Raw genomic sequence first — 110,609 nt, forward strand, 5'->3', positions numbered from 1 at the left:
TGTAGGAACATCGGGGTTCCATCCCTCTGTCGGGTGTGGTGGAGAGTGAATGATATGCTCAAAAAGTGACTGTGTGGATGTGGATGAGCTGTGGATGTGATGGTACATGGACATAACTGACCACAAAACAGTTACCAAGACCAACCAGTTTTGGAATGGAATATCACTTTGAGAAAATAAAAAAAATGATGCCAGTTTTCCTACTGACATCACTTCTTCTGCCTGTCCTGACTGCAGGCTACACACTGGCTCTTTACTGAGAACCCTCTGCAAGTGTCTGAGAGCTGAGGCAGAAAGGCCACTTGCCCACTGCCTCCCCAACCAGCCCTGGGTGCATTTCCCACCTGTGCCCTGCAGGCGTGTACCTTTTGACCACTGCTTTCACCCCAGGTGACTCGTCTAGTCATCAGTGCTCACAGGGATGTGGCTGCTGCATGTGGCCTTTCCAGAACCACCCTTCTCCCAACACAGAGGGGAATACGTGGGATTCCCACCTTGCTCCTAACTGCTGTTCTCCTCTGCCCCACCAACCCCAGCTGAAGGCTGTACCGAATTGCCAGACAAACCAGTTGAGACTCCTGAGGGCACTCTGGCTGGGAACACCTAGCTTGCCTTAGCTGAGCCCCATGGGGGTGATGGAGGTGGTGTTGCTGAAATGTGTGGGGCACCCTAAAGTCTGAGCAGACCTGAGATATCAGGAGCTTTGCCTGGAAGGCAAAGACACATTATACACTGAACTAAAGTGAACACTGCCTCCCAAGCCGCTAACAACAAAAACCAGCCCAGAAATGGGAAACAGCAGAGGGAAGGAAGCTTCTTTCCCCAGGAAGGGCACTGGCGATTGTTAAAAGAAATTCTGATACAGAGTTAGCATTATCAGGGGATTTTTGGGGACTGGCTTACACAAAAGCATAAATCAGAAACAGTTCCATCCTAAGCAGTGCAAGTCTGTGACTGAAAATACCATTGGGACCTAAAGCTGAATATACAGGTCTGTGTAGAATTAGATTATGCTTGGATTCCCATACTTTCCAACACCATGATCCCCATCTTTACCTTAGCAAAGTGAGGCCAAGCAATCTGACAACAAAACCATGCCCCACAAAACAAGAGAGTGCCTTCACATTTCCCAGCATCCAGTACAATGATTGAGTCTGATTTGGTAATCCATCCAATTCAAGGTTGTTTGAATGGACACACCATGGCAAAGGGGGTCACAGCATGGGAGAATGATTAACTTAACCTACCTGCCTTGTTTGTTTGATGCCGCCTTGCTCCAGTGCGAGTCAATAAAACTTTGTGCACCGACACCCACAACTTCCAGCACCCGCCAGCTGGGCCAAAATGGGGATTAGCAAAGCCGCCTTTCTCTTTCTGTTCTTGCTCAGCTCAGGTAAGAGTCCTTTGCTTTCTGCTTGCCTAGGTGAGGTGGGGGCCAAACGCTTGCAAGCTCCCTTTGGTGAACGTAGGTCCCCAAATCCCTGTGTTGCCACTTAGCTGGACGATGATGGATTTGGGGCTTGTTGGCCAGCGAGAGTTGCTGTTGAACAAAGTGAGAGCTGTGGTTGCTCCAGTGTTGTGTTGGTTGGAGATGCCAGAAGAGCAAGAGCCTTGGTGTCTGCTTGGGGAACAAGTGGCTCCTTGCAAACATGCCCCATGGTCAGAAATGGGGGCATCCTTGGAAAGCAGCCGCAAAGCCTGCCTGATACAAAACTCATAGCAGTCAGTGAGATGGCTATCTCTGGTTTCAGCAGGCTTTGGATCAAATGCTAAAGCTGTTTTTACTGCCAAGCACTGCTAAGCACGGTGACCCTGATTTTCATCCTTTATGACAGCATTTTTAAAGTTTTAAAATTAAATATTTAAAACAAAATTAAAAATGGAAAAGCTCCTCTATATTCTCGCAATTTCACATTTTCTGTTGTCAACCACTTACAAGAAAATGTTCGCCTTTGTTTTCCTGGGGGCAGTAAGTAGAAATTTAGTCTTCAGTAACCTGGACCAACTTTTCCAGGAATATGTCTAGTTTTACAATTCCAAAAGAAGATAAGTGTTTCACTAAAGGTAATATATGAATTTCAAGCTCATCTACAAATTCTGTAAATAAATATTCCACATGTAATATACATTTCAATTACATTTCAATCAGATATCACATTCTCTAGTACTTTAACACTGCACATCATTATATGGCCCTTAAATTACTTTTAAAAAGTACTGTTAAAAACATATTAGACAGATAATAAAGTTATTTTTATTTGCTTATTGTTATCAGCTCTAACTCACTTTCTCCAAAAGGATAGTCCACAAAACTGTCTTAAAACTATTTTTTATGTCTTCTGGATTAGTACTGGTCAAGTCTGGAAAGATGCATACATAAAAGAAGAAATTGTTTTGCTTACATATATTTGAATATTCTGTTCATATATCTTGTATCATGTCTGGGTTTATAAAGACTTGGACTTTACCCAGAATACTACATTCCCTGCTGCATTTTTAAAACTATTGTATTATTTTTTAAGTTTACACTTTGCAATGTTTTTTCAGGCAACTAACATCACATTTTCTTTTCTGTTATCCAAGCTTCTGCCAATCTGTGCTGCCTTTTAGCTTATGCATGTCATCCAAAATCTCATGTGTTCATTCTTAAACCAACGGAAATAAATCTTTTTTATGGTCACGGAAAAGGAATGGTATCCAAAGTAGAGCTCTTTGGACAAACATATAGTTTTGAGATGAGTCAGTACAGTTTGAAAAGTAATATTTTCCTATTCTGATCCCCTGCAATTCTGGAACAGTGGCCTCAGTTAGCTTAGGAAAAAGGTCAGGAGAGGAAATACTTGTTTGCTGAGTCCATCAGGGGAAATTGATAGGCTGTTGGTGCTCCACGTAGTCCTACTGTAACAGTAAGATTAGATATGGGAGGCCTCAGTGTCAGGGATTTCTTAAGACATGTGGATTTTATAGCATTGAGCCAACTCTGCAAACAGTCACAGAAGATTGCTCTCAGGCAATTAATCATCATACTTTCATTAGTGGCCGAAATACATTTTATTTTATATGAACGCATGTCATGCAGAGGTAGGTGATGGATGACCTATATGTCATGGGAGTTAATTACACTGGAGTGATGTTGCAGTGAATTGAGCCTAATATGAGTGTTTGCATAAAAGAAAGATTCACAATGTTACCTATGAAATGCTGTACAAGATTATGAGTTGCCTGTGTCTGTCAATAATAATCTAGCTTGAAAGGTGAAATAATTAAACCATATCACTTTTGTAACTTTGTAACCTGGTGCTGGATATGGAAATAAACTTTTGTAGAAATTAGGAATGGAAACATAGAATCTTTATAGACATAAAAGGAAAAAATCAATTAGATGCCAAACTCCATTGTGAGCAACAACATTTTGGAGCTAAGTGTTAAATGTATTAGTAGGTACATCATATACATCTTATGCACATGTAGCTTTCAGATATAATACTACTAATTGATTTACTAATTTAAAATCTTGGGTTAATTTGTTGCAACAGAGATGCAGTCTGACAGATTCATTAGTAAATCTGCTCAACCCATTACAACAAAAATAACGGTGGCCATTGTAAAAGACTATCTAGTCATCTTACAATTGATGTTTCTTGCTCCAGGGCAAGACATCTTAGGACAAACTACTATTTAGTGACCAGTAAAACTGTAGCAATTGCACCATCCACATGGGAGGTCATAATCTCACATCCTCCCAATTCATGCTTCTCCAAAATTTTAATATGGATATCACTTCCCTTCATCTTTCTCTAACTGATGTTTGTTTGACACCATTTAGTCCCTCTTGCTCTTATTTCATGTTTCTTGTTCTCAGCTTCAAACCCGTACATAACGCTACTCAGAGCTGCTTCTCTACATCTCTCTTCTGCTGGTTTTTTGTATGATGTGTTCCGGTCATACAGCTGTGATTGTGTCAGGAGGCAGGAATTTCCTCAGAGTTTATCATGTTTTACCCAGAATTACACAAAATAAATGGTGCCTTCACCTGTTAATGCTACATGAAAAATGGGACTTGAAGTCACAGATCTTCTGAACTGCAGCATTCTCATTTTTAATGTCTGATTCCTTTCCTTCCCTTGTAGTGAAAGGAGATATACTGGATGACTATTTAAGAACAGATGGCGTTTGGATACTTACTCGAAATAAACAGTTTTACAAGACAAATAATGAAAAAGAATGTGCAGAGAAATGTGAAGCAGAAAGAAATTTTAGTTGCAGGTAATTTCTGTTGAATCTTAAAACTATGTCATTGTGGGTGTCTGCATAGCAGTGATATTTTCCTACTGTTGCTCAGAACCAACATTGCCATGCTGCTGCAGCTCTGCCTACAGCAGTGTCACCCATGCCTGTGCCTTTAGCTTGTGGCTTATCTATCTCCACCCATAAATTACCACAAAGTCAAGTAAAGGTTGCATTTACAATGTATTACTCATTCTATAGTAAATGCTCAAGTTCCTGCTCTTATCCAATGTTACGTGAAGAGCTGCTTCTGTCTTTTTAGCTGGATGCTGCCTTGTTTCACAAAAGAAGGGTGAGATGTTTCTAATTCATTGTAGGGAAAGGCACTAACCTGAGTAGCTAGGATGCTGTTGATAACATTTTGCCAATGCAGTAACTAGCTTCCCACACAGTAACTTGTTCACGTAGTCATACATCCTGAAAAAGTCAACCACTTTGGAGCAGTAGAAAACATCAGTCTCTTACTCAGTGTCTTGGATACTGAGTGCAGTATCTGAAAGATATAAATGGATACAAGACAGTGTTAGTAAGTTAATAATTTATAGAAAAATAATTATGAGTTGAATAATTTGAATTGAATTAAACATATTGCTTCCTATGTCAATATTGCTTCCTTCTCAATTTCAACAGGGCCTTCCTATTCACCAGGAAAAAACTACAGTGTTTAACACTGGCTGAAAATGCCAAAATGTCAGTGACGTTCAACAGCATGGATGCAGTTCTTTATGAGAAGAAAAGTATGTATATAGTAAGATGGTACACATTTGCATGTTAAGCTTGTTTTAACTGCATCCTTGCATTCTCTGCTGCAGTGCTGGGGTACGCCATTGCAGGTGGTGACAGTTTCAGTGAGGTAGGCCTGCACCATTATGAACTGGGCTGAAAGTGCCAGAGAATTTCACATATAGCATCAAGGCTCCTTATATTTGAACTTATATTTCACTCCTTAAGTCATGTATTATTGGGACAAGGCAGAATAAACATACTCCAAAGCAAAAATCATGCATTTCTCTGCCCTTTAAGTATTTACAGTCCTCTGCTTCACGGAGCTAGCAGAGTCCTTCATCATACAAATTTCCAAGACTACAGGATTATCTGCTTCTATGTACCCACTCCTCTAATTTTCTGTGTAATAATTCAGTCAAGAATTACTTGACTGAAATATTGTATTGACTTAAATTTTATTTTTTTTTAATTATAATCAAATGTTCATATTTTGTAAGCTGTTTTGTTTATGCTTAATTCTTGTTGCATGCCGGGCTCAGATAAGTGGTTTGGTTTTAAGATTTTTTTTTAATTAATTAATTAATTAATGCTTTTCTAGGTTTTGAATAGATGCTATATATCTGGAAAAAATATTTTTAACTAGACTATCTTCATAAGTTTTGTGGGAACATAGATAATGCAGTCACAAACACTAACTTCAATGAGTCTTCTGGGAAAAAGAAAGCTCCTATTACTAACTGATATGTAAGATGAGTAGCGAACATTTCATGTAAGAACATTTCAGTTTGTTTGAAAAGACAGTGATTTGCAGTGTCTTGACAATTCTGAAGCATTTGAAAGATATACAGAAAACTGAAACTGCATGAATAATCATGGTGCAAGTCCCCTTTGCCATATCAAAGTTTTAAAGAGAAAGCAGTTCATGTCCAAATTCCCAGCTAGTATAAACTGATACATTTCTGATTAATTCATTAACTTCTGTTGGAGATCTGGGCCAAACATAATAAAAAGCTAGAATGTTAACATTTAAACAGCTGTATCCTGATTCTTCTGCTACTAGACTGGATAACAGGTTGCCAGGTTCACAGCACCGGGTGCAGCTTGGTTTGTAACAGCTATCTTCAGTAAGTACTAGCTTAACCTTTAGCTGACTATCAGCCAGTGACATTTTGATCTTATGGTGCAATATGTATTCCTTGGAGCCTTCTTTCTATGTTAATCACAAGTGGATTTTCTCACCACTTTTCCTGAACTTGCAGTTTATGTTTAGCTTGGACAGATTACTAAAGCCTTAAAAGCTAGAATTTGAAGCGTACTGCTTGATTCTTGAGCGTTATTATGGTCAGCTTCCTTCTTGTTTTAAAAGGCAAAACCACTGTTACAGTTGTTTTGATCAAAAGACTTTAGCTCTACAGTCATGTCCCCCCCTGCCCCAGTAACAGACCTCACAAGGCTAAAGCCTATGGAGACCTCTTCTCCACTTTTATTTGTCACATGTTCCTCATAGACCACTGATGTATGAGTCACCAGTACAGAAGAATATTGGAGCAGGTTCAGCCAAATCATTTCTAGCACAAGTGAAATATCTATAGAAATAATGGGTGTAGCCAATGCCTCAACATTTTAAATGTGATTTTTTTTTTTTTCACTTAAGTCAAAATTGATTGGAGTTTTCCTTTGAGGTTAGAACAGGATAAAGGAGGAGTATGTGCTCTGTAAATTCCTCTGTATATGTTGAAAGAGAATAGACACATGCACAAGTCATTAATTATTAAATTGAAATTAGCCCTTCTAAGTGAATAAATAATTCTCATTGACCCTAATTATATGCTGTCACAGAGGGCCAGACAATAACTCAGGCTTAAATTGGTACAAATCAAGACAATATCCTTAACTTCATCAGGGCCCCTTTACATTGATTGCCATTGTCCAAGCTCTTCCAAACTTCTGAAATATCTGAAGGGACATATCTGATCCTCATTTCAGCAGCTAAAGACTTGATTTTATACCCAGGAGCCTTGGCCTCTCAGGAAAAGGAGAAAGCACTGCTTGGCTTCTCTTTTTTGTCCGCCTCCTCCAAAGCCATTCCCTGGAAGACAGGCCTGGTGCCTCCAGCCACAGTGTCCATCCCAGTGACCTTCCCAAATACATGTAACCTAGAAATTTAGTCAGAGCCTTCAGCTCTGCTGCTTGTACCCCCATTGGAGCCACCTTTTGCTGCAGAAAAAAAGGCCTAGCTTGGCACTTTCTTATGCTTCAGAATGGATTTGTCTTGTTTACTTTTTATCCTTAACTGAAACTGTAGGGTTAGATATGGGTCTGGTCCCCACTCTCCTCATCCTCTTGGAAGCAGAGTTTCTCCTTCCTGGCCATGACCAGGACTGAAGGAAATGTCACCACATGAGTCCACTGCAGGAGAAGACACTGTGTCTGGTTCCTCACACCAAGGGATCAGCTCATCAGCCTGTAGGTGCCTGTCATTTCAGGGGGGCCCTCATGAATGGAGGCACTTGTCCAGGTGTCAGGCCCAGGACAGAGACATCGTTACCTGCTGTCCTTCCACAGGGTGAAACTAAGTGTCCCACCTAGACACAGCGGGCAGCCACCTCTCTTGCCTTCACTGCCATCACTGTGTGGGCTGCCAGAGCAGATGCATTCATCTGCAGTCCTTCTGCAGAGTTACCAGTCCGGTGATGTGACTGGGTGACCTTTTCTGATCATTTTAAAGTAAAGGCTGGCTCTTCTCAGCTCCTATTGCAGACTGAGCAGAAATCAAGTCTCCTTAATGTTTAGCATCTATCAATGTCACTGAAAGCTGCAATCAGGCACTGCCACAGCTTGGACAGTAGGTCATTGATACTAAATCTTTTCATGTGGAAACTGTTTTCTCTTTCCCTATTTTAACCTTGTGCTAACAGTGATGGTTCTTTGAAATGACCCAACCCATATACCCAAGCTTAAGGCAGCTAGATATGAGTGGGAAAAAAGGGCATCTGCCTTACAGACTCTTCATTTTCATCTAATGAGTTATCAGGCATCATTTGCTCATCATCCAGCATTCTTACGATCTGCAGCAATTTGGGGACTGCCTGTCTCATCTTCATCTCCTGCCACCTTCTGCATTCTACGAGACCCACCTTTCACACCTGGGACACACGCTGCCTCCCTTGGCTATACCATTCAGCTCCCATGCTGCCGCTGTGGACCACACTACCTCTGCCTTCTTAGGGATATCTCTTCATGACAGTCTGCTTCAGCAGGAATTGTTTTTAGCTCTAACAGCCAGAGAACTGGTTCCTTTGTTTTTTTCAGGGGACAGTTTTACAGTGCCTGTTTTTTCAAACAGAGGATGTAGAGTCATCTTCCTTCTATTTTTCACTAGCAGGAATACAAGACTATCTCATTTCTTCTGAAACTCACAGCTACCACTGTCAACATCTTTGTGAAGTCTCTGAATAATCCAAGTGGCAGCTTTTGGTATCTGTAATGGCCCCAATCCACCTCAAACCAGAGATATTTCTCATAAGGCTGTTAAAATGCATTGTAAAAGTGAGATTCACCTTCCTAGAAGCAACCTAATTATCACAGCCAGCATCACCCAACATGAACTTGAATTTGCAAATAAGGACATTTAGTGTCCTTAAGCCTCAGAAAAGTTTTCTGTCCCCACCATGACTCCTCAGCACCAGGAAATAGCTGCTGTAAAATTCCTTTCTGCTGAGACATGATGGAATCTGTTCTGCTTGGAAGAAGCAATCTCCAGGACATTTTGTGACTCTGCCACTCCCTTAGGCTCATGATGACTGTACAGTCTCACCTATGACTGACTCAGACCTTGGAGTTCATAACAGCTACTCTGGCATCACTCTTTGCCAGAGCTTATTTTCCCTGGGACTGGATGCAAAATATCTGTACAGAACAGCTACTTTAAAGCCAAAAGGTTCATCCTGCTGTGAGTATAAGAGTTTGTCTGGCTGTGCTAGGCCATACAATGTTATGCACTCACATTTTATCCCACCACAGACACTTTGGGATCTGTACGGAGACCATACTCTGGGTTGTCCATATTTACAAAGGCTCCATGAACATATGTCTGGCAGTTAGAGTTTTATTTTCTCTATGTTAATGGCAGAATCCTGTACGAGGAATCCTCTTCTGATTACAGCCTCCTTGTTAATAGTAGGAATAATCCACAAGGCACAAATACATAGCTTTTTTAGGCTACACTCACTATATTATATTGAGTCGGATTTCTTCCCATTCACACCTCCAAGAGTGCCTTTTCTTTTGATCGTAATTAGCTTCTCAGAATTTAAGAACCATGGCCTTTTTACTAGCTCAGTGGCCATCTGGGATGCTTGCCTTCTTGTATGAGTAATAATCAACGTTTTTGCACTTGGTCACTGAAAAAATTCTTAGGAACTTGGTTAGAAACTTCTCCTTCTTTACAGAGCAGTTTCCTCAGTCAAACCTTAATTTTGTCTTGACATATAGCTTGGCTCTGGATCCCATCACTCTTTTGAGGAACACAGACTTTCAGGGGTTATAGGCCAGCACAGCAAAGTCCTGTACAAGACAGAAAAGTAAGAGAGACTTTGGGGGTCAAACGGAAAGGAGCCGTGTTACTAAAAATTCTGTCTAAGAGGGATCCAATACCAAGGTCTAAATCCATGGTGGTCTCCATGTGCCATTTGAACGGGGAAGTTACTTGCTTGTCCTCATTCCTGACCCAGCTATATGGAGCCTCCACCCCGTCTCCCTAGGTGTCAGATGAGTCTGGCTTAGCATTTAGACATGCTAAAATTGTTTAGGAGCTACCTGGCAACATCAGAAAGTCCATGGGCAAGGCTGTTCACCAGAGATGGTCATGCTGGGACTTGCTACTAGAGTACCAGTGTTGAAGCAGCAGTGACAAGACTTCTGGGCACTCCAGGAGTACCCTGACAACCAGGCAGCAGCTGCAAGAGCCCCTGTTGGTAAGACATGCAACACAGACATTTGTAGTCCCAGCCACACACTCTGATGACAGTAACAATTGCAAGGTGTCCAAAAAAGGCTCAGCTTTTCCTATCAGATTGGTCTCCTGTTCTTACTCTAACATCTCCATTTTATATTTGAGGGCTCAGGGGGATTCTTGTTGTGCAAAGAAATGGCTGGAAGGGAAATGAGGATCACTCCCCAGAATCTCCCAATAACTGGAGATTTTTCAGTGTCTGTTGCAATAAAAGCATCATCAACATGCTTTGCATTCTCTCTGCTTTGGAATCCCACTAGAAAGTACCTGGGAGTCTGAGGCTAAGAGGAATCAAAAGTGTGGGGGCCACTTATGTGACAAACATATTTTGATAACTAAAAATTCTCTGGTTTGAAGGGGTAGTTACATGATATCCATACTGAGAATGTTCTTAGGAACAATAAATCTAAAAGAATCTCCAGCTGTTGGTGAAAGGCCTTCCTTTTTATCTCAGTAGTATAGCAATATAAGCATGCATTTTATACATGTCAAAACCAATTGTAACTTGTTATATCTATTTTCTTAACTTGATTGTATTAGCTTTATAAAAATGCTTCAGGAATTTTCTTCTGTAGTTCCGTAGTAGTTGCTAACTAATTTGTTTTAAAATACCTTATTGAATCACATCTCTCTGTTTGCATGCATAAGAGGTTCAAAACATGGGTAAAGCATGGTTCATCATAAATAGATGAACTTCAGAGTTATATCTGCAGATTCTCAGTTTCACGAGATGTCACGTTGTAACACCATTGAATTAACAAAGCCAATTCCATTTCAGTTTACCTTCTACAATGTAAAAGAGGGATTGGGAAGGACTACAGAGGAATGGAAGCCAAAACTCAGAGGGGTATTCCATGCCAGAAGTGGGCAGAAAAAACACCTCACAACCCAAAGTATGGCCTTATTTATATTTGTCTTCAAGTTGTTCTGAATCTTTTCCGAGCTTCCACAACTTCATGTGTATAAACAACTTTATAGTGCATGTTACCAAAGCCAGCTGTCAGGTGACTTTTAAAGACAACTTTATCTTCATCTGTCTTGTAACTTTTGACTCTATGGGCAGAGAACTGCAATGGTCTGGGTAAGGAAAGGGTGCATTGTCAGCTAGAGAAGTGGTGTCTAAATGCCGGGTCTCTTAAGAAGATGAAATGATCCCTCTATCAACCCATGATGAAAATTTTGCTGTTGGTGATAGTGAGGCCATAATTACTCTCTTCTGTATGAGGTGTGAAAAAAAAAAAGAAGAGGTATCTGTCCAGCTCTATGACCTCCTGCCTATCACCCAGAGACAGTCAAGAAGAAACATCCAGGAAAGCGTCTGAGTGCCGAAGGGACCTGTCCTGACAGAGTTTTCTCAGGGCTGGCTGCCATTGGGCTCACTGAAGCAAGTGTGGAAGCAGAGGGCCTATTTTCTCTGATTTACGTGGGAGTTTTATCTATTTAAGAAGTTAATTTTTGTTGTTATTCTAATGAAACTTGGGTGTGCTTGTTTCAATTTTTTGTTTAAAAGCCATTTAGTCTTCTCTGGGAGGATTGCTATAGGAAGAAGCCCAGGGTCGCTTGCTTCAAAATCTCTGCAAATTAGGATCCAGCTGTGTTTGGTGAATAGTCTCTAGAAATAGTCCACTTTTAAAGTAGCTGTGTTAAGAAAAATACATGACAGAGCCACAGGCCATAGTGAGCTGATTAGATCAACTAGATGAAAGTATTAAAGACAATAATTGTCCTTCGAGACTGTCATAGTCCTTACAGGCCGTAAGCTCGCTCATCATTGGCAACTGGGACCTAGGGAGAAGCTACTAATAATGGTAGTTACGGAATGTTTTTCAGATTTCATTTACAGGTTATAACGGGGAATCCGTTTGTCTCATTTTTGCTGTGAATGAATAGAGCCCACAGCTAGCTGAGCAAGTTGGACATTTCCCTTCTGCTCCACTAAATTACTGGAATTAAAATAGAATTTTAATACTATTACAGTTATACACCTGAAAAACACCCCAATGCAGGGTTGGATGAAAACTACTGCAGAAATCCTGATGGGGATGAAAGGGGACCCTGGTGTTACACAACAGATCCTGCTACCAGATTTGATTACTGTAACATCCCAGAGTGTGAGGGCCAGGTCACGCACGCTGGAGAAGGTACATTTATTTTTCGGAGACCGAGTGTTTGAGTAGGTAATGTTATTCCTGCTATTTGTTCTTGCTTTATTATTGCAGATTGGTGTCAAATGTGAACTTAGATCAAGCTGGAACTTAAGAAGTTCTCAACACAAAGGTTGTTTTCCTAATTGGCTCCAGTTATCAAAGTAATTTTGTAAATATGGAGGAACTGAAATTTTTTAATCATTTGCTGATATTGTCCTGCTCTTACCCCTAGCAATTTATTTAATTTTAACAAGTGTAAAGATTGACCCAAGTGCTGTGTTACATACAGAACTCCAATTGCTATCAGTACATAGAGATATGTGATGAAGTCCTCCCTCCAAATTACATGTATCCCTAAAGTTTTATTCATTTGGCCAGGCTGTAATGCATGGTCTTCTGGATTCCTTCCATCATTAGCTGGAGCAAAACCCTCTTTTCCTTTCAGTGTAGTCTTCCATGAATAGATCAGGATCAGAATTCACAAGCTGGTACAAACCTTGCTTTGTTTTCATTCTACCTAGGCCCTACAGTGGAGTGCATGCAGTGTAATGGTGAAGACTACCATGGAGAAGTTTCCAGAACAGAGTCTGGGCTTGAGTGCCAGCGCTGGGATGCCCAAGAGCCTCATATGCATGGATTTACCTTGAAACAGTGAGTCAGGCTCAGCACTGAATTAATTCCCGCAGTGCCTGGGAGGCCCTGCCTGCAGACGCCCTGATTGCTACAGCCAGACATAGCTGAGTCACAGGCTTCTCTTTCATTTTCAATGTGCAGCTTTCCAGAGAAGGATCTGAAGGTGAATTATTGCCGTAATCCTGATGGTGAACTTCGTCCCTGGTGTTTCACTACCAGCCCTGCTAAACGCTGGGAATATTGCAACATTCCTCGTTGCGGTGAGTTTGATTTCCTGAGATCACTCCATAGGGTGGCTCTTCCCATTAAAATGATGCAGGAAGGGGAAAGGCAAGAAATCACAGTTCTGAGTAATGTGAAGAAATCCTTGTGAACCAGGAAAAGTGCACATTAATAAGCAGAATCACTCACTACTTTTCTGCTACATAAAATCATCTAAGGTCAGTGAGGATGCAGGTGTCACAAGGTGCAATAATGCCAGAGATGTTATAGAAACCCTAATTTGTCTTCAGCCACCTTACTTTTCAATTTACCTAAGAGGCAGGGCATTCAGGTTAAATCAGGTGGTAGTTTTCAGCTGACCTGCTAACTCATGGAAAAAAAAATGCATGTTCGACTTTACAGAAAAGAGAGGTTTTTTTAATATATTTGAAAGCACTATCTAGTTTTGTTTTTTCTTCTATTTTCTTTTCCTTTTTCTTTTTTTTTTTTTTAATCCTGTTACAGCTACACACCTGCCAGTCTCTGGCCTGGGCTCCCAGTGTCTTTCAGGGAAAGGAGAAAACTATCGAGGCAGGATAGCCATCACTGAATCGGGAAATGCCTGCCAACACTGGAATGCACAGTTTCCTCACAAACATGGCTGGATTCCTGACAGATATCCCTGCAAGTATGCTGAGCCTCATCATTTTAACAAATATGAAAGAACATAGTTATTCCTTATAGATCCAGATGCAGAGGCAAGAGTAGCACAGGTTTTCTGCAGCTATATTGATAAGTTGTTTGGTCACCTTTTGTCAGCTCTCATTACTTCTGTTCAGGTCTTGCTCTTAATTTTTTTCAGCATTCCTTTTTTTACCAGCTGCTTTATTCTCATGTACTTGTCTCATCTGTCTCCTCCACATCCCACTGCAGAGTTATAACTATTTACGACTTTTATGTTAAAAATCCCCTGGCTGCGTTTTGGCACACTTTCAGTGCATTACTCTTCTGAAGAGCGATGCTCCAAGATCCAAGATGCTCCAATACATCCTCGTGCTCCAAGGTCAGAGAAGCTGGGTTTGTAGAGCGTTATCAATGGGCAAGGGTAGCTGAGACTGACCAGCCTTTTAGCTCTGTATTTTGATCCTGTGGGTTCTGAAATGGATCCTGCAAGTTTTCCTGGGCATGTGAAACCCTGTCCATTATCACAGGGCAGAGAGCAGTGTGCACCAGTGCTCATATGCACATGCTGCCAGGATCAGTCTGTGACATCCAGCCTCACCTGGTTCTTACCATAGCAGTCAGGTACACCGATGGCTTGTGTTTTGAAGTCAGCTTTTACTGCCATGTCTTGGCCTCAGAAACAAGAGCAGAAAATGTAAGCATTGGAAAAGTTCTTCATATATCATCAGCATTTAGACTATAAATTCAAAGGCTGTTGATTAGTCCCAAAATAATGGTCCTCCAAAAAGAATAAATGTAACTACTCAACTGAGTTCTGCATGCAGTAGTTGTTAATAGTCTTGCACACAACTCTTCTGGATTTCCATGAGTAGTTTAAAGCCGGTGTTTGTGTTTCAGGGCCTTAGAGGAAAACTACTGTAGAAACCCTGATGGAGAGAAGAGGCCTTGGTGCTACACCATCAACAGCAGTGTTCGGTGGGAATATTGTGCAATTCCCCGCTGTGATGGGACAGATCAAGTGATTGCTGGTATGAGTAGTGGAATGTACTTGAGAGAAGGACTTTAAAGCAGTAAGAGACTTAGTGTTTCTCATTGTAAATGTGTCAAATCTTTTTTCACTCACTTTGTCACTGTTGTTAATGCAGTTTTTCTGCTTGGCATATTACAAAACCTGCCAAATATTGGACTTTCAATGCCTAAGGAAGTGTAGTGAAGGAGGTAAATCACCGGCTGACCCAACAGAAGAATTGCAGGATGAGAGAGTTTTACTTTTTTATATTGCTTTTTTCCCCAAATGTAGGGCATTTTTAGCAAGTTAACTGAGAAATGAAAAATAAGTTTAGACGGATAAAAAAGTGCTAAATAAAAGGAAGTCCCATTTTTTTAAAGTAACCATGAAAGAGAGGACAGGATCTTCCAAAGTAATAACAATCTCATCCGAAACACCCATTCATTTAAGCACAAAAAATAACAAGAAAGTCTTAGTGCAATCAAAAGGATAATAGAGAGATTAAAGTTTAGCATAATGTCCATTTTAGAAATATATCAGGGGCAAAATTACTAGCATCTAATCTTTGAGGTTTTTTCATGGGAACTTTTCAATCTTTAATTAAAACATGCTCACATATACCAAAATGAAACTGAGAGATGAATCTTCCACTGAAGAGCATCTGATGTATGAGGATAATCTGTGAAAGTTTTCTAAATATCTTTGGAAATGCCCTTCTGCTTTTCATGCTGGCCGTGATGCTCTCACTGGATGCTGTCTGTATAAATGAGTCATTCATTTTTGTCATCCTGTGTGTCTGATGCTTACTTGTGCCTACTGAGTAAGAACATAAAATGGTGACGCAAATGACCAGTTTCTGTTGTTTTCTGCAGATGTGCCTGTGCAGGTTCCCCAGTCAGAGGAGTGTTACCGAGGTAAAGGACAGAGTTATCGTGGCACAACTTCCATCACTGCATCGGGAAAGAAATGCCAGGCCTGGAACTCCATGTTCCCACACAGGCATGAAAAAACCCCGGACAGATTCCCAAATGCGTATGTTTATCTCAACTTTTCTTGGGTTATCTGACAATGACCATTGCCAATTGTATTAGCTTTGCACAACTGTGCTTTAAAACAATGCCAGGGAATGTATCTATAAAAGAGATTTCTTCTAAGATGCGGAAACATTTTCTGTTAGTCTCATTTTTAAAAACTGTGTTTTCTTGTTATTTAAATTCTGAGTAAAATACAGCTGTGTCCCTTTACACTTAAATCTGAGCTTCTGTAACCAGCACTGGGAGACTTGTATCCATAGTCTGGGCATCTGCTGAAATATGCATTTTGTTTATGAATTTGAGACCTTTGTGGTGGCCTTTCTACTTATTTTATCTGGGGAGAACACAGCATTTATGCTGCAAAACACACAGTCAGATATATTACGATTAGAACTACCATTTAAATGTTCTTTGTAGTTGGAACTGAGCACCCAGTTATACGAGTGCACTTGTATCACAGCCATAAATGTGTTTGCTGGTAATAGGATATCTGGCAAGAAGTGAAAAATTAATAAATGTATTTATCTCTACATAGTACAGATCCACATCTTTTTGGCAAGATATTCCTGTGATTACTTTCAGTCTTATGCAACATGACTATTGTACTTATTTTTGCAGGGATTTGAGGGACAACTATTGTAGAAACCCAGATGGTGATAACAGACCATGGTGTTTCACCACTGACCCCAACACGACATGGGAGTACTGCAATCTCAAGAGGTGTGATGATCACACACAAAAGCCTGCACCAAATGACCCCCCTGCAACGACGGTACAAAACGTTGGCCTGACTACACTCACCACATCTGGTAACAGCTGGCTATAAATGTCGCCTCCTGTAGAGTTTGTGGGCAAAGGAAACAGTAATCTACCAAAATTATTCTTGAGTGGTGCTACAACATAACAGTCACATCCGTCCTCCAGCTTTCAGATCTGTACTGTTGAATTTTGCAGCAAGTGCTCCTTAGTCAGTTCATATCCTGTGGCCTGTATCATTTTACAGTGCATTCTGTAGGATATCTTTTTCATTTAGGGGAACAAGAGGAAAATAGACAAAATTTCCAGTGTTTCTGTAGCTGTGTACTATTGAAATATGATTACAGTGAATGTTGTTGTTATAGGAATTTTGCTGATGCTGTGCTTTATGTTTTCAGGAGGTTGACTTTAGCTTGTTGTATTGCTCATAGGCAACCATGTTTTGCAAAATGTAGGCACCAAGAGAAACAGGTTTTTGCTCTATCCTGCTTCATTGCTTCCTCAATTAATAGCCCATGTTGGTCAAAGTAGTGTGACTTTTCTGAATGTATAGTAGAGCTTTCCACAGGTTATTGACTTTGCAAAGGAAGGTAGCAGGGCTGGATAAAAGATACATTCCTAAATGGAGCTGTGTACTCTTACTCATGGGCAGCAGAAGAAAATACCTGAAGCAATGTCCTCAGAAGCAGCAATGGCTCTCTCAGTATAACAGGCTGCTAACTCTGAAATACGCTTCTCTCATGGAAGGTGTTTACTGATACCAACTTGCCAAAAATCTTGGAGCCTTTTCAGATATTTGCAATATATTACAGAAAATGTTTAGCCTGAAGTTCCTTGAATTTTTTTCCAATTCAGTCAGTCTGTAAACCCAGGAAGACATCCTTGACAGACTGAGAGATGACATCACAGGGTACCTTTTTGTCTTTCTTTCTGCTATAGACACTAGACAGTGTGCAAGTCCTAACGGTACTTAATATGCCTTGTTTCTGCTTACCACATACAGATTCAGCAGCTAACAATCATTTCCTTTTCCTCTTTTTTCACAGACTGCATTAATGGTAATGGTAAAGACTATCGCGGCACAGTAGCAAAAACTGGAAGGGGCAGGACTTGTCAAGAGTGGAGTTCTCAGAAACCTCATAGCCACAAATATTTCACTCCTGTGACTCATCCAAGAGCAGGCCTGGATAAAAATGTAAACAGCTGCTAATGCCATTGGTGTCATTGAACATTGTCTCCATTCTCTATGACCCCTCAGTAAACACTTCATGTTCAGTCTTTATAGACCAGGTTAAGCGTATCTGGAAGTCATCATGTTGATAGTCCAGACCTGTAATAGCGTTGAAGAGGGAAGGATGCATTTTACATTACCTAGGATATTAGTACTTCAAGCACAGAGGTACACCATGCTGACAGGCAAGCAGCGCAAAAGAAAACATACAGCGCTTCCCTGATTTCTGCAAACCCCAAAGCAATGCCTTTTGCTGTTTGTCACAAACTAAGCAGGCTTCTGGCAAATTCTTGGAGCTGACCTAACTTGCGCTTACCGACTTTAGGGGAAGAAGGATTAGGCCAACAATAAATGTTTTAGTGCAAAGTACTTAGTCATCCTACACCAAACTTTACTTTTCATGAGGTCTTAAAAAGCACTAGAGCTACGATGACTCTTGGTGGATGAATAAAATGATAGCAATTTTATCATATTTTTCTAATTCCACCTGATGGTTTTGAGACACAAGAAAGAAAGAATTTTGTGATCAGAGGAAATAGAAAACATTTAACATCCAGTGGAAAAGTATTTGGGGGAAATAATTCAAAGTTTTAGTTTAAAACTTTTTAAAAACCATGCACTTCTTCATTCTGTGGCTAACATATAGAGTCTTCATTCTCTGTTTTTGTAATTATTACAGTATTGCAGGAACCCTGATGGAGATGTAAATGGTGTTTGGTGCTTCACAACAGACCCAGAAAAAAAATGGGAGTACTGTGAAATCCCACGCTGCTGTAATTATCCTTAAAGACTTTTCTGTCCTCCCTTTCTACAACTTGTTATGATAGTTACAAAATGTTTTCAATCCAACCATAAAAAACTGCAGTAGGCAGTAGCTTTAGATTTGGATTTAGGTTTGTACGGAAGTTTGACACAAACAGGCACCTGTAACAGTCAGCCAAAGTTGAGATAACCTGGTGCCAAGAATCATCGGTAAGATTTCATAGATAACAATCTGTGTGCTCTTTATCTAAGCTAAGCACTCAGAGTGGCTAGCTGAATTTGAAATATCCAGTGAAGCTGTGAAGAGAGGTATTCCTTCCCTGGGCTCCTCAAACACAGGAGAGGATTTCCTTGATGTTCATGCTAGGCTTTCCAGGCACTTTGTGGCAAGACTAACACCTCGACAATCTGCTCGTACACCTTTCCTGTTAGTGGGGAGCACCAGAGAAGACATCCTTTGAAACCTTTTTCATCCTTTGCTGACTTAATTTTTATTCTGATCTGGATGTTAAAATGATCTGTCCCTAGATATTTTGCCTTTCTTCTGGGGTAGGGAGTGAATTTGGTCCTGGATATTTTATGCAGTTTCCTTAGTTCTTTTTTTCTATTTTGGAATAGTAATCAGTACACTGAGCAAACGTAGAGTTTGCTGAAAAATTCAACAGCAAAAGAGATTTTACCTTCTGTGGTGCCATGGCAGTGGGCATCAATAACAGCTGTAATTTACTGGGAGAACTGCTTGGCACAGCTGCCAGTCATCTCATTTGCTCTGCTCTTCCCTTCCTTGCCTGCATTTTGACAGATTTTGTTTTTTTTATTATGTCTGGCAGGGATATGGCAAATCTATTTCATCTTCATCTCATGTATTATTTTTACTACAGTAACACCTAGAGGCCAGGTCCCTGCTCTGTTGGAAAATGTAGCAATACAAAATAGTGAAGAGTGGTCACTCCCTCAGGAGTATGTGATATTCTTCATGCTGGCCATCTAATGTGTTCCTCTAAGCAGCAATGCATTATCATTGTACACATCAATTTTGTCAACCAGACCTAAGAGCTGTGCAGGCAAAAAGAGTAAGGAATGGTATACAAACAACACATACCACAGCTGTAAAAACCTGCTCCCTGAAACTGCTGGGGTGGAGCTTCACTTTGAGATCTGATCTCTTTTCAAAGCAGCCTTTGAATACTAGATTTTTAAACTAAGGTGTAGGGGAACCTTACAGTCTCTTGCCTTTGATTACCTTATCAATTGTCTCATACTGGAACTAACAAATTTAACATCCATAGCACCATATGCAGCTCTGGAAAGAGTTACTTGGGTCCTTACTGATCACCTAAGCTCAATATATTTAAAAAAGTTCAGAGAGATTTGGATTAACAAGAAAGCAGAGTGAGCAGTGTGAGGTCAAAATTGGAATATTTTATGACAAGGGGATACTGACTCAATTTTATTTATAATATAGGGATTGGTTTGAACTCAACCAAGGTGTAGACTATGTAATGTTTTAAGGAATTTAGAAATTGTTATTATTGTCTGGGCAATAAACTCTTCCACTTTCTTTAGCTCTCTTTTTCCTTCAACTTCCTTATAGATTTTCTTTTGGGGGTGGGGCTTATTGTAGTTTTACTTATGTTAGCTGTCTACATCCAAGTAATTGACATAGTTAACAATTTTTTCCAGGTAAATTAATATTTTGTCATGTCAAATGTGGTATATTAGCCCCAGGTTTAAAAGCTCAAAGTAATGATAATATAATGGAGTCTAAAAGTTCTGGTTGTTTCTTTACCCTTAGATTCTATTAACCAACGTAAAAAGTGAAAGCCTAAGGAAGATAAAAAAAAAGTCTTATGCCTTTTTCTTTTCATCTGATTGCACTGTGGATGGCATTACAGAACTGCTTTAAATTTCTCCATTGTAGCTTTTTTTATTCTGTAGCTTCTTCTGAGCATGACTGTGGAAAAGTCCCAATGAGGACTGAGCGAGCCTGTGAGCAATATAACATGTGCGTTGCATCTCCAGGGTCTTGGCCTTGGCACGTCAGCCTGAGGATGAGGTACTGGTATTCCAGACTGTATCACCATCTGTGGGCACCATGGTTTCACAGGGAACGGGCATTAGGAAGAGACTGACAGGAAAAAATGCATATGCTTCTGGAGACTGGCCTTGGTTTCTATATAAAATGCCTTATCATGTAAAATAAACTTTTTTTTTTCTAATCATAATATCCACAGATAGCTACTTATTGGGTCATTAATCCCAAACTCCCCACTTTCTCCTGAATCTCTAGAGGGCAAACTTGAATTGCAGACATTAAGTACACCTTTATTTACTGAAATGGGGAAGGAATAATTCCCACTGAGGATAGTGACAGTTAATTGCATTCTGCAGTGGGAGATCTAAGCCCAGGAATATAGCCACCAACCTGCAATGTGTATGAATGGATTTTAATCATCCTATTTCACCCAGTCTCCAATCTGGTTCAAATGTAAATTGATGCTGTGACCACCCTAGTTTTGTTAGAAGCCATAGGAAGTCCATCATCTCTCAGTATAAAAAAATGATTATGCATAGCATTTCCACAGTCACAGTGAGAGTGGCTGAACAGCAGATGAAAAGGTGCTTGCAGAAAGGTTAATGAAAATTTCTACAGAGTTATTGACAATCACCATAATAAATACTACCCCAAGAAAAGTTAAAAGTCAGTAAGATTTATTTAAAGAACTAGTCCAAAGCAACCCCACAAATCAGAAGGATGTCTCCTTTTATTTATTGCTAATGAGGAGAAACCCATTACATCACAAGTGACATTATTAGGAAATGTAATTATTTTTATTAAATTCCTGAAAGCAAGAATGCCCTGTTGCAAAAATTTCACTTGGATGTCAAATTTCTTTTCATGTCTTTCATGTTCTGGAGCAAATAAAGCTTGTCCTTTGAAAATCTGCATTTGATTTCTCTTGCCATTGGCAAAAGCAAACTATGACTGGTAAAAGTTTTGAATAAGGGCCATATTGCTAGTTTGTTAATATTTCCCATTGTGCACAGCATAGATGGTGGAGAATTGACTATGCAGTCTTAAATGAATGTGATTGTCTTCTCTATTCTAGTACCAATGTGCACCATTGCGCGGGCACTCTGATACATCCACAGTGGGTCCTTACTGCAGCTCGGTGCTTGCAAGAGTGAGTATCTGCTAGGATGAGTGACAGGCATTTCCTAGATCTGTATCAGAAAATCAACAGAGGAGCAAGAGGTACCCAATGAGGCCCTTTCTTGACTCCTTATTTCCTATCTTTCTTGCCAGCAAGCTGATTTTTGTCTTCTGCTCCTGTCTTAGTCAAACAGCAGCAGAGGACAGCAGAGGTTACTTCTGTCCTCTGCCTTCTCCACCACACCAAAGCATGTCAAAAAGGGTGCTTATGATGTGCTGGTGATGATTGCACTTGGAAAAACTGTGGCTAGCAGCTGACCCTTAGGGTTTTAGGAGTTGTGAACACTGCAAGAAGGTGCCACATTATTTACAGCCCATGGGATTTTTCCATTATCATAAAAATCAAACTGTCTAAAAATCCCTACATTTTCCTCTTCCCCAAGAATAAATGCAGGCATCTATGGTCAGAAGCAGCAGCCTGACCATCTTGTTAATTGGAATTCTCCAGAGAAATCAGTGAATTTTGTAAGTGACATTCCTGTTTACAAGTATGGATGTATAATCTCACTGTTGTCATTTCTTTCAGGTCAACAGAGCCTTCTTCCTATAGGGTTTTTCTTGGGATACAGAATCTCAATGCAGCAGAGCCATCCCTGCAAATCCAAAGTGTTCAGAAAGTATTAAAGGAACCAAGTGGAGCAGACATTGCTTTGCTGAAGTTGAACAGGTACCATTTCAGTCCAAAGTTTTCCACCCCTAACACCTTTACTCTGAAGTCATGAGTTAGCTTAGCCTGGAGTTAGCTCTCAGGGGTGGTTGTAGGATGGTATGAGAAAGTGTGAGAGTCCCTTTGAGTGTTAGTATAGGCATCTGTTCAAGGGTAAACCCTGAGCATCTCTCCTGCTGAATGCCCCCACTGGCAGAAGCCATGTGAGCTTCTTACACAGTTTGGGAAGGACAAGGACCAGTTAGGATGGAAGGGATTGCCACCCACTAAGTGGCAGCTCCACTGAAGCAGGGAGGGTGGAGGCAAACCAAAGCGGAGTTGTGTCTGGAGGATCTGCTTGGAGGTTTTTCCTTGGTCAGCCCTGAGGGTTGTGAGCTCCAACTGAAGTTTTGGCCAAGAGTCACCACAGCTTCTGCATGGAGCAAGTAGAAGGGTCCAGTTTCCCTGGCAGTGCTCCAGGCCAGGACACATCCATGTTTCATGAGCTGCAGACTTGGCCGACAACTCAGTAAAACCAGATCCTGCTTGTGGTATAGTGAAAAATCCTATGCATAACTGTAATTGCCTGAAGCCCTCTTCTGTGTCTTGCTTAGATGTCTGAGCAGCCTGCTCTGAAATGTGTGCAGTTATTTCAGTGTTATTTTTTCCCTTTTGAAATCCTCCTGAAACTTTTCTACTTACTCATTGGTTTCCCTCTTGTTCTTACACTCACCACACATGGATTAAAGATCATGAAATCTCATGTTTGACTTGAGAGGACATCTTTTTAAAAATTCTCCATACAGCTTTAATGAACTTAGAACAATTTCTCTTCCATTTCAACTCAGTTTCTCTGGTGCTTGATTAATCAAAATCCCACTGACTTCAGGTGAGTAGAAGGAACTCATGCTCCACCAGTTTTACTCTTGCTAGTGCTTCTAACTATGTTATTCAATTCCTCTTTCATGGGGTGCTCTATGCACATTTGCACTGTAGATGGATGCATGCTGTAGCGCTGTAGTCAGTTTTGCATCAGCAGCACTCACCATCTGAGCACATTCTGCATGTGAGATGCCATGAATAGCAGATATGAAGATCATATCCCTCAGTTTCTGGCTTAGATCAACTTTGCTTGTTTTCAGCTTCATTAAATTCCTTCTTTACATTTGTCCTCGGCTTTCTTTGTGGACATTACTATTTCCAGATCTTCACTGTCTGTTCGTAAAACAGATCACCCAAGAAAATATGATGTGAGAAGATTGGTTGCTACTCCTACACCTGAATTTTGTGGCAATATACAAGACTTGTCAGAGAACTGATGCAGGTCTGTGAAGATCTTGAGCAAAATCATACTAAAGGAGGGCTGATCTATTGAGGAGGACCCCTGGTTTCAGTAGAAGTCTAGTCCCAGATGAATTGTGTGCCATGCTCCTGAGCAGATGTGTGCTGTCTGGGACTTTATACTTCCATTTCAATGTCATGTCATCCATAGTCAGGTATATCTTCTGAGGTCTTGTTCCCTGCTCTCCTGTTCATTTACCTGCCCAGACATCAGGGGCCTCTGAGAAGGTGCCAGTGTCCACCTTGTCCATCCCATTTGAAGGCCAGTCCCTTGTGTGCCAACAGGTTTTTTAGGTGTTGTCTCATCTTAGGATGGATGTAGAATGTCCTTGGTGGAGAATAGGAGCATAGGTAGAAACAAAGTTAACTTCTTGATGTTGGCGAAGCAGAAGCTGCAATGTTCTGTTGCTGTAGCTTGAAAATGTTTGCCTGGCTACTGTCACACCAGGAGGCCAGACAGGAGCCAGAGTTGCTGTGAGGGCCATACTACAAGTGGAATTAGACCTGAGGTGCTTAATATAACCTTGAAGATAAAGGTCCTAGAGGATCAGCACTAGCAACCTAGAGAAACCTGGAAACCAAGAAACCCCCCCGCCAACCTGAGCTTTCTCACCTTTATCTCCTCTTGATTACCAATTTTCAGGAATTCTTTCGATAAAAATGGACTTTATTGAGAAGTGAATGAACTAATTTTGGAAGCTGCAGAACTGATTTTCATTATTATAGGGAAAAGAACTGATGCAGAATTAATTTCATGGAACTATGTGAGAGTGGAGGTTTGAGATCACCATCTTGGACTTCAGAGGGCTGGAGAATAGAGTTCAAAATGAGGATGATGGCATTGGTACAAGTGTAGCTTCAGCACAGGAGCTTGTTAACCTCTCCTGCCCTCCTGGACTGCTGTGTTCATGTTTCATTCAGATTTTTGTGTTGGAGAGATCTTTATTTGAAGATGGGTCAGAGTCAGTTCCCTTTGGTCTCCAGTTCTCTTGAATGTTCTTGGGGCTCATGGCCCTGGCATGGCCTGATTAGGAAGAGGGGGATTTGTTAATTCCCTCTAATTGGACATTGGCAACCTCGCTAGCTATCGCATCACATACTTTGCAAATCATTCTGGGCCTGAAAAGGGATTAGAAATGTTCATTTTACCCTGACTGAACATCTGGAGTTCATTCAGGTCATTTTCCTCTTTTTCACAATCAGAACTAACCTTCACAGGGTAGGTTCCTGAAAGTGGTAGATCTCATTAAACAGCTTGTTCAGACGTACTTTCACTGTACCAAAACTGTTTGCACTTGTCTGACTCCCAGGGCATTATACATTCCACAAGCCACATCATCTTTTCACATCTACATCTGAAAGTCAATAAGGGATCAGATAGTCCAAATCAAAGACCTCCCTATGCAATGTTTTCATCTTCTGCAGAACTGCTTCCCAGGGCCATGTCCACTCCACATTGAGCTTTATGCCAGTGCTGAAGCCTCCAGGCACAATGTCGCGATGAGGAAGAGTTTTATTTTGGTATTTACTGAGGTGCTAGAATTAGTAATGTGCGAAATACTGCATGATGTCACCCACAGTTATATCACTCATGTAACCAGAGGAGAAAGGAATTTTCTGCATCTCCAGCTGTGTCTGCTTATTTACTCATTCATCCACCCTTCCCTCCTGTGAAGCCCATGAAAATGTCCATGACCTCTCAGACAGGGAGGATCTGAGAGAAGTCAGGCTCACACCACCTGCAAGGGTCACTAGGGGCTAGGCTTGAGCTTGTGCATGTTCCTATACACACCGCAGGGGTAACCAGAGATCAGTGCTCTAGCGCTATGCTGCAAACACACTCGCGCTGTGACTGTGCCCACAAACACATCCCAGAGACTATCATTTCCTGTAAGTAACCTCTTTTTTCACTAAGTGACTAGGCACCATCTCACAACCATCTATACGGTTTTAAGGCACCATCAGCTTCTCCACCCTTCCCACACCATTTCCCTGCAGAGCCTCCTGAGTATGAAGACTGAACAAGCTGATGGTAATTTTTCTAAGGATTTTTTAATTATTCTTTGTTTGTTTTCCAGTCCTGTAACAATTACCAACCACGTAAAACCAGTTTGTTTGCCTGAAACCAGTCTGATGGTAGAAAGAAACACAGTATGTTTTCTAACTGCCTGGGGAAAAACAAGAGGTAAAGCATATTCGGTGCAGTTGAAAACTTAGGCAGGTTTTCAAATCCTGTCCCAAAATATGTGCACTCATGGACCTGAGCACATTTTACTTAAGATTTAACTAAGTCAGAGGTCACCAAGCAACATTATTATTTTATTTGTTTGTCTCAGAGCTTGATTTTCCCCCCCCTCATTTTTCCCCTTCTGAGATAAGATGGCATCCCTGGAACTGTGAAGCCTTTGAGTCAGAGCTTGCTCAGATCCAGCCACCTTTGGGGCATGGGCAAAATGAGTTCAAGCTGAAGGTTTTTAATGTCAGTAAAACCCTTACCTGAATTTCGTTCACAGTCTAGCATTAAAAACTGACCTATGTGGTCTCCTGCTGCCCACCTCTCACTCCAGCTGTGCTGAGGGTTGAGAATACCCAGTCCTCTTTGACCCACTTTTGCTGCAGCAGGAGGCAATTCCTCATCCCTGCGGCTTCCAGCAGTGATGCTGGCATCTGCCCTCATTCAATCCTGGCTCCCACGTACACACTTTTGGCCTTGCTGAGCTACACGTAAGGGATGCCCTTCCCACCCCATTTGCCAGACAGCACCTTATTAATACTCCACCTGTAAAACAAAGCCAATGGATTCTTCTATGTGTGCGCGTCCACAGAATTATTGAAAAAAAAAAAATGGAACAGAACATGTCCCTGTCTCTGAGTTTCACCATAAAAACCTTCCACATAGATTGCAGTACCCTTTTCCCCTTCTTGGGTCATTTAGCTGCAAAATTGATGCTATGAAAATGTTTAAGAATAATCACTCTACTATTAGTGTAACTGATCAGCAGTATCAAGAAACACTTCTCCCCAGCATAGACAGTATTTACTGGCTGTCCTCTCATCTTTTTTCCCTTTTTTACTTTGCATTTTTTTCTTTTTTGTTCAGCTTGCCACACGGTGGCAGCTGCTTCCCATTTTCTAGTGATCACAGCCACAAAAAAATAGTACAGGCAAGATTTCTCCTGGAAGTGCATTAGGATGGAAAAATCAACAGATTATTGGTGCATTTAGGCAGCGGGAAATAAGGTCCTGCTATGTCATGCAACTAGTTCATGAAAGCAGCAGGGGAGCTCCCCATGTAAATAATCTGTGTTTTGGGAAAATTCAACCTTGGATTCAGGAAAATTCCCCTTATCTAGAAAACACTATCTTTAGGCTTGAAAGATTTCAAATAATGTAAAGTAAATCCAGGCTAACATTTTTTCCCCCTGAAACAAGCCATTGCTACTGCACCATAATGAAAGCCTACAAACCAACAGAATGGCTCAGAATACTAAGCATTTGTATTTTTTTATTTTGTAACACCTCTGTTTGTTGAGGGTAAGTATGATCCAAGTACAAAAAAACTGAAAGATTTAATAAGGTCCTTCAAGGAGCTCAGAGACTATAGTAGAGCTGGGGATGGATCCCATTCCTTCCATTACTGAGGTTTCACTGGAGCACAATGCCCAGCCTACCATTTATAACTGTTACATTTTCTTGGTTGTTCTTAAAGGTACCGGTACAGACAACACATTAAAAGACGTTGAATTCCCCGTGCTTGAAAATAGAATATGTAATCGCCCTGAATTTCTGAATGGAAGTGTCAAAAACCATGAATTTTGTGGTGGATTTACTTTTGGAAGCATAGGTAACTGTGAGGTAAGAATAGCTTTGAGTGTAAGCAGATTAAATGACAATTTGTACTTTCAAGGCTCAGAAGTAGCTTCAGCAATTCAAGGCTTCTGCATGAAGCATAAGAACTGAAGTATACATAGCACTTTTTCTTCACTTACACAATCAACCAGAGTAGCAGGGATATTGTGCAGGGTAATTTTGCCTCTTTTTCAGAACTGCATGCTGATGTATCCTACTCATAGTAGCCTACCGTTGTGAATACCCCATCCCACCTGAAATAAAGCCTGTGGTATACTACCTGGACTTCCCTTTGTTCCTAGAGACAGAGGGGAAACTAGTGACTGTTTCTGGTGCAGCCTGGAGTTGTACCACATCTTTAATCCCTTGATTAAATAAAGCTTGAAGTGCCTCCAGTTTTCTAATTTTCACAAATGTATGAAAAGACTTTTAAAAGGTGATTTTCTTAATGGAGGGTATTGCGTTGGGAGCTTTTCAATAAAAAGCTGGTAGCTACTTGTTGACAGAGTCAGAAAGCAAATGCTGGTCTGTCTGAGCAGGTATTCAAGACTGCCAGTGCAAATGATGTCTTTGAGAGCGTGGACAGTGCATTCATTGACACGCACACAAATCACCGAACATAGGTATTCATCTCCTGCCATGGCTGGATTTTAAGAAACAGCATTATAACAATTATATTCATTTTGTCCAGGATCAAGCAGGTCAGAGGATGTGGAAAACTTCCTTTTTGTGTGTAATTGGCTTCACAGTCATCTGGGGATGTTCCCACATCCATGATTGGTGGTTGGGTCTCTCTTCTTCAGACCAGAAGAATGGCCTGGATGCTTGGAAACAACTTTTTTTTCCCCCCATTTTTTTACTGCAGCAGGTCTAATAAAACACTCTCCCTCTCTCTACAACCCTTGCCTCAGTCATATTTTGAGGCCTTCAGAGTTACCACAATATTATTCCTGCCAGTATTTTGCTGTTTGCATGTCTAGTGTCTCCATCACTAAAGGAGTCACCTTATTCTCTCCTCTCCTCCCTAGGCTGAAGTTGGAGGACCTCTGGTCTGCCAAGATAAGGACAGATTTGTCCAATATGGAGTCACCTCTTGGGGACTGGACTGTACCCAGCCATCAAAGCCTGTTTTTGTCCGAATTCCTAGTTTTGTTTCTTGGATCAAGAATGCAATGGTTGCCCACTGAATCTGGATGCAGGCTAGCTTTTCTGGAAAGCAGTCCCTGTGCCAGAAACAGCATTCCAAATATGGTTTTAAAATTGTAATAATTCATAAGAATCTTGAATAAATATCATTACTGGCTGAGCATAAGTAGTAATTGCAATGCAATAGCCAAGTTGAATGATTATTACTGGGTAAGTCAACCATGCTGTATGTGGCAGCAGCTGTAAGGTTCCTACTTCACCCCTCTCTTTTGAGAGAGACGTGCTCCAGCTCATGAAAGTGGCTTCCTCTTTGTTCAGACACCTGCTTTTCTTCTCCGTACATGCAAGCAGCTGGCCTGTCTCTGTGTATAAGGTCTTCTCTGTGCAAGAAACTTTATCCCAAATCAGGCCTGTCCCTGTACCTTTCACTGACATCTGCTGTCCTTTCTGTTGCTGCTCCAAGAATAAGAAAGTAGCAACCAAACCCAGCTGCTGCCTTGGGTAAGAAAAGGCCAAGCTAGACTGTGCCTGAGCTGCCAGGAGCTGGATGAAGGCCTGGTGGGGTTGCTTCTTCTTGGGGCTAATTCTCCCCACTCTCACCACCCAAGCAGAGCTTTGCACTGCGCTGTGCAATCATTTAACCTTCCTAGGTTAGATGTTTGCATGGAAAAAACAGCTATCCACTCCAGTGGGCAAAGCAGTGAGTTGGGTGGCATATGGCATGGTTAACATGTTTGTGAGGCGCTTGCATAGAAATCCTGCTCTCAGTTGTGACATCAACAGTTCAGCCCTGACACAGTTCAGGAATTAAAATAAACTGCTCTTTCAGTTTATTTCTGTAAGAGGCACGGATGTCTCAGAGGGCTGGACAAGTGAAGCTGGGTGCCAGGTTGCCGGTGCTTGCCTTATCAGGCTTGGCAGCTCATGCTCCTGTGCGCTCTGTGGCAGGGAGGTGGAGAAAGAAAGGAACCCCCAGATTAGTCAGGCCTCCCAGAGCCACGGAACCTGGCCTGGTTGCCTCCCAGAGCAATGCAAAAGTACTGCTGTTGAAGCTGTCAGGAAAGGCTGGGGTAGAGAAAGGCTCTTCAAGCAGTACTGTAGTGACCAAAGGAAATCGCTGAGTGGGACGTGTTCCAGCAGCATCAGAAATCAACAGAAACCCACTTGTCCCATTGACTCCGAATCAATTACCAAAGCTAGTTCCGGCATTTTCAGATGTTGTTCCAATTTTCTGTGTATCACTTAAAAACATACCACTTCCAAACAGTATATGTATAGACCTCCTGTACACCTCCTATGGACCTGTAATCTGAACAAGGATTTCTGTATTTTTTTAGTTTTCCAGTTGCATGCCTGATTTAAAGTATATTGTAAATCTATGTCTAGTATTTAGGTACTTTATTATTGCTATAAAGAACTCTACAGAGATCAGGCTTTATAAACTCATTTTTGGATTTTTAAAAAAGCTAGAGTTAAAAATAAATAAAATATTTGCAGACTCCCCAATTGCTCCTTGATTTTCCCTATGGTTTCTTTATGGTTTCCATTATGACCCACTCATCAATTTCCTTTGCTCATCATGATACTGTTTGAATAGCTGTTCTTTAACCCAGTCTTTCTTGACAGCATCTTTTCCTTCGATTCCTTCCAGATCCTGAATATTGTCCCCCTCTCTGAGCTCCTGCTCTCCTTCCATCCAGTCTGCCCTTGGTTGTGTACCCCCACAGCAGCCATAGGAACAGGCCACCTTTTTAAAGGACGTGGCCCTTAGCGTGAAGTTTCGCACACCATCACAGACCCCTGTGCTCTGACCCAGAGGAGCTGGAGATGATGGTGAATCTCTTCCACTTTTTCCTGTATGATCAGCTGAACATGTAACAGGCTGTTACAGGGGAGTATGTTTCAGACTACAACCACTTCTGCAGCCTGTTGTCACCATTCACCTCACTTAACCTGTGAGACAGGGGCGGAGAAAAACCTGAAGCATGAACCCAGAAACAGCTCCTTTTGCTCTGTCACCAATATAGTGCACTCTCTAGTTGCACAAGTTTTCTGCTCAAGTCTAGTACTCCGTGTGTCTCTCCCTAATTCTCCAACGGTAAGACAGCCCCAAAGGCTTTTCTTGAGTTGTATGCTCAATAAACTTGAATACTTTCAGAACCTGTTGAGCACAATGCTTCCTGGAGCACATGAAAGGCTTGCTGCCATCTGGCACTTGCTTTCTATTCCCCATGTACTGTTGTTTTTGTAAGTTCTGCCAGTAGTGCTCTTCCTTCAAACAACATTGTCACAAATTCTCTGTAATAACTAGCCAGACCCAGAAATTGTTCCTGTGTCTCTTGGTGCCTGTAAGCCATCCTCAGTGCCTGTAGGCATTGCCTAATGAAAATTTCAGATATTTGATACCGTCTTTTGCTAGCAGATGCTGAACTGTGCGTGCTGGGGGTCTGCCAACCCAGGCGATACCATTGCCTGCAGAGGTTTTGTACAGTCTACCTGTAATTCACAGATGGCAGTAGCGCAGATGTGTGCAGCTGCATACTCCTCATGGAACCCAACAGCCCTGCACATTTGTCACTGAAATGCTGCTGCTCTTTCAAGTAAACCAAAGGCTATTGTTCTTGATTTCAAGGTTTAAAAAAGGCCATTCTTCGCGAACGCTCTTGTCAGAGTACCTCTCAATACTATTTGGTTAGATTTGGGGTGACTGTCAGTGTAGCTCTCCCTGGAGACTCTAATAAATATGACAATTTTCATGTCACTATGCGTCACATTTGGAAATGGGGTTTCTTTCCCAGAAATCCATGTGATTCATTAGCAGTCCATCCTCTTGCTACAGGATGTTTTCAGGGGCTGAAGCCTCTCTTTGGCTTTCACTTTACAATATTCTCTGAATCTTCTTTGACCTAGTTTCACAGTTATTTGAGTCTTTTCTGGGTGTCATTTTGTGACTTGGTTTTTTTTTTTTAGCTTTTATGAGAATACAGTCTGGAAATCCTGCATTATTTTCACCAGCTGAGAAAACGACTGCCGTTTTAGCCGTTCTTTTGCAGCATGGGAATTCTTGATTTACTATCAGTCATCTGTCCTGGTTGTGGCACACAGTGATACACTGCTTCTGGCACATAGTGATACACTGCTTCTGGCAAGGCTTCTTGCATTTTCCAGTTTTTTGGTGTGTCTAAATAATAAATCTATTTTTATATTTACAGTGCAACTCATTACTACTAGGACCGTGTCAATACATTGCCATAGAAGTTAGGAACTTGGACCCTGGTTCTCATAATAACACCAGTACTTTGTCATCGAATGGTGCCCTGCGTCCTTGGCACACAAGTACCATCCTCTTTGCTTCATCCATGCTTCTTGGGTCTGCTTTGGTGCACTGTATGTTCTCTACTCTGTCACACTTGTAAATGCACCACTGGATATTTTTGGTTTCCTGTACCTTAAGCCTGTAGACAACTGCAGCACTTCAAACCTTTCTGAGTGCTAGAAGTGCATTTTCTTCAAGAAGCTATCTTATACAAGGTGTTACAAGACTCATGGGCAGTTTGTAACTAGGGAAGGTGTTGCAGACTTTGAAAACAAGTTTGGACAAAAAGCTATGAAGATAACTCCAGTTGCTCACATCTTCATCCATTTAAGCTTTCACTATGCTTTCATCCGCCTTCCACCTCGTTGTTTGTGATGAATCTTATATTTCTGCACTTTGGCAAAAACAGAACATGATATGCTACAGTCTTTTGGACACGACATATGTAAATGGCATATCTTTCAGAAATTTACTTTGAGTTAAAATACAATAGGAGCAAATGATAAAACAGATTTTCCATGATTTCTAATGCAAAATTTCCTGATCTTAGCTCAGGAGTGTACATGAAAGTCAGGGAGAAAAAAAACTAAACAACTTTTCCAATGCTGCCTCCAGCAAATGCAAGCAGTGGAATCTAATGGCACGGTCTTTTTGCATAGTGACATAAAAATGATTAAAGGTTTTTTAAACAACACCTGTTAAACTGGAACCATCATAAACATTTTGATAAACTTCTTGTAAACAAAGAAGATGTTATTGTATGTTACACTCACACACATAAACACACATACTCACACATGCGCACACAGACACAAACACACAATCTGCCAAAATAGTAAACTAAATCTGAAGGTGATATTCTCACCTCGCTGACATATTGTTGCAAATCTCATTGACTCAAGCGGCTTGAACTGATCCCATTTGGCACAGCCTTGAATGGAATATAACAACATCATTTGCTGCCTTGCCCTTTTAGCATTTTGTTTCAATAAGATTAAACTGGTTAGAACGTCCTTCCTTTAAGCAAGTTAATGAGTCAAGAACAAGCATGGAAATAAACCTACATGTAAGTGACAAGTAGAAACTGCACTGGCACTTTCAGTATATACATTGTGTGGAAAATGGAGGTTGCTTGTCCCTCTTTTCTGAAACAGTGATAGAAACAAGGAGCTATAAACATTCATCCTGCTTCAGTGACCTTTCTAGACAGCCGATTTCATCACTGGCTGGAACCATCAGTAAACAACACACTGCTGCAGGGATCATTGTATATAACTGTGTAAGAGTGTAGAAAAATATCAGAACAGCATGTTACAAATAACAGGCATTTGCTGGGGTCTTTGGAGGCAATTGTTGGGTAAAATGCAAAATCTCTCCACACTTTCTCTCCTCTGCCTTTCTAACCAGAAGTGGAATAGTGGCTATGCTGGTTTTCCTCATTTTCTCTTCCACATTCTGCTGCCAAATAGCCCTCACCCTCGTCCAAGTACTCCCCGGTAACTCCAAACATTTTGAACAGAGTGGTCAAAGGGTTAAGCTGCATCATTACATGTGAGAGTAAGGACTGATAAGAGTTCAGCAACCCTCCCTCTGCCTGGGCTCCAGAACAGCAGTCACAGCTGAGTCCTGTGATTTGGCGCAGGGGAAACAGGAGCCACTTGCCTGCTAAACCCAAAAAAGCGTAACCATGACCTGCCAGGCACCAGCCTTTGAGGAGCCTGAGTGCAAACAGAATTAAAAAGAAAAATAGACACACAGGTTGAATTTCAGGCCCTATTATATGCTGCTTCCCCGTTTCTGTTGTGTGGACCCACATGTAAAGAGCGACTAGCACTCGCAGGCAGGGTGGCGATTGCGGTACACTAGGAGAATAACAAAATCCAGAAAGGGCAAGGTTGTGTGCGGGACGTGCTCCCACTAATGGAAATGTGGAGTAGGCTACAGTAGATGACCACAGTGGTTTTGCTGAACCATTTCCCAAAGCAGTGCTACTGCTGGGCATTACATGTTGTGACACTTGGGCAGAACTCAAAGCTGCCCACCGGGTCGCTCTGCTGTATGCCATCCTTTAGCTTAGCTATGGTTTCTCCAAAGCTCTGTCTCGGGCATGGAGAATGCTTTTGCCCTCCTACCTAGCACGAAGTAGTCCCTCATGTACAAAGCGTTCTAGGACGCTGCATGCTAAATGCCGCTGCTGCTGAACTGGGCACTATTTCTAAATACTTACAGCTGAATTCACATTTCAGCTGCTTACTTTTAAGGCAGTGGAAACGACTGCATTTTCTCTTAATTGCCTCCAGTAAAGGCTGCTGTCAGATTCTGTATGGCATTAATGCTCTTCACAACTCTGTTAAAGGCAATTGCAGGGTCCCTGTTTTTCTGGATATTTTTTCAGCAACACAGAAACCCCAGTAGTTAATTCTTTAGATCTTTCCACTATAAATGACACTGAGTTTGTTCACTTCCTAACCTCTGTGCTTCTCATATGTCTGTCTGACTTTATTCTGCTGATTTCTGATATTTGGCAGCAGCCAGAACAAACAAACATCTCAAAGACTACAACTTTCACTACTGGAAAAACATCCTCTCTGTCTCTCCCTGCTGTCACCGTACTTTCCTTTCCTTGAATACGTTAGCTTCTATGGCCAGAAATTGCAGAGATGAGCTTATCCACCAGGTCTTCTGCCCTCTGTGTTCCTTTATGTCTAGGGCAAGGACAGAATTTATTTTTAACTTGGCTACCTTTTCCCTTGCTGAACCTCTCCCACCTTACCCGCAGCAGCTCCCGCCACTAGAAGCCATCCACATTATCCCTCTGGGGTCACTGCCCAAAGTGCCCTCTGGCTCTGTGAATCAGAGCTATGTAAGTCTCACTTCGTCACTTGCTTTGGCTGTCTTTGAAAATAAAGTAAAAATACCTTCCTTTTTTCCCAACTGCCCGTGCATCTATGCCACATCATTACCCTTTGGAGCTCTTACATGAGCTCCTTTAGTTCATGCTCACCCCAGTCTTGCAGCTGTGCCCTTCCTTAGAGCTGTTTTTTGAGATTTTCACCTCCAGACAACTGAATCTTACCTTTGGTCCTTTCTCCTCTTAGCAAATAGCTGATATCTAAGTGGCTGTTTTCTGACTTGGTCTGATTCTGAAATTTAGGGGAATTAGGTTTATGTGAATTTATTCAACAAGGTGTGACCTGTGTTCTGACATTATTTGCAATCTCTTTTGCAGGGGATTTTTATAAGCTTACAGGAAACCCAATTTCAAGGGTCAACTTCTATTTAATAAGCCTCCTACTGTTGTTTATATTTTAACCACTGTGCTAACCAATGTACCCTGACTCTGAAATGAGATCTGATAAACTTCAACCCACAGTAGGCCTCACAGTGGTCAAATAAATGAGAACAAACACCACAAGACCAGAACTGGGGAAAGATTTAGGCACTTGGATCTTATGAGGGAAAAAAGGAAAGGAGGAAAGGCACAAAAGGAAACAGTTTATAACAGCTCGTTTCAAATACAGCGCCTTGAGAGATCACATCCTTGTCACAAGACAGCAGTGAGGCGTGCCAGTCTGGCAGATGAAAGACACTTCTCCTTTTTTGACATTTTCACGTGGAAAACTTACAGAACGAGCATTTTTATATCAGGATCGATTGCCGGCAATATCCCCACATCTAGTTCTCCGGGATCAGATCCATTAAGACAAAGATATATTTCTCCGAATCCGCATTGTCATCCTTGAAAGAAATGGCAGTACAAGTGGGTTTTTTTCTTTCCTCAGAAATAAATCAGGAGCAGCTGCACTGAATTAGATGCATATCAACCAGGTTCAAGGCAATGAGATTGAGAGAAGAACCAGACCTAAGCCTAAAAGTGGAAACTGCTATAGACCTGAGGAAAGCTTGCAAAAAGAGTGCTTGCTTACATGATGCATGCAGATGTTCCCAAACTATCCTGGACGCAGTAACATGCTAACAGGCCTTTGGCTACCACAATTAGCTCCTTTGGTTTTGAAAACCTGTAGGGAAAGCTGATCTGATTAAAATCTCTAAAACATCATGTTTATCAAAGAGTTTTATAAACTCAATTAAAACTCGAGGCTTTTCAAATCCTCTCCCACGCAGGAGAAACGGCCACATGTAACCCACATATGCGGCTTTTTTCTTAAACTTTAACCACCACCTGTGCATCATAATGCAGTAACTGAGCGAATACCTTAGTGGAAGTGAGGGATACAGAAGGATGGGGAAGGTGCCAGAGGTGCTGGGGAGGGCACGTCTGTGCAGAAAACAAATTTTGCACTGGAGTAAGGAAAAAACCACTACCTGATAATATCTGATGGGAAGGAGGCACGGGGATTGGTGAGCAGATGCTGGCTGTGGCTGGGGACAAGACAGTGGCCAGGGTCTCAGGGGATGTGGAGCAGGAGAAAGGGAACCCTGGATCTGGAGTGAGAACTGAAGATGGGGTTAAGATTGTTAAAATCATGTGGGACCAAACCAGTCTTAAGCAGCTTTCAAAGGCCTGTTTGCTAGTGAAGCAAACAGCTCAGGTAAGAGTCCTTTGCCTTTGTATTCTGCTCCTTCATTTTATCCTTCTTTCCCCATGAGTAATTGTTCCTAAAACCCAACAAGCCTGATCCCACATATAATTGCACAGTATCCAACCTCTCCTCGCTGTCAGCCTTCAGCTGAGTCCAGCTCCCATCAGCTCCTCTCTGGGGCCCATCTGCTTTTTTTTTCCCTGGCCTAGCGTTAGTGGTCTCCCAAGCCTCTACAGATATCCCGTGCTTTGCTGTTGTTCATAAGTTGCATTGAAACAGCTTCAAGCATAGAAGACAACCAGATAACATGGTATTACAGCACCATACGGGAAAAAAATAGCACAGGACTACAAGCAGGTTTAGCCCTAGATTTTTCACATAACCTGTAAAATAGCAGCTAATCTGGTTCCCAATCTGATTCCCGTACTAGAATGCCTGTCTTACGTATTTACTTCTGCACCCCTAGCTTTATCCCAAGCCCTCAGTACAACGCAATTTCTACTTAAAGCAAGCAGGACAACAAGGATGTGGACAGCCTCACTGGTTTTTAGAAGGAACTCAAGATTCTATGAACTTTTTGCCATCAATTGCAGAAGTCTGAACTGTGTGACACAGCAGCGCCCATTCAAGCCTGTTTTCCTCATCCAATATTCAGCCCCCTCCTGCCTTTGGTGAGTCATTAGCACATTTAATTCAACAAGTTGTTCTGAAGCAACACCAGTGACCTAACATGCAAGAGAAGCCATGAAATGGTGCTGCAGTGCAACTTTTCCAAGGCAAAGGCCACTTGGGAAATGCAGAGTGAGCTGATGTTGAAATCGGGATAACACATGGATGAGCAAAGTCTGACACCCTCCCTGGATGAGTTTATGCATGCAGTGTGAGGTTAAATGTCTGGTAAGGAAGAACACTAAATAGCTATTGAACTAAAATGAACTCTAAGTCTTACTCCCAAATAGAAGAAAAAAAGAAAAGCCTAAGTCAAGGAAACATAGGAGAGAAGGAATTCTTTAACAAAAAAGTAAAATCAAACTGTTTTACAGAGTTAATATTATCTGGATCTGATAATAGTGCTTTACCCTGAGATTAAATGGAAATTGGTCCTTATAAATCAATATAGGTATGCATGGCTGAAATTACCATTGGGACTCTATTATTATATTATTCCTGTCTATTCTCTAGCAAAGAAATACCTAACCATTTAAGAACAAAACCATGCCCCACAAAACAAGAGAGTGCCTTCACATTTCCCAGCATCCAGTACAATGATTGAGTCTGATTTGGTAATCCATCCAATTCAAGGTTGTTTGAATGGACACACCATGGCAAAGGGGGTCACAGCATGGGAGAATGATTAACTTAACCTACCTGCCTTGTTTGTTTGATGCCGCCTTGCTCCAGTGCGAGTCAATAAAACTTTGTGCACCGACACCCACAACTTCCAGCACCCGCCAGCTGGGCCAAAATGGGGATTAGCAAAGCCGCCTTTCTCTTTCTGTTCTTGCTCAGCTCAGGTAAGAGTCCTTTGCTTTCTGCTTGCCTAGGTGAGGTGGGGGCCAAACGCTTGCAAGCTCCCTTTGGTGAACGTAGGTCCCCAGATGATGGATTTGGGGCTTGTTGGCCAGCGAGAGTTGCTGTTGAACAAAGTGAGAGCTGTGGTTGCTCCAGTGTTGTGTTGGTTGGAGATGCCAGAAGAGCAAGAGCCTTGGTGTCTGCTTGGGGAACAAGTGGCTCCTTGCAAACATGCCCCATGGTCAGAAATGGGGGCATCCTTGGAAAGCAGCCCCAAAGCCTGATACAAAGATATGGCTGTCTCTGGTTTCAGCAACCTTTTATCCTAGGGTTGTTTCTTTTCTCTGTTATTGCCAAGTACTGTGATCCTTATTTTGATTGCTTTGGAATTCATAAATGCATTGTGAAAAATAAAATCACAAAGAAAAGGAAAAATTTTTCTACACACTAGAGTTTCAGTCTTTTTCATAGCCACAATCTTAACCGGAAATTGTTCATTTCGTGTGATAGGGAGGCCAAAATCTGGTCAGCGTTTGTTTCTGCAGTATTTTTGGTGCTGCAAGACTATTTCTTTGGAGGATAGTATAAAATAATTTGTAACACACAGGAACTGAGTAAGGTTCTTTACATATATCTTTTGGGGTTTAGTAGATTGTAGCTCTTTTAGAGAAATTTTGAGTAAATACTTTCTGTCCTGAAAACTTTAAACTTCAATGAACTATGGGATTCAGATGGCACATTTTCTTTCAGGCCTTCTGTATAACTACACAGTCTGTTGTGATTGAAGTTAAAAATATAGTCATGAGTGTGTCAACACATATAAAAAACCCCAATAAAATACACAAGCATTTTACATATGTAGTTTTAAAATATAAAAAAATAACGATTAGAATGGGTAGATTTTATGGGTAGATTTTAGCTAGAAATATTAGAGACATGCCCAGCATAAAATATCCTAGATATTATTTAATGTTAAAAATGATCATCTTAATTTAAATTCTAGTTTCTAAGCTTTGTTTTTGCAGAAGAACAGCATCATTCAAATCAAATACACTGTTCAAATAAGTAAGAATTTTATACAGGGGAGGAAAATATAGGATTTGGGCTTCTGTCTGCAATACTCTGCTTTTGCTTGCAAATCCTTTATCAACTGGTGGTAAATATTTACATTTCTGCATAAAGCAGTAATACATCTTTCTTACACTGAAAATTTCCATAGACATAGGAAAAATGGTAGCAAGAAGATTTACTGCATTTTTATTCAGATGCATATGTTTTCATTTTTTTTTCTTGAAGTATTATACCCTGCCATGTCATTATAACAGAAAAGGGGAAAAATATTTTTATGACCCAAATCCATTATGACCCTGTCAATATTTTAGATATCAAATGCTGTAATTATAATGACAATATTATTGCATAGTGTCAAAACAGAACAGAATTAAGGTTGCATGGAAGCTGTACCATAATAGGAATTCTTTACTTGTATTTCTTGTCCTTGTGGAGAGCATTGCAGAATCCCTATAATATTGTTTTAACCTAGTTTAATGTTTTGTCTCAAAACTCATTTCTTCTTAATGTCTTTTTTTTTTTTTAATAACTAGTGGAATCAGTGATTCCTGTGCCTGTCACATGAAATTTTATTGTATAATTTTCACTTGATCTTTTTTTTGTTTTTTTTAGCAGCTATCATTTTCTTTCATGCATACTGTTAAACTCTCAACCCTGAGGGCCAAACTTTTCCTTAGTCTACATGCAGAAGAAAACCTCCAGTAACTTCTCTGGGTTTGAAGTGGTATGAGAGGAAGCATAATTTGGCTTTTGTGCCTATTTTATCAGTTCCGTCTTGTAGGTACAGAATGACCTTAAAGAAAATAATCAACTGCAGGCTGAGCTAGCACACAGGTGAAGGAATTTAACTGTACCGGGAGGCTTATGAGCCTGCTTCACACTACAAAAGAGTGTTACTCAGGAAAGGGAGGAGTAGTTGCCTTTCTCAGCCTGGAAGACATTTCATTGAACATCCCTGTGGAGCCCCTCAGTCACAGGCTGTGGGTCTGGGTGGGACGAGGCTGCTTTCTGTCCCTCCTGCTGGCACTGGGCTACGGTCGAGAAAGAGAAGGGTCAGAAAAAGATGACGAAAGAAGAAGTGCCTCTCTTCAGCATGGCTGTCGTGCATGAGGGGGAAGCCAGGGTCTGGTTCATACCCTGTATGCCTTTTATTCAGCAATTGTGTAAAGCAAGGCACAAAACCAGGGCACAGGACTGAGATGTGTTGCAAAGACCATGGGCCAGCTGTCTGTTTGGGGTTGAAACCATGCAGAACGGGTAACTCCCAGAGCCAAAGGTTTGTCTGTAGAGTCTTATGCTCATCTGATAAAGAAACTGTAAAAATCACAGGACTCATGCAACTCTGTGACCCTGCAGCTGGAAGTCATGAAAGTCACAGTTTTGTGAACTACAGCTAAGCATTCAGAGGTTGTATAGCTGTAACAGAAAAAGAAAATACTAAATGGGAAAGTCATTTACAAGAAAGATTGTACTTGAACATTTTTGGAGTTTACCACTAAGCAGAGCTTTACTTTTTAGTATCCTATATATTTCACATGCAACTGTAGCTCAGAGGTTGTTAGATGAATTTATTTACCAGTTTAATATCTTGTGTTAATTCACTGCAATGGAGGGCAGCATCTGCTACCCTGGTTACTAAGTTCAATACAGAGTTATTACAAAAATGGTAAAATGAACATGAGCACAGTGATAACCCCAGTGACTGAGGATAGCTCATTTCTTGCAAGAGCATTTGTAAAGAGGCAGCTATGGGGTGGCTGATAAAACTGAAGTCGTTCCACGTGATTAGGTATCAGCAATGGACAATCGTTGTTTCACATCTTCCTTGAGTCCCATTTCTCCACTTTCTCCAAAGTATGGGCAACCAATATTTTCTTTCTGAAACACCTCACTTTTTTCCGATCCTTGGGTTGTCTTCTCTGTTCCCATCACTTTATACCCTAGGTTTGTGCTACTTGTTATGACTTTCAGAATGATACAAAGCACTGTTCAAGCCACTTCTCTGTCCTGCCTTACAGGGGGTTTTCAGTGATGCTACCCTTTACGATACTAGGAAGGCAAGATTTACCCATACTTTGTCACCATTAACCCAATTATTCCAGCAATTAAATGATGATATTACTCAACTAGGTGACAAAGAGTTTAACATGAAAGTTTGAAATAAATCATATCAGCATTCACATTTTTACCTCTTTCTCTCTTTTTCCTTTTAGTGCAAGGAGACATACTAGACAGCTATGTGAGAACAGAGGGAGCTTGGCTGCTCAACCCAAAGAAGCAAATTTATAGGACAAATAGTAAAGAAGAATGTGCGGAGCAATGTGAAACTGAAAATAAATTTACTTGCAGGTAATTTCCACTGGTTCCCATATGTATCTTTCATTGCAGATGAAGGAGCAGTCTACCTTATTTATCAGCAGTCTGAAGTTTTGAGGGATTTCTTAGGAGTGTGTGTGTCTGAGGAAAAACAAAAGATATATAGAAACAGAATGCCTGGGACATACGGATGAAGACAGGGAAGACAGGATGAAGACAGCAGGACAGAGAAATTAAGAAAATTATGTTGAATTTTTATTGGAAAACATTATGTTATCTTGATGTACAGCTTGGCACACTGAAAACCAACTTGACATGGTTTTATCGAGACTCTTGCACTCCTTTTGCAATAAAGAGTCATAATTAATTCCTTGGAAATTTAGGACAGCAATAATGGCATTGCTTATGTTCATCACATTGCTATTATCTTGCAGATATATCCATTATTCTGAATTTTACTAGAATTTGGACTTAAGTTACTTCTATTTACTTTGAGAAACAGACGGCCATCTAAACCTTAACGATCCTAAACCCTACTTCCAGCCAAGCCCTCCCTCTGCACTTGCATTTAACCAGGCCCAAGGGGCTAGAAAGCATGAAACATGTCGACCAGTCTGTACCACTGGCCTTTGCTCAGGCTCCTGCCTCAGGGGAGCCTATTGCTTTGAGCCTACGGCTTCTGAGCCTCCTGTGCCAAAGCCTCGGTGCCCATTCAGCTTCAGCAGTACAGCAGGCAACTGGAGTAATGAGGAGAGATATCTGTTACTGCGGTGGGAGGCTGTCCTCACATACGAGGCAGGGAGGTTTTCTCTTCTCATCTTCATGAGTTCTTGATCTGCCACTTCCACAGCATACTTTTTTGAACTCGGCAGACTGACTGTCTGCAGGGCTGTTTCCAGCACTTGGTTCTCCATCAGGCTTTTATTCAAGGCAGGGGTACCCTGCTGCTGACTTTTTAAATGTGTTTTATAACTTTGTGTTTTAGATCAAAAGGGAAAATGAGACTCATTTTAAAGAGGTGTAACCCTGAAGGATGACAGGGGTTTGCTCACTGAATGTGTGAAGTACCACCCATTCCCTTTGATCCTACTCCCCTCTCTGAAAACCACACAGAGAGGGCAGAGCTGCAGCAGTACTTGTCTCAGGAGAGTAGGGAGGAAGGCAGAGAGGGCAGGTCTGTATATTCAGATTATATATTTACAGTTTGCAGAGGATTATTGTTCTCTTTTGAGGCATAGTCAGACACAGTATCATTCCTTAGCCTCTGCCTCAGGTCAGAGCCTACCATCACCTGATGCTGGAATAACATTAGGGTCATTTTGTCTTTGCCTCCCTAATCAATTATGTGAGATCTATTACAATCAGTAAAGAACAGATGCGATCTGGCAAGGAAGGACCTGGGGGAAGAAAGGTAACCGTTAGGCAGAGCTTTAAGACCAAGCCAGCACTGCAGTACAACCACATCAGTGTTTCAGACCAATGAGTTCAGATCAGTACTTCAGACTTGTTATCCCACCTTAGCACTGTGTTGGACCACACTCGTTCACTACATCCCTACTTGTAAATTTAACATTACTGAGAGCTGGGCTTGGATGGGGGGGAACAGTCTCCAGTATAGTTTTGACCCAGGGCAACCAGCACTCTCCAGACAATGCACAGACACCGTTCCCAGCACTGATTCCAGATGTGATCCCTCTCCTTTGGAGAGACGCTGTGCGAATTTACAAGTACAGGCACACCAGGATCATGCCAGTTGGTATTAGGGCTACAGATTGGGCTTTGTCAGTATTTACGTTCCTGGTACAGACCTACCCACTGAATGGCACGTTGCTATTGCTCTTTTTTTGGTTCAGAAAAGCTAGCTGTGGAAACTACTTAGCCTGTCAGTTTTCCCTAGATGCTATTGTAAAGGTTACACCATCAGCTCCAGTTTTGCAGACTTGTAGACTAGGTACTTACTGAAAAGACAAATGGCTGTGTTTTCCAAAGTGCTTACATTGCTTCATGTACAATGACTCAGAACAGTTATCACAAGGTAATTTAAGGTCCTGGCTTGTTGTGTTTTACCTGTTCCTTGGTAACTGCTGAATACTGTAGAATGTCTCGCTTCTTGACTGACCACTAATTTTTTTGAAATAAGGTCAAAGTCCCTTGTGCATATATCCTCTTCAGCATGTTCTCTGGAGGCTCTGGCACATTATAAACCTTTTTTATCACTTGTCATAATTTGTTCATGTAGCTCCCTTTCAACCTAAGTTTGGTATGAAGACTTAGGAGTCAAAGTTACCACTGAAAATGGGAGCTGCGATACTCAGTGATTTGTGAAACGTTACTCAATCTTAAATATTGCTGAAGTGCAGTGCTTGCTAAAATTATAACTGAATACTAGAAAAGGTGTTTAGGAAAATAATGCACACATTCAGCTATTGTTTCTTATGTTGCTCTCTCCTCTTAATTTCAACAGGGCCTTCTTATTCAGCAGTAAAGACCAACAGTGTTTAACATTGGCTGAGAACACCAAAACAGCAATGATATTCAGAAGAACAGATGCAGTTCTTTATGAAAAAAGAAGTATGTCTATGTCTTTTTTATATTATTTCACTGAGGTATGCTTTCCAGTGGGACTCACATAACCCTACTGTAAATGAGGGCTAAGCCTTCACTGGGTCAGACAAAGTGGGTAGGTCAGCCCTTACCTAACGCCTGGTTTTTGCCACATTGCTTGTATAGCAGTGGTACCAATTTTTTTCCCAGATTAGTGCTCCAGCATCTTTCCTGCTCCCTAAATCCTAGGGTCCACAAGGCAGAAAAGAGCACTGGTGCTCGGGGAACGCAGAAGGTGCTGGGAGTAATGGAGGTGCTTAAGGATCCCTTCTTTCCTCCCCTCTCCTTTTAAACCAGCCAATAACCTATGGCTGCATCTTCTCCGTCTCTGCTGAGGGTACTAGGAAGAGCTACTTGTGCTGGTAGTGGTTTATGAGATAGACCTTTCCCCGCTGGAAAACTGGTGGAAACTACCAAATAATTTCATTTGTATCACTAAAGAAAATTCACAGTTTACTTGGGTGGGACTCAAATCAACTTTCTTTTAGTTGTACATGTTGTCAGAAGTATTAGAGTGTTACCTATGCTTCAGATAAAGATGATCTATTTTTATAGTATTTGTATATCATTATATGATGTTTGTACTCTTCAATTAATGAATTTAGTGAAACTTTTATCCAAATCTATATATTTATGATATAATTAATTGGCATGGTGAATTTTTGTATTCTCCTTTTGTATGTGTTTTACTTCTGGTCAGTTTTGCCATAGATGAGGATTATGTGACTTAAGTGTATTTGATATCCTATTCTTTCTGAAAATAGGAAGTCTGTCTTTAAGAAATGGCAACTATCCAATTTTTTTATCATCTCTCTTAAAAATCTATCACCTTATGCCAGATGCAGACAAATGATTGGGTTTTAAGACTATTTTTGAATTACCTAATCAAGAACTGAGCTCTTGCTATATACAGGGAAGAAGGAATGTGTTTTATTTTTAATGTAACATAAGTTTCACTGTGTTGTTCTCTGACTTTAGTAATACACAAGGAAGAAAAGATCTCCTTTCTGATCATTCAGACATGTAAGATAATGTGGTAAACTTTGAATAGGATTACTGCTGTTCTGTGTTAAATGACTTCGTGAATATTGCCTTTCACCATTTGCCGATTTGTAATTTTTTGAAAAATATTAACACCTTTGAGAATATTCAGAAATTGGAAACTATAGTATCTACCAAGAAGGTGGTCTCATTCAACAAAGAAAGATGCACGAAGAGGAAAAATGAACCAGTTTCTCAGCTGCTGCAAATCATGCAGTGTTTTCAACAGGCCAGTTTCTAACCAAAAGTGAAGAATCACAATAACTAGACTGTAAATACCAATGACCTGCAAAGACTTGTAGGATAAGGTAATGCTATGTGTATAGCACCTGCAAGAAGATTTTATGTAGTAGTTCCATAGCTTTAGCTGGATTGCGGCTGAGCATCCTAATGAGATTTTGTTCAGATATTGTAGATATAAGAAAAATAATTTTTCTCAGAGAGAGTGAGTAAGCACCGGACCACATTGCCCAGAGAGGCTGTGGAGCCTTCACCCTTGCAGATATTGACTGGATAAAGCTCTGAGTGGCGTCACGCAGCTCCGAAACTGGCAGTGCTTTTTATGGGGGTTTGGACCAAAGACCACTGACGATCTTTTTCAGCCTGATATTTTATGAGGCCTACAGCCAGCTGCCCTTTTTTGTATATATAACTGATAGGCAATTTAATGTTTTGAACCTAAGATATTTTTATTATATCCAGAAGCTGGTGGGAATTCCCTGAATCGTGATTAAGTAATGCTAAAAGAAATCTTCTGCAGTTCCTACTGTTGAAGGAAAACTGAATGGATCAATTGGCGAGTAACAAATATTAAAGACTGAACAAATAACTTACATGTAAATAATCCATACTAATTTTGCTTCAGTACTGTGATCAGGAGCTAGAGTGTGATTCTGGTTTGTTTTTGAGACATCCCTTGGATTTGCTGAGGTTAGAATCTGGATAACAGTCCTGCAATATTCAGTGAGGATTTTTGAGGTCATAGGCATAGATTTTAGTTTTGAAAAACAGAACCCCATCAGTAAAGGTGTGAAAAACTGCAGTTTTACATAACTGAAATGTCCAAAAATTGCACATCTCCCTACAAAAACCAAAAGATGGACCTAGGTATTGTGAACATGAAAAATGCATCCTATTCTGTACGTGTCAGATGGTTTCTTTGTTGCTCATCTCTTCATTTGCAGAGGGTCTCAAATAATTACGTGTCCATTCTAATGATAACATTGATTTAATCTATTGTTACAGAACAGAAGGGAAAATGTAGCTTTTACCTAGGCAGATCACTTCACTGTCTCCAGCAGCTGCTGCTGTCCTGATACTTCAAGGAAATTCCTTTCACATGCCCAGATGCTTTTGCAATATTATTGCTGAAACCAACATTATTTTTTTCAATTGAAGCAATTACTTGATGAGACCTAATTGATCTTTATCATTGCGTTCAAAGAAAAGGATAACGATTTGTATAAAAGTCACAATTTTCAAAATTTTTTTTTCTATGGTATGTGCTATAAAAGAGAAAGTTAACCTTCTCTGGCGTATAGAAAAAGTAGTAAGAGTTAAAGCTAGCATTTGGGAATTGTTATCCACATATCTGTTTGTAAATAGTTAACCCAAAGGACATGGGTTGAGTTTGGGGATCAAAGTTAGTTATTTGTCATCAGACAGAAAAAAACCTAAAGGTTATATAAACGGTCAAAAGTTTATGTAAACAGAAAGAGTCAGCACCTGACCGACTCAATGTTCAGTTATTGAGGTTTTTAATGTTAATTTATTGCAAAATTGTTTGAGGGATCCAAATGGCTTCCAGCTAAGTTTCTAGAGTAAACTTGCCCATATATATATACATTGAAATAAAAAGATGTGCCTCAAGGTATGTCAATAAATCCAGATCTAAACTACTTATTGGCCCACAGAAGAGCTGGACCTTGTTTCAGATTCAAATATCCATTCTTTTCTCTTTTGACAAGACAGATCTGTGTAAAATGGCATTATTTCTCCAGATTTATGTTAATCTTCTGCTTGTATGTCAGCTTTGGTATAACTTTGATGCTGAGAAAAGCTGATGCAAAACTGGGTCTCCACAAATATCTAATCTGGACACTACTTAAAGACATTGAGGCAAGCCAGGTCAGAACCTAAAAGACAGATTGCTTCACTGCAGTTAGAAAGGAGGAACTGTCTGATGAGATGTGCCCTGTGCATAGAGAAATGTTAAATGAGTTTCCTGCTTAGTTTTCCAAGCCAGAGGACATATTGGCTGACAGAGACTGCCCCTAAACTGCGGATATAGAAGCTCTGAGGGAACGTGCCAAGATGTGAGTTCCTTCAGCCGTGCCTTGGCAGAGCCGCGCCTTGCAAGCCCGCTCTCCCCTGGCAGTCACCAGCTCTTTGCTGGGAAAGGTTATTGTTCAGTCCTCCCAGGAAAATCTTAACGGCTGCGATGGGCTTATGCTTGCTCCTTCCTCCTGGGAAAAAAATGACAACGTTGAGCTTTCAGTTCTCATTTAATTTAATTATTAATAATTTAAAACAATTCAATGTTTTCAAGGCTAGGATACAAAATCCAGGTTTACTCAGCATTAAAATTCCCCTTGACTTATGTAAAGACAGGATTTCATTGCTAATTCTTTCACTCCTTTTTCTTTTTTTTATAGAGGTACTATGAAGTCTCAAAATCTAAGAGTACAAAAGCATATGTAATATACACTTTCATCCAACTATCCATTTTATCTTGTAGAGCAGAGAGTCATTGTTTTAACACATCATGAATTAATTAAATCTGATTCATGACATGGTGAACTTTAATGAAACAATGTCATCCGCATTTGTATGAACTTAAAAAAATTGCTTATTTAAACTGGTAAAATGCGATGTGTATGCATCTGTGATTCTGTCCTGTTATCTTCTTCAATTCAGGTGGCTCTCTTTTAAGGTTTGATTTTAATTACTGTGTATAACTCTAATAACATCATAGGCAGCAATGAAAAGACAATGTGTTTCTATTTTGTTATAGTGCATATTTAAATGTTAAAAGCATATTTTATTGTTTAAATCTGCTGTAGTATGTTCTCAAAAGAACCAGGTTGTGTTACACTTATTTCTCTGGAATTCTGGTTTGGAAGTTTTTGGCTTTCACATATATTTTTCAACTTAAACATCAGTTAACTAGTAGGTTTTTACAACATGAGCTGTCTATTTTTGGTGGCATAAGAAAGTAAAAATATGACCAAATGTATTTAAATGTATTAGCATGAAAATGGATTTTGTATATACAATGGACATGTCATGATACGCATTAATTAAGCACGTATCATTTCAGTTTATCTTCTAGAATGCAAGGAGGGAAAAGGGGTGGATTACAGAGGAACAGAAGCCAAAACTCAGAAAGGTGTGCCATGCCAGAAGTGGACTGATAATGCCCCCCATAAACCAAAGTAAGACCTTTTTGTATATGTTTATATGTTTTTCTGAAATTTTGCTAAGCCATTTATATGTGCTAAGTAGTCTTATAAGCAATTTGTTTGGTGTTCAAAGTCTTCTTACAAAGTATTTTTCTACACTTATCTAGAATAAGATAATTCTCTAACCTGAGTTGTAACTCAGAGACCTGCAATTAGGTTGATGAACCATGATCAACAGGGACATTGTCAGTCTTGGCAGTTGCAATTAAATTTTGTCTTCTTTACATGAGCAAAACGCTTGACAGGAAAGCACCTGGTTCTGCTGAAATAAGATTTTTCATTAATCTCACCAGGGCAAGACCTTCTCTTTGTTAAAGTTATAACATGTGGCAGATGAGATAGAGGTACATCATTTTATCAGTGAATCCATAGACAATTAGCAGGGCAGTATTTCTTGTATTTAATGAAAAACACCCAACCAGGTTTATTTAGTAACCTCCTATTGAGATGGCATAGCATTCAGGTTACAGAGAACTCTCCCATTTCAGCAAATATCTTCTCATTGCATCTGCCAGGGAACATGTCCCAGAGGAGGCTTTTCTCTCCAGGCTAAAAAGTACCTTGGCTGAGAAAAAATTACTGGAAACTGAACAGCTGAAGTAAATGCAAGTATTAAAGACATGACTGGCCTTAGAGGCACCATATTTCTTCAAGTCTCTAGCTATGGCACCTCTAACTCTTCAGCAATGGCACACAGTAGCAATTAGGAGACTTCCAATGAACAACATCTACAAAATGGTCCCCAGATAAAGACTTCATTTTTTAGAGTCGTCAGCTAAACCATTGGGACAGTTTCCTTATTCTCTAATCCCATTTAAATTCTGTTCCAGTTACACACCTGAAAAATATCCCAATGCGGGACTGGAGGAAAACTACTGCAGAAATCCCGATAATGATGGAAAGGGACCCTGGTGTTACACAACAGATCCTACTACCAGATTTGATTACTGTAACATCCCAGAGTGTGAAGGTCAGGATACATATACTGGTTTCTTTCCCTTTTTGGAAGATGTGTTCAAGACTGTGAAGTTATTCAGATACTTTTATTTTTAATTGAGTATTTGTTCCAGACTTGAGCTTAGTTCAACCTGAAACTTTCCAAATACCTTTTTAACACCAACAAGGAAGATATCAAAAGATCCCCAAAACAACTATACAAAGTCTTTTTTTTTTTTCCTAGGTAAAAAAAATGATATATGAGCGTATTTACTATCATAATCCTAGAATTGAACTAAATGACAGTTGCTAGCGCAAAAGTCAATAAAACATGACAGCAGCAAGGCACAGATTTTCAATTATAGCTTAGTAGTTTTAATTTAAGTCTTTTAAAAACTATAGTTTATAATTTTTTTTTTTTTAAATGAAGTACTATAAATGTAATCAACTAGTTGAAGTCATCTTACCAACAAAAATAAGCCTTTACTTTGCCAAAAAAAAGACTGTGCTCTGATCAGGCTCTTGAGCTTCATGTGAGATGCGTATGAGTGTTTATGGACCAGTTCCTCAAGGACTTTCTGTTTCTCTTGTCCTCATTCTGCTTTGCTCCTACAGTGGAGTGTATGCACTGCAGTGGAGAAAACTACCACGGAGTAGTTGCGACAACGGTGTCTGGGCTTGAGTGCCAGCGCTGGGACTCCCAGCTACCTCACTCTCACGGATACCTCCCAGAAAAGTAAGTCAGACTCTGTGATGGGTTGTTTATCGTCAAGGGTGGCCTGAAGACCACCCTGCCGCAGACAGGGTAATTGTTACAGCCATTAGTGACATTTTTTAAAAATTATTTTTCCTGTTCAGTTTTCCAGAGAAGGATCTTAAGATGAATTATTGCCGTAATCCCGATGGTGAACCTCGCCCCTGGTGTTTCACTACCAGCCTGACTAAACGCTGGGAATATTGTGACATTCCTCGTTGCAGTGAGTCTGACTTCCAGACTTCTAGACACAAAGACATCTAGACACAAAGACATCTAGATAGCTTCCATTCAGGGTGGTGCAAGGAGCTAGAATAAATAGAAGAGGCCCCAAAGATAAAAGAAAAACTAAAAGACTGCTGACTTTTATCTCAAGGAAAAAAATAAATAACCTTGAAATGAACCTCTGATAGCTCTTTTGAGGCTAGATGTTTCTTTCATAGGCATTTCTAATGTTTTTGTCTGGAGCACATTTCCCTTCCTTGATGTGTTTTGACATGACCAGGCATTTCAGTGGTTCTGATGTTTCTTCTGATGTTCCTCTTTTGGTGTCAAACACTTTCACTCTTCCTGAAAATCTTCTGGCTTTTGTTTTACTCTTCCAGTTCAATTCTCTGCCTTTTCAATTACCTTTTCCCCTAAAGGCTTGTCCTTGCCATGATACTTTTCCTTGCAGCTTCTCACCAGACCTCATCCTTGCTGTCTCTAACTCTCACTGGTTATAGTACATCTCTTTCATATCTGCACCTATACCTATGACTGATGGGCCTGCCGCTTTCACCCAGTTTTCTTCACAGTATTGCCACTTGCTCACTTTCCAGCTTTGTTCTGAGGGGGCTGCTAGCGCTTGGTTGTGTTGTATCCTGGCTGCTGTAAAGGGGCAGATGCAAATGCCCTTCTCGCAGTCTAACTGTTTGCGAAGATGTTAAAACAGAAGAAAGAAAAGTTAAAATATTTTTAGATCTTTTCTCTACCTGTTGGACTTTGCAAACATTTTGGTCTTTAAACCTTACCTGCAAAGAAAGCTGAAAAGCCTGCTTAATTATAAAGCTCAACGTGGTTTTGGTTTGGTTTTTTTTTAATATGTCTAGAAGGCACTGCTAAATTTCAGTTCCTTTTTGTGCAATAGCAACACCCCCACCAGTTCCTGCACCAGGGCGTCAGTGTCTATCAGGAAGAGGAGAAGACTATCGAGGCACAATATCTGTTACTGAATCAGGAAATACGTGTCAGCGCTGGAGTTCTCAGTCTCCTCACAAACACGCTCGCACTCCTGAAAACTATCCCTGCAAGTAAGCGAAACCTCTCCATTATTCAGTGTCCATGAGAAATACCAAGGCACAGAATTACTTCATTTTTCTTCAACTATGTTGCAAAGTTCTTCGGTTACACCAGCATTCATCACCAGCTGGATTGCATCTTTTCAATTTTTTTGCACATTTCTTTTTATTCACTTCTTTGTTCTTGGATACTAGTGTCTCCTCTTCTGACGTTCAAGCTCTGCTTGATTGACTTTTTCCCTCTTCAGTTCATCCTTTTACTGTATTGTTGATCAGGTGAAGTGATGTAGAGTAAGAAAGTTACAATTATGGTATTTGCTTGGGACTAGATTCTTTCACCCTATGTTTCTGCTCTGCTGCTCTTGGCCTCAAAGTACTACATGAAATACAACCTCTTAGTTCATCCATCAGTCTAGCAGGTCTCTGGTTTAGCCCATCAAAAACACCAGTGCATTGCAATTATTCATCTAGTAAATGGCATCAGTAAATGACAGCGGAGTTACCCACCAGTAAATACAAGAGTAAACTAGGCAGCAAGGTACATTCCCCTGTTGTTCATAACCTTCACTAGATTTCCATGAGAGTCTTGTCTTAGCCACGTTTTCTGTTTCAGGAACCTAGAGGAAAACTACTGTAGAAATCCTGATGGTGAGAAGATGCCATGGTGTTACACCACCAACAGAACTGCCCGGTGGGAATATTGCACCATCCCCTCCTGTGATGGGACAGAGCCAGAGGCCCCTGGTAAGAGCAACAGGAGACATCTGGAAGCGAAGGGTCATTGTGGTTTATTTTGAAAAATCTTGGATGACCCTACCTAGTTGTATTATTACTGTCACTCTGTGTTGCTATATATCAGTGGAACTCCTGAGCCTGGTATGGAGCCCAGGCTGGTATGTTCAGTCTGGTGGATAAGTGCAGAAGGTTTTAAGTCACCTACTGACCCAGCCCCGGAAAAATTGCAGTAACGGAGGTCTTTTCCTTTTGTCAAGTGGTGGTTCCCTCCACCTCTAAATTTTTAAATGCTCCATGGAAAAGTTAGTTAAATTTACATCCCAGCTCCTGAAGAACAGAATCCAAAGCAAAACCTAAGATAACTTAAGAGCACTGAACCAAGACTCCATAAAAAGCAGTCAAAAGAAAATTCTCCTTACACAAGGCAGGCTTGTTCCACACACATCTGTGGCAAAGCCACAGACATCCCCCTACCCTGGAGAAGTTTTGATCTATATGTGAACAATTTGCATCGTTAGCTGAAATAAATCCCCATGCATGACAGTAAAATTGATGTACAAGTGCTTTTAATCTAATTTATCAAAATTTTTACAAACGTTTTTGGAAATCTTCATTTTGATCTACAGTCTGAGGAGGATGCTGTTACAGAGAGCATGCTGTGGCAGTGAGTGAAATACTCTGGTTTGCTCTTTTCTGTTGGCTTTCTATGCTTATGTATAAATATCAAAGTATTAAGATGCAAGGGACTAGTTTCTGTTATTCACTACAGCTGTTGATGTGCCTGAGCAGGCTCAAATTACTGAGGAGTGCTATCAAGGCAATGGTGTGACTTACCGTGGCACAGCTTCTTTCACTCTCACGGGAAAGAAATGTCAAGCCTGGAGTTCAATGTCACCACACCGACACAATAAAACGGCAGAGCAGTTCCCAAATGCGTATGTGTATTTCCCATTTCTGTGTTTCATTGGACAATGACCATTCATGAATTTGTTTTAATCTGTATCATCTTTACACAACAATGATTTTAAAGCTGGGAAGGAAGTGTACTTGATAAAAATAATCCCTTCCTTTTTTCCTTTTTTTAATGCGGAAATGTTTTCTATTAACTTCACCTTGAAACAAACTACAGTTGTCACTATTATGCTTTAGACTAATTAACTGTGTGTTTCTACATTGCTTCTAAAGGAATTAAGACTTATTGTAAATTTTCCCTTATGCTGAAATGAACTGTTTGTATACATGGTCTTATTCATGACTTTAGTCTGCAGTTCATTAGAGCTTTGTGGAAGGGATGGGTTGTTTTCTTATTCCTAATATTTACTATTTATTTATTCCAAAATGCAAAAAAATATTTTTTCTTAAAAGCTATTAATGTATTTAAAAAAGTAAAAAGGATTGTATCGTTGATACACATATGTGCATTTACTTATCTGGATTTGTAAACAGTATTCTACTATAAGCATTAATCAATGAATAAGTATTTGACATATTTAAATATTCTGCATGTTTCTTGATTTCTTTGTGCTGGAAAAAGGATATCTGTCACACACTGTACATGAAAAATGATATATGCTAACTCTGTAGCAGACCTGCTACATTCTAAAATGTTCTTTCAAGTTCTCCTCAGAGCAGTGACATGGATGGGAATACAATATGCTTACATTTGTAGGGACCTGAAGCAGAATTATTGCAGAAACCCAGATGCCGATAGCCGCCCATGGTGTTACACCACCGACCCCAGTGTGAGATGGGAATATTGTGACCTGAAGAGGTGTAGCGATCAGCTATCAGTGACTTTACCAAAACCTCCTCAGACAACACTGGAACCAAATCCTGGTGAGAATACTTTCTGCTTCCCCCAGAGATGCTCATAACCAGCAAGCTGGTTTTTATGGAAACGTCATCAAGGATTTAATGAGGATGAAATACAGGAAACTCCAGATAATTACAGAATTTAATATAGTACTGTATCCACTCTCTTAATTTTCTGAACTTTCTTGTAGAATAATTAGCAGGGTTTCTGTATTTGATTTTAGATTACTATCGCATCTTTTGTCTACTACATCTGGCAATATTGGAAACACAAGGAAACAGATGGCTAGTAGTCCCCGTACTACTGTGGGAGGGCTACTAGCAATGACAGCAAATATACAGGTGATGGCATTTTGCTGGCAAGTGTTCCAAAAAAAGTCTTTTCCTGTGCCATGCATTCACATTTCCAGGGCTCCATTTCGCACCAGAGGACAGCTAGCTTTTTTAATTCTGTTCAGAGGCAACTTTGTTATGCAGTAGATGGTTAGAGTGCTTCAGCTGTCATTTTTTTGCTATGACATGTTCTTCTGGTTAAAAGGCTAATAATTTTAGCTGAGCATGTATTACTGCTTTTTACCTACTGTAAAATGTGGCAGTGGACAAATATCAGTGTCCTGATAGGACAAGACTTTATGAGTGCATGGTCTTTGTGGTCCTGGTTTCTGGAGTCACGAGGCGTCAACTGAATCTACACTTCATTGGTTTATGACTTTCATGATCATAAAGAAAATGTTTAAAATGCAAGGAAATTAAAATGTGCTTGTTAGCCATCATTGACACTACGCTGTCCTTCTTCCCTTATATGCATATTTTGTAGGATGTGTAGGTCTTACTAGTATTTCCTCATATTTATTTCTGCTTCACCACCATGAAGTATGGATGTGGCCCAATAGCTCACAGCTAACAATCATTTCCTTTTCTGTTTTCTTCACAGATTGCATTAATGGTAATGGTAAAGATTATCGTGGCACAGTAGCAAAAACTGGAAGGGGCAGGACTTGTCAAGAATGGAATTCTCAGAGACCTCATAGCCATGACTATTTCACTCCCATGACTCATCCAGGAGCAGGCCTGGATAAAAATGTAAGCAGCTCTTCATTCAATACTTGCTGTCATTGATCTTCGCCCATCTTCTTCCTGGTCCCTCAGCAAGCATTTCATGCCAGGTCTTTGTAAATTAATTTATTTTCCTCAGTTCAATCCAAGAACCTGATCGTGCTAATTCTAGTTGACATGGGCAGTCTGTACTCCTGTGGGACACACAGATGCGCGGAAGCTCTGTTGAATGCTTCTGCAGCACAGCCAAGGGTCTTCAGATGGGCATTTGCTTCTCCTCACTGCTGAGGACTAACTGGAGTTGGTCTGTGGGCAGCATCTCTGCCTCCTCTGCCAGACAGAGCACCTGGGGTCATAGGTTTCAGTAGTAACAGTGACGGGTGAGATGGCAAGGGATCTAATGTTCAGTGCAAGTTCCTTGAGATATATAGCTGATGGATTGCAGCCCCCATCCTCTACTAATTTCTCCTCCAGCCCTCTAACTTCTGCCATGGCCCATCATACAAGGATATACATGCATCTGACCCATCCTGTAAGTCATTCTCCATCTCTAACCTTCATCTCCCTCGTCCCAACACATGTACTCATCACTAGTTTTCTAGACTTGTAACATCCCATGCAGAATACTTGCCTGGTTTGTGACAAGCTCGGTATGTAATATAAAGAGCTTGTTTGATGTTGCCAGCTTGAACGATTTTTTTCTCTAGGTACATGATTTTAGAGCTTGCTTTAGCCAGTCCTCTGATGGTATCACATACCCTGTATTGAATTCCAACTCAGACTGGGGAAACTCCCTCCTAAAAGCTGCCTGCCATAACTTTTTGATTCTTGCATTTGGCAGAGACTCTTGGGGAAGAGAAGCAAATATTTTCTCCTTTTTCCTGAGACATGGGATATATTTCAGAGTAGGGAAGGGAACTAGAAAAATATCTGGTAGCATGGAGTTGTGTGACGTGTCTGTTCTGAGCAGAGATCAGTCAGTATGGCCAGTAAGACCTAAAGAGTGATTCAGCTAACCGGGCAGCCCACATTAGGCTGAACACTGCACCCCTGCCCTTGGGGACTCATAGACATCACCAAGTTGTGCAAGAGCAGCTTACACAATACCCACATGCCCCAGAGTCATGCAACCAGAGTGGGTGTGAAAAGACCTCAGGGCTGACCCTACTGCTCCTACTAACTTCAGTGCAAGCAGGAGTAGACAGTTTAGTGTTTTAGAAAATCCCATCCTAGGTCAAGATCTCCTACTTTTTGAGAGCTCAGAGGTCCAAGCTTGCACTAGTGAAGCTTACTGGCTGAAGACAGTTAAAGAGGTTTCATTATTACCTTTTCCTAAACTCACAGAGCAAACAGAAAAATGAAACCCATTTTGGCAAAAGGAGTTGGAAATCACTTATAAGTAAGGAAATAAAAAAATCCCAAATTTAATTTGATTTTATTTTGAAACATGCATTGGTGGGCTTTTTTGTCCCCTGGTTAATAGCTAGTGTCTTTATTCTTTGTTACAGTATTGCAGGAATCCTGATGGAGATGTGAATGGACCTTGGTGCTACACAACAGACCCAAGAAAAGCCTGGGAGTACTGTGACATTCCCAAGTGCCGTAATTATTCCTTTAAAGACTAGTGTCTCCCTTTCCTGTAATCTTTTATGACAACTGGAGGACATTCAGTGATTAATCTGAAAGACTGGCCTAAGACAGTGCAATAATTTTAGATTGGAAATTAAGGCTGTGGGGAAGCGATGCTCACTATCTGTGTCTGAAGTCTCAAGAATGGTGCTTATTCCTTGGAAGCCCCAAACCCAGTACAAGATGTACCTGGACCCCACGGAAGCTCACGGGGGTTTTGCCATGTGTTTCAAAATAACGTTGTTCCTGCAGAAATTTCCTCTGCTCCTGCCTGGTCACCTGGCACAACTGTGTGTGTGGCCAGGCTGAACAAGGGATTCTCTTATCCCAGCAAAATTTTTGCTCTCAGAGATATCTGAAGTTCCAAAAGATCCATGAGATAAGAGTGGACAAAATTTTGTTCCACAGAGACAGTGATTGAATTTCACGTGCTGTACCACCAAGATTAGTTTGAAACAGCTGCCAGTGCAGCTTTTGCATTGCTGGCATCTGTGAAAGTACATTTAAAGATGTTGGGGGAATTTATTTTTTCTTTCTCTCTGTTTCGTTCTCCTTTCCTTTCTGTTTTTTTCTATCTGACTGGAGATCTATTCATGTGTAATTTGCTGACCACTGAGAAGTGCATGTGAAAAAGATTTGCCAGGCATTTTTAAGTGTTCCAGATGAAGGTAACCTAACAAATATAGGTGATGCATGATATATAATTGCCTGCAGAGAATCCAAAGCTGAAGTGACAAATGTAACAGGTTCACCTTCTAGTTTTCTGAGTGCATAATGAATGTATAGCAAACACGCTAAAGTTCCTTGTAGTGAGTTTTTTTCTTATTCTGTAGCTCCTGCTCAGTATGAGTGTGGAAAATCCAAGTTCAGACCAAAGTTGTGTGCTCAAAGGATTGTTGCTGGGTGTATTTCACACCCACACTCCTGGCCCTGGCAAATCAGTCTCCGGACAAGGTATGGCCATTCCCCATTACATTAGACTTTACATGCAAAGAAACTTTGCCTCTCATAGGATGTTATAGTATGTGGTTGCAGCATTCTAAACTTTATTTTAATTTAAAAATAGCTCAAGGCTATACATTATGTGTGCTAATCTTAAAGAAGGTCATTTAGACAACCAAGAATGCTCTGTTTTGAGATAAATACCTATGGAATCAATATAACCACCAATTTCAAAACCACTTTCACTAAAAGGCAGAATGACTTTAAATCCGTCACTATATCCTATGGTAGAATCAGTATCCTCTGAGTAGAAGCAACAGTTTGAAGTACGGCTCATACAGACCTTGACTGGTCCTTCCATGTAAGTGTTTGATCCTACTGGTGAAGTTATTAGCAAAACTAGGAATCAAGGCCAGTTGCAGAGCTTTTTGACTGTGATCAGAGCTAGATAAAAGCCAGAATCTCTAAAAGAGTATACATCACTGCACATAAGGTTTTCTAGCAACAGAATTACTGGTTAAGAACAAAGATCTAGGTGTTTTCATACAAGGCCTTATAAAAATGTCCACATAACACTACTGTCATTGTAAGAAATATTGTTCAAGGAAAGTAAAATATTGATTCTTAATGAAAATGTGGAATAATGTCTTTGGTTCATAAAGGTGTACATGTTAGAAAGATTACATGATGGACTGCAGTAGAATTAACTTCCCCACCTTAAACCAATGCCCTTTTCATGCCTTTCTGCTCTATTACAGTTTTGGCCTGCATTTCTGTGGGGGAACCCTGATAGACCCTCAGTGGGTTCTTACTGCTGCTCACTGCTTAGAAAAGTAAGTATCTGTTATAGCCTGCACCAGCATTTTCTTACACTACATAGAAAATCAGAGGAGAAACAAAATGGATCCAATAACTAATGAGAGCTGTCTCTTGACTCAGCTTGCAAACAGTTGAGAATTGAGCCAAGTCTATTTGTCATTCATTAAAGCAGAGTTTTAACTGAAGAAACAAAGAGCGACAGTGATAACTTTTGCCAGCTTGATTTCATGTGCCATAATAAGGGATTAAGAAATTAAGTTTATGCCAAAGATGGCTTTATCTTTCTGGCTTTGACAGAACAAGGTGCCCAATAACATCATAAGCAGTCTACATCCTGAGTGTGCGTTTGTCAGCTTATCATGTGCAATCATTTCAAATAGGTCCTCACGGCCATCTGCATATAAAGTATACCTTGGATTACACAGAGAAAGAGCATCAGAGGCATCAGTGCAAAAACGAGATGTTGAGAAATTGTTCAAGGAGCCACACAGGGTGGACATTGCTCTGCTAAAATTGAGCAGGTACTCTTTCACCTGAAGCGTTCCTTTGTTCTGATGGGACAAGTTGACTAAATAGTGATTGCTGGTGTCATGGAAATGTGTGTGTCTGTACACATTGTGTTCAATCAGTGATTTAAGACCCTCTCTTTCTTCCCTTTCTGCAGAAGTTCCAGTGGAAAGCAAGGTGATTCAGCTGTAGGGCTTCAGAGAGGGAAAGGACTGCCTTGGGAGGGGAGGAGGACTAGGGACAGTGACGCAGGCTGGCAGTACGCTGGGTGCCAGCACGCTGGGTGCCAGCTGCTGGGAGGTGAGGCAGTGGCAGCAGAATAGGAGGAGGTAATGCCTAGAGGAGCTTTAATCTCTTTTTCTACATGCTTCTACTTTGATAAGGTAATGAGGATTGAAAGCTGCAATATTAGCATGATGTCACCCCATACTGTTTGCATGCTGTGGTGGGGAGATTTCTTCTTCCAGCAGGTCTGTCCAGTGTGCAGGCAAATAGTATGCACATTTGATGCAATACCCAGTATGACCCTTCTTGCATCTGTTTCTATTCATCTGAAACTCTTGCCGAGGCACTGGAATATGTCCATACAGCTGCAGGCAGATGTGAACATATGGTGCTTGTGTTTTGATTTCTGTGGCTGCAATACAGGTCCAAAACACATGCAGGGTCAGCACAATTAATGTGGTTTCTTACTTGAGCCTAACCTTAGCTGCACCCAAAGGCAAGTCAGACTGACTTGGGTTCCTCTGTGTGCTAAGTGTCCAGTTCAAAAATGATTTATAAATAGTCAGACTGGATGCAGACAGAGCAAGCTAACACCTATGTGTTAAATGCCACTAATTCATACTGCTAAGTAGCTTTGTAATTAGGTTTTGTTGGCTATGCATTAGCCTAAGTTAAAGCATTCTCTTGGCTCTATGTTAGTAATTTTAGTATCAGCCTGTAACTGTTCTCTATTTCAGATCCTTTCCTTTTGTGTATCACATTCTGAGGGATTAGAGCCTAAAACAAAAGCAGTTTTGCACATCAGAAAAACCCTTTACCTGAAGCTCAGGATTTCAAAGAAAAAAGGATGACTGTCTAGAAAATCTTTTTTGAAACCTGGAACTGGTATCAGGGATGAATGTGCTAATGATTTTTCCTGTATGAGTCTCTTGTTTGTTTCTTTCAGCCCAGCAATCATCAATAATCATGTAATCCCAGTTTGTTTGCCAAAAGAAAATGCTGTGTTAGGAGGAAGAGAGGAATGCTATGTGACGGGCTGGGGGGATACAAGAGGTGAGACAACGTTAATACATCTGAAAGCTCTGTGTTCGGAGATTGGTGTATACTTGTATCCAAAGTGTATTCTCTTTGTGCCAAAAACACCCCATGCAAGCTTACATGCATACCTATTTCATTAAAATTCATCAGGTACTGCCATTCTTTCCACTGTCTCCCTCTGATTTAGATTCTCCTGTATCACTCAGAGCCATGTAAACTGAAACCCCCTAAACCAATACTAAAAGACGAGAATCAGACCTAAGGAGCTCCTAACTCTTATCTCTCAGTCCACTCTGCTTTTCCTCAAAGTGGGCTTTTACGCAGTCACAAGGAAAGTTTTTCTAGATTTAAGCTATTTCTAAATCACATGAAGGTGAGTTTGCTCATTCTCTTGAATGATTTTTTTTCTCCCAACCAGCCTGGTTCAGAAGATCTCACACAAATATAAACATAACTCTCATTTTCAAAACCTCCCACTGTCTTGGTTGAGAAGGACATCAGTACCTTCTCTGCCTCCTTGCTTCTGCCCACCATGCCATTTTCAACTCTTTACTTCCTACCTCCTTTCTTCCACAGAGAAGAAAACTCAGTTACAGAGAAATAAAATGTCTTGGGAACGACTCCCACAAATGTCAGTGGGTACTGGATCCATATGGATGTACTGTGGGAGTGGGAAGGTCAATCAGTGCAGCGTAGATTTGGATGGGTGGTAGAGGGTGATAAGTACCATGGTACTGATAATACTTACTGATTTTGGTGTCACTTCATATTATGCATGGGAAGTATATGCATAGTGCATAAACACTATGCTTATTTTACTGCTTATCCATACCTCAGTGTTTGTTTTGTGAAGATATTCTTTTACCTTTGTCATTTATTGTGTTTTGGTTTTGTTTTTATTTGCAAAGGAACTGGTGGTGATGGCTACTTAAAGGAAACTGGTTTCCCTGTAATCGAGAATAAAATATGCAACCGCCCTGAATTTTTGAATGGTAGAGTCAAAAAACATGAGCTCTGTGCTGGGAATATTCATGGTGGCACAGATAGCTGCCAGGTAAGGAAGTCTGTGAGCATCAGAGTTGGTTGTAAGAACATTCAAATCAAATAGTGCTTGCTTTCTGGGCTTGAGAGGCTCAGTATCAGCCTTGGGATGTTGCCACATGACGTGGCACACAAGCTGAAAAATGCACATGGATTCTGCTCTTCCCTTGCTCCATAGTCTGCTGCTAGGAAGTGGGGCAGGTAATTTTTCAGATAAGCCTGAACTACAAAGCACGTGGTAATACAGAGCTGCCTGAGCCAGGTGTATGTGTACGGAAGCCAGCTTAGAATGACTAACAGTCTGATTTTTTTTTCCCAGACCACTTTGCTTGCCTCAGCTAGACTAGCTCCAGTGTCCAAGCTAGCTCATTTAACAACCTGAGACATCTCAGTTAGCAGTCAAGGAACAATGCAGTGGAGTCTGCCATGCAGGCATACCAAGGGCCAAAGGAACTACTAATTTCCAAGTGTCACTGCCAGTGCCTGTGAAAATCACACTGGGTGAGGCAAAATGCACGCTGGACTTCCCTTTTGCTGAAAAAGGAAGAATATGGTTGGCAATAGCTCATCTCACAAGTGTGGTATGAAGGCTTTTCCAGAAGTCTAGGTTTTGAAATTGAGTTCTTCAGTTTCTTTAAGTACATGAAAGGGCTTGGAAAAACTTAACATACTGAATCAAGATGGAAACTTTCCTCCCAAAAAAGCTAGAGGAAAAGCACAGGTACCCTATGCACAAGCACTGTGATGGGCAAGCAGTCCATTGAGGAGTGTGCACTCCTGTCTTAAGACACATGGCTTGAATGCATACACTCACTTCGTCTTGGATCATCTAGTAACAACAGGAGGCCATAAAGACCTCAGAGAAGAGACTGAGGGAGGAAGTGCAGTTTAAGTTAAGGGCAATCAGATTCCTTCTCACCAAATCCCCTTACTTCAAAAATAAATGTAATACTTGGATGATGGGAAGAGATGACTTTACAACAGTGTTCACAACACATAGAGAACTCTTCTCTGGCTGGAGCTCCAGTGTTTTCTTATAACTTGTGTACTCCTCACGTGCAAGAGGTACTTCTGTTTCTGTGCCTCCTGTGAGGCCACTCTTCCACATGGGGCTGACCGTGAAGGAATCATCCTGTTCTTTCTCTGTTTAGGGTGACAGTGGAGGACCTCTAGTCTGTCTGGACCAAGATAAATTTGTCCAACATGGAGTCACGTCTTGGGGTCTTGGCTGTGCCCAACCCATGAAACCTGGTGTTTACGTTCGAGTTTCCAATTATATTCCTTGGATTAAGAGTATAATGGAAAACAACTGATCCTGGGTATGGATTGTCCTCTCCTGAAAAGCAGTATGCACGTTAGAAATACAAGATTCCAAGTGCAATATTAAAGCTACAATCATTCATAAGAAAGTAAAATAAATATGATCATCCATTTTAAATTGCTATAAATTAACAGTTATTGCCAAGAAACCCAACTGGCGATGTGTTACCCTCTTTCTATATGTTTTATGGTTTGCTGTGTTTGACAATGGACTTACCCACCTCTGAAATACGTGTCAAAAATCCCAACCTCAACTGTAACTGGTCACCCACATTTCAATCTTACATTAGGCCCTACAATGACTTTTTCTTCTAAAGTTGACCTTCCCAAGACGTTGTGCTTCCAACAAATGAAGAAAGGAGAATACTTCTCATTTTCTATGAGTTGTCTGAGCCTCCTACCAATTTAATGATACAAACCAAGGAAGAATCTCCCTGTATATGTCTTATATGCATGTGAAGGTTTATTAGATATGTCCAATAGCATTAAATACACAGGATGAAAACAAAAAAGAAGCAAACACATTTGTTTTGTATTTTCATATTTTTTATTGACATGGAAATCTGTGTGTCAGCAAAAGTACAAATATTGCATCAGAAATATAAAACAGTGAATAAAAAATAGCCTCACTCTAAAGTTAGTCCATATTGAATACAGAGAAATAACTGTCAATCATTACAGCAAGTAATGACAATGTGTTTAACGTATTATAAAATTTTGTTGTCCATAGTACCCATCCTGTTTCACTATATAATTTTATCTCACTATATAACTGTTATATGTGCATTTTTCTTCTCTAAAAGAAAATGATGTACACATGCCTGTGGTTATAGGAAGTGAAAGCTTAGATGGGTAGAGATGCTTTCCAGGGAAAGCTTGGCTCACACTTGCCAAAGTGAAACACTTGCTAACTATGAACCACCACTCTCATCCTGCACCCCTTGCATATCAGCCAGGGAGCACCCCGCAGGCACCTGGGGACCCCCTGCTCTGCATGGACTCCTTCCTGCATCCCCAGGGTGTGCTGAGTGTACGCCAAGTAACACAGCTACTTCCTGGGCTGGGATTTGTCTTGCCCACTTTCTGCAGTGCAGAGGTCCACTCCCAAGTATGCCAAGTTGCATGTCATTTAATTTAAATTGTCTTTTTATTTTTTTATATGCATGTATATACAAAAGGGATGGGTTGCATCCTAGGAGGGTTTTTTTTTTTTTTCTCCCATATGCTATTGTGCTGGTTTTGGCTGGAATAGAGTTCATTTTCTTCATAGTAGCTATTATGGGGCTATGTTTTGGATTTGTGCTGGAAACAGTGTGAGTAATACAGGGATGTTTTTGTTATTGCTGAGCAGCATTTACACAGAGTCAAGGCCTTCCCTGCTTCTCGCCCCACCCCACCAGTGAGTAGGCTGGGGGTGCACAAGAAGTTGGGAGGGGACACAGCTGGGACAGCTGACCCAGACTGACCAAAGGGATATCCCACACCATATGATGTCATGCTCAGCATATATAGCTGCGGGAAGAAGAAGGAAGGGGGGACATTTGGAGTGATGGTGTTTTGTCTTCCCAAGTAACAGTTACGCGCAATGGAGCCCTGCTTTCCTGGAGATGGCTGAACACCTGCCTGCCGATGGGAAGCAAGGAATGAATTCCTTGTTTGGCTTTGCTTGCGTGCGCAGCTTTTGCTTTTCCTATTAAATTGTCTTTATCTCAACCCATGAGTTTTCTCACTTTTACTCTTCTGATTCTCTCCTCCAGCCACCAGGGGCAGGGGGAAGGAGTGAGCAGCTGGGTGGTGCTCAGTTGCCAGCTGGGGTTAAACCACAACAGGCCTTTTTGGCGCCCAACATAGGACTCAAAGGGTTCAAAATAACGACAGCTTTGACTGGAATGTGCTAGATTGAATTTATAGCTGTTATTGCTGTTGAGCTATTCATCGGCAGGCTTCTGTTCTTGCCATGGGGCTTGCTTGCCTTACTGTATATTACAGCCTAGTGCTCGTTAGTGGCTGCTTTTTGCTTTTGATGCTTGCTGTACTGCTGAACTGCTTATCGTCTTACTCTGCTGTGCCTGGGAACATTTTGATAACAGCAGTGGCGATGCGCCTGGGCTGGCAGATGGCCAGGGCATCGCTGCTGTTTCTGTGCTGCTGTACTGCACAGGCTGGAGCTCCAGTGTGAACTCGAGTCAAAGGGACTGTGACCTGTGGATGAGTTCACGCAGGAGCAGGACACCCCGAAGTGTCTGTGGCCATGGATAAACCTGTGCCAGAGCAGGTGCATCTCAAAGAGTCTGTGGCCGTGGCTATGTTTGTGCCGCAGCAGGTATACCTCTGAAGGGATTTTGGCCCAAGGGTAAGTCCACACTGGAGAAGGTACACGTCAAAGCGTCTGTGGCTGTGGATAAGTCCATGCTGCAGCAGGTACACCTTGAAGCATCAGAGGCTGTGCATGAGCCCTTCATTCACATGCTGGAGCACCTCAAAGCGTGTGGCCATGGATAAGACTATGACAGAGCAGGTATGCCCCTGGAGGGACTGCAGCCATGGGTAAGGCCACGCTGGAGCAGGTATATCTGTGAAGGCATTGTGGCCCACGGAGAAGGCCACGCTGGAAGAGGTGCACCTCAAAGCAACTGTGGCTGTGGATAAGTCTATGTCACAGTGTTTATACCCAATGATCTCCGGGCATTTCCTTCCTGAGCAGGAACAGTTCTGATAAAGCATTCCCAACCCACCTCTCTGGTCAGGGGGGATTCACTGGGCACAAATACCCTCCTGCATATTTTCTGTATCTATTCATTTGGATCATTAAGTCAGCCAAGAAATAGGCACAGCTCTTCCCTGACAACAGAAATTCTGTGTTGCAGCTTGGTCTTTGCTTTGTAAAGCTCTTCAAATGTGAACTCTTGCAGCCATGGTTAATACCTGACTTGTAGGCAGACAAACCGACTCCTGCTGTCCTTGCCAAACCCACCAGAAATGCCTGGACAGAAATCCCACCTCATCGCCTCTTAAAGCATGTACATTGTGACCTTTTCCTTCTGCAAGAGTGTCAATGGCAATCAAAATTGCCACTTATCACTAACCACTTGCACAGACTAGATGAAGTAACAAGGCAAATTTGGCAGCAGCGGCACATTTGGATCAAGTAGCACATTCACTTATTTGTTGGTCTGGGAATCTCTTTGCAGGCAGTAAGAACACAGCTCCTGGGTTTCAGAAGTCATTTTAAACGTGTGGTTTTGGCGGTGGTAAGGTGATCCTTTGTCTGCTATGCACATCACATCTCTCACTGAGCCTCTGAAGTATAACCATGCAAGACAGCTAAAGCTGACAGTGTTTGGCCCCTCCTGAACAGGTGCCTCTCACTGAGGTGGGTCACGACAGCCTTTTTAGTGTCAATCCGTGCTCTCTAGGAGAACACTGCTTTGCCGCCTGAGATGTTTGTAGGACTTTCCCATAAGGCTCAATGTATTAAGTGATTTGGGGCACATATGAATGACCCGCACAACCCTGGCTGCTTTCCCCTGGGGTCCTCCCACACTGAAGTTCTCCTTCTGCTTCCACCACCTCATCTGTCCTCTCTTACCCACAGCAGCGTAACTCCATTGTCACCAAACTGCTGGTCATACAACAGCTTACTACCCACTTCACAACCTTCATGAGGCAACCCAAAGTCTCACAGAGATGGGAGGATTTTCCATCTTACAAACTCCCCCTGTTAGGGCTAAGAGTTAGCACAGGAGCCATTACCAAATACAAACTATACCTGAAGTTGTTAAGTACTATCATATTAGAAGTAAGAACACATACGCAAGCTTTTTCCTGCTTACGTATTAATTTCTAGAAAATAAATACATCCAAATTTCTGACATAGCTCCTAGCCATTTTACATACTGAAATATTTTACTTATATTCTCTTCTGAGCAACATATGGTGCTATACAAAACAAAGAACAGTCTGAAAGGCCAGAAACAAGTGTTTGTGTCTCTCACTTCCCAGCACATTTTAGTTGTCTGCAAACAGCAGCAGTTGGCAAATAATATTGACATTTCTTTGGCAAGCTGTACCTTTAAATGATCTCAACAGTCCTTCTTGGACTGCCGTAGTGTTTAAGAAACTGATTTAAAAAATGTAAAATTCACAAAGAAGAAACATTAAAAGGAAGGGGGAGGCTCAGCTCCTAGAGCATCGCATCTGATCGCCTCACCCTGGCTCTCCGAGGGCCGTGCCTGTGGTGTGGGCTGACTGGGTGCAAGGAAGGCAGGGCTGAGCTCTGCAGCCAGACGCTTGTGCTCTCACCCTACGCTGAGACACGGCACCCAGCCAGTGCAAGCCCACAGCTTCCAGTTCAGGGCTGGTCTCTGCCGGCCAGCCCCAGGAAGTTTACAGCTATCTGCAGAAGACTGCGTTGGTGTAGGATGAGTTTTCTCCCTGCAGTAGTAGCACCAGTTTTGGGTTGGCTTCCAGAGATGATTGCCAATTAGCTAGATATATTATGAGATGCCCATTTGGTTTCATGTCTTTCAATCACTACTGACTTTTGCTAAGCATCCCATTGACCTTTAATCATGCCTCAGAGGAAGTTAGAAACAGCCTTGAAAGGCAGCCCTTTATCACTAACTGTTCAAAGTATGAAAACATTAGACCAAGATTACCAGTAAAGGTCCTGTTTTCCTCCAGCAGGGTTGGTGGTATGGGCAGTTGCTGCAAAAAGGCAGGGAGAGCCGGGAACTGTTGAAATGCACAGTATACTCGTCACCATAGGAAATCCCGCTGTGCAGGCGCCTGCCTATGTGTGCTCTTAAGATGGTTAGACTAGAGCAGTAGCGATTCAGCTGCACTGACTGTAACGTTAGCATTACTCATGTGTGGTACAAACCTTCAAAACTCAGTCCTATATTTGCTTATGCCAAATATATTATTTTCTGAGCTTATAAGGCCCTTTACAAGAGCTCAGTGTTTTTCTTTTTCTTGTTTAATTCTCTGTTGGTAATAGGATACTTTTTGAACACCATATCTTCTCAAGTCCTTCACTGTAAGGAGCGTATTGCTTGCCTGTCAGTGGCCAGGACCCAGTGCTTGATGAAGAAGGTCATACAGCTGAAAGGGAAGGCAGGCTGTCCCTGCTATCTGCTTGCAGAGCCACAGATTCAAACACTTCTGCTACAAGTCAGCTTGAAACAGCCAGGACCAGTTAATACTTCCTTCCATAACCACAACTCTTGTGTCATCCCTGCTCATCTTCCCAAGACAGCTTAACATCCCTGTCAACAACCCAAGTAGTTTATCCCCACGGCATAAGGATGACAAATAATAATGGGCAGAAGACAGAAATTGCGGGTCACCTTGGCAGTGGTCAGGGCGAGGGAATTTGGTTTGTAGGGATGGACAGAGAGCATAATTTAGAAGGGAAAAAATCAGCATGATCTTGAAAGAAAGGGTTGGAAAAGTACCTGACAGGGGAGAGCAGGCAGAAGCCCTTACCTTCGAGATAGGGGGGTCCCCGACCAGGGGACAGGACAATGGGGTGGCACATGAACCCCAGCTGGGTCTGGGGGGAGGCACCGATGGGCAGCAGGATGATCTGACCTACAGAGCTAATACCCTCTGTAGGATGTGACACCTACATAAAGCCCTGGGAAGGAAAGGAGGAAGACTGCTGCCACATTTCAGAAAGCCCTTGAACAGGGAGGGAAGCAGGGCCTTTGTGGCGGAGGCTTGCTGGGGGAGCAGATCAGACCAGGGTGAGGGTCTCCTGATGCGCGCCTCTGATTCCCATCCCTCCCAACCAGCGAAAGGGCCACCCTGAGCCATCAGATCTTCTATTTGTCCAGATTGTCTGGGGGCAAAGGAGAACGAGTTAAAATAGTCATCCTCAAAGTCATCCAAATCTTAAACAATCAGTACCGTTTCAAACATTCCCCACATAAAGGCATATGCTAACAATAGAAATAAAAAAATTGCTCAAATATAAAAAGAAATAAATAAGAGCTCACTGAGCTGGATAGTACATCTTTTTAAAGCTGTTCTGTTCTCTACGAAGAACCACAGAGTGCTTCCTTCCTGCAAACAGCAAACTCAGAAAAAAATGAATTTATTCCATAGTTATAGAACAATACACTGCTTGTTTTAAACGTCCTTATGTTTAGAAGAAGAACATGGAGCTTAATCCATACTCTGCAGCAAATTTTGAAGTGGTGGCAGGTGGAGAACAAATTCCCAGTATGGGAACACAGTTCTTTGCTCAGTGCTGTCCTTCAAAGGTCAAATATAAGAGTTGGTGTCCTGGTGTTTCTGTTTCTTGCCACATTTAACAAAATTACTGAAGAAAGAGAAAGAGAGGTATAAGGGTGAAAGAAACAGGAAAAGATGTAGTCCAAGTTGTAGTCCAAGCTGCAGTACTGAAACATTTACCTTCTACATAGAAAAGTTCCTCTTTCTTTAGTTTGTACATTGAAGCAGGCAAAAGTTGTTGATGTAATATCCAATGCCACTGCTTAAAACATTAATGATGTACAGTGCTAGCTCTTCAAGAAATTTAACCAAGGTGTAAATGTTCCCTGCACACCTGCAATGCAGTGAAGAGTCTGGCTTGCCATGTGCCAGGAGTGGGAAAGCTGTGCCTACAACACTTCAGCTATAAATTCATCTCGTACGTGACTTTTCAATGACTTCACAGCCTGTCCTTGAATGTTTCCAAGGATGGGGCATCTACCACCTCTCTGGGCAACCTGTTCCAGTGTTTCACTACCCTCATTGTAAAAAATTTCCTCCTTATACCTAGCCTGAAAAATTTCCTCCTTATATCTAGTTTTCTTGAGCAAAGAGTTGCAGACTATACTTCACAGTCTCTCTCTTGCACACTATTACTTTCTGCTTCTAGAGGTGCACAAGACAACTTTTTGTCTCTGTGAGAAAAATACAGATTCTATCCCCATTCTTTTTTTAACAACCTGCCTTAGTGGTATTGAAAAGTTAATGTTTCTATTGAGGAAAATACCACCTGTTCATAATATGAACCTGACTAGGGAATTTACTTTGACACTTGGAAAACATCAATAATTTATGACAGCTGATAAGATTAAAGGAGAACACTCTCAGGAAGCCTCACCCAAGTGAAAGTAAGAAAATACATATCATACCTTGAAAGCTGCTCCACATCCTCCACTGTCTCTGGTAAGGAGATTCCCTTTGTCTCTGGTAAAAGCAATACTAGGAGGCCGCAGACAACTGCGAGAATACCTACAATGGACATTGAAGAAATACAAAAGCAATAAGAAAATTGTTACTTTTCTTATTTTCAGGTTTTATCCACTGAAGAAAGTTTATTCAGATTAAGGTTGAAGTGAGATTTTTAAAGTGCAACAGCTGTTTCTTATTACTCTACTCCTATCAAACACCTTTGTGTTACCTTAATTTAACTTATTACAAAAAAACTTGAGGGCTAGGGGTTCATTTGCAGCCTGAATTGCCCCAAAAGGGAGATCTTAGAAGTTAAAAACTTGAGATAAGTGCACATGGGCAAGTGCATACAAACTGCACTGGAACCAGGATGGTATTTCTCATGTAAGACAAATCTGCCTTTGTTCAAGGGACTCTATCACATAGATGCATCTGTGTTTCTTGAGACCACTGAGATTTTCCTGAAATACTCTTTTTGTGTATCCATGGCCAAAGTAGATTATGTGATTCAGAATAAAAATTCATCCTTGGGAAAGAGCATTCAGATACAGAGACAATCTGAAATAGTTCATCAGGAATGGTTATTTTCAAATAATTTCCTGCATAGATATAATTTAAATAATGTACTAAGTCAAAAATAGAAGGGCTGGAGCAAAAAGTAAAATATTGCCTGATTGTTGCACAGTCCTCTCTGATCCTCTCTGATTTTGTAGCTGTTTACTCAAGACAGATGGAATTCATATGTCCTTCAGCAGCAGCAGAATTTCAGAATTAGATAATGTGAACACTGTACTTCTATATATGTCTATTCTTGGCATAATGGTAATCTTTTAAAATGTCTTTTGTCATTCCATTTTTGTTTTCAGCTAAGTTGTCATCAGCACCAATTTCCCTTCTTATTCTATCCTATCCCTTTTTCTCTTTTTCCCAGTCACGTGTATCTCTGGGAAGTCTGGTTTAGACACAGGCTCCCGTTTCCTTGTTGGAAAGAACTACATTTTTTTTCCACAGAATTACTCCACAGGGCTCATTTTTTCCAAAATGCAACTGAGGAAAAGAGTTTGACAGGAGAATGAAGTTATGGTTAATACAATGTCCATAGTCATAACTGTATATACCAAAAAACCCAAACCAAGTATTTTTTAAAAGACATTAACCTCTACTCTTGGGAGATTAAGCTTAGTTCTCTGCAATTACAGAACTTAGCAGTAAGGTTTCTCAGTCTTGAAACACCTCATATAGTTTCTTTTATGCTCCTTCAGCCAAGTTACCCAAGCAGATCTGAGCTCTTCCATAGTGTGCCGTGAAATCACCCACATTTCACTTGTTTGCCATTCAGCCTCTTGCTCTAGGCATGAAGGTTGAGAGGAGCTGGTCTGAGGGGGAGATGAGGCCACACACTACACTTTCATCCCAAAAGAAAAGCTCTGTTAGGAGGAGGATATTTAAACCAAAAGTACACTTAAAATCAAATCTTACTGAAAATAATTAGAGGTAGCTCCAACCAAATGGCTGCCAATCGGAAAAGCAGGAATGGGGCTATGATCCCACCTAGGTCACACAAACTCGAACACAGGGAAACACCAAAGTTTCTGTAAAAGAAAAATAGTGCCACATATTTAAGAGGTGCTACCAAACAGATGAACCAGCAGTTTACGGAGCTAATGTAGACTTAGCTCCAAAATTATCTTGTCAGTATATTCCATCCACATTGAGCAGTGGCTATTCAGTTAGGAAACTCTGGAGAAAACTGAGTTTTACTAAACAGTGGTGAAATAGGGAATTGGGAAAAGCAGAGGAAAAAGTTGAAAGGTTCCTGGGAGCTTTCAACGTACCTCAGCGTCGTAGGGTACAATTCAGTGTTCACAAGATAGACGATTTCAAAAGCCATTGTGATGCCCAGTCTTCCCAGTGTGGCGACCGTCATTTTGAGCCATGGGATATCTGTTCATTCAGAAAGAAACCCGGGTAAAGTGTGCTTTGCTGCACCAGCAGAGTATTTCTGAGAGCCCCAGGCCCTGTCAGCAGAAGCTACATCACAGAAACACTGGATCACTGCAAATCAGACTGAAAGGTCACTGCTGTAGATATCAATCTCTACTGGCATTTATTGCTTTCCACCATCATGCAAGGCTGCTTTGGAGAATCAGAAATCACTTCCAGTCAATTGATTCAAGATGCTGGTTGAGCATAACAGCATGGGTGGGAGAATGAATGTCATAAGCTTCCATGACCACAGCCAAATTGTGCTCTGGAAAGGAGCATTTGTTTATATAGGGATGTTATGCTGTAACAAACACCGCTGAGTCACCTCCCAAAGCCTTCTGACCACAAAGAAGCTACCTCTAAAGGTGCATAGAATCATAGAGTCATTTAGGTCAGAAAAGACCTTTAAGATCATTGCGTCCAATCACAAACCTAACGCTGCCAAGTCCACCACTAAACCATGTCCCTAAATGCCACATCTACGTGTCTTTTAAATACCTCCAGGGATGCTACAGTAAAATAATTCTCCCTAGAGCAGGTCAACTACACTTTGTAACTTGTCTAGCTGTTGCACACTAGACAGACTCCTAAAAATACTACTCCTGGCCATCTTTCCCCTTCCCTTCCCTGATGCTTGTCTTTGTACCTGGCAGGACCAGTCCAGGGGCCTTATGCTGCTCCGGTGGCTCTGCCCAGCTCTCCTGGCTCTGCTCAAGCCCTGGAGCCCAGCCACTGCCCTGTATACATCAGCGGGGAGCCCTTATACATCAGCGGGCAGTGCGATGGTCACATCTGCACCGCAGGGCAGAGCCATCCTGTCTTACCGTGTGCAACCCCTCAGCAGTCTCACTGCCCGCTCTGGGGAGCGGGCAGCCTCTGAAGATGTGTCACAAGGAACGCAATAAGCACTCTTGCAATGCTCTTGGGAGAGGATGGTCGCCTGTATGGTCTAACCACGACTGAGCAGACGGGGAGGTGAGTGAAACAACAAGCCTGAACTTGGCACAAAGGGGAGCTCTGCCACTGGAGAGGGCTCTGGCAGTCTTTGTGTTTTCTCAAAACTTCAGCAGGAAGAACAAGAAAACATTTCAGTTTGCTCTGAACCAAAAAATGAGATGCTTGGGGTTATTTCCCTTCCAAAACAACCAAACAAACGCCTGTCACATTTCATCCCATGTTGCGAGACACTGCCCTTGCCCTGAAAAGTTCTGTTTTCAAACACTTGTAAGAAAAGCAAGGGCTGGAAAGAACAAAACAAATCCACATTGTCTCCCTGGCACCCTTTCAGTCCATCAGATCTCCAAGGTGAGGGTGACGTCCATGTGCCTCCTCCCTCTGCCAGGGGACTTGAACTGTGTGAGCACCCCAGCATGACAAAGCTCTAATAAGCTGTCGCTGCAGCTTTTCCTATCTGTATAAACAGACCTTTCTCGAAAACATGACTTGGACCTCAGGTGTCCCATCTGCAGGTGTCTAATCCCCAGGCTGTACTCTCCTCACCTGGGCAAAGTCCCCTCAGCACTTCACTACTACTGAGAGCAGGCTGGTGGCAGCATCCTGCTGGCCCCAGGCCACTACTTTCTCCCCTCGCTCAAGCCATACCAGCCCCACACAATGCTCCTCTTCTAACCCCAGACTTGCTGCACTCTGCTCAGCATATGGTGTGGCCCAAAATACATGAAGGTGCTAGAGACAGGTGTCCTGCAGGAGCTGCTCTTTGTTTTCTCCTGCAACAGCCCTAGCTCCGTGTGGTCAACAGTCCCCAGTCCCTGCTGTCCCAGTGGGTCCTTTGTACTTTTTTAACAGGTGGAGAACGATGCTGGCAAAGCCAGCAGATGACATGGTGACAAGGTCCTCTGTGCCTGAATTGCCGTGCCCAGTGTCAGGGAAGCTGCTACAGGAGCACAGGGCAGCTGGCATCTGCTCAACACGTGGCAGCTCTTCTGAGGGGCACACAGCAGTGAGGACCTGGGGAAAATCCACCAGGACAGCAGAGTTAGTTGTCACGGGCTCAGTGGTCAAACCGATGAATGCAAAAAGTGACAACAATGTGACATCTCAGGGCACGGTCACAAAGCCACCAGTGCTGGCACCAGGAACAGACTGCTGATCTTTCCTCTCCATTTCCCTCTCCCGGCATTCCTGCTTCTATTAAAGTAGTGAAGCTCCTCAAGCATATGGTATTAATTTTAAGTACTTTTGGAGGAATCCCTTTAAAGGGAGCTTAACTGAGATGGAGGTGAACCAACACACCTCTTTGAGGGATTCCATTTTGCACTCACCGCAACCTGTCTGTTTTCATGGGCACGTCATACTCTTGAAGTGGCTTCTCATGGCTCTTCTCTAGGAAAACAATTGCCCTGCCATATAACTTCAGTGACTAAGACCTCTCAGGCTGGCCAGGACTGTCCCTTACTTTGACAGGAACATCCCTGGGGAGGAATAAGCCTCTCTAATGCCTGTTCAGCTGCTGGTCCCCAGCTACGCTAAGGCAAAGCATGCTGATGTGGTAACATTCGCTTTAAAGCACCTCCAAATGCTTCCCCAGGGATAAAAAAAAAATACACAGGAGGGAAAACAATTTAAAGAAAAGATAGGAGTGCTGGGAAGCCTGTGTGCAATATCAGACCTTTCAGTTGTCCTTGAAACCAGATAAGAATGACTTAATCAAAAGCCATACCTTTCCTCCAACCCTTTAACATTGTCCAGACCTCTGGGAGGGTGAGGGCAGAGCAACAATCTCCACGTTGTCTGCCACTGCCCCTACATCGTGTCGTGGTTTGCATCGTTTTATTTGCAAATGAGAAGACCACCAAGCTACCTCAGCTAAATCACTGATTTCTTACATTATTAAGTGTCTTCCAAGTCAGGGAACATATTTTCCTTTATGTTTGTATACTCTTCCCTTGCATTTGCCTTCAAAAACAGTACAGGGCCTTTATATACATTTTTCCTAAGATTACACCCAGCTGTTGCTCACCACCCATCAAAGATATGACCATTACATGTCCCAGAGCAATCTATAAGCAAATAAGGTATGTCGTTCCATGACTGCAGTGCTGCTTGCATCACCAGACACTTTTTACTTTTATCTACAGTTTTGTGTGGCCTGCTGTTCTTAAGAGGTGTCAGAGAGAAGTCACTGACCTGAAGAGCCTGACTTTGGGAAGGGAATTACCTTCTGGCAAGAGGGCAGTAATGAGGCATGCAATTCCTGCCACAATGTTGCTTATTCCAAAGGGAAGGCGCCGGCCAATGCGATCAATTGTCACTAAAATTAGGAGAGCAGCAGGCAGCTCCACAGCTCCTGAGATGAAGAATGCTAGGTAGAGGTTTCCTCCAACAAGTCCTAGGCGCATGACAAGCCCTTGGTAGGTCAGGGCACTTGTGAACCTAAACAGCAAAGGGAAAAAAAAGTTGAGGCAAACAAATGACTACAAGCAGCTGGAAAGACCCTAAAAGTCACAAGGGATTTTTTTTCTCTAAAACCCCCGCCCTGGTAACAAGCTGGACTGACATGGGCACTCACCAGGCGTACATCAAGATGAGCGTGTTCCTCCTCATCCGGGGAGTCCTCACCAGGTCAAGAAAGGAGGGGTTGCTGACCTCCTCATTGCTAATAGTGATCTGAGGAGAAAAGCAAGCAGTAGAGTCAGCTGTCGGGGGTCAGGTGGGCACTGGGGAAGAGTTTCTGTGGAAACATGGTGCTCAGCAATATTCCAGTCCAGCGAGCAAAGGTGCTGATGAGCCAGCTTGCTGCTTTTAGCACTCCAGAGCAGTGCGCAGATATGGGAAATAGCTTATAACTGGACACGGCTGTGAGCTTTCCTTAATGATGATTGTGAAAAAATCAGAAAAAAAATCCCCAATCTTGACTTGAGAGTGGAAACATTATTTCCTCATTGTAAACTGAGAGAGGTTGACCTGGAATTTCTTGGAAGGCACTAAGCAGTCGTTGTCACGTCAGGGTCACTGGGAGCAGAGCTGCCTTCTGTCAGAGGTGACAGAGAGGAGGAGACCGTGGCAGGAAGGGCAAAATGATGGGCTGTGGGAAGCAGGGAGAGGGGGTGAGCAGCAAGCAATGGGCTTGGGAACAGCAGCAGGAAGAAAAGAAGAATGAGAGAAAGAACAGATCTGTGAAGGCACTTGGGTGCTACAAAACATTCAACTGGTGAAATTCAGGGGGGTCTCAAAATACGCAAGCACTGTGCTGGACATGGCTTTTACCCTGGAAGAAAGAAATCCCGTAAAGTATGAATTAATGATCCTCATACTGCCTACAAAGTATAGTAAATCTGTTCACAGCTTCCTCCAATACAGTCACAATGAGGCACTCAATGAAATAATTAGTTAGCCTGTGTTTATATGTTGGAGTTCATTGCCATAGGATATTGTGGAGCCAGAATATTAGCAGGGCCAAAAAGGGATTAGGCACACTGATGAAGGCTGTGTTTAACTGTGGCCAGCAGTTTTTAACCATGATGTCCAAGCCAGGTGGCAGCCCTTTTATTCGTATGTTCATGTGGCAGGTGAGGAAGATGAGGAAGAGAAGGCAGAGGTGGTTTTAGGCAGGGACAAACCGTGAGACCGCCCAAGAACTGGCAGCTGCGGCTGGGATTGCCATCAGCGCTCAAAGCAGCTGTGGGAAACATGGGGTTAAACCTGCTGCACCCTTTTTAGGAAGATTGCAAGCAGCCTGGTTGCTTTGACTCTCAGTTATTGCCCCCCTCCTGAGAGGAGGCCTAAGAGAGCAAAGAGAGGAGTAAACCCCTCTCTATAACTGCGGCACCCGCTGCCCACGCAGGCCCAGTAGCCCAAGGAAACAATCCCGGCAGGTGGGGAGATGTGGGTGAAAGGATGGAGAAGCACGTGGGAACATGGAACACCTGTGATGAGAACACAGGTAAAGCCAAAGGCATTGCCCGAGTGTCTTGTCAGCTCAGCCAGGGCTATGCCCACAGCTTTCACCCTGTATTTGTTTTTCAAATCACAAGGTAGCACAGACGTTTTTCAGTGAGATTGGGCTGGATATATTTACGCATAACTTTTTCATAACTAAGCGACACAAAACTTTGTAAGTGGACAGAGAAACTTCACATTTGTTTAAACCTTCTTTCTATTCCCTCGTGCTTTTCTTCTGTAACCAGAGCCAGAAGTTTTCTTCAGAGTGCTGCCACTTCTGCTGCATGCCAGAGCCCTTTGTGGGGCCAGTGGAGGTTGCTGGGTTTCTGCACTGCTCTTGGACTCTCTCATGTTATAGTTACAAAACTGCCATGACTTCTTTTATAAGAGCAGGCTGCCAGCCGTTGGTTGCGACTTTGTGCAAATATGGGTTTAGTTTTTCCAAAGGATTAAAGATAAATTCAGCACATCTGCTACCATATATTTTTATGTCTTAATAAAGTCATAATAACCCCAAACATAACTGAGCATTTTTTTCATGGATGAAGAAAAAAATCACTGTGGAAAGTCAGCTCTTTGTGGGGAAAAAAATCCTCTTTTTGTTCTTGGAAGTCAAGGGGAGCTTTGCTATTCACATCAGTGCAGTCAGGACTTCAATGACAGGGCCCATGTTTCCAAAAATACACTATCTGAAAACTCTGGAAGAAGTTTTATAACCAACTTCCCTGGCATTTTTATGTCCCACCAAATTACATATCAGTTTTTCTGCAATAATTTTTCAAGATTCGTCATTGCACAGACATGTAGTTCTGCACATGCTTAATTCTGCACAGGACAGTACATCCATGTATGTCTATAATACATATGTATGTAAGTTAATATATGCTAGAAGTATATACGTCTAGATATGTCTATATTGTAGGAATATATATATATATAAATAAAGGGAGAGGGGTTTTTGATACACGACTCTCTCAAGAAGCAGCTCTTACTCAGCTGGTTGCAGTCCATTCTGCTTTTGGACAGAGACCAAGAATACAAAAATTAGCTTGAAAAAAAACAAGCTAGGATAATTATGAGCAACTGGAAAAAAAAACAGTTTATAATTTACAATTAATTTAATGAGTTCTGGATGGAGCTTAACTGTACCACTGTTGTAACTCACAGAGCAAAGGAAGCAAATGTTTATCCGTTTTCATACAAAGGTCATCTGTGGTTTCTACATGCCAATAAAAACACAAGGCTGCTACATGCAGAGCCATGTAAGGGACTTTGTCAGTGAAATTGTTACAGGCATACTGGAAAATCTTGGCCAAAATGCATTGATGGATAATGCCTCTCTCTTCTCCCTGTCCCTCCACACCTGCACCACTTTGTCTGAAATTCTGGAGTTTCTACGGGAAAGCGAATTCTGATGTGAGTTAATGCGAGAAATGCACTTGATCTGTGACGAACGTGCTTCCTGGAGATGCTCTCTCTCCTCTGGGCACAGCACCAAGGATGACAGACATTGTATATTAGAAGGTCCCAGGAACAGATCCAGCACGAATCTGGATGTGTGGAGGTTAATCTGCTGCAGCTGTGAGTGGCTTAGGATCATGAGCAGGGACACTTAAGAAAAAAATTTAATATAACTTAAAACAAAAAGCAGGGAAAGACACACATCTTCATCCTGATGTGGCACTTTGAAAATGCCGATGTTTAGAGAGGGGAAGCAGGCATAGGAACACATATATGTGTATAACACAGGGCTGAATATGGAGGGAAGCTGCAGCAGCACAACCTTCCTGCTACATGTCTCAGGCCACACTTGGCAGTGGGTAATGCTGACCAGGACGGGGGTGTTTCACTGGTATATACGCTCCAGCCAAGAACAATAAATGGATTCACCCTTTTCTCTCTCCTTAGTCAGTCTTTTCAGTTTGTTTCTCTCCCACCGATTTCAGTCTACAGTCCTCCAGTTGTGTAAGATGCTACTCCAACATGACTAGCAAAGCTACTTCTGTGTTGTAGGACAGCTGAGGGCGACTTCCTCACTGTGGCTGGTATCACAGGGAAACCTTGGCTTCCATCAGAAAAATGGTTCTCTAATTGCTGGCCTAGCTTGTTACCACTCAACAAAACTCCTGTCATGTTGCTTCACTAATGTACAACAGTCTTATTCAGTATATCCTCTTTCTTGGCCAAGGAAGTTATATATAGCTTTTTCCCCTGACAAACATCCCTCCTCATCATTAAACTTTGTGTGCTTCTGTTTCATAGAAATGCCATTATAGCAACGGTATGGCAGTTGAACAAGTTGCTTATGAATAAAGCAGCTGGCTGTGGAAATGTATGTTTCAGCGTACTCATCTCTGCTGATAGGTCTCTTTTTAACTTTACAAAATCATTAGTCCAGAGTCTCATATCCTAAGAGGCATAGTATAGGTTAGGGCCCAGCTTCTCTGTGGAACCTAGTGTGTGAACCTTACCTTGCCAGAACTGTCATTAGCATATACTTAATGAAGTGGAAAGATAATGGAATATTGGTAAAAATGAACTATACTCCTTCTGTTGCCACATACATCTTCCTCTGTGCACTTCATGCAGGGTCTATATTTACAGCAGGAATGGTCCTGAATAAGCAGAGCTGGTTAGGCTCGCTGGATGACTTATGAAGCCTGTTTCTCACCAGGTAAATAAAATCCAATGGATGTGGGAACAGCTATCTGGTGTTTCAGAAGAGTGCCAATCGTTACTGCTTGGGTTTCATCCAGAATTATATTCTAGGATTTTGGTGAAGCAACCCCACTTTTTTGGATAAACTGGGCTAAATTCTCAAGTTCTCCCTTGCTTAAGAAGAGCAATGAGAAAGACCAAGGTAAGATACCCAGCTGTGGGAACCCAGGTTGCCAACTACCTGCTACAAAGCACACATATCATGATGTCCCTTTCTGACAGGATGGGACACATCAGTCCCATCCAAACACTGCCATCACAAAGTATTTGTCTTTAGTCTCAGTGAAAATTTAGTTAAAAGTCACACATAGTAATTTTGTATAGGTATAAAAATGAATGTATATGCATATGCATGTATGTAGGCATAAAGGATATTACTGTGTACTGATAGATGGACATTTTATGTAGGTCTTTTATTTTCCATAAGAAAATCACAATTTCTTTCTGAAATACTTGTAGTGTATTTAGTATGCCACATCTGGGCTGCTGTGTGCTAACAATTTGCAGGAGTTTTCCTTACTTCAAATAATGATTTCTAACATTACTATTTACATTTTTTGCATATTTTAGCATTTAGGCTCCAGACCTGGTTTGTAACAGAACAGGTACCTTGTCCACATCTGTTGTTGCCACTGAACCATAAGGCCACCACCACAGTAAGCACAGTCTGAGGGCCAGGCAATGCTACCCAGTGCAGAACAAGGCAAATGCTGCAGTGACATGACAGTGTCATTTAAAATGCATCAGTCCTTTCAGTTCTGTCAAGACCACTTGTCAAAGGACTGTAATTCTAACTTATATTGTCCTATTTTGTAAATAGCGATCTTAGACAGTGCTTCCCCTACTTTGAATTTTGGGGCATATTTTCCCCCTATTGGGACGGAAGCAAATTTATCCTTCAGTTCCAATTTTCTGCATCATCTTCTCTTTGAGCTGTAAAAGGAAGTTCTAGCAAAGGAGCCAGGGAAGTGGATCCTGCTGTCTCCACTCACTCTGTCAGCTGAAACGGCAGCTGCTGTGAAATACCATTGGCCCTCAGGCTAGTTTCTGATATTTCCCACAAGTTTTTAAAGTAGGAGTGTTGTAAATGAAAGACCTGATGATTGATTGTTTTGCAAACTTCTATTTTCATCCCATGTCTTTCCAGTCAGTTCACTTTTACCCTCTTGCAATTAACAAAGTAGGTATGGGACTGACAATCTTGTTCTGGTGTGACACTTCAAGACTGTTGCCTATCACATAAAGAGAATGCATTTTAGCACAACTGAACTTTCAAAAGATTAAGAAAGTTTAGGAAAAAAACTCTAGCTCAAATAGATGACAGTACCTCTGAGTAATGTGGTGAGAGATATTTCCCATTGTGTTTTGCAATGTTGTGCATGATTTTTAATGCCTTCTCTCCCTTTTTGCGTGTCAGGAGCCAACGTGGAGATTCAGGAACCACCCTGTAAGAACACAGAAGTCATAAATAGGGGTTTTGCCCTTTAACATCATAAGTAAACCAAAGTCCTTTGCCTTTTGCCTGTGTTAATACACCACAAGCTGATTTTTCAGTCTTTGGGATACAGAAACTCTTGTGGACTGCTTTTCCAGTCAGCCTCCTGTGAAGTATCTGATCCTCGTGGGCAAGAAAGAAGAAAATAGACTATAACAATACTCTGCAAAGCTGAAAAATAAGAAATCTAACTATTGTATTTGCACAATGGATGTCAAAAGTATGATAACCAACAGGCAAACAAGGTGCCTGTAGAACAGCAAGGAACAATGAAAGTCAACACTAAACACATGTAGTACCAAGTACAGGCAGACCAGGAAACTTCTAGCTGTATCATTAGAAGATAGGCACACACACACTCAAATGTATACATATTTTATAAACTGAACATGAAGCAATACTACTGACTGGTGTTTCAGCTTCTGCTAGCCTAGGGTTAAGATGACTCACAATTTAAAAGTTCACAACAGGCAACGTTAAGGAAACAATGTGCAGGAAGAGGTTATGTGCATTAGTTTCTTCAGATCCAGCCCACAGGATGGCTGCACTCCACTGGGACAGACGTTCACCACACGATAGTGCTCTGCTTTCTCATTAGCTGTACTGCCCAACTCATGGCACCTGTAGGGCAAGTTCAGTCTTGAACTGAGTATGTAATTAGAGGTGAAGGTGGGGTTTTCCCATGGCTGATGGGAAAAGCAGACTTCGGTCAAGTTAGCCAGATAAACAGCCAGCGCCCGGCTAAGCAGGAGCAGAGTAGGGTTCTGTGAAGAGCTAGCTATGGCTGATGAGAGAGGCGAACTCTGGGCAGAAAAAGGAAAGTAATGTACGTCTGCAATTCACTAAAAAGAATTGAAAATGCCAAAATCAACAATATGCAAATATCTTCTTCCTAACCTACAACATCTTGCACATTGGAGACTTGGGGCAACAGTGGGGGTCTCAAGGTGCTGGGATAGCAACAGCAATAATGACAAGAGCAATGACTGCAACGTTACCAGTAGTAGAGCAGGAAGAGGAAGTTGGGCAGTGAGATGGCCAGCTGGATCCCCTGCCAGGTGGGAACCAAGTACGCGATTCCAGGGAGAATCATAATTCCCAGGGTGAAGAATATCTGAATCACGATCCCAACGATCCGCTGGTCAGAACCAACGATTTCCGTCACTGAGCAGAGAGAAAGCCAAAATAAACAACACAGAAACAAACCCAACTCGAAAGAAAAATACCAGTGGTGGAACATGAGGAAGGATAGTACTGTATCAGGTCACAAGTCTGTCTAGCCCAGTGTCTTGCCTTCAGCAGCGTAAGCATGTCACCAAGGCTGCCCAGGACAAGCACAGGTGACACCTCCTCATCAATTCACCCACCATTCTTCAGCTAGAGGGGTTTCTGACTGCATGTTTATTAATGAATTAAATAGGGCCAGAACAGGGGTTTGAGACTGCATCATGATCGTGCCTAGTGGTAAATTGTTAGCACTCTTCCCGGCACAGTTTTGGCCCATGCCCCAGACTAGAGGATCCTCCAGGCAGGGAGTGCCCCCAGCAAGTAATATGGCCAAGGCATCTGTGGGGAAGAGAGTTTAGCCATACTGTGCTGGTTGCTCTGAGGGCTAAGGTAAGGTATGGTCCACAGCTTGCTTTATTTATTAGAACAAACATAGCCTTTGTTGTTTGTTTTTTTTTTTTTTATCTTTTGGTGGATTTTTTATTCTGTGAATGTGTCTAATTACTTCTGAAACCCATGTAAGCCCATATTTCAGGCCATGAGATCCATAGCTGAGACAAGCAATGCATGAAGTGTCTCTTGTTTCAAAACTGTCACCACTACCTAGCCTTCAGAGTAAAAGCAAAGGGGTTTACCTTGGTTTATAATACACAGAAAACATTTTCTTTTTTTTTTGTTTGTTTATTTTACTAAAGAAGACACAATTTTACAAGTAACAGTGATTCATTTCAGCTGGCAATGCATTGAGATATGACACCATTACTCTTTTTATTGACTGTTCATCACGTCTGCACAGCTCAGGGGCAGCTCTATTGCCTAAAAGCAGCTGCTCAGCACCGGCCCAGGAAGAGCTGGGTTGTATGTAAAAGCAAAGTGAGGCTCTTGGGGCTGCCTGTTGTGATTCTGAAGCCCAGATCAGTAGCTTGGGAGATGTATTAATGGCAACCACCCTCCCGGTGATCTGTATATGCCTTTTAAAAGGTGTTAGGTTGGTAAATACTCTGGGTGATCCCAGAACATAAAAGTAGATCCCTGAAGGGATTTAGATGGAATCACTCTCTCCAAGAATTAAGCACCTTGGTTAAGGCTGCGGTAATACACTGTTCCTCAGGATGCTGTATCTCTGTACCTTTCCCTAAAGTCAGGCAGTCTGCCCTGAGCATTGAAAAACATTCCTTTCTGTTGAAACTTCACCATTTTAAGGAAGCCATGAGTCTTTCATAAAACATTTTGCTGCTTAGAGCACTTGCCAAAGTTTTAGGATAAGATCTCAGTTTAAAATTAGGCCATGTGTTTGGAAGTGAGGGGAACAGCAGATTCTGGTCCTTTCACTGGATCTTGGACCTGAGCTGCTCAGCAACGTAACTTTGCCCAGAAAACTTAGGTGTTTCTGGGCTTTATTTAGATGCTGAGAGGGCTAGACAGGGGGTTGGAAGAAGCATGTTTGCACCTACATCACCACAGTGTTCCCAGGTCTCACTGTAACCGCTTACGTCTGGTTGCAATTCTGCTCTTACTCATCTAAATTCCACCAGGAATTTAAAAAAAAAAAAGTCACAGGCCTCACAGACTATAGTGGTGTTACAAATTTTTTGCACTATGTAATGATGCTATCACTGTGTTTTGGCTTATCACAGTAGATTACTGTATGGCTGATTTTCTTCTTAAATAAATCTTATGTCTCATCTCTAGTAGGATGCTTTCCTTAATGCCATGTTATTTCATGCTCTAGGGAGGAGTTTGCCTTTCTGAACCTGGCAGTCATTTGAGATGCCACAAAAGTACCCTTTTCTCATTAAAAGTAAACTTGCTATGCGAGGAGCTTCATTGCTGGGCCATGACTATAACCTATCAAAAAGACTGGATCCCTGCTGTTTTGATGCTATTTATAAAAAAGCTTCCCTTCCTTTTCCCTTTTCAGGAAATAATAATCCTAATAGGGACCCTGATGCCCAGCCTGGCACTAAGCAAAGCCTCCCAGCTAAAGAATGAAGAATAGCTATCCAAGTGTCTGCTTTCCCACTGGGGAAAAGCAGTTAACTCCTCTGAGCATCTGTGGAAGATGTTCAGACTCTGTCAAAATTAACCATGTCCCTGTTTGTGTATCCCATTTGATTTGAGGCTTGCTCTGCAGATTTTTATCATCTTGGTGATATTCTATGTAATAAGAAAACCTTTATATATACACATTCTACTCCTCCACCTCTTAATTATTTATGTTAATCCCTCCCCATCGGAGTCCATAGATTAGATAGCTGTAAAAGTCCTCAGACAACATCAGCAGAAAATGTTGCATTGCTACTGAGTTGCTTATGGCCAGCTGAACACAGGCATATTCAGATACCACAGTGATGGGTACAAAAGGAGAGCCTGGACAGTTCTGAAGGCCACATCACTCGTTAGTCTGCCCTAGTGCATTACTTCTTCATCGCTCTTCTCCATGGGATCCTATGAGGTCAGGCAGGCATGTACACTGCTACTCATTTCCATCTCATATCAGTACTGAGTAACAGAAAGAGTTTGCACTTGCTGCCATTTTCAGAGGCCACCTCTGTACCAGCAAATTAGCAGATGCTGCCGGGTAAGGTAACACTAAACTGTTCAGCTACCAGAAGGGACCCCGCATGGTCTGGACACAGGCCAATGACTGCTTCCACAAAAATTCAGTTCAGGCATGAGCCTAGACTACAGGTTGCGTGCAGCCACCTTATCTTGGAGGACAGATGCATTAACTAGGATGGGCTTGGGTTATTCATTGTCTGCTGACCCCAGGGCCAATGCTTTCTTCCCAGGAAAAATTATTATCAAGAGCAGACGTGTCTGGACTCCTTGTCCTCCAAAAATCCCTCAGTTTTCCTAACCAGAAAAGAAAGAAGAAAACAGCTCTCACCAATCACGTAGCATGTCATCCAGGTTCCTTTGCCAAACACACCTTGGAGAAAACGGAAGATCAAAAATACAGTAAAGTTTGGTGCAAATGCCACTATGATACCACATATCCCGGCCCCAAGACAGGAGAGCAGGTATATGAGGATTCTGCCGTATCTGTTGAAAAAGGAAAAGAAAATCATGAAAAGCCACAGAGACTTTTTTTCCTGGCATCTCATTTTAATACTAGATCTGAAAGTGCCTGTTTGAGACCAGCCTTGTTCCAACGGGAGGCTGCCTGAAACTTCGTAGCATTGGTTCTTGGGCTATGGGACTCTTTTCCCTGCAGTAGTTATCACTGTCTTTATGTCACTAATTTTAAAACTGGTGATGTCCTCACCAGTCCCCCTTTTATTTTGGAAAACATTTTATCTTTTTGTAGCTAAATTATGGCCCATATGTTACAGTTCAGAGTTTTGATCCAGTTGAAATAAGGGCAACTTTAGTTGGGGATTTCTGTTTTCACAAATTAGTCTCCTAATAGTAATTACAGCCAGCCCTGTGAAAGTAAGTAATTTCTTCTTTAATTACTTTATGTGATTTTCCAGTGTTTTGTTTAGGTTTAAGACTGCTTGTTTCCAAAGGCTGCCTAATGTATTAATGAGTCTCATATGCCAGCAAAAACCATCATTATTAATAGATGTGCCCAAGGTAAGCCATGATTCCGAAAAAAAGAACCCCAACAAAACCTCCCTGTAGTTTCATGGCAACTGTGTCCTTGGAACACAACTAGAATTTCCATTTTGACCTCTTCTGCATTGTTATTGTTGCTGTTTTAAAAAGAAGAAATCGTGAAAACTGATGTAGCTCTTTATCTTACCAAAAAGTATTTGTAAGAATATTTGTTTATTCATGTTGTTCAAAATGTTTCATGAGAAGAATTTATATGGGAGAAAAATCAGGGTAATTTCAACCAGATCTGTTCTTTTGAGTGCTGTCAAAGAGACAAGAATCCACTGGTCTGGCTGCAGCACATTCCCCAGTGCTATCAACGTGCAACATTCATAGTTGTACTGTAGATACATTATGACTGATACACAAGTACTCCCAGACATATTATTTTATTTTAATAATTAGCTGTAATATCTCTACTCTTACACAGTCTTAAGGTGCTATTATCATAACTGCCCCACCAGACACTGAGCAGAGATATCTTAAGCTAGCCAGTGCCATGGCATCTTTTCCACCTTACTTTATCCCTTATTACTATATTCCTTGGAAAGACCAGATTTTCCTTAAAAGTATTTTTGGTTGCTAGTTCAAAATTTGTTATCTGAGATGACGTTCCAGATAATTCTGTAAGTATTCCTGCCTACAAGGAAATCATACATTACGTTATTATTACAGATACCAAAGAAAAATAGAACAGGCAGAAAGAATGTATTTTATGACCTGAAGAAATATTTCTGCTAGTGAAATCATCAGTGGTGCTTGCAGCCAACACATAGGTTAACTATCATTAATTATCAGCACAAAACACAAACCAGGCGCCCTCTTAAGAGCAAGGTAGAGCTTATGGGAGCTCCCTGTTCTGGGGCAGGTCAGCTGCTCAAGCCTGAATATCACCCACATCTTTTCCTTGGTATTCATCCAGCTCTAACACAGTTGAGGACCAGATGGAGGGAGCTATGACCTCAGTGGTAAGCATGTGAGTCCAGCCTGTGAATGGAGGGAGTTACCATACTGAGTCCCTTCCTTCTTTCCTCAAGTAGCTGCTTTCTTCATCCATGGTGCCTATTAAACATCCTCCAGTAAACACCCATCCAGAAAACTCCTCTGAATGCTTCCTTTTCATTTCCATGTCCTTCTGCCCTTTCTGGGTCCAGATGTGCACAGAAAACATCAGAAACCATAAGAAAAGCTCTTTTCATGACATTTTAATGTCCAAACAGGATTAGTAAGTACAATTGTGTGAAGTTTCCAGCCCAAAAGGAAGTGAAGATTACATTGGCTGGGTCTTGTTAACCCAGGCTGGGAATGTTTATCCGAAGTGAATTAAACCTCCAAAGTGCTGATGCATGCTTATTGCAGGTGACACTACAAGTGATTTCACCTCAAAAAAAATTAAAGTACAGCAGCACTTATACAGTACCTGTCTGCAGCGTAGCCCAGGATGAACGCGCCGGCCAGAAACCCCAGATTGAGGATAGCCTGTGAGAGATCCAGCATCCAGGCATTGCCGCACACAAGGTTATACTGAGGGAACAAGGGAGAGGCATAAACACTCCAGGCAGGTCATTCGTCATCCTCAGGGCAAAACGTTATAGAAACTGCACAGGGCAAGGCGGGAAGGGGAAGGGGAAAGGGAAGGGGAAGGGGAAGTTCAAATGTGCTTGTTCAACAGCAAGAACCAGTGGGCCAGGGAAGCGCAGCCACAGCAAGCACTCTTCAACCTATTGTGAAGATAGAGGAAGAGCTCCTCCTTGCCAAAAGGATGCTGTGTTTCATACATCAGTTGTCCAGATATGGAAAGCAAATTGCTCTTTTGCAAACCAAACACAACGCTGTTAAATATAGAATCATAGAATCATTTAGGTTGGAAAAGACCCTTAAGATCATCAACTCCAACTGTTAACCTAGCACTGCCAAGTCCACCACTAAACCACGTCCCTAAGCACCACATCCACCCGTCTTTTAAATACCTCCAGGGATGGGGACTCAACCACTTCCCTGGGCAGCCTGTTCCAGTGCCTGACAACCCTTTCAGTGAAGAAATTTTTCCAAGGTGATGCCCAGGAGTGCTGTGGAGCCTCCACCCTGGGAGATGTTGCCCTGGAATATGTTGCCAAGGCAAAGCCAGAATAAGGGTGCATAGCTATAGCCAATGAAAACATCAACTTAGAGACATGGTTTAATTCTTTTTCTTAGTGCCTTCTAGATAAAAGCAAAAACATGTAGTCTCTGAGGAAACTGAAAACAGATCTCAGATCAATTTCAAACACATTGAATATGTATTTTCTTGGTGTAGCTTTCCCAGACTTTTCTATTCCTTATACTGCAGTAGCCATAACTCCCTTACATGACATTAACATTGATGCATATCTGAAGAAATCATTAACAGGGATGGGGAGGGGGATGGGTAGGGTGAGGGGAAGAGGGAAGTGGGTAAGAGGAAGGAAGACAAAGAGACTAGGAGTTAAAACTAAAATGAAACTAAAAATAAAGTAGTTATCCAGACAGCATGTCATTGGAAATTACTTTAGAGGTTCTTTAAAGAAATACCAACTGCTGCCTGCCAAGTTCTGCAGACCCTATGGGATTTGGGAGGTTTTGGTCCATGCTTGGGGTAACCTTAGGAACAACACGGCCTCAGGACCAAGGGAAGACACAGACAATAGCAGCTACCAGCATTTACCCTAGAGAGACCCTTTTGCTTTCAGGCATGACCTGTAAGAAATCTTTTTATTGCTAACAAGGTGCTGGTTGCTGAAGCACACACAGCATGTCACGTTTGTGCTCGCCAGCACACGTACCACAATACCAGTGCTCAAACACTGTGCTTGGATGGGGCAGCCACAGGGTGGGTTAGAGAAAAGATTAAAAGCCTCTTCCGCCACTCACAATTCTCCAGTCTCTGAAATGCAGTGCCGTGAGCCCGAGCTCTCTCTTAGCCCATTTACCTGCTGTAATGCCCAGCGAGTATTGCCTGGGCCTGGGATTTCAGAGGTGCCTCCACAGGAGATACAGAGGGCACCCAGACTTGGATTTTACTGAGCCTGAATATGGAACCAAAAATCTAAAGTAATACTCTTAAATGTTTATTTATGTACCTAAACAAGAAACCATTTCTTTTAATATTCTGAACTCCACAAAGGTGTCATTCACACTCATCACTATGGGCTATTCTTCACTTTTTAAGATGAAACGCCTCAGTTTTGGTTCCAAATGTACTATTAGCACCGTTACCGACAGTAACTACAGCAGAATCATTGTCGTTAGTTATGATGATTTTACTGGAAGTCCGGGATTTGGGTTTGTTTGTGGCTTTTTGTTTTTCTTGAAGCCACAAGGCTGGGAATGTTGTGAGTGAGAACTGCAGTTTCCAGCTCTCACAACTGTGAAGAAAAACTTGGCTAGTAATCTCATAGGTCACCAACCCCATATATATCCCACCCCACTGACTTTAAACAAAGTCATGGTTTTGATGTCAACCCCATTACTCCAGGAAGCCTGACTGGCCACCTTTCAGCCAAGCCAGGCCATCAGCACCTGGCTTCCACTTCTGTAAATCTTGAACAGGAGCTGCAGAAACCTCACCTTCCTCTGAGAGGAATAAAACCTGCTCTCAACTGTCAGCCTCAAGGCCCAATGCAATGCTTTCCTGAAATAGCCTGAACATGGAGCAGCACTTTCAGACTTCAAATGGTGCTTAACCTCTTGCTTCTTGAAACTATGACAACCCTGGAAAATAGTATCAAAAGATGCAGCTTTGGAAAGCAGAGTTTTTTCATGAGAATGACCATTAAAAGAAGAATTTAGAAGGCAATGCAATTGACTGTGCTGATGGCAGAGGCTGGGGCTCTCAGAGGAGCATCTGCAGCAGGGGGCAACACAGCTTACCAAAGGGCTAAAAACCAGCTACAAGAAAATATCGGCTTCAAAAGTGTGCTGCCTAGGTGTAAACAGAAAAGGAAATAATCACACAAAGAGACAGGCAGAGAGGGCAAGCAGGAAGAGTGACCTCACATGAGCTCAAGGAAACCTCTCTGACTTAGCGAGAGCTGTACTCAGCTAGACACCGCACAGGACACATGTCTGGTGCAGGCCCCCCAGCCAGGGCCCATGCTGGACCTGCTGGCACTGCCATGTATGCACCATGGGGGCTATCTGGACAGCTGCTGGACTTGTATGTGAACAGAGAGGTATATACATTGCCTGGTCGGCAGATCACTGGCATGGCTCCTCTGGCCATCTTGGCCTGAATTTCAGGTGCAGGTGATACATTCAGGTGCTGAATGTCGCTGCTCAGCTGAGCTTTTGCACCACGCAGCAATGCTCTCCCGGGACCTCAAAGCACTCTTCCCTGTGGGTTTTTGGTCAGACCAGTGCCAGCAGGAGAGACCCTACACTCTGCTGAGTGGGTGACAGCTCTAGTGAGAGCTCAGAGCCCACTACCATGGGCTATTTTACAAAATGCTCTGTTATTTCATGCTGTCTCCTACTGGTGACTTCAGAGCTGGCTGTGGGGCACTGGCTTTTCCCAGCCACCTTTCCAGGCTCTCCGAGGGGGGCTGTGCTGACGACAGGCTGTTCTGTCCTATGAAAACCCTCTTGTGTTTTTCTGCGGGAGATGCAGGAGGCAGAGCACAGCCTGGGCAGAAAATCAGCATTAAGGAGCTGCTCCAGTGAGTTTGTTCAGTGCTTGCAAATACAGAGTGAGCTGTTGCTTAGGGTTACTCCTGCTGTTGCCCACATCTCCTGGAATAATGAAATACTTTAGGTAGGAAGGGACCTCTAGAGCCCTCCGATCCAAACCCCCACTCACAGCAGGACCTGCTTTGAGCTTACATCTAAATTCACATCAAAGCTGGTTGCTCCAGGCCTTGTACAGTCAGGCTTTCAGCATATCCCAGGGTGGAGGCTCCACAGCATCCCTGGGCATCACTGACCTCCCAGAATCTCATCTCTGGTGGGGTTTTTAGCTGTCCTCTGCTCTTACCAGGCTGAGGGCATTTCCCTGCTCATATTACTCTGGGTGTCACCTCTTTTTCTAAAATTGTTTACAGCTATGGAGCGTGACAGAGGCCAGCTTCAACCTGCATCTGTACGCCAGCTCTGAACACTGTTTAACATGAACATTTGCACCATTATATTCTGCTTCCAGCAGATGCTTGTGGAGTCACCCTGGGAGCACCATTCCCCAGAGGCACAGAGAGGAGCCCTCATACCTCTCTCCTAGCAGTCCCCTTGAATAACAGAGAGATCTGAGCCCGTGCTCTGCAGAGTGAGTTGTCTCCCAGTGAAGGTTAAGATGGCTCGGCACCTCACAAGCAGAGAAGAGAAAGGGAAAGGGAATAAGAGCATTATTGCCTCTCCAGAAAGAGTAATAAATTAGTGTGAGAACAAAATTAAAAGGTGCGTGTAATAACAAAACCATTAAAGCAATGTCAAAATGAAATGATGTTTACACAGACATAAAATCCATAAATAAAAACATCGTAGATCACTTAAAATCCACTCAACCCTAATTTCAGTTGTTGATTTCAGAGACCAAGCCATAGATTTCTAACACCTATAAACTACGTTGGGATTACAGCTCTCCCTGAGCCGACACACCAGGTTTCCCAAGACCCAGGAGGCTATCCCGGCAGCCCAAGTGACGGCAAAGGGAGCGCCGTTGTCGGCACTGCTGGGTGGACAGCTGCTCCCCGGGAGGAGAGGCATGCTTCCCGCCCTGCCGTGGGACGGTGCCAGCCTGGCACCATCAGCGCACTGTGGAGCCACTCTCCTGGGAAGGGCACCTGCCCTTCGAGGAGCAGAGGGAAAGCCAGAAAGCTACAAACGTAGCTGAGGAGCTCAGCTCCCAGAGTGGTGGTGGGTGGCTGTGCCGGGCAGCACTGGAGCCATGCCCAGGCGAGCAGCCAGCACAGACCTGCCAGGAGGGACCAGCCCCAGTGCCCACTGCAGGCACTGGCTTTCAGGGTTTATACTTTTGATCGTTTTTCAAAGGGTATGTTTAGTTTTTAAATAATTTGATCCCTCTTTAGTGTAAACAGGCAATGAATAAGCTATCATGAAAGAGGGCAGGAGAACGAACACATGCCAGCAAGAGAGGGCAAAATATCTTTACCAGAGAGGACTCTTTCATCTGAACAGCAATTCCAGATGATTTAGGCAGCAGCTGAAACTAGCTCTTACCTAACAATACAGTCGAATATTTTAAATATTCTGGGAAATAGGAAAATACAGAAAACTTCTAAGAAACTATGAGCTCTTTCTGAAGAGATTAGTGACAATATGCTAACTGTAGTTTCCTAAGTTAGTCGTGCGCTTTGCTATTTTCTAAGTACTTAAATAACTTCTGGTACAGATAAGCATTCTCAGACCTTTTCTGTTTGCTTGACATAGCAGCTAGCATTTAAGTCTGCTTAATTAACCCTGCTAATGTCTTGCTTTTCATTTGCAAACGTAACCTTTAGAGGGGAATGTAACCTTTAAAAGAGAATTGCACACCCTGCAGAGATCTTTTTTTGATCCATCACCACTTCAGCTGTGACAGCGGTTTGGTTGTCCCTGATGGTTATCCCCATCTGCCTCACTTGGAGGAAAAATATCTGCATGTCTCCAGTTAGCCAGTAGTCCTCCTATATAACACTCCCCCAAAATATCTCCCATGTCCCTTGCCAGCAGCCTCCACAAAAGGGACAAGAGTGGTGCCTCCTCTCTGTTTCTGAATGCCTGTCCATGCATGGGCTGATGTTTACACTCCTACCACACAGGCTGCTCCTATGCTCAGGCAGATGCAGTCCACATTGTGAGGAGCTCACTGACCAGGAGCACTTCCATGGAAATATCCAGTGGCATCAAGGAGCAGCAGTAACCGTCTCCCACTGTGTGCAATAGGAGATCCCATTCCCTGAAAGTACCGGTTCTTCACATAACAGATCAAAAAAATCCCAGCCTATGGTCTTTAAATGTCACAGGCTACCCTCCTGTGATCCCACTTGGTTTCCAAAATTGGTAACACTGAGAATCAAAAACTTTAGGGCTCTCTATCTGTCTAGACCACAGCTGTCTGACTTTGGTTTTCTTCATTTTCTTCCTGAACATTCCAGCTTGGCACCTCCTGGGAAGAACAGCTACAGCTCACACCAATCAAAAACAAGCTGCAGAAGAGATGTGAGACCAGTGGCACATTGCTGAGCTTCACACAGCCCTCAGCAAGCCAGGACCCAGCTGAGGTTTCCCTTCAGAAGCATCACCTGTACGGCTGCAACAGCACACCCCTGCTGCTGCAAAATTTGCGACATATTCTGGAGAAACATTTGGGAGACACTGGAGTGAGGACAGCTTACTGTACTGTCCTGTCTGTTCATTTGTAGGTGTCTCTGCCCACAAACAGTGTCCTCATAGTGCATGTCTATGCCATGAAGTAAACATTTCTTCTTTCACTTGAATAAGCTCACCCAGGACAACACAGCAGAAAGGGAATGTCACCATGTCCTGTGTTCTGTCCCCTTTCCTCCATAGACTTGAAACTTAATTGCTAAAACATTTACTGCAGTGCGCGAGGAAGAATATGGAAAAGGAAAGGAAAGCCCCAAGTCTTTTTGACCCTGATCTTAAGCCTATTTGTTGACCTATATAGCGCTGGCTACACCTAGACCCTGTTAAAACCTAGCTAGCTGGCTCCTCATTGCAATCAAGTGGGTGAACTAGCTCAGCTGGCCAGCTCCAGCTAAGGGCACATTCTCCTCCTCAGCCTTGCCATGCTCCCTGCTAAGTCCCTCACTGCACAAGTGCATGTACCCAGCACAGCCCTGCAACTTGTCTCTGCATTCAGTGCTGCATTCGCCTGCACGATGTCCATCCGCTGTATGACAAAAAGCATTGTGTGCCTGAACACAGTCTCCTTCCATTTAGGGAGGTGACTAAAATAGGTTGCGCTGCCCAAATTGATAAACAATCCACATCTGCACTCCTTTCCTCTTAGCCTTGGCAATGAGCTGCCATCCTGAGCAGACGTGAGGTGCTGCCAACAGAGACAGGCAGCAGGAACCAGATCCTTCAGGACATCCCCTTCTATAGTGTCCTTTTAACAGAGTGGGGAAAATCAGTCCCCTCCACCCCAATGGCCTTGCAATACAGGCAGCCATACACTCCTGCTTGGAAATACATCCCTGTGATGAATGTTTTCCCACCTGCTAAAGGTTTGAACATCAACATGAAATCCCAGTGTGGATTTACAGTAACAATGGTGTGGCTGGAAGGAACTATGCTGGTGCACTTTGCTGATCTCTAAAGCAGCAGTAAACCATCTGAGCAAGATCTCCTCAGGAGAAGGAAGAGGATTTGTACTGGGCCCCTGTAGTTCATTAGTGGAATAATCTCTATAGAAAAGAGTGGGAACTGGCTGAGATGGGAACAGAAGAAATGCTTGTACATGAGTAATGACTGGGAAACATGGGGGCTGTGGAAACTTCTCATTTCTTCATAGCTTTGGCAGAAAGCAAATATTTTCCATTTTAGTTTGACATGCAGACTAACCTCAGACTTGTAATTCCTGGTACTAGAGAGGCCTTTATGCACCAAGCAAGTCCCACCTATCCCTGTAGAAATACATGGCTTTAAATGACAACATGCCATTAAAAGTTCCGCAAAATGTAGCAGCTTTGAGTGGGAGTTTGGAAGCACTTTTCTGCCTGTTACAATTAAATTTCCAAAGATGGATGAAAATTTTTGGTCAATAAAGAGATCAACAGTGATTTCTCAGCCCAATTACAACAGCATATTGAGAGCCAACACACACATTTTAAGTGGCATTCATACAAGTGGCCAAACAGAGGCTGGTTTACCCTTCCACTCCCAGTGACAAATGGTTTAGGGCAATATTCATCATTTAAGGAAACCTGGGGAGATGCAAACTGTTGCTGCACATTCCTTATTTGTTGCTGGGCAGCTCTTCTCCATCTCTCTTGTCCTCTGGGCTGTCAAACTACTATCATCTTTCACACATCCTTACTGCAACAAAACACCCTGCAAGTGCGTGCAGTGGAAAGGGAGAAATTACCTTTTTTTTCTCTTTCTGTCAAAGCTTCTGTCAGAGTGCTAAGGGACTAAGCAGGGACACTGTCCTTCTCCATTTCTTGTTTCAAGCTGAGCACTTAACAGGACAAATGGAGTCAGCCTTTACCCTGCTCCCAGGGCACTGTGGCTCAAGGCCTGAGGAACAGCTTAGCTTGGAAAGCTTTGGAGGTTTCTCTCCTGTGCATGGCCCAAGACCCAGCTCGTACCTTTGCATCCCTGCCACTCAGATCACCTGGACTCATTGAGCCTCCTAGGACAGAAGACCTGTTCTGTCCTTCTTTTTTCTTATGTCTACCCATGGCCAAAGCAAGAGGGAGGCAGAGAAACTTACCATCTCCTAAAGGGAGAAAAACAACAGATGTCCTAAAAACAATAAGAAAAACTGAGGCCCAAACCCTCAGCCAGTACCAGCTGGCTCAATGGCAGTGACAGGAACATAGCCCCACTGGTGTAACCTGTGCAAGGAACTGCTCCAGCCCCTCTCAAAGCTTAGTTAGACCTTCATAAGAAATTCAGCAATTGCTGCTGCCTCTGCTACTCTGTCTTCCCTTTTTCCCTTTCCCTCCACTGCTTAATATTAATCCCACCATGACAGTGGAAATAAGACAGGGTACTGCCATGCCAATGACAATAATCACACTAGATCAACGCTTTGAGGGTGAATTGCATTGTTTATTGCCTTGGAGGAGGACAGCAAAAGGACCAGCTGTGCTTTCTCCACCCTGAGCTTGACTGCTATGTAATCTCCTGCTCAGAGAGACTGTAAAAACTATGAGACAAACATTATTGCTTTGCTCACAGGATTCTCCGCAAATGCTGACTGACTTTTATTTTCTGAGACAGCTGGCAAGCAGAGGAGTAAGATTTATTCCCAGCAGGTGCAATAGAATATGTTCAGATGATCATTTGTCCACCTCAGACCTCACACTTTGGCAATAAATTGTTGCCAGGTCTCGCAATGACATCACCTATCGCGTGAAGACTTGCTGCAGACAGGGCATATTGGAATCGGTCCCTTCTGCTGAACTCCTGCCAACAAAGGCTGCTAATAAGCCTAAAATATGCCAGCTGTGCTGTAGCTGCTGATGACCATGTAGACTTCCCTCTTCCTTTCATCCACCACCGCAGGCCATTCAACCTGCAGACACAACTGTAATTCATGCACATACCTGTAGGAGTCATCACCGGCAAAAATGTCTGAATAAAAAGGCTATCGCTTTGCAAACTACCACCAGCTGCCCTTTCGCAGAGTGCTAGACTTTCTCCACTAGGACGAAAGTACATAGTGCCAAAGCCCAGCAGTACTAAAGGTCAGCAACTCAGTCTTCAGCACAGTTTCCTGGGGAAATTAGGTTTCTTGACTTCTGTATGTCCTGGGTACGTGTGTCCCTCACAAGGCTCACCCGGCAGGAGATGACAGGCAACACACTTCCTACTTCAAGTGTTACAGAGTGCAGGGGGTGATCTGGGCTCCCTTGCAGACCCCCCAGTCCACCGGAGCCCCCCAGCAGCCCTGCTCTTCTGCTTGCTCCATCCACTGTGCAGAAAGAACGTCCTTTCCTGCCCTCCTCCCCCTGTGAGAGGTGCTGCTGTCACCAGCTTTCCCTCCAGAGCAGCGCCAGCCACCTGCTATGGCCAGCATTATTTCAGATGACATCAGCTGGCATGAGCCACGCATGAATTTATCTAGATAATTACCCCCTCAGCCTCCCTCTTCAAGCAAAATCTGAGAAGCCACTGGGTTCCTGTTCTGCCGCTGACGCACACAGCCGTGTCTTCCAGTTTCACAGGGAGCTGTGCAAGACGCAGTCAATTAAACAGGAGCAGACTGCACCAGGCCAAGGTCCTCTGAGCAGATCCACCACCGGTGACACCATTGCGTCGGAGGGATTGCTGCCAAGTTTTACACATAGCGGAGGACTTTGCTGATGTCTTGAAATCTTTACATCATCCCAGCTCTGGTTTTCTCGACTCTAATTCAGGCACCACAGTGCTGGGCTGTGTGTGCAGCACCAGTGAACAACTCCTCCTCTGATCTGGATTGCCTTCATGGAAAAGCCTGACCTAAACCAATGGAGCACAGAGATCCTTAGGCATGTCACTGTGGAAGGAGGGACCTCCTCTCAGAGCCCATTAGACATCAAAAGAAGATTTTTAAAGGGAACCTTTAGCAGTGCTCTGTCACTAGATCAAGCTAACTAGCTTTTCCATGTGTTGCTCCTGTGATGATTTCTTAATAGATTTTGCTCTTCTCCTCATATCCTGAAGGAGGAAAACCCTGGTACGTTCTCCCAGCACCCCGCTGTACCCCAGCACTGAGACTCAGGAGTCCCGCAGCAGCAGGTGATGCAGCAGGCACCTCAGGTACTGCTTACAAAGCAGTGGGTGCTTTTTATCAGTCCACATTCCCCCTTTTTCCTCTGCTTCCTTCTGCTGATGCTACTGTGAACACCTTTGCAGAAGACAGCTATCCAAGGTGAGAGAGTGGCCAGCAAGCAGCATGCTCCAGTCATGTACAAATCAGAGCAATGAAGTCAGGTATGGCAATACCATTCATTTCACAACTCCTCATAAATCAGTCCCTCCAGCCATACGATTTAGCTTCTTTGGGGTGCTCAGAACTGATTGCAATAGCCTGTGGTTTGGCTGCCAAACCTGCTCTGTGATGACAGCTTTTCCCAACAAAGGTTTGCATGTCATTATTTGCCCTCTGCCTCCCCTGCCACGCTGCAAATCCACACCAGGTCTGCGCTTGCCGTAAGCCTGGAAGAACTCCTTCAGTATCCTGACTTTTTTTTTTCCCCCCTCTCTCTCCCTGAACATATGTCCTTCAGCTTGTCATGGAACTCATCCTTTTAACTTTGCCTACCTGGTCACTTCCACTGTTGATTCAGCCAGACACAAAGTGCCAGAAATCTTAAGACAGTTGAAAGAAACAAAAACATTTCTGCAGACATGGACAAAATGAAGTATTTACAAATAGACATGTGAGAAAAGACATGTTTAGTGATCTGATTAAACAGAGTGCAGATCTGCTTAAATTGAGTCATGATTTGTTCAAGCCTCGGCTGAGTTAAAGAAGACTAAATTAAGTCTGGGATTTAAATTGTCTTTGCTGGATGTGTAACACATTAATAGATATCAAGCATTTTTTAATAGTTGATCTCAAAGCAATTGAGCCAGGATGTGCTACAAGCTTCCTTTTCAGATGAAGAAACTGAGCCTCATGGATGTGATTTATCCGGCAAACATTGCAAAACTGGGAACAGGACGCAAGTGCCACACGTCACAGCCCAGCGCCCTCCAGACGAGGTGCCCCTGGCCAGCAAAACTCCCTCTAGGAGCAGCAGTGACACTGATGATGGGACCTGCTGCCCCAGCACAGGGGACAGGCAGTCCCAGCCTGTTGCTACTTGCAGACTGTTACTCCCTGGCTTTCCCAATGTGTGCCTTTGGGACCACAGGCGGGGAGCGTTTCCACAAGCATCCCTTCACCCCTCCTCCCTCTCCTGGCCCTGGAGGGTCTCCGCAGGAGAAGGGGGGAAGAAGGTGCAGATGGCCAAGGTGTTTGCCAGAGAACATTGAACCTTTCACTCCCATTTATTGCTGCAACACAAACACTGGTTTTATTTTCTCTTATCTGTACCCAGTGGCTCAGCGCTGCTGGAAAATCACAGTGGCATTGCTAGATACACAAACTGCTGCCATAAACGGACTCTGAGCACAATCTTATGGACACAACTTATAGGCTTTCACCTACAGCAAGGCTGAAAGGATAAAAAAAAAGGATCAGCAAAAGAAAAGGGTTCTCTATGTTTCTATTTTTAAGTTCTAAGGGGAATGGCTAGTGCAGACTGCCCAGGTAAAAGACACCATGACCTAACCCCTCACAGTCCCCCGGCAGAGGTACCTCGGACGCAGAAGCATAATCTTCCCACCACAGCCGCCTCCTGCACTTCGCTCCGGAGCCAGGCTGTGGCTCCTGGGCAGCATTCGTCCTTGCCCTGCCTGCCACTGCCAGCATGGGCAGACATATGTCATTCCCAGGGACCAAAGTTTGACACCAGCTCCCTATGTGTCACTTGCAGCCCTCCAAGCAGCCTTGATTTCAGCAATCGCACACAAAAGCCAGTTCTGAAGCTTTGCTCTAGGGCCAGGCAGGTGCTCTGATTAATCTTCTCCTGAGCATAGATCCTGGCTAAAGCTGCTCAGGTCAGATGTGGAGCTCAGAGCACAAAGCTCCTGCTCTGAAGAGCCTAAAGCATGCAAGCAGATCCAGCGGTCCTAGCTGGAAGGGGGAAGGATGGGGAATTTAAAAGTTGGGAAAGGCACTGCTTTTCAGTTCCATGTTTGCTCAGGGCTTCGCCTGCTATGCCTTGCTCCGTGTTTCAGAGGGCACAGCTCCAGTGCAAGCACCCAGTTAAAAAACCCAGCGGAAGGCTCATGAGATAGGCAGGAGCCAGAGCCCACAGCTGTGTTGACACATTTTGCAGCACACCTTGATGATTTCCTACCCGACCCCTTTAAGCACACTTCGTGTTTTTCATCACTGCATTGGTGACAGTTACTGTCAGGATGACCTTAAAATACACACTCCTAGTGTGCAGCCTGTGTGCTGGAGCCAGACCACAGCACATCCATGGCATGATTACAGACTACACAGCGGATCTCCTAGGAAAGCATCTTAAATGGCCTTTCGCAGCCTCATTAAAAGCTACTACATTTGCCAGCGCTCACCACTAGTGGTAACAGTCTGTGGTTTCTGACATTTCAGGAAAAGCTGAATGATAGCTTTGGGCAAAAATGTGTGTTTGTTTTTTTTTTCTTTAGTAAGCATAATCATTCCTGCTGACTCTTGTTAGATCTCAGAAGGGCAGTCTGCCACCAGTTTTTTTTATTACCTGCAGACATAAGTGTTCAGTACTGGAAATACAGAGAACAGTTAACATACAGTAGTCCAGATCAGCAAGTGGTAGCAGTCAGCTACACTTGGGGTTTACACCACCAAAGTTGCTGGTCCAAAATTGAGCACCAGAAGCCTCAGCTGCAAGGACTTAACTCTCTAGTTTAATCTGACATTCCTCTAGCGACAGCAATCTTTGTGTGGGGTGTTTGGCTTTGCATGAGGTGCTTGGCTTTGCATGGGGTGCTTGGCTTTGGTGACCCGCCCTTCAGATCAGCTCACCTTTCCCTAAAAGTTTGATGCTGACGCTTGATCATACTTATTGTCCTGATTTGCTTATGACTAGGAACAAAACAAATCCAGAAAGGAAAACCAGCCACCAAAGCAATGACCCTTGCAGCAGCAATCCCATTTTTCTGCCTTAATCCTGCACCGGGATGGAAGATGCTGATTAGAGGACAGGGATTTTCCTTACCTCGCTGACGATGGATGAGTGGGGCTGTTTATACACCCAGTTATCGTGGCATGCGGCAAGCGGCAAGTTGCCTGTGCTGTGATTGCCATAGCGAGCGAGTGGGCTGGCGCAGCTGATGGAGGCATCCCACACGACGTCCAGCCTCTCGCACTCTCCGCTGGAGGACCCGTTCCCCAGGTGCAGGGGCAGTACTGTGAAGTTTCGTTCCTCTTCCAGCGTCCAGCCACATCGTTCACTTAATTCAACTGCCCCAGGGATCCTGCACCAGTAGTTCTGCGGTGCCTGCCCAAGGAAAACGACGCTGGCAAACAGGAAAGAAAAAATTATGCCCGTCTGGCAAAGGAGGAAAAAGACCCTCTTTTGAAATCTTCCAAATTCCCCGGCTTCCTTCAAAACCTCATCGAAAGATGGCATTATGTGAGGCGGTCTGTCCACTTGAAGCAGTTCAAGAGATGGCAGAGTTTGCTTTCACACTTCGCAATGACCGCTGGTGCTTCCTATAAATGTGACCGTCTCTCCTCCCCTTGCTCCTCTCTTCTCATGTGCTCACATTCACACACACACGCACACACACAGACACGCGGGTGTGCAACGCCGGTAGCGTGAGCAGAGCTGGAACGGGGCAAAGCGGCAGGCAGGCAGGCATCCAAGCGCACGCCCAAGCACACACGCGGAGACTCAGGGCATGTCAAGTGGCGTGGGGCTTACACACAGCCGGGGAGGAGTGCGATTTAAAGCACACAAACATATTGTAGGAGAGGAGGGGCGTGCATTTCCTATTCATCCCAAATGTTAAACAGATTATGTAATAAACCCAGTTAACTCCTTCAGGGTGGGCGAGCTGCAAATGCCAGCTCCCACCCCGGCCATGGTAAATTAATAGGTGCAAGGATAAAGCAGAGAGTTAAATGGGAAAGACTGCAGAAGCTGTTGCAAAAAGCAGCAGTGAGTGATGCAGCCTCTCTGTGGGATGGCAGGGGCAGGAAGAAAGCTGGTTCAAAGAGAGCTACAAAGTCTTTCCTTCAGCAGACAGAAATGAATACTGCGGCAAAGTTTAACTACTTCTCCAAAGCGCTGCTTCACCGTCTGTACTGATTTAATTTGCGAGAGTCTTTCCCTTCTGTATGTAAATAAAATGAGGCTCACAAACTGCGCCAGTCCAAAATCCAGGATTTTTTTTTTAAAGTTGGATCTACCTGTTCAAGAAAGCTTTTATATGACCTTGTTAATTTTAATGTCACAAAGCCTTCCAAATATTTAAAAGAGAAATGACCAGGTTTTCTTCCTCAAAAATGAATGGAAAACAAGTTACTTCACTTTAATGTTCAGCTGCTTGTTTGAGTGGGGGGAGAAGGGAAGGGGGAGCCAGGACTGGGGTGTATTTTGTGTGCACGTAAGCCCATCTTGTGCAGAACTCCCTGAATCAAATCAGACATGCAATGGCAGGCGTTTTGCACTTTGTTCAGGATCATGAGGTCCATGGCTACTCTCTTCTCTTGCGAGAAGGAGCACAGGGACAGCACCTATCAAAGATGTCTCCTGCAATCCCTTGTCTCTGGTTATCTACAGCTTTCACCAAGGTTGCCTATGGTTTTGAAGCGAAGTACAATTTCTAAAACAGTTAGATCCAGACCAAAGCCAAAGAAAGGCTTTGATTACTATACAGACTATCTGACATGGACTTTGTAACAGACATGAAGACGGGTGCTGTGGTGCGAGCGCAGCAAAGATGCTCGTTGCTAGGTAGATGCGCTGCTGTGCTTGCATCAGAAGATGCTTTTGAGGGAATTTTGTTTGACTCCTGGTTATGCTGTTTTGCAGTAATCAAGCTTAGAGGCCATGAACACATCACCTTTGGGTCCAGGTTTGCGTCTGAGCAGATGGGGCACTGTCTGACGGCTGGTTTCAAACAAGAGAGGCTCTTTTATCCCAACAAGGATAATTGGGGGGGGTCAATCATGCTGAGATGTCAAAGGTGAGATGGTTTATCCTGACAGCTTTCAGTGACTGGGGAGAAGATTGTCTCTGTTAGGGACCACCACAAAGACAAACAAATGGGGACAAAGCCTGATACTCAGCCTCTACATTGCTTTCACAGCTCTGCTCGAGGGTGTATTAAACCTCCACTGCTCCTCAAGCCTTACCCCAATAAAAAATGTTGCTTTTATCCCTGTTGGGTATTAGCTCAATTCTGAATCACAAGGGTTAGTCCCCTGTAAGCCCTGTACCAATGTAGCTGTGCTCAGCATTTTACCTGTTTCAGAAACCCATTGGTGCAACTACCACTGCCACCTCTTAGCTAGTCAGTGGAGCTAGACCAGGTTCAGTTGAGTGAGAATTCAGTCCACTATTGCAACATTGCTTCCGAAGCTACTTTCTTTCCCAAAAGAAAGCATGGTCTAGTAGCTGGTTGTCAAAATTTCACACATCTCATCCATTATGCTCTTGCCATGCACAGCATGTACATCACACTCTGCCAGAGTCACAGCCAGAAAACCCAGCACCTGAGAGAGACCAGTGCTGATGCCACGGCAGTGGACATCTGGGAGTCTTCCTAACATTCCCAGCAGTTACACTGCCGGTCATACACACAAAGATTCATTCAGTAAAATCAGTTCAACTGTCTGGCATAGATGATGTGAAAGTGACCTTGGTTCCTCAGCATTCACCCATGTTTTCATTTCTCTGTCCAGAAATGGCTTATCAATATTTGCCACCATATCGGTGTGCTGCAAGACTCCAGTTTGTCAAAGAAATCTAAAATATCCCAGTGACAAATGCATGAGAGTGTGCATTAGTGCATTTATTCCACAGCAAGCAATTCTCAGCTTCCCTGGGGTTTTCTTGGAACTTCAGCTCTGCATGCTTCAAGAGCTGAACACATCTAAGGACGGGAAGATGATGAGTTTGTATACAAAGCCTGTTACTGCAGCCTCTTGAAAGAATGCCTTTAAATCTTTGAGGACAGATCTCAGGGTCAAATCAGCATTTTAAACATTTTATAGTATACATACAGTAAAAAATTATGCTCTTTGATACTGGGAAAGAAGCAAGGGAAGAAGGAGACAGGAAATATGTTAACTGATGAAGAAGACAGAAGCAGTAAAAATAGATGCAGAGAAGAGAACAGAAAGAGGGAGGGGGAAGAGCAGGAAGGCAGCAAGCCAGGGAAAGAGCAGAGGCAGAAGTGGTGATGAAAGAGGAGCAGAGGAGAAAGAGATATAGAACTACAACTAAATTACAATCATGAGCATCTTCGGTTGGAGCTCTGTTTAGAAGCCCAAATGTCACACCTATTTCAGAAGCAGAACAAAAACTATGTAGCCTAGAGGGGAAAGCACATACACTCCATGTACACTCATGACATTAGACTACCGTTTATACATGTCTGGGTGACAGCATGAGACATTTGGATCAACAGCTACTCTGACTGAATCCTGGAAAGTTGCAACTTTACTGTAACACCCTGGATAACCTTTGCCAGCGCTTCAGAGAAACACTTAAAAACCTCAAAGTCCTTCTTTGGGACACTCTAAGCAGTGGGGCAGTGACATCAGCCAGTCTGCAGACACCTGGAAAGTTGCAACTTTACTGTAACACCCTGGATAACCTTTGCCAGCGCTTCAGAGAAACACTTAAAAACCTCAAAGTCCTTCTTTGGGACACTCTAAGCAGTGGGGCAGTGACATCAGCCAGTCTGCAGACACCTGAGGGCATCATCCTACATAACAGCACTATTTCCATGATAAAGTTATGCAGAAAAGCATGGCCTAGGTTTATGATCTCCTACAGACACATGCCACTTGCTAAATAAAAGAGGGTCTGTGAATAAGCTTGGGCAGCTTGGGCATCCACCCTGCCTGTTACCTCACTGTTTGATGCTACTTCATATTGCACCAAATATTCACCCCCCAGACAAATCTGCTATAGACTAGATAGCCCTAAGCAGCAGGGGTGCAAACCAGCCAGCATCACACCATCCTAGGGCCAGGAGACTGCCTACACCAATCTTTTCTTCAGTTCTCCATGCCAAGAGAAGGGGCAGGGATCTCCACAGCCCTGCATTTGGGGATTATCTGTACCTCTGCTAACTGGTGACCCCACAGCAGACATTGCCACAAGGAACCCGGCAGTAGTAGCTCAAAGCACGTTGCGCAGATCTTAATGGCAAAGCCTGGTTCACAGCAGAAGATGGCAGAGCCCTTGGTCATTCTTCACCACTCACTTCACCTTTCATGCACCTTCCAGCTGCATCCTGCAGGTTTGGCTCTCCCATGCAAAAATCATTGCTCTTCCACGCTGCAGTGCAGAAGCCTGACACCAGCTCCAGAAACACCACATGTTCATAGAGCTCACGTTGTTACAACATATCTCATTAGGAAACCAGGCTGGAAAGGATACAGGAGCTCAGTTTTGGAGATTAAATAAATAGTGGATTGTTTGAGATTAGAGCAAGACCTTTCCGTGGGGCAATTAGAGATGTTTACAGTCCCCTCTCCCACACATAGTACAGTCACATTCCAAGGCAGGATACGAAATTACTTGTAGCTTTTTCTCTGACAGTCCTTGTGCTTTGGTTTTTGTTGCTGTAGTTCTGTTTTTCTCTTCACTTTATTAATCTTTCTTCTTCCTCCCACCACCCACTTTCATCTTCTTTTATCTCCCTCTTCTTTTTCTTCCAGATTTCCTTTTTCTTTCCAAAAGGTGGCAACTCTACTCAATGGAGTATGTCCTTTCCCAGGCCTCCAGATGAGCCTCTAGTGAGCTGCAGGCTGACTTTGAGACATGGGAAAAGTCAATTCCAATCAACAGGGTTTCTACCTTTTGGCAATCCATGAAAGTAATGCACAATGCATTATACTCCCCTCCCTCACTATTTCCATGGCCTTTAGGCTATTTTTACCATCTTTGTTCCAAGAACAAATATAAATAAACGTAGTTCTAGGAACTGTAGAGTACAACAACTAGGGGGATCTGTACTCATCGCTAGGACAGCAGCTGAAACAGCAGAGGAAAATGGGGACATGGGGAGAGAACGGAAAATCCAAACAAGGAAGAAAAAAAGCAGAGAGTGAAAGGAAAAGCAAAACAGGATCAAAGAGGCTCCAGTTTCTCTCCTCACAGGAGAGAAAAAAAAACCCAAACCAGACCAGTAGTGACCACACCTGAGACAGCCCATATCTCTGTCATTTTGAGCACATACAGGTAAAAAACTTACAGTAGGGGTGGAAGCCATCCTCCACCTGCAGCCTGTGCTCATTCTCACACCCTTAGCTTCTCCTCCTGCTGCCCTGGTGCAGAGGGTGGGAGGCACATGAGGTTTAGGCGCTCGCAGCCCCTGGGGCTCCTGCAGGCTCATCCCCACCACAGCCAGCATCAAGACCTCCCTCCCACTGCCCTCTTGCTCCACACTTCTCCTAGCACGTGTTCTTTTTGGGGGTCGAAGCATCCCCTGCCGCAAGGCAAATGGGATCCTGTTGGGTCTGTGTTTTCTTACCCAAACCCAGTGCTGTTTCGCCACCATGGTGCTTGCACACTGTTCCTCTTTGCCTGTTGGAGGAGATGAGGTGCCACACATTTGAGTGCCCGTGGACAGCCAGTGTCTGTTCCCCACTGACTTTATTCCTACTTAGGGAGAGCAGCAGAAACCTGTGGCTCTCCAAGCATGTCTGGGAACACCTCCTCATCAGGATTTCAGCGCAGTGTGAGGCAGATGGAGGAACCGAAAGGGCTCATCAGCTCCTCCAAGGCCAGCTGAAGGAAGGGCAGACAGAGGAAAAGCAGTTCCTACACACACATTTCTGTAGTCCATATGTGGCTTCCCTCATCCTTTTCCTCTTCACCCAGTCACTCTGGAGGCCAGTGGAGAAGCTGCACTGGGCTCTGCTTTCCTGTTCAGATAAACATGCCATAATCCCACAGCACGTTAGTCAGGACCCTTGCTAATGACTTCAAATAACCGAGCATTTCGGCCATGAGATAAGACAAGCTGAGTTCACCAAAGGCTATTTTACACAATGGACCGAACAAGGGATATTTCCAGAGATGGGTGTAAAGGCCTGATAAAATGAAAACATCCCCCCGTGTTATCAGACAGCTGTGAATCACAAGCTTGCTTTCTCTCTCGGCCACACCTGTCTCAAGTCCTGCCTAGGAAGACAGGGGAAATCACATCAGAGCTTTTTGTGATTTCTCATGGTTGCACATCCCTTTCCTGTGACTCGGTTTCCATCAAGTTTGGAAGCAAACATTTCTAAGAAAAGGGCTTTGCGTGAAAGTTTCCAGCCCCATTTTGTGAGAATAAAGGTGAAACATTTAAACCGTATCACAGATGGTATCAGTGCAGTGAAGACTTCTGGGGGTGACACTCACTAGCTGCCTGCTTCCCTAGCTGTTTCTGAAGTGGGACTTTCATTAAAAAACAAAACAAAACAAAACAAAACAAAACAAAACACAAAAACCCTTGCAGAGTTTCTAACATTAGTCTTTTTTATCTACTTTCATACCATTTCTCAGTTTGCTGTTGTATCAAATATTCCCGACAAGCCTTTTTTGTGGCCTATTGCATGGTTTCTATTTCTGAGAACTCTTAGAATCTTTGAAGACCACTAAGCTGGTCAGTGTAACAAAAATGCTAGCATTCATACATATAAGAAGAAGGTAATAGAGCACGTCTCCTAGATCACCACTGTCCATCTTATGGACGGCCTTGGGTAGAAGCAGCATGACTCAGTATAGAAGACAATTCAGGTTCAAAATACTTCATGAGCCTGAATAGCTAGCTGATCAAACTCCACATGGGAGAATTAATATACATCTTATATTTATGTGAAAAAATATTTAGTTTCAGCAAATTCCTGTTTCTGGCTTCCCAAGATAATAACATTTTTTTTTTTTTTTTACCGCCACTGGAAAAGAACCGAGACACAGCTCTGCAGAAAACAAAAAAGGCTGCAGGAGCAGGGTAAATTCAGAGCAGCAGCAGAGACCCAGCACACTGCAAATGCACCAACAAAAGTTTGAGTCATCCTGAAAGGATGGATGGGAACTAGTAATTCCTCGGTGCCTTTCTCTAATCTCCCTGTGGATGTTTTTGGAAGCCCTTAATGGTAACAATCTATTTATAGTTGAGACTGTTTTTGTAGTTTATCTCTGCTATAACATTGTGTCCTTTGTCCTAACTGCACAATACCAACCCAAAGGAATTCTCTACAGCTGGGTTCTCACCTCTTGCTTGATTAGCATGCTTTATTAATAGGAAGAGGGACCAGGCCACTTTCATCAGGCCACTCAGCTGGGTGTACACACTCGCTGTTCACTATCCAGCACCTACCACACTACTTAAAATGGGCATTTTTGGATATGTGGACCTACCACAGGGTACTTCAATTGCTCAGTACTTTCAGTTGTTTTAACGCTTGTTTGCTTTTAAATGTCAGTATATTTATTACACAGGATTTATTTTCCTTTCCCTAGTAAATGTTCCTGAGTGTGTTTAAGAAAAAAATACAAAGATGTAAATATCTGATGTGGAGATGCAAAGCAAGAATGATTCAACAAACATTCAAAAATCAAGGAATTGTTTACATTGGTCTGAGATCCTGAAATCCTGAGCAACCAGATGGGCTGAAACAAAGGCCAGTTCAAGCTGAGTGTTTCTGAAAAGGTTGCGGTATTCGTATCTGTTTTCCCATGAAACAGTCCTGCAGTGACTGGATGGAAAGTCTAACACCTGCATCTTGGGAAGCTGGACCAGACAAAATAATGCAGATGGCAGAGGGAGTCCCTGAGATGGTTGCTGTATTTCTAGGCTGAGCTTTCAGTTGTCAGGGTCCACAGACCAAACCCATACCTTAACAGAGGACTCTATGTAAAGGGAGTGCAGTGATCAGGAAACTTGGACAGGTGGACCCTGGCGGTGTCACCATGATGTAAAGTATGGTAGCAGGTGGAAAGCCCTGGGCACGAGGAACTGGAAGGCATCATCTGCAAAAGACTATTCTTCCTACCGTGAGGTTGCTCCCCTTGGCAGCCAGTCTCAGCAGAAGGCGTGAAACCCTTGACTCAGCCCTTGTAGCTGTGCAGTAGCCAAGAGCTGGGGCTACCGAATGATGAAGGGACATCATCAACCACAGACAAGGGATGGGACCACAGCTCCTCCCCCAGCTCCATGCTGGCCAGCTGCAGTGGAATAGGGAACTAGGGAGGTCTTATAAAGTCTGGGGCAGTACCATCCACTGCCATGGTGGGTAGCCTTCCCTGAGGGAGGCCCACCATCAGTCCTCCGGGGCAGTCAGTCCTTCCAGTCCCACCTATCTGCTCCTCCGCACTGAGATGAGGAGACAGGGAATGGACCAGTTTCAGTGAACAAACAGTTACCAGACTAACTGCCAGCTCCTTGAAACTTAGATTTGGGAGACTAAGCCAAAGACTATCTTTATGAAAAGGTTATTTAGAGGATTAGTTCATATGGTATTTTTAGCAAAATGATAGCTGAAGAAAAGCAAAAGGGATTTACTTTGGGGTTGTTTAATAAATGAAAACAGCAATGTTACCATATCATTTCCATATATGCATCAGCACAGCTGCTGGCACCGTCCTGACCCCTCAAACATCTACCCCCCTCCAGCACTGTGTACAACAACAAACTGCACGTGGGCCAACAGAGCCAAGGAGGCATTTATGCTCCTGCAGAGTGAGAAAGCACGAGCATGGACCTCATCTTCTTGTCTTCTGCAGGGCTGTGGGCCTCATCACCTTCCCACAGGGGTAAGGGGGAGCAGAGCCCATCCCAGCCCCACTGCCCATCCATCACAGGCTGGCATAGCAGGTGTGCAAGGTGATGCACACATCAGAGCAGTTTGTGCACCCAAGGAAGGCTGTCTGTCACACACCTCATGCTTTGCAGGTCCTGGCTTTCACCCTCCCAGCCCTCATCCCAGCTTGGTAGGGACTTAAATGCATCTTCACCAACCTCCGCCCTCTTCACAATCATTTTTCAAAGGGATGGCTGACAATTTTGTACCAGATAAGGTACAACTTGGCACAACTAATATGGGAAAAGCTCTCTCTCTCTCTCTCTCGTCCTTTCTTTCAGCAATATGATTAAAATGGTAATTTATTCTAAAGTACCAAGAACACCTCATTCACATTTTTCCTGGTAACAGCTTTTGCTCAGAGAGGTGGCATTAGCTAAGCAATATGTCAGCTTTCAGCAAGGAAGCCTCTTGTTTATCTTCTGGAAGTCCATGGTCTTCCCAGCTAATCCTTCGCTGATTTTTCTATATTCAGGGAAGTTTCTCCCTTGGTTTTTCCGTCACATCATGCTTTATTCTCATTTTATTCTGCCTCACCTCAATTTTCTCTCCTCTGGGGATGAACCTTCAAGCAATTCCAGTCTTCTCCTGGAAAAATCAATAAACTTGAAAAACACTGTGTACAATATGAGAAATCCCTCCTCCCATTAGTCTCCTGTTCCATAAAGCCATCAGTCCAGGGGGAAACATTGGCCTTGTGACCTATGAACCTACAAGACCTAGAACCCTGCAACCACAGTGCCAACTGTGATCCCTGTTAGTTCATACCATGCCAAAATTTTTTTAGAGATTCATTGACTCAGGCCCTGTCCAGCCTTCTGTGTAAAGAGGCTGTAGATTTTTGCCAGGAAGGGATTAAAGCACGTTCTTAAGAAGCATGTTTTAAGAGGCAATGGGCACAAATTGAAACACAGGATGTTCCCTCTGAACATCAGGAAACACTTTTTTACTGTGAGGGTGACTGCGCTTTGGCACAGGCTGCCCAGAGAGGTTGTGGAGTCTCCATCCTTGGAGATATGCAAAAGCTGTGTGTCTGGGCATGGTCTTGGGCAACCAGCTCTAGGTGTCCCTGCTTGAGCAGAGGGTTTGGACTAGATGGCCTCCAGAGGTCCCTTCCAACCTCAACTAGTCTGTGATGATCCTGTGTTTCCTTTTCCCTTCAAAGCTCCAAGCAACTGCAGCCTACCTTACCTGCGCTAAGCCATTCTCCTCCCTGCTGCTGGGAACCAAAGTCAAGCTGAATTTGTGTAACTTCAGCTTTGCTTTCTTATGCCTGTATCAGAAAATACTGTGTGTGTGTGCAAAAAGCTAGTAGTGCCAAATAACAAAATTATTCCATTGCATGCTGTGGTGGTACCAAGCCAGGTTTGTTGACCTGGCCTTGGGTCTAACTCCCACACTGCCTGTAGCAATGGTTACGCTAACAATACCTGAGCTAGACTAACCTGTGCTCACCTCCAGGCTGTCACAGCTAGCTTGCTCTATTGAGGCATGCAGGCAAAAGGCCAACCCTGGCCTGTACATACACAAACAAAATAACTGCATGAGAAATTATAAGGTAACAACATGAGAAATGGCAGAAAAGAGA

General features: G+C 42.7%; 3 protein-coding genes across 6 annotated transcripts; 2 read left to right on the forward strand and 1 right to left on the reverse strand.

Annotated features, from left to right (window-relative positions):
- The first annotated feature begins 1,344 nt into the window (after positions 1-1,344).
- On the forward strand, positions 1,345-28,721 carry LOC104018086 (plasminogen). 3 transcript variants are annotated; one of them, XM_087774437.1, is made up of 19 exons: positions 1,345-1,399; positions 4,137-4,266; positions 4,918-5,024; positions 10,806-10,920; positions 12,005-12,168; positions 12,696-12,825; positions 12,949-13,067; positions 13,534-13,696; positions 14,590-14,720; positions 15,574-15,733; positions 16,354-16,544; positions 17,538-17,686; positions 18,402-18,495; positions 20,423-20,540; positions 21,595-21,669; positions 22,225-22,365; positions 25,764-25,870; positions 27,395-27,540; positions 28,563-28,721. In XM_087774437.1, the coding sequence occupies exons 1-19, from the start codon at positions 1,345-1,347 to the stop codon at positions 28,719-28,721; spliced, it is 2,454 nt and encodes an 817-aa protein (XP_087630563.1). The 3 variants fall into 3 exon arrangements, with proteins under 3 accessions (XP_087630563.1, XP_009469469.1, XP_087630564.1); XM_009471194.1 differs by having other exon boundaries at positions 1,345-1,393; positions 4,131-4,266; XM_087774438.1 differs by having other exon boundaries at positions 1,345-1,393; positions 4,131-4,266; positions 12,005-12,144; ... (1 more) ...; positions 14,590-14,726; positions 16,354-16,520.
- An 8,439-nt stretch (positions 28,722-37,160) lies between these two features.
- LOC104018106 (plasminogen) lies at positions 37,161-63,373 on the forward strand. 2 transcript variants are annotated; one of them, XR_015708177.1, is made up of 20 exons: positions 37,161-37,211; positions 37,843-38,054; positions 41,337-41,472; positions 43,904-44,010; positions 48,404-48,518; positions 49,376-49,515; positions 50,097-50,217; positions 50,340-50,458; positions 51,365-51,527; positions 52,129-52,259; positions 53,020-53,185; positions 53,920-54,086; positions 54,997-55,145; positions 56,627-56,720; positions 57,581-57,701; positions 58,448-58,522; positions 58,889-59,029; positions 59,173-59,192; positions 60,187-60,293; positions 61,187-61,319. XR_015708177.1 is itself a non-coding variant. In XM_009471214.2 (20 exons), exons 2-20 carry the CDS (start codon positions 38,006-38,008, stop codon positions 62,630-62,632), a joined length of 2,409 nt encoding a protein of 802 aa, XP_009469489.1. In that variant the 5' UTR covers positions 37,167-37,211; positions 37,843-38,005; the 3' UTR covers positions 62,633-63,373. The 2 variants fall into 2 exon arrangements, 1 of the variants encoding a protein (XP_009469489.1); XM_009471214.2 differs by lacking the exon at positions 59,173-59,192 and adding an exon at positions 62,471-63,373 and having other exon boundaries at positions 37,167-37,211; positions 61,187-61,332.
- Positions 63,374-68,720: 5,347 nt separating this feature from the next.
- Positions 68,721-100,907, reverse strand: SLC22A3 (solute carrier family 22 member 3). Its single transcript, XM_009471203.2, has 11 exons — positions 100,206-100,907; positions 87,173-87,276; positions 85,043-85,197; positions 81,924-82,089; positions 80,758-80,875; positions 75,340-75,437; positions 74,989-75,203; positions 71,660-71,768; positions 71,304-71,416; positions 69,785-69,884; positions 68,721-68,964 (listed from the first exon to the last, which is right to left on the reverse strand). The coding sequence occupies exons 1-11, from the start codon at positions 100,617-100,619 to the stop codon at positions 68,907-68,909; spliced, it is 1,650 nt and encodes a 549-aa protein (XP_009469478.1). The 5' UTR covers positions 100,620-100,907; the 3' UTR covers positions 68,721-68,906.
- Positions 100,908-110,609: the final 9,702 nt, after the last annotated feature.

The sequence above is a fragment of the Nipponia nippon genome, unplaced genomic scaffold (genome assembly GCF_047370975.1).
Source record: "Nipponia nippon isolate SJK-2023a ecotype South Korea unplaced genomic scaffold, ASM4737097v1 scaffold_4, whole genome shotgun sequence".
NCBI lineage: Eukaryota > Metazoa > Chordata > Aves > Pelecaniformes > Threskiornithidae > Nipponia > Nipponia nippon.

What these genes read in the sequence shown, in the direction of transcription:
- LOC104018086 (XM_087774437.1), top strand. Translation starts at nt 1,345, where the DNA reads ATGGGGATTAGCAAAGCCGCCTTTCTCTTTCTGTTCTTGCTCAGCTCA. An exon ending in CATGGATTTACCTTGAAACA is followed by an intron (nt 12,826 to 12,948) that starts GTGAGTCAGGCT and finishes TTCAATGTGCAG; the next exon opens with CTTTCCAGAGAAGGATCTGA. An exon ending in GACTACACTCACCACATCTG is followed by an intron (nt 16,545 to 17,537) that starts GTAACAGCTGGC and finishes CTTTTTTCACAG; the next exon opens with ACTGCATTAATGGTAATGGT.
- LOC104018106 (XM_009471214.2), top strand. Translation starts at nt 38,006, where the DNA reads ATGGGGATTAGCAAAGCCGCCTTTCTCTTTCTGTTCTTGCTCAGCTCA. An exon ending in CACGGATACCTCCCAGAAAA is followed by an intron (nt 50,218 to 50,339) that starts GTAAGTCAGACT and finishes TTTCCTGTTCAG; the next exon opens with TTTTCCAGAGAAGGATCTTA. An exon ending in AACACTGGAACCAAATCCTG is followed by an intron (nt 54,087 to 54,996) that starts GTGAGAATACTT and finishes TTTTCTTCACAG; the next exon opens with ATTGCATTAATGGTAATGGT.
- SLC22A3 (XM_009471203.2), bottom strand. Translation starts at nt 100,619, where the DNA reads ATGCCATCTTTCGATGAGGTTTTGAAGGAAGCCGGGGAATTTGGAAGA. An exon ending in CTCTTCCTGCTCTACTACTG is followed by an intron (nt 80,876 to 81,923) that starts GTAACGTTGCAG and finishes GTGTTCTTACAG; the next exon opens with GGTGGTTCCTGAATCTCCAC. An exon ending in TACTGCCCTCTTGCCAGAAG is followed by an intron (nt 71,769 to 74,988) that starts GTAATTCCCTTC and finishes CTGAATGAACAG; the next exon opens with ATATCCCATGGCTCAAAATG.